At 39.2% G+C, this 116,263-nt stretch overlaps 4 protein-coding genes across 4 annotated transcripts; 2 read left to right on the top strand and 2 right to left on the bottom strand.

Annotated features, from left to right (window-relative positions):
- Window positions 1-7,981: 7,981 nt before the first annotated feature.
- LOC139748276 (mannose-P-dolichol utilization defect 1 protein homolog) lies at window positions 7,982-16,120 on the top strand. Its single transcript, XM_071661248.1, has 4 exons — window positions 7,982-8,152; window positions 9,823-10,021; window positions 11,169-11,373; window positions 12,144-16,120. Exons 1-4 carry the CDS (start codon window positions 8,035-8,037, stop codon window positions 12,369-12,371), a joined length of 750 nt encoding a protein of 249 aa, XP_071517349.1. The 5' UTR covers window positions 7,982-8,034; the 3' UTR covers window positions 12,372-16,120.
- Window positions 16,121-16,888: 768 nt separating this feature from the next.
- Window positions 16,889-27,337, bottom strand: PIG-Z (phosphatidylinositol glycan anchor biosynthesis class Z). Its single transcript, XM_071661247.1, has 3 exons — window positions 27,174-27,337; window positions 24,022-24,140; window positions 16,889-23,710 (listed from the first exon to the last, which is right to left on the bottom strand). Exons 1-3 carry the CDS (start codon window positions 27,245-27,247, stop codon window positions 21,927-21,929), a joined length of 1,977 nt encoding a protein of 658 aa, XP_071517348.1. The 5' UTR covers window positions 27,248-27,337; the 3' UTR covers window positions 16,889-21,926.
- A 779-nt stretch (window positions 27,338-28,116) lies between these two features.
- On the bottom strand, window positions 28,117-40,234 carry LOC139748181 (queuine tRNA-ribosyltransferase accessory subunit 2). The gene is made up of 10 exons (XM_071660971.1): window positions 40,138-40,234; window positions 39,164-39,333; window positions 37,958-38,080; window positions 36,457-36,575; window positions 34,689-34,845; window positions 33,464-33,667; window positions 31,782-31,942; window positions 30,301-30,486; window positions 30,058-30,183; window positions 28,117-28,741 (listed from the first exon to the last, which is right to left on the bottom strand). The coding sequence occupies exons 2-10, from the start codon at window positions 39,305-39,307 to the stop codon at window positions 28,627-28,629; spliced, it is 1,335 nt and encodes a 444-aa protein (XP_071517072.1). The 5' UTR covers window positions 39,308-39,333; window positions 40,138-40,234; the 3' UTR covers window positions 28,117-28,626.
- Window positions 40,235-42,701: 2,467 nt separating this feature from the next.
- LOC139748178 (uncharacterized) lies at window positions 42,702-91,821 on the top strand. The gene is made up of 8 exons (XM_071660968.1): window positions 42,702-43,405; window positions 62,242-62,359; window positions 81,143-84,222; window positions 86,082-86,391; window positions 86,979-87,165; window positions 87,774-88,039; window positions 88,736-88,890; window positions 90,158-91,821. Exons 1-8 carry the CDS (start codon window positions 43,358-43,360, stop codon window positions 90,314-90,316), a joined length of 4,323 nt encoding a protein of 1,440 aa, XP_071517069.1. The 5' UTR covers window positions 42,702-43,357; the 3' UTR covers window positions 90,317-91,821.
- Window positions 91,822-116,263: the final 24,442 nt, after the last annotated feature.

Consider the following 116,263-nt stretch of genomic DNA (forward strand, 5'->3'; position numbering starts at 1 on the left):
TTCAGCGGCGAAACAATATGATAAGCGCCTCGACATACATAATTCAGGAAATCAGAGGCAAATCTTTTCGGTCGGGCGAAATTATAAGTAATTACCAGAGTATGCTATCTCAGAGTATTTCGCTCATGCCACACACCCAGGACAAAAAACAAATGAATAAATGAATATGTTAAATCAAATCTCTAAACCATTTAAAGAACCTGGAAATGATATTCATATATTTTTTCTCTTTAAGCTTTAGCTATGATAAGGTTGTTGTTCAGTATCTATGTTAAGTATATGTCTATCTTTGTTATAAGAATATATGATAGCATCTATATACTTTTCATAAGCATACAACTTTGAAATAGGCAAGCTAATACTTGAATAGCCTATGGTGACAAGGAATTCGTAATATGACCTTCCATTCGAGATAACAAACGAGACACGATATATATACATATAAAGTAATATATAATAACGTGATATTTCGCTCAAACTTTCCTTAAGTAGCGGATATGACGTTGAATGTATGTCAGTTTTAAGACACCAGTTTCCGGCGCGGAGTAGCAACATTATGGCGATGGGGAGGTAGACTAGGACGAGATAAAAGTGAACGCTGGCCAAAGAGACGTGTACTAGCGTTCAAAAAATCGGGAGAGTTTTACTAGATCGTTCTCTGGGGAGTAGGGTGACCAAGAGAAGGTTAGGGAGAGAAATTCAAATACGCTTTGGCTCAAGAGGAGTACTTTATTCTTATGTAGGGTCGCTGGGGGGGGATTGTCAACAGGCATCACCCGATGAATGCTGTGGTTTGATTGGCTGATGCTGTTGAAAGCGGTCGATTGGCTGACTGGTGCGGTTGAATGTGGTCAATTGTGAGGCAGAATGGGGTCAACTGACTGGTGGCCCTGTTCCTGTGTTTACGGTCTTAAAAGTAACCCCTTTCCTTTTTTTTTTTTTTTTGGTGGATGTAGCTTGTGCTAACAGCTTTAATGACCTTGGTGGTAGATGGCTTCAACCCCAAACATTCGTCCAGTCTTACATGCATGCGGACATAATCATTTTTTTTTCATCTCGTTCTCTGAGCGCATTAATGATCAAATACATGAGATTTGTGTATTAACATCTAGTGCGAGGCCATTGCTCACTGTTTTGGCATAAATTTATCATAAATCCTATAGACCAAATACGAACCCAAATGCTTTGAAGAATTGTGTAAACATGAGTAACAGAAGATACAAATTTAAAACTTTAATCTTATTCTATATTTTTTTCAGGGAAAAAATGATTAAGGATGATTTATTTCTGTGGTTTATTTATGAAATAATGAATAATGAGATGAATGCTGTTAATTGATTTTAATTTTGTTGGAGATGGTATAGACTATACTAGGGCTGGGAGGCGAGTAGAGGAAGCCACTGTGAAAAATAGTCTCCCTCTCTCTGTCATTGTATCATACCTATTGTACTGTCCCTGTGTCTGCTCCCACCTACCATCCCCTCCCACTGTGTGCGCCCCACACACACACACACACCCACACCTCGGCTTCAGAAATGCGGCTTCTCTATACTTAAGAAAGATGGACCATTATTAGGAGGTAAGAAATGTTTAACCTAACCACTTTAGCAGTTGTCTTCCTCCACACACACACCCGTCACTTAACACAGCTGTAAGACAGTTCAGTTGAGCGTTATTAGCGCTCTGTTCTATTTGTGGTTCAGGCGTTATCAAAAACGCTTCAGTGATGGTTCAGGCCTGACTTAGACTCATTGGTGGTAGTTTCAGTCGATCCTGATATTAAATTGATCATTCAAATGTTTCTGAGGCACTATGTCGGTGGTTTATTGGCGTTGCCGTGCCTCTGTAATGGTAGATCAAGCTTTACTGAGGGCTCTGTGCCATTGTTACAGGCGTGGTACAGGCTCTGTGCCATTGTTACAGGCGTGGTACAGGCGCTGTAGTCTACAGCAAGCAGAAAGCAGGCACGTTAACAGGCTAACACCATCGCTCCTCACCAAGCAGGTCGGGGAATCGTTCAAGACGGAAGGCTGGGGAAACCCATTTATCTTTGGCTCATTTCTTCATCTCTCTCTACCTCAGGATTCTCAAGTGGCTTTCCACAGTGGGTTCCTGTGCCACGCCGGTTGCTTTGTACTGCCATCACACATCACAGGGACCCACTGAAGACCCAGGGATGAATTCAGTGGCAAGATGAATCTACGGGAGTGACGTAAACCTATTCATTACCGACACCACATACGACTCTCCATGGTGATGACTCCCTCCCTCATAACGCATCCCCGTGTCATGTCCCCATGGTTTCCATGAGGTGGGAGGGATCAGGGATGGAGCAACGGTGAGATGAGACAGAGGGGTAGCGAGGACCAGCTAGCGTAGTTCGGCCTCATTAGTGAAGTGTTTCCACACACTTGGTCAAGACGCAGGCCATGTTTACACCCGCTGTGTTTGACCTCGGTACAGTATATGATCAATGTATACTAAACATAGGGTTCCCCCCCCCCCCCGCGCATGTGTGTGAGGGTTTTTGCATGATGTACGCTATTCTGGTAGCATGACCAGTGCATGGCTAGAGCTAAGTGGATGAAGAGGTTTTGTTGGATGTAATGTTGGTTTTTCATAAGGTATAAATAGATGAATAAGGAATGGTTGATTGAATTCAAGCAGCCACCCCGCGCGCGTGAGTGTGTGTTTATCAATACTTCGCCCCCACACTTTATACATTTCAGGATTATAATAATGTCATACTCTGGAGGTATATTAGGTACGACTATGACCCATGATGACCCTATGACCAGCATGCTTGTGTCCCTAGCACCCATATCCTGGTCCTAGGGCACGCTGCTTCCTACAGCTTATGTGGGGAGGCTGACCAGACGAGGATGAATCATTATGATGCTTTCCATCACTCCTGGAAGCTCTAGAACTCTCTTACCATCTCCTGTCCTTCCCTCCTCTAAGGCGGTCAATCCCTTAGACATCCTTTCATGTTGTCCATCCTATGGTCATGTCTGGGATGTGGTTTCCGCCCTTGTCATGGCAGCTGGCATGAGTGCATGACCCATGGTGCGGTGTCAAACGTCTCAGGTCAACCAAACCGAGCATTAGGTCAAGGGGAGCAGGCTCTGTACTCTCTGAAGAACAAGTGATTTTGTAATGTCACACTGTACCGTACTGGAGAGGGTGGGTGTGTGTACCGATGTACCGTCATGGTACTGCGCCACACACATGGGTGGGCGGGACAGTAGTGTGGGCGGGACAGTAGTGTGGGCGGGACAGAGTTCCTCACCATACAATACACCACTATTGTCTGGGGTGTCAAGCTTCACGCCACAAAAACCTTCTTTTGTTTTTATCCTGACTCGTGTGTGTGTGTGTGTGTGTGTGTGTGTGTGTGTGTGTGTGTGTGTCTGTATGTATGTATGTATGCATGTATGTATGTATGTATGTATGTATGTATGTATGTATGTATGTACGTATGTATGTATGTATGTAGGTATGTATGTGTGTGTGTTTGTGTATATATATATATATATATATATATATATATATATATATATATATATATATATATATATATATATATATATATATATTGTGTGTGTGTGTGTGTGTGTGTGTCTAGGCGTATGCCTATCAACTACAATAACAACACAAACATCAACAATAATAATAGTAATATACATCGCGTCAACAGAGAAATGGCCTGAGTGTATGTGTGTGTGAGCGTGCACGCGCGTGTGCCTGTTTGTGAGTAATGATCTAATAGTCCAGATCCAGGAATGAGTTGTACACTCATGTGTCCTCATATCACGAACTCTTATTTCCCCACTGAGATATGGCTTCCTTGTGCAGTCTCTCCCTACCATCATTACACCATTATACATCCTAAATGACCAGCTCCTAGTGTCTTGCTGTTACTCTCTTGTGGAAGAACCGTTCGTCGTCCACGTCCTCCAAATGATTCAGATATAAGGATGATCTTCGTTGTCAATCTCTGGACATTTTCGATTAAATTTTGTGTGGGTCAGTATGTGTGTTTGAGTCAAAGATGGTCAGAATAACTTTAAAAAAAGAATATATATATATATATATATATATATATATATATATATATCATTACTGTCGGGGAGACTGAAGACGTAGTACGCTGGAGAGAAAGTGAGTCCATTTTCTTTATATATTTTTCTGGATTATTGGTAACTAACTGGCAATTGTGGTAAAAGTTTGTTGACGGCCTGCCAGCCGTATGTGGCAACTGTGGTAAAAGACTGTTGACGGGCTGCCAGCCGTATGTGACAACTGTGGTAAAAGATTGTAGACGGCCTGCCAGCCGTATGTGGCAACTGTGATAAAAGGTTGGAGACGGCCTGCCAGCCGTATGTGGCAACTGGGGTAGACGGCCTGCCAGCCGTATGTGGCAACTGTGATAAAAGGTTGTAGACGGCCTGCCAGCCGTATGTGGCAACTGGGGTAGACGGCCTGCCAGCCGTATGAGGCAACTGTGATAAAAGACTGTAGACGGCCTGCCAGCCGTATGTGACAACTGGGGTAGACGGCCTGCCAGCCGTATGAGGCAACTTTGCAAAAGGTCAGTGGGAAAATCTTGGCCATTATATAATCCACGGTAATCCGAGACACAGCCATGGCTAGCGTACCGCCCACCCAAACATAATGGGTGGCAGTTATTTAGAAGAGGTCTGTGGGCATCGACCCACCGCCCCGCCACCCACTACATCATGATGAACCCACCCATCAAAGCCAGCTGTCTCGACCTGACACAGAGCAAAGACGAGGGACGCCACTGGGCGTAGGAAATTCCTCCCTCAACACTTGACAAGTTCGACGAAGTTTCTTCATTGACGCAACGTCTTAATGATGGAGGTTCCTCATGTACCATGATAATGATGGAATATTAATCAAAGATAATGATGGAATATTAATCATCCGAAAGGAATTTTTAACCAAATATTTGGTTTGAAAAAAAGTGGAGCTTTTATTGTTTTGATGACGCCATTATTCCTCGGCATAAAGAAAACGGAGACGATCATTAGGATAACTTAATTATTCATACGAAAGTAAAGAAGCAAAAAAAAGTAAAGAATATATAAGAAACTTTATAAAATTCCGTTAATGAGTATTCATTTGTAACTGAGATTTTAAAGGAGGAAATAAATGAGAAATACACTGATGTATTCATGAGAAATGTGGATCTGATCACATGTTTGAGACTCGAACGCAACACCAGGAAATACGTGGTTCATTGTGATGGTTGGTAGTGAAGACTGAGAAGGGCAATGATTAGCTAGATAGAGTATCCACAACGGGACTTTTGCCACTTGGCAATGACAAGGATTACAGATATACAAGCAAACTGAGCTAGGGAAAGGACCTTGACATCCTTTGTTAAACTCGCCCGGTACCCCGTCTGGGGTTGCCTGCAACCTGCTCCGAGAGAGAGAGAGAGAGAGAGAGAGAGAGAGAGAGAGAGAGAGAGAGAGAGAGATGATTGTGGTAGTGGGGGGATGGAAGGGTTTAGGGTGCGGGGGTACTGGTGGGGGTTTGTTCCCCTGGGGGAGAGGGTTGCAGGCGGGGGGGAGGGGAGGGGGTGTCTGTGTTTACCTGAACACAGCTGCTTTAGTCCCTCCGTTGCACACGGCACCACGGCCGTCCGGGCGGGCGGACCGTTGCACACGGCACCAGGGCAACTCTGTACATCCATTGGCCCACCACGTCAACACAGGCCATGACGCGTACTATCTTACCTAATATTTTTTCCCCCTGTCTTTTTTTTTTTTTCGCAAGCGACGGCTCGATATACGGATGGGAAAGATGAATAAATAAATTAGGCGAGATGCGTCATGTTGCTCAAATTTCCTCACCTGGATATTTAAACCCGCGCCAACCTTTCTAAAGCTAATTAATTAGTGAACTTTAGCCTACTGGGATGTAAGCTGGCTGCACTCTGTCATAAGTCACTGACCCCATCCTTCTCATTACCTCCATAAAGGTGCTCTACTGTCCTAGCCTTAAGCTGGCGGCATCTTCTTTCCATGAGGACTGGAATTCATGGATACTGGAAGCCTGAGGACCAGCTGGGTTAGTGCCTCTTCCAGCCAGACGACGCGACCTTCTCTGGTGCGGTACGACCTTTGGGATCCGACGTCCCGTCGTGCTCGCAGTTGTCGTACCGTCGTCCACAACCTCCATGGCGGAAGTTTTATTCCCCGCGGTGGACGCATGGGGCACCGGGAGAGTAAATCCTAATTATGGCTCTGTGGTCTCGACCCTCAAAGTCATTCCCTGATGTATCCTGGAAGGGTATCCACTTGCCCAAGACCGTCAAATTGGTTCCATTTCCCCACTTCTTTGGTCATTACTTCAATGTCTGCTACCGATTATTAGCAGTTTGTTTCTATTATCGGCTAGAAGGAGACTTACTTACAGGTTTTATCGTGTGTGTGATCACAGGGAGAGACTACAAGTGACCTGGCGAGTGGAAAATCACAATCGCGCCCAAGGCGGGTCGACCAGATTTCAAATCCCCCACCAGAATATTGCCCATATTATTGGCGTACGCTTGAATGGAAATTCATATTGAATACAAAACCAAAATACAAAATGAAATATAGATTATATGCATAAAAAAATATTTGGAGGATAACATGAAGACGACTTATTTTTTTATTGTGGTCTTTTAAGGGACCAAAATGCCAAATGGCAACAATTGTACTTGATAACGTTTTGCTTTATGGCATGGATACTGCCTTCATGACGTTTAGCTTTTGATAGCCATTAAATCTAACCAACATATGCAGGCATGAGACTCTCTCCCTGTACTGTAGAAATAGATCATTATCAAATGGCCCTTAAATACCCTATGATATTTGAAGCTCACTATCTCTTCAAGATATATTTCTCTCTCGGTCTGGATTTGAAATAGATTCCTAGGCTACCATTGGATCCTTATTTCAAATTATGGATTGTGACAAGGTTATCTGAACCTGCCGGCGAATAATGTTAATTGTATATTCCTGGACTTTACATATGGACATGAATAAAGCAGATGATAAACAGACTTATTTCGGGAACAGAGAAGGGGGCCAGGTGAGGGTATTCCCTCAAAGGCCCAGTCCTCTGTTCTTAACGCTACCTCGCTATCGCGGGAAATGGCGAATAGTATGAAAAAAAAAAAAAACAATGTGTAGTTACGGTTCAAAAGTTGAAAGTAGGAAGAGTCATGAGGAATATAGAAAATGGGTTAAGTGGAACAACTTATCGAATGGTTCATATATTCGATATCTTCCTTTAGGGAACATCTGGTCGGACTATGTCTGAATGGTCCTGAAAACCTTTGTATCATCTTTCTATTGTCATTGATCACGACACCCCGGTAGATCATTAATGAAGAACATAAACAAAAACGAACCAATGCATAATCCCTAGGGGAATCCAGTCAGGGGATTTGCCGTTCAAGAAATCCTTAATCCAGCAGACGAATAAATCCCTAACCTATACTTTTGCAGTTTATGGATTTGCTTTATATGAGCGACCTTAGCAAAGGTTTTCATAATCACAATATGCTACTTCCACACAACCCCACAAACGTAAATAGCTGGTACATTTATTCATTACTTTCAGCAGTTGCAATAGTTGATCTTGCATGTGTAAAGGCATATTATTTGTCACTGAAGAGGTTATATTGTTGCACCTTAATTCATCAGGTTCTAATGTATTTTTCATCTTAATGGACGAATATTAACGATCATATATATATATATATATATATATATATATATATATATATATATATATATATATATATATATATATATATATAGTAATCATTATTAGCAAAATCAGGTCACCAAGTTTCTACTAAATCCAATTAACATTGTCGAATAAGCGTTCGACCAGAGAGTACCCACCTGACGGCGCTTATTCGACCATTACCTGACGGTGTTTACCCCCACCGGGCGGCGGGTGAGGCTATTCGACCGGTAGCGGCCGGCGTTATTCGACCGGAAGGTGACCATGACCGGCAGTCTAGGCCAGAAGGTAAACATGGCCACGTTAGCGAAGCAGCTCTGTCTCCTTATCCTCACCGAGGCTTGCTTTGAGGAGTTCTTCGTAGAATTTAACTTCCTTCATGGTGAGTATAACCGTCCCCAACACTGACTCGTCCTCATTACCTCGTGAGTAAATTTTGTTACTCATAAATAAGAGGTTTTAAAGGAAAGACTTGCTGAGCCACCGAGGCAAGAGTAACTCAAGCAGATATCGGTTATCAGGTAGATTTAACCCGGACCGGCTTATTTATTGGTGAACTTTAATGCATTTTGCTTGATAAATGAGATTATGCTGTCATTTATCGCCCGTTAAATTAGAAATACGTGAAAAGGAAAAGGGTGAGTGATACACCATATTTTCGTGTAGTTGCTAAGAGCGCCTTGGTAGAGTCGCTTATTAATCATTAGATTATTATGGCCTCTCCTTTTGCCACTGGATTAATCTGTTGGTAATGTTCTCCTCAGGTTAGGTTATCACCTTGATCATTAAAATGAATGCCTTAAGGAAGGGTTTACTGCGTAGAGAGAAGCATGACTGGGATCATTTTTGTACCCCTGGGATAACAGATGGGTTGAACTGGGGAGGGATACGAGAGATCATGGAAACTGTGGGGTTATCTAATGTAAAAGTAGGTGAAATGCTCCCAGAAATCAATGAAATCAATAAAAGCCTTACCTAGTGGAGGAGCCTTGATTTCAAATTGAATTTTCAAAGTGTAACTGCGGCATTACCTTCTTTCTCCTGTTAAGTTCGTGGTTACAAGGGTTCATGGGAGGTTTTTACGGGCAGTTTTCAGGTGGTGTGCTTTCACTGACACAGATCTCTGTAATGGTTAATAATTGGAGGTCAATTCAAAATCCTACCTGTTACATAATTTTAATATACAAAATATTCACATTTCAGTATTAGGGTAAATAATGTGAGGTTTTCAAAGATTGTGTCTACCTAGAGAAGTGTTTAAGTAACCCCACATTTCATGGCCCTCCCAACTGTCATATTACTTATTACTGTAAGATGAAAGCAAAGCCCAGTCTGAATCAGTTCTCTATGTGATGTACAACTAATCCACGAGAAATTCAGTTAGATTCTCTTGTTGATAAGGTGGTATGGCTTACGTAAAGAGAGTACAACTTATTTAGTTACATTACAGTTTACATTCCTTAAAACTTCTTTACATGGCCATTGATATGATAGAAATATGTGATGGGAGAATGATGTACACATCATTAAGTGTAATATGTCTTTCCTCATCTTGCAATCATACGTGAATCCTGCAGAGTAGGGAAATGTTTTGAAAATCGTGGAAAATGGAGGGGTAAGTAAATAAAACTCTAACAAATAACCCAGTTCAGTATATTCTTCCCTAAGCTAGCCGGAAACAGCATACATGAATAAATGGAACAATACACATATTGATGCAAGTTTCTAACCACATTTATGCGGATTTGGTGCTCCATCATTAAGACCTCTCAGAATCATTGTATAGGTTGAGGAAATTTTTTCTTAAACGGTGACTTTTGCAGTCTTCTGCTTAAATCAATCAGATTGATGTGATTTTATTGAACAGATATTTCTGACGTGTATGATTTCATTTTAAGATTCATATGTTTGTGTATTGCTAGAAAGCCCTAAAGTGATCAAAATATATGGAGATCATTCACCACAACTGTAACATACTTGTGTATGTTGAGCTACTAAATTGCCATAGATAATTGATGCTGAAGCTTATAGAGTTTACCCTGACTTTTTCAGTTCCATGTCTAAAAGCTGCCATTAGTAAGTGCTTAGGCCTTGCTATCGTTGGAGGTGCTTTTCTGGTGAAGGTTCCACAAATCCTGAAGATCATAGCAGCAAAAAGTGGAGAGGGCATCAGCATTACAGGCAATATTCTAGAGATTACTGCACTTCTTATTAATGTGTCCTACAACTTCGTTAATAGTTATCCTTTCAGGTAAGAAGTTTAGTTTAGTTATCAAAGTATTTATGTTGCAAAGGTAAAGCTTCAGCTACTTACTGGCTAAGGGTTGAGATTGGTCAGATTTGTAAAATGTCATGTAAAGTAGTGCAAAACAAAAAAAAATTCCAGGGTAATTTTTTTCCCCTCATTGTTAACAAAATTGTAAAGTGCAGAGAAACTACATTAATTACTGCACTCATCTGGGAACTAATCACCTGTATTCCCATTCACTCCCTATCCACACCATGTATCATCTTCAGGCATTTTGTTTCTACGTCCACCCTCTTATTAAGGTAGACATGCCATACTATTTGGATAACTGAACCCACAACCATAGCAATATTTGCCATAAGAGGCATCATCTTCTGTTTACACATTCCTTATGAACACACCCTCTTTTACTGTATTATTCACTTCTGGTGGGTAAGATCAATAGGTTAATTATTTCAGTGTATGGTAATTACAGCTTTCCACCACGACTAATGTCTTTTATTGAAATATTTAAGTCTGTTCTGTGACAGAGCTTTATTAATATGTACTTTTCCTAAAAAGTCATTTAATATTTGATTTTTTTTTACACAAAAGCTGTGAATTACATGTATGTAAACCACCTTTGAATCAGTTGAGTATGCATGATGTATTATCATATTATATTACATTTAAACCTAGGCCCTTTTTGTAGGGTTTCAACAGTTTTAAGGCTATATGTAGTAGCAGGGAAAAGATGAACTCTTTTACAGTGAGAATTTTCTTGATGTCTACTACATTCTTCCATTGATGATATAGATTTACCAAAGGTGAATTTTCACTTGAAATGTAACGAAACACTGGTGTAGTTTGGCAACACCAGTGTACATGATACACTGTGAGTGGTATATCTGTTCCAATAACACTGATGGAGCACTAGATGATTTTTTTTCATGGAGAATACGAAAAGTAATGTACTCGTCAATGGGCTGTGGTTTTGTGCTTTGGAAATGATTATTAAAGTTGGAGGAGATATACTACAGTTTTTCATTTGACAAAAGTGAAGAATGAAAGAGTAGATTGTTGTTTAAGGAGGATGAGGTGATGCTGTAAAAACATGTTATAGAGATCAGACTGGAAAACATTTTATACATCTTAATGGATATATTTGCAGTTCTTATGGTGATGGAGTCTTCTTATTGATCCAAACATCCATTATTGGTGCATTGGTGTACCATTTTGGGGGATCAACACAAAAAGGAGTAACATTCTTTGTTACGATTGCATCTATCACTCTCTTCTTCTGCTCAGGCATCATACCACTGAAGATACTTTGGGTCTTCCAGGCATTCAATATTCCTGTAGTTTTTGCAGGCAAGGTAAGCTCTCATGATATTGTCATGTGAAATTTTAAGCATGATTATTTGTAATGCATGACCCATAATTTCTGTTAGTGAGTAGGAAGTGGTTTAATGATCTATGGGTGTGGTTTAATAGTCTATGAAAATAAAGCTCCTAAGAAAAAAAGAAAAGGACTCATGTTTTTCTGACATTTTCTGAAAGTTTTAAAGGTTGATTACACCCAACTATAAAACCTATGCATAACATTTAAATTTTATGTACTTACCAGGATCCTGTTACAGTTATATTATTATAGTAGACTTGTTTCAGAAAAATTACAAGGTTTATTGTGGATTTATATGGGTGAGATTATTTTTTTTTTTTTTATTATACTTTGTCGCTGTCTCCCGTGTTTGCGAGGTAGCACAAGGAAACAGACAAAAGAAATGGCCCAACCCCCCCCCATACACATGTATATACATACGTCCACACACGCAAATATACATACCTACACAGTGAGATTATATAAATGAGAATTTTACTTTTTGAACCAGTGTTTTCATATGAATATTGCAGCCTTTAGTCTTTACCACCACACACATACACACAAAAATGAGGTTAATATTTTTTCTCCTCAGATCAGAATGTGATTGTTCCCTTTTGCTTTGGCAAATCATATACAAAGTAGGTATGGTTTGATATTGGTCTTTTATAAGATCTCATTAGCCTTAAACGTTTTTAAATATTAGAATAAGGCTTTGAAGTCCATATTTGTTAATGCCTGTCTAAAATTTACATTTCTTCACAGATGGTGCAAGCTCTTGCCAACTACAATAATGGTAGCACAGGCCAGCTGTCAGCAGTTACCATAACATTGCTGTTCTTGGGCTCCATGGCACGTATATTCACGTCAATTCAAGAAACTGGTGACTTTATCATCATTGTCACTTTCTGTGTTGCATCCTTTGCCAATGGTGTTTTACTGGCACAATTAATTTATTACTGGAATGTCCCAGCAAAGGTCAAGGAAGAATAAAGTGAAATAGGTTCCAGCTGCTTCTTCATTGATTGAGGAACATTTTATGTAATTAGTATTTTTCGTTGAAGAAGAAAACATGTGAAATACTAAGTTACCAGTAGTTTGTCAATAACAGTTCTGTTGTGGAGTTGAAGTTCAAATGTTTGAGAAGATGCATTCCAAGTACAAGTATTCTTTTCCACATATAGACACTTCCAGGGTGCATTATGAAGAAACTGAATGTATATCTTTTTATAAGATTCTCAGGAATTTGATACTTTATCCTGAAGCATGTCATTTATCAAAAGCATTTTTATATTCACAGTTTTGTTAGTCTATACATTTCTGCAATATTTCTTTTTTTCATTTAATGCTAGTATTGTATTTAATGCTGTGAAGGTTAACAGTAAGAGCTGTATATAGTATGATTTCACAGTATGTTTGCTGTGTTGTTTCCTACAATAGTTTGTAGAAACCATGAAGATGACTGTACAAAATTTTTTAAACTTCAGTTTTGATAAGTAAAATTGTACACATGTAGATATGCTATTTTTCTCATAAGTAATGTGAATTTTGATGAGATTATGTTCATAATTTCAAATATAAGAAGCTGTATATCAGTCAAGTTGTGCATATTTCATATCTTGAATGTACAATATATTTTTTATATTTGATAAGGTGACTGTACATACCACAGTCAAGTGGTTGGAGGACTGGCCATTACTTCCAAAGATCCAAGGATTAATTCAAGGCTATGACAGTGTCGTTACAGGCAAAGGACTTTATCATGTATGTTGTACTCAGTCCAGGTCTGAATGGATACTGGTTCATCCAGGAAGGTGAATTACAGGTTAGCAGTTAGCTTCTATTGAGATTACATGAAAAGCTTACACAGTAGCTGCTAAAGATTCAAAGAGACAGATTTAGTCGGCAAATGTCATATCAGTGTATGGCCCTTGCATCACCTTTAATTCTATTAGTTCAGTTCCTCTTTAGGGATCCTGAGGATCAGCATTCACAAAACTATTTTTTTTTTTTTATTTGGCCATCTTTGCATAGTGGTAGTGTTTATCTTACCTGTGGAAGTCATAGCACTCCACTTAGGTTTTTCCTTTAGGTATTTACAGATTATGGGCCGTTTTAACGTGGAATCTTTTTAGAGTTACGGTTCTTACATAGTTGGTTAGCATAAAGAGTATTTACATAAGGCCAAAAAGTTTTGATTTTAAGAATAAAGAAATTTTCATAAGTTTTAAGCTTAAGATTATTTAGCTTGACTTCTTTTATCATTATATTACCCCATAACTCCCTTTATGGGGCTTCTGCAGCTATTCTACAGTCGAAAACAGAATGAAAATGGATTCCATTTGATACAGCCTCTAAGAAGGTGACTTTTTCCACTCGCTGTAACCAGAAGGTAGCATCCGATAAGACCATTGAAATAACTTAAGAGCATCAAAACTCACCTCAAAGGTTTAAATATGTGAAACAAAAAAAAGCATCTCAGAAAAGAACTGTTAAACCTGCAGTGTTATTAGATTTATAAGTCAGATTTACCGAAATACATCTGTCAGCAGTCTTTTTGTTACTTATGCTTGAATGTTAAATTGTTGCTGTTAGGCATACACTTAAAATCCCCTTTTGTATTTACTGTGATATACACTATATTCTTTGCACCAAAAAAATGTTTATATTATCCCTATTTTATACTTTTTTTTTTTTTTTTTTGCAGATTTTCTGCACTAGCCTCAATGAATTAGTGCCTACTGTAAAGGCCTTGCTTGGATCCTTTCTGTTTCTTTTGGAAAATGATAAAAAATATAGTAGGCGAGGATTTCTAATCCTGTGCTCTTATTCTCTAGTTGCCTTCTATGACATGGAGATACATTAGTTGTGGTCTTTCTCTTCTGTCCTCAAGGGTCATTTATCATTAATATTACTCTTTTTTTTCTAATGTTGAAATCTGCTTTCATGGGTAAAAGTTCTCATTGAGACTAGGCCTTAAGTAAAACATAAAGAAAAGGGTTGGAGAGACAGAAATATGGTGAGAGTAATAATAATCTAATTGGCAGTGTGCTTCGTTATGACAGGAATGGCATGAGAAGGGAAAGACTTCCAGTGCTGAGCAATGTAGGCAAAGAAACAGACATCTATACTGTTAACCCCTGAAGTTACCAACAACCATACAGTAATAATGTGACACAATAGTTTGCTGAATATTATACAGTTTAAATACTGGTGAGCTGGTTCTTGTAGGCTGAGACCACAGCGATATTTCAGGAAAAGAGCAGTACTGTGATGCTGCAGGTGGGCCAAGTGTTAAGTTCAGTTTAGGGAAATTGAGAAATTGAATTACTTTGTAAGTAACTGTCAAGTATGTTAGTGTTAGAACCTCCTCATATATGAGACCAGTACTCTAATCAAGGATGAACGCGTCTTGTATAATCTAAGCAACAATTGGCACAAAATAATCTTTAGCATATGAACAGGACTCCCAGTTTCTTCCAGGGATATGGCGATTTGTGTAATTTAGTGTTTACTGTATTTAGAGCTGAAATTACATAGTCTTCATAAGAAATTAGAAGGTTGTAAGGGGTTTTGATAAATACATGTGAAAAATTGAGTTTTAGAAGTACTGTGAAATGATAGGTAGTTAAGGTGAAACAAAAGGTGATTTGATTCTCTTGGGAGTCCCAGAAAATATGGTAATATTTAATGTCATTTCTTGATTTTTAGGAATGTTGAATGATATAATGTAACATGATAGGGAATATAATGGCCAGAGAGTTTTAATGACAGCTGTGATAACTCTTTTATGTTAGATTACATGTGTACTGCCCAAACAGGGTTGCTGCCTGTATCACTTTATTAACTCAGAATGTACACTGTAGGATTATTAAATTTGGTATCTAATTGTTGGCATCAGGGCCACTGAGAGGAATTTCATTGGGGTACAAAGTTTCTTTCAGCCCCCCTTCCCTTCTTCATTAGTCATCTTGTTTTTATCCACTACTGTTTTATGCCATGAACAATAAGGCCAAAAAGGGTATGGAAGATGAGAGAGGGGTTGATTTTCTGCATTTTCTGAGATACAAGGAAATTCCTAGGCCCCCTTTTGGACCCCCAGGCCCAGGTACAATGTAACCCCTGCACCCAATCTCAGAAGCCCTGGTCGGCATTACCATACTATTTATGAATATTGTATTAACATTTTAGACAAGTTTTGGAATTCCTGGTGTATATAATTTGCGTTTACTCTATGTCTTGAGGTTTGGGGTTGCTTATGGATTTGTGACAGGGTTGGAAGTTTGTAATGTATTACTGGTTAATATCAAGAGTTGCTCATTCTGAACGTAAAGGCTCCATTGCAGCAATTTTCTTGGCCTGAGGAATCTTCTCCCCTGAAAATGGATAATAATGCTTTAAAAGGTTTGTTGGAGCAGCAAGTCTGCTCAAGGAAATTAGGTATACTTGTATTTTTTTTCTAGTCCATGGAATTAAGACGGGACCTGTTTCACAAAATGAATACTAAATGATGTGGGTGTTTACTTGATTCATGCCTTGCAAATGGACATGATGGAGGTAACAACGAAAAAATGGGTGTACAAAAGTGGGGCTCAGATTTAGGTTTGACATTGCTCGGTGCTATACTTTCAGTAACAGTTGAGTGAATTGCTGTTGGAGTTATTTATTTTCAAGAAATAAAATTTGTATGAAGTATGAGCTTCCAATGTGAACATCAATTTTGTTGAATAAACCAAAAGAAATACTTAACTTTTATTTCATCATAATATGTGGCTAGGGTATATAAAAGTACATGGAAGTGGTTGTTTTACCCATGCTCCTATAGACACTGTTCTGATTGAAACACAAAACTCAAAAGTTGAATCACGTTTCCTTCTTTCTATTCTCTCTACCACTGTCAGTAAATTTATGATTGTTATCCTTTCCCAAAAATTCAGCTCCCTTATATTGGATACAATCTTAGTGGCATTCTGACTGACCTTTGTCAGGTCTACGAGTTTAAGATTTTTGGGTGATTAAACAGGAGTCATGATTTCATTTTGGTTCTACTTATGCTATAATTATCTTTCTTAGCTCCATGTACATACATATGAATGTTCAGTGGATGAAAGTTTTTTGACATGAATCTGTTATATCCCAGAATAAGCAAGAGCTTATATATTTGAATTTGATGGGTGGATTGGGTTCATATACTGCCAAATGTCGTATGATACTGTCCCCCATGAGGCTGGAATAAATAAATAAAAATTCCAGACAGGCACAGAAGATGGGGGGCTTGCTTGATGGATCACACATTACTTAAAAGGAGAAGATAGGGCATGAAATTTTGGTGCCTTATCAAACTGAGTAAAAATAACATTACCTCAATTAGGAATAAGTAATCACATAATCATATAGTATAAATGCACTGGAAGTGTAAAATTCCCAGTGATCCAAATGGTAATCACAAAATCAGATATAATAACACAGAGATGGGGGGAAAACTCCAATATATGAAAAGAAACATGATACAATAACACACTTTATTTTCAGAAAAAATTGTAACAAGCCCTATTATTTTGTTCCTTAACTCTAATAATTTGTAAATAACTGAAATCCATTGCCTCTAATGTTTTCATGTTAAGCAAAATTGAGCAACATTCAACACTTGAATCCAGTGACATTTGATATACTGGAAATGTCTGAATCACCCGAAAGTGAAAAGATTTGAAAAGGCCAATGCTTAATTATAAAATGAAATGAAAAGGAATTACGTTGGAGCATGAAGAAAACACAAGTAAATTAAATGAAAAAAAGGACTGAGAGTAGGGTGTAGGAAAATCAGCAATCACAAGTCGGTTATTCACCGAAATTATGAGGGATTCATTAAAGAATTTTGTATTGCACAAGAAAAGAAAAAATGGAAATAGAGAGCATTAAGAAAGAATAACATATATGCGATGGTATGTGGCCCCCATGTAATCTTATCATTACCTAACTTTATTTTCATTAGTATATCTACAGATTATTTTGGGTAAACAATTAGCATTTAAAGTGACTGGTCTCATCTCCAAAGAGTTCAGTTAATTGAGGGTTTACTGTAAAGGATACACTGATTAAATTGCACACATATTCAGAATTCTAACAAAAACATCTACACTACAGTTGGAAAAAAAATTACAGTAAACAACAAAAGGTGAAATGCATTACAGTAGTTTAAAGAAAAGTAATTGCAATCATATACAATGAATTACTACAGCACTTCAGTGACTAGCTACAACTTCAACGTACATGCCATTTTGTATAGTAATGGCTCTGTGTAACCTGTTAAGTAAAGTGATCAGGAATTCAATTGGGTTTGTACAGCTTTGTTTAAAAATAATTCAAAATTACTCGAACACTTGTTTGATATATATTCCAGCAAGTTATCATGGAACATCATCTGAATTTATAAAGTTTTCATAACCCAATTTTGAAGTCACATACTGTCATCATATGTACAAAATCCTACTCTAACAATAAGACAGTAGTTTAAACTTTGGTATGAACATTACGTAAAAAAACTACAAGTAAATGAAATTATGAGGCTTGTTCAAAGATAAAATTGGGAACCTTTTCCTGAATACAGAAACTGAATCCTGGAGTTGGAAATCAAAATCAAGTACCAGGATATGTTTTATAACAAGCAGGGATTATTAACAAGTGTGTGCATGCATATATCTAACATAAATAAGATGGTTGTTAGAAACGGAGGTATGATAGGGAAAGTGAACAAAATGAGAAATATAGGAAAGAGATATGTGGATGTAATGGTGCTTAAACAAATTAGGATTATGTGAGGAGGTAGTATGAGTATCTATACAGGATGAAGTAAGATGAAAAGGGAAGGGTAGCATTTGAATATGGTGTGTGAAAGTTGACACCTTTATAAAGATCATATTGGGGACAGTGATGGATGTCCATCTGTTGGATGCAAATATGGAGCCATTTTCAAAGATGGTAAAACCTTAGAAGATCCTGAACAAGCTAGTATGATATGAATTCATGCAACAGCATCCTGAATGTAGACAGACTATTTGTAGAAAAAAGAATTATCCCATATGAACACAAAGGCTTCAGTTTAAAGTTATACATTTTAAGGCATTATAGTACATCTATGTGGCTACAAAAATGAGCTTCCTTAATCTTAACCATTAAAAATTACTTCATAATGAGCTGAATTAAATCACCACATCTTATATTCTTAAGTGCATTTTACAGGAAGTGAAAGAAACAATCACTGTGAACTGATAACAAGGCATTTAAGAGACAATTTCACTGTAATAACAATAAGGCATTATCTCTTAATTCATTGCACACTAATTCATAGCACAATCACGCTAATGTATGGATTAAAAATCTGACGAGAAATTAATTCATTCAGCTATGGGGAAATGGCTTTAAGGAAAATTCCTCTACTTCAATTCAAATTGTGGTAAGAGTAAATGGACTAACACCAGGATTCTTTAACTCAATGAAAACAAACTACTGTAACTATTTAGATTTGGTCATGGAGGCATGGATGTAAAAATATACAGGAAGTGTTTATGCACTTTTTCTATCCATGAGATTAAGATACTGGTGAATATATAATCCATTTATGTATCACAGTTTAAAAAATAAGGTTTCCAAAGGAATTCCTCAAATGATAGCCATGGGCAAATCTGCCTAAGATTGCCTACAAAAACCCTGGAAAGACACAGTACAAGATAAGAGATTTGTGCAAAGACAAATGGGTTCTATACAAGTATGAATCATGCTATTTACATTATAACTAACCTTTTCAGATTTAATTATACAAGCACAGTCTTCCAATAAACATTAGTACTTATTTCACTTATTCAGACACGTCTCAGAATGAACATTTTGATTACATACAAATAATATTAAGCTCTTGTCTGTATATCCAACTATTCCAACTGATATGAAGAGAATATGTATAAGGCAGCATGTAATAAGCTGAGCTCAAGGCTCATTCTTACAGGAGTAAATTCCAGTGATAAAGAATTGTTGGCGTAATTCATAAAACTGTTCTACAGATCTAAGGTTAGTTGACATTATCATTCATACATCTGCTTGAAATGGTAGGAAATAGTCTTTATCAAGAACCATACTAACCTACAGTTACTTCCCCTGTCACAACAGAAATGTCCTTTGAATTAAAGTTTTGGAATTTTTTTGAGTGACAGGAAATCAGCAGATCCTAACAAAGGAGTATAAAGATAAAAACAAACAATGCTTTCAGGTCCTTTAGGCTAATTTCACACACAGCTCTGAATGTCTGAAGTGAAAATATAAAAATGACTCTAGTGTTAGAATTAAAACTAAAGCAGGGTGATACAGAACTTGAAAATGAACCCCCATGTGGTTATCCATCTGATTTTCAAATAAAAGATGTGAAAATTTTATATTTTAAAAATTTTCCAAACTCAATCTAACCAAAAGGAATTCTTGAAATGCTGAGCTTATATAAAAAATTTCAAGGGTAAGTATGGTATGACATAATAATGCTGAACTGAAAGCTAGAGAAGCTCCTGAAGAAACAGTGACAAAACCAATTTTTGCAAACCTCCTCTAACAATAGAAACTTAAAAAATACATAAATTATGTAATTAAATAAATATGTGGTTTACAGGGGGCTGACTCCACTGTATGAGACCTTAGGTCAAAAGTGTGTAAAGTTGTATGTATGTCTGTGTGGAGTGAGTGCAAGAAAACTGAGCACTTAGTGTTCAGTATCTTCACTGTGAAAATTTAGTGTTGGACGTTAGGGGTCATGTGATATGATGAATTGGTGTTTGTAATTTTGGAGGTGGGCAGATGCAGTTTCAAATGGGTGTTTGTCAAGTGGAATGGAAATGACAATTGGGTTGGGAGGGCAGCTGCTTAAAGCTTGCCGAGTCAATATAGTGTGCTTACCTTTTGTCAATATCGTGTTTGTTGGTGGAGGGGTACCTGAGAGTATTTATGTTGTTGTGAGAGCCAGAGGTAAGCTCTATATTTTTTACCGGGATTTGGTGGCTGATTAGAAAGAGGTTCAGGTGGAAGGGGTCTAGTGTTGCTGTAAAGAACTGAGTACTAAGAATACTGAAGAGAGATTATATTGGAAATATGTGTTCATTATGAGGTGCTGAATGTAACCGGTTGACTAAGTTGCTGGCTATTATCTTACATACTCTGTTTTGTGAGGTTTGCATCTTTGTTAGATTTGCTTTTTACAAGTTGGATGACCAAGCATTTTGAGAAGGTGCAGTCTGAATTGATGTCTGTCTGGGTGAAGGTGACTACTATGAGGATGCAGATATTTCCTTTAGAGTGAGTCACTTTTAATATGTTTGTTGTTGCCTAAGCAGGGTCTTGATACTGTGATATGGTATGTGAGGTAATCCGCATGTGAGAGGACTTTCAAAGTCAGTTCTATGAGAGTGATATGAGGTTATGTACAAAAAGATTTAAGAAGGCTAGAGAAACAACTGCTCCTTGGGTGAATCCACCATAAAGCTTGAGGATTCGGGAAGTGAAACCCTTAAGAGTGACTGACTCTACCTTAATCACAGGGATTTTTCATAATAAATATCACAAAAAGATAACATACGAACTAAGGAGATATGTGGTAGCCACATAAGGAAAAGTGAGCTCCTGGTCTGACCTCATGACATCATTTGGTTTAGGCCCAGATAAGTTCAGTCGAGCATGACAAAATATGGCCTTGCTTATACTTAGTGAGGTGGTAGATGTTGACAAAAATGAGCGAAACATGAACTATAGACTAAGATGTTTAATATCCCTGCCCAAGTATCACATTTATAAGAATGGCAGTCCTCATATATGAGGGTGAACTATACAGTACCTTTAATACAACTTACTGAGGCTGCAGTATCTCTCCTGTGTTTCACATTTCTTTTAACAATATAAACTTTATTCCTTTTACGTGAACATGAACAACATCTGAGCTTATAATCTTAATTATGAACTTTCACTGTCCATCTTCTGATTGAAATTTTTCACATAGGTACGACTTACTTATGAAGGCTGTAAAATGCATGGAAACAATTAACACAAAACCCATGGCATAGTAAATGAAACTTTTCAACAGCTTTAGTATCTATATATGGAAACAAAATGAAATTAGCACATAATCTATGGCATGGTCAGTGAACTAGTTCAACTTTAGTATCTAAATGTAAAAATAATTGAAACTGTTAGCTCACTCTTGATAACATTTTCTAAAGAAAAAATATTATCAAACAATAAAAAGTATCACATACCATATCAACTAATAAAATATGTTTTAAAAAAATATAATCTTCAACTAAAAACATACTGAAAGCACCAGTTAATAATCGACAGAAAATATCAAAAGCAAGCTTCTCAGTAAGTTCTTTTAATATCAAATTCATAATAAGAATGAGCATAATGTTCTGTATCATTTTTCATGTGCAAATTTTGTTCTTTGTACTAAAAAATATGGAAAAGGAATGAATAACTTTTGTTGAAATTTACCACTCATCTTGTGTAGTTTCAAAGAGGTTAAGATATATATGTTTCATCTATTTGCTCATGTGCACTAACACTCTCTGTTCTCTTATGATGGTCACCAAAATTGATCATAATTATATCAATGCTAAGCTGATCAAGACGTCGTACGAACTGACAGACTTTTCCACATGAGCTGTTAAAAGGTACATCTTCCACGATTAAGTCCGGAGGATCTTCTAAAGTAAGGTGACCTCGAATTCGTTGCACTCTATGAAGAGTTACATTTTCAGGCTTGGTTTCAAAAAGTTCTTCTGAAAGGCTTGCAGGGATGCAAATGAGAACATCTGCCCCTCTGGTGGAATTTTTAAGAGCTTCATGATATATCTTAGCTGTCATCTCATGCAATCCTTCAGCTGATCTTGAACCTCCAACATCATATGTAAACACAGATTTTTCAATTCGGTACTTACGACCTTCATCAGTCACAGCCATAACATTAATTCTCCTCATGAGCAAGAAAGTGGGAGGAGTGTACATATTGGAGAATACAACATGCATGTTCACATGAGGAGGTTGCTGGACAATATGCTCATGAACTCTAATCATAGTTTTTGTTACTCCTCCTTGATGAAGGAAACCATAGAAAATAACACAAAAAATATTCCAAACATGCCACAGAAGAAAGAAAAAATGCTTTTTTGCTTGAACTTTTTTACTAGATAAAAGATAAACATCATCTGAATGAAGAATAACAAGGGGAAGTAATGTTGGCAACAAGAATCTTGGTTCTTGATGAGGTATTGTTGATAGCACAAAAACTGGCACAATAAAGGTGCTCAGAAGCATTGTGGCCATACAGAACACTCTTGGTTTTCTAGTCATATCATTTGCAATGAAACTTGCCAAGTACTTGGACACTGACCACAAGCCAAGAAATCCCAAAACTCCATGAAGGAGAGGTAAGTTTACTGCAAGATGCAAATAATAAGGATGAAGGCCATGAGCAGCTAGATTGTTTTCCTGTGCATTATAAAGCAAAAAGTTGATTGGTGTTACAATAAAAGATCTACCCGTTACATTCCAGAATATAAGCTCTGTGAGGGTTGTAGAACCATAATACAAAGAATCGGCCAACACACAAATAATGAATGTGGCCACAACACCTGGAAGCAAACTAAGACACCTCAGATTAAAATACGAGAAATCCACTTCTTTTGTCACCACACCTCTTTGAAGCCAGTACGCAATGGGAATAAAGGAATATATAACAAATGTAGGCCGTACAAATACTCCATATGTCACAATTACTGATATGATGGCACTATCAACATAATTATAAGCTGGTAATTTGCTTTTAATGCGAACAAATTTCACTTTTTCTTGAATAGTGTTCGCAGATTCATAGAGGTCTTGCAAAATATTCTCCTTTCGGATAACTTTTGTGCTGTCAACCATGGATTCACACACTCGCCATAATAACACTGCCATGAGAATAAGTTCAATTGTATTTGAAAATGTTCTTGTTGCATATACCAGCATAATATATGAACTAGCAAACACTTCCACACAACACCATGGTCTGATGTAACACATTTTGGCTATCCTGTATATACTAAAATCTGCTATGAATGATAAAAATGTTATAAAAATCCTTGGGGCAACAAGTAACATATTTGGGGTCAGTAGTTCATAACCCAAGTACTGTGTGCAAAAAGGAGCTGCATATTTCAAGATGAAATATGGTAAAGACACCACAGAGGAAAATGTGACAGATCTGATGGGGTTCTCAGTATGAAATTCCCAGGGTTTTCTAGCATCTATGCTCAGTATGTCACCTGGAAGAATATGACAAAATCTAATTATCTGAGATTATGAAACATTAAAATCAAAATATGTATAGATTTGTTCTTGATCCTTTACAAAAGAACATCAAGCTTAAAGCAGTCAGTAAAAATACTCAAGACTAGTAACTAATTCAACCTGTAAATGCATTACAATATCACATACAGGTAAAACTTGATTGTTCAAGAACCTAATTATCCGTACAAGCATATAAGAAAAGGCAGGTACTAAAATTTGTATCCCATGGAGCTTTAAAATTTACTGGCCTTCAAAAGAAGAACAAGTTATGTGATTAGGTACATACGTGCCATTACTTGTACAGACTGATGGAACTCATCTGGGTGAATATATCCAGTCTGCACAGTAGCTAGATACAGCCGAGCCATAGCTAACATCCACCAGAGTATGGAGCTGTCTTTCACCCTATAACAAATAAGCCAGTAAAAAATCATATCCATGCTAGAAAAAGTGCACGGCATATATTCAAAAGAAGCAAACCATGCATAACATCTATGTAAAAATGTGTTTTTCATTCTAATCAGGTTTTATTTTTTATGCAACTAATGAAAGACAGCAGAAACATCAAATAACTAACTACTGTATATGGCCCAGATTCATTTCTAAAAATCAGCATACCTGAATAATTACAACCTATATCACTCGAAAATCAATACTATGTAAAGCTCTCAATTTCATTAAGAACTGCTGTTGAGCATTTGGGAAAAGTGTTTGCAGTTGTCCAACAGACGCTAGTTCTAAGTGCTTGCTAATGCTTTTTAACCAGGTTAATATACAGTGGCTTATGTAACAATAAACATGCAAAATAGAAATCTAAAAATCCTGACTTACTAGTTCTTTGTTCATCACCTCTATTTGTACTAATCTCACCAAATTCTCACCAATGCATTAATAAGATATCCTTTAGAGTAGTAGATGTATCGTATCAGGGTCATCACCATTCAATGCAAGTCGAGCAACGATTAGCTTTTTTTTTACTTATAAATGTAGTCTCTTCAATATCCCTGGGAATGGAGGAGAGAGAATACTACCCAAAAATATCTTGCATGTCATAGAAGGTGACTAGAGGGGTTCAAATGGGGTGGTGTGTGGCAATGGGGGAGTTTTGGAAATGCTCTCCTCAGATATCATTTCTTTCCAAAAGAAAAAGAGGAAGAAAGCACTGTTATTGGTGCAATCTTAAGGCAAGAAATGGCAAATAAATATGGAAAAAAGAGGGCAAAATGTGCGGATCATTACTCTGCTTACATTTAGTAATGACTACCTTGATCTGATTCTTCTACCATTTTAATGAATGCCTTTGGAATTAATACACTACAAAAATTGTGGTAATAACCATGGTTCATCATTTCAAAATACCAAATGGAAATAGAAATGTTAAAAGAGTGAGTAATTTTTGAAATACTGGTATTCAACAGAATAAGATACATGCCTGTCTTTTCTTATAATTATGTTCTTCCTGATGAAAAAAGTAAAAAAAATATGGAATGCAAATGACAGCAAGATGAATGACATGGAATGCAAATGACAGCAAGATGAATGACAACTGGTGACATACTGCATTGGCCTAATTATTCATTCTAAGAATGTCTTGACAAAGGAAGGTGGGGCTTTCAAAGTGAGAAAACATTTAACTTTTAATATGTTCTTCACAAATTACATCAACCTAAGCTTAACTAGGATTTTCAAAGACATTTGTGACTATAACATCATATGTATACACATTTCAACTCTTCATTTTCTAAATTTCTATATAGCAGACAAAAGATTTCTATCTTTTATCAATCATCACAAAATGCCATAAAAATATATGACAAGGAGATAAATAAACTACTGTGTTGTGTATTACAATGAAGAATATTTATTGATCTATGAGTGGTTGGCATCTCTTGCAAGTCTCCAACAAGGGAACTTTCATGTCCAAGCAGCAACTGGCTAATTCATGAATTAATATCTGAATTTCAGGACCAGAAAAAAAATTATCATCTTTTAGCTTAACCAAAATAGTTTGCAATACTTCCCTCTGCCTCACTGCCCTGGCCACTTTGCAACATCTTACTGTTAAGTTGCTGAATGCTGTCACAATAATCTCCTATCTATAGTTCTACTCAGGTAATTGTAACAGTCACATCCATACAAGGTTATGTGACTAAAACAAAACATAACCATTTATGGAAACATGCTTATCCACTTACTATGGGGTTAACTTAAACTAAGACTCATCTGTTCCTAGCACTACCTCTCTTATGCGAGAAACTGCAAACGAGTACGAAAGAAAGAAAAAAGGAAACATACTTAACGATATGATCTTTCGTCAAAGTTTGTCAATAAATAAAAGCAATGGACAATGTTTAGGGAGAAAAGTATGAATACCACAACTGAGGTATTCTTCTGTAAGTAGAAGTAACGAGAGTGTGCCTTGGTCTACCACCTACTGTGTGGTCCACAGTCTGCTTCAGCATGCTAAATGTTAGTAAGAGAAGGCTAATCTAGCACCCAAACTACCATTTCTGTCAAAAATCACATAATACAAAGAAAATGCTCTGACAACCAAGGTGTTTTGTATCTTCTGTTTTAAATTTTTGAAAACTGGAAATAGTTATCCACTGTCATCTTAAGTTGAAAGGCAGTTGGTAGATACGACTGATGCATGCATACTATTGTCATTTTCATGATGCTCGTCCATTTTTACAGAAGCAGAAGTTCTGTTTAGCTCTGCATCAATATTAGCTTTGGAATATTCAATGATTTTGTAATCCATTGCAAATGTGATGTATATATTACAATAATTATCCGAGAATGATTTGGAGCACAATCTTTAATTCAACCGTATTAAATAATGAGGTACGGTTATGTGCATCACGGAAAATGAGTAGTTAGCAACGTAAAAAAAAAAAAAAATCAACAGAAATAACCAAAACCTCATCTAACTTCCTCAAGTCACAAAAGTACCTTAATGTTTAATATTCTACTCGAAATATACCAAACACATCCTTGTATGAGCATCATGCATATCCTGGTAAATGTCAACACACAGACGACAGATCAAGCTGTCTTACAATCCCTTGCACCAAAACCAATTCAATGTTGGTATATTCGTATTAAATCTCCATTTTACCTTTTGTGGTGAGGAAATGTAAGGTTTTCATGACTAGATCATTATCCTTCACATTAATGAAGTTGGTGAGGATAGTGAAGCTGTGAGGATACGTAGTGTATTACCCTTCACTTAATAAGTTGTTAATTTGTCTAGAATACTGGGATTGATTTTGTATATGTTACATTCAGCGAGCTGTTTTGGTATAAGTCATAACCCTTAACTTAATTTAAGGTTCCTAAAACCTAAATTCCACCCTAGACTTGCTATGCGGTACGGGGTCAACTCCCATTTTCGTGGGTAAGACCTCAAATCATCTTTAATACACTCCGTAAACTTACCTTAATCTTGAGAGCCTATTGGAAGGATTTTTACTGAAGGTAGCTCGGTTCTTGGGCTTCTTCCTACATTCCATGATGGTAATTGTACAAGGTCGAGGCAGACGAGCAGTTGACGATCCTGCAATTGTGTTGTTTACATGCGTCCCGGGTGACGCAGACCTTGCTTTCCGCAGGATGAACGACCATCTTATCCATTTATAGTTTATATTGTACAATTAACGAAAGGATGGTCAATTCTCTCTTTTTTTCTAACTCCCCTAATACGAAGAAAAATTTTATCCTTTTAATTTTCACATAATTAACAAGAATATGATTATTTTTTTCCCTACGATGACCAAGGACGTTATCCCTTTCTCTTCATTTTCGTCGCGTTAATGAGGATAATTGGTAGTTTGTTTCTTTTCTTCCAAGGATAAATAAAGGTATTGTTCATTCTAGTCATTTTTCGTAGAATAGCATTTATTCATTAACTTATCCTAGCATAAACATTGATATAACCTATCTATTACTTTCCTTAATGTATTATTTACCCTCATTCTCTCTCTAAAATGAACTAATATAACATTTACGCGTATTTACTACATAGTTTATCTATCATTTTTTCTTAACATGAGCATAGACTATAATTATCCATCCTTAAACTGAGGATGTAATCTTACTATCCTCTACAAGTCATGAAAACTCATGAAAGCCCATCCACCACCTACTCTTAAATTTTTGAATAAAATACAATCACATCTCATGAAACAATTTTTCACTCTAAATTACCAATAGTTTTTCGATAAATCACCCTGATGAATGACAGGAAGCCAAGCTCCGTGGAAAAGTAAATTTAATGTAGTTATAATTTTCAGCTTTTGTGATCAACTTGGTGTGGAAACTGAACTGATGCAAAATGTTCCCTTTTAAACTCACCAAAGAGGGATAATAAATAAGATACTATTTCATCAATTTGTATTTCTTTACACAACTGTTATCTCATTCACTTAAAATGAAATTGCAACAATGATATCTCTATGGCTTTATGCACTTAATTCATCCAGCAATAACGTGATTTTTATTTAACACAATAAATAAATAGATATGAAATGCTAAAATAGACTGCCCTTTCATTCTAAATGTGCTTGAAATTGTCTTTAACTTTTCTAAAGTGCACAACAGATTTAAAATCTTGTGTCAAGCATATCCTCAAAAGTTAAGTACAACTCACCCATTCCCTGAGGATAAATGGAGGATTTTGCTAATTTGTACTGCCTTTCTGAGACATCAGGGAATGAGAAATACTAGCTATAAAGAGAATCCTCCACCAAGATTATCTTACTGCTTGACAAATGTACTTGTACCCCATCTGAATATCTAAAAATATTTTTCCCCAATAAAAGTATTGGTTTTACAAGATATAAAAAATAATAACACTATAGACATAAAAACTAACAATTAACAGCACAATCATCTACACACTACTAGAAATGGATGATTGTATCAGTGCCTTGAGATCTTCCATACGATCAGTTCTTATTGCTTCCCTTATGCTGGAGAAGAAGTTCAACCAATGCTGCATATTATGCCTGTGAATGGAGGGAATGCATCAATTGAGAATTATTGATAATCAGTATGCAATTATGAATCTAAAATCACATTTTTGATAATCTTGATCCTTAAATCTAAATCTTCTCTGTGTATAGAAACTTTGCCACCATTACCTGGGCACTGTTAAGTTTACTTATTCTGGGATAAAACTGAAAGGAAGCTACTGAATCTTTTCCTAATTATGCCCTATTAAATATCTTCACTGTAATATTTCCTTCTGCTAAAGTAGGTATACATTTTAACATCAGTGCAATGATTTGCACTCCATGTTTCCAACATCAGAGGATAATTATAAGAGTTTACAGAACAAAGTATGATAAGTGAGAGTCAATTGATGAAATTGAAGCAGAACAATGATTGTTGTGGTTAGTGATTGCCGCACAATCGTCGCCAAGGACACTGCATGTGGCTATTATTTCAAAACCTGACATTTTGTCCAGAAATCATGTCTGTTACACAAGCTAGTGATTTTCATGAATTACTGGGTAACTCATACCAATACATCTCATGATGATATCCAGATGGATCAAGTATTAACACACTTCATCCATGATCTGACTCTTGTCCACTTCACATTTTTATGCGGAACGTGAGCTTTAATATCTCAAGACTTGGTGCCTTTAAGAGCATGCTGCTGATGTTGTTACAATGATCAAAAGCTGCCAAAGGCCAAGATACATTCATCTATATCATATGAAAAATTCATCTAAATCAAAATTTTTCAGGTTTTCCAGTTTGTTTACGATTGCTTTACAGCTGGAAGTTTTAAACTCGTGGGGCATCAAGTCTTGAATATCCTCAACGCAAATGTGATGACTGGTTAGACTGCTGGATTTTATTTGTGTGACCTAGATAGATCTGGAAGTTTTGTTCAGTACTTAGGTACTGAGAAAGGAATATGAAGTTTATAACTAGCTTTTACAGAACAGCAAAAATTGTCAGGATAGATACTGTTAAAGATCAATAAAAACATCTACCTTTTTCACTCCTTGCACTGGATATTTCATCATTTTCAGTCTATCATTGAAGCCTAAGCATTAAATATTGGTAGCATTGCACATATTGCTTTGCATAAAAGTGCCATGAATGTGTAAGTATATCATTAGCATCATTTCCTTTAGAACAAATAAGAAGAATGACATAAGTAATCCTATAAATAAACTGTCATTTGTTCACACACTAAATGAAGAGTAAAGAAAGAGACAATGAAGGAAGCATGAGATTATACAGAAGCCTGAAGATATCTTCCAGATAGTTTAGATACTGAAATACAATAAATGAAAAACCAACGTACATCATCAGCAAGACTGGTGCAAGCAGTTCATTAACATTTATCAGGTGATGAATGTAAGCTCGACTAAAATTCTTGCATGTATAACAATCACATCCCTCAACCAGTGGCTTCATCAGAGACATATTACTGAAAGAAAAATCTTTGATTAAAAAACTGACCTTCAACTTATCAGCATTACATATTAACCTGTATCTTTCATGATGTCTTAATATAGAATATGAATCAAATGAGGTATTCACATACTTTTTATCTTTTAATGATATTTCATATGGGTTTGTTTGATGTTCCTCTTCAAATGGATTATTTTCCTTGTCATCCTTCTTATCATTCTCCTCAACCTGTGGTTTTGGGGTATCTCCAGATACCTTTAATTTCTTGTTCTGGTGTTCTAAAACTTCTTTTCTGAGGCATGTTCCATCAGTCTCTTTCCTGCAAAGTATCCATTAATGCCTTTGTTTAAAAAGAATATGCATGGCATTCATCTTCATGTCATTCTTATTTTCTATCTATAATATGACTTCCAAACTCAATGCTACAATTGCAGAATATGTAAGTCTAAACATTAAGCAAAGAATTTATGCAAATGAGATCACTGAATACACAGCTTCTTTTCAATACCTGAGAACAGCAAAAATATGAGGCAGTAACTTTAACTAGACAGCAATCATCTGCATACAGGTAGTTTTTCTTGCAATGGAGAAGATTTGTTGAGAAACAACAGGTAAAGTTCTTTAGAAACTCTTTAAAGCATCACCGCTGGGTCTTCAACACTTAGAAGATGTAGGATAGTCAGCAGTCAAATATCTAGGAAGATTTATATCCATTATCCTGATATGAATGATGGAGAGATAGTGAAACAATAAAGACAGAAGATATGTTGCATTTAAGCATATGCTAATCAATAAAGGAGTCTTGGGATAACCATAAACAGATAACTTGATGGTCCTAAACACAGCAATGATGACATACAAGACAATGAGCACTTCATCACAAAACACACAGGTAAATAAACATTTTCTCAAAAATACAAAGTTATAGTCTTCATTTTAAAGTATCCAGATAGTACTTTCTAAGTGAAATCACAGGTGAGTGCAATATTTGCATGATGCTAGAAAAAAAAACACAAGAAATTAAAATTCTTCTGGTCCTATGCAAACCAGTTATAAAGAGTACGACAGAAAAGGAGAATGAAGGAATAAAGATTCACCACAGTTGAAATGAAGAAGGGCGCGTGAAAGAAGGCGAACCTCACAGATAATCAACATGAACGAAAAATGTGTAAAATATAGTCTTAAATATGAAAGTAGAAAATATGGTGAATATGAGTAAAAGAGAGGCAAATATGGATCTCATGACAAGGATGAATAAAAAGCTGAGGGTGAATAAATGCTATTTGGAAAAGATATGAACAGAAGTCTATGAAAAGAAAGGGTGTATTTGATAAGTCCAGCACCACTTTTTCCAAGCACAAGTCCCTAAGCAATGTTTTCAATTTCAAGAGCACTGTGCATACAGACTAAATCTAGTTTAGGTGGTATATCTACCTCTCTTACCCTAGTGACTTCTCTTATAGGTTGACGCAAAATTCTCTCCTGTCTGCATTCTAGGAACATGAACCTCCACATTTTCATCCCCACATAGATCTGAATATCCCTGAAGTGTCTGTCGGCTGTTCTTACCATTATAAGGAAGTGAATTAGTAAAAAAGAGAAATGAATACATACCTGCTTAAATCAAAAGGGAAAGTGAGAGCTCCTCTTCTTTCTGTTACAAGAAATGGAAATGTGGAATCAAAAAGGTCCACTCCAAGTTCAGCTAACTTGAGGACAGTAAGTGGATTCCACATCCCAGCTGCCTGCCTTGGTAGTTCTTGAGGAAGGGGTTCCTAAGTATAATGAAAAACTGAACTTAAAAACAATCAAAAAACAAAAACAAATCAGAAAATTATCTAAAGAGAATGCCTGAGGGTAGTTCATACGTACATTACAATAAAAATCATAACCAAAAATGGATATGATACCATGCAAGTAAATGAATAACTTTTGCTATGCTTGCAACTAATAAATTTCTTTCCTTTTCTTTTATATATGATTGCCTTTCCCATCTCAGCAAGGTAAAATCAGGAACTGAGACCTTGAAGATAAATCCTCACTTAACTCCTTGTTTTGATTCTTTGAGAGAATGATAATACAGCACCTTTTCCTGCCACTCTTAGTTGCCTTTTCTGGTGCACTGAAGATAATTTATATTAGTATTATTCTTTTCCACTGTCGCTTGGAATAACTTAACATTTACCCATATAAAATGAAGCTCCCCATACGTTAAGTTAGAAGAAAGACAATCTATCTATTATCTATATCTTTAATTCCTGTTCCCTCCAGGAACTTCCATCAAGGGGATGGCCATGGCAAAAGAATCTCCACTTATCTCTGTCCTTACATCCCTCCCTTGCATACACCTTTCCACTCATTCTTCCCCCATTTCCCTCCCCCTGGAACTCTTTCAGTAGTATATCTCATATAAATCACTTAGTTATGAACACTCAAATACTAGAATAAAAATAAAGAACATCACAACTACAACTGCTTTAAAAACAGATAAATAACTCAAATAACCTTTCTTTTGGTGCTGTTACTGAGAATGACTTTAGGAAACCACACTTTGCAGACATACTGAAACCCAATCTTACAGACTCCAAAAGACTCATGCAAAAGGTAAAATGAGAAAAATATGAAAGAATATAATACAAGGTTAGTTTGGATTTTGGAATAAACCCCAAAAAATAATGTTTTAGGCCATGTTGCATTTTATGTTTGCCAGTGAGACTTGGTATGAATAATAGTTTGTGATTTCAGTATATTAGACATGAAAGCCAGAGACTTGATGCAGCAAATGAGACTGTTGTTTGTCTTTCCCTGACAGTACCTCACAAATGTAGGAATGGTAATAGAATATAAGGAAAAAATGCAAAAAAATGAAAGCACCTTATATCAAACTCAAAGATTAAAAAGAAAACGTGTCATACCTTCCATCGTGTGGAAACCAGCACATACAGTACTCACATTTTTTCAGACATGGCTTAAGTTTTTTACATCATGAAGAGAAAATAAGGAAAACATAGATGCTGCATCAGTGGGTCACAACAGTAACAACATCACAGACGTCCATTGAAAACTGTGAACTCTTAATCAAAATTGGACTTAAAAAGGAGAAAACCTGAAATGCCTGAAGTATCAAGAACTATACTCAAATTCCCAGATGAAATTTATAAGGAGAAACTGAAAGCATAAGAGCAAGCAAGAATGATCAATTTTCTCAGAGCAACACAGTATAAGGCCTCTTCACTCTGCTAACACCCTCTATAAAAATAATCTCTGTAAGACTGAAATTCTCTTGCTCAACTTACCAATGATGCCTTGACAAGGTTATGTAAAAGTTTAGGTTCAAGTTTCTCAGCTGCTGGACCATTGTTGTGAAGGCCAAGAAGCATGTAACCTGAAATGAGAGAGTTGTCTACCATTCCCTCTGTCAGGGATTTTGACCAGTTTGCTCGGTCTCTTTCACTATGGCCTCCTAAAAGAGGAACAAACAATGCTGAGCCCTGTAGTCCCTGCAATTCAGAAGAGACCTTGAGTTAATATTTCTAATCTGTAATAAGAAAAAAAAATCTTCAACATGATAAGGTAGAAAATCTGTTTGATAGATATATTCTTGCTGTTGAAAGTATAACGAAAGATAAGACAGGAAAGCAGTTTGCCCTACAATTTAAGGAGAATTCTTTGGACAACAATAACAAGTGGAATTTTAAGAAACTGATAAGCTCAAGGGCTGAACCAATCATGGAATAATGGCTAGGATACATTGCACTTATGTTATTACTCCTGTTAATTTACTTAAACAATGTAGTAATCAGCTTGAAGGGTGTTTATCCCTAGTTTAATATGAAGTAGGTTTGGTAGGAGTTACAGCAAAGTTTCCCTCACTTCTATAATAAGCTGAATTAACTAAACAATACAAAGAGTGAAATCACAGACAAGATGTATAACAACGCTAATTTGACTGCAAATTTAAGCACAATGATCAAGAAATAATCTCCTTTAGAATTGCATCTATCATAAGGAACACCACAGGTTACTGTAAAAAATATGGCTAACTAATCTAAATGCTACCATTACACAAAATCATAAATCTGCAGAAATGAGTGTGAATGGTTGAAAAAATGGTAACAAAAATATAAGTGACTGAGCTAAAAAAAAAAAGTGAATGGTTGACATTTTTTAATAAAAATGTAAATGATTAAGACTAAAAAGTAAAAGTTTGAATGAAAAAATGGTAACAAAAATATAAGAGACTGATCCTAAGAGCTAAGACAAATCTATGGGAAACTATGCTTGCAGACATGGTGGCTATAATACTGATGCACAGAAAATTAGTCAAGATAGAAGTTTCAATGTGTACTTATTTGGAAGTTTCTCATTATTTTCCACTGAAACACAAGTCTTCCTAGTATTTCCGACTGACTGCTCTCACATCTCTGGGAAAATCCACCCTCAGTATAAAGAAAAGTAAAAAGTTGAGGAAATATGAGAATATTAACATGAGAAGAACAAGAAATAATATCATAACAGTACCTGGGAGTTCTTATGAAGATTTACACACTGGCTGATAAATGCTGTGGACTTTGATAATGATTTTGATACTCTCTTCTTAGATGAATTACCGTCTGTATCTGCATCACTCAAGGCCTCATACCAGTCAGGCTGCATGGCTTCTACTAGTTCAATGTATCTGTAAATAATATGACACTCAAAATATCTGAAAAGTCGAAACATCACTACACTTATCATTTCTATTTTGTAATTCTGTAGCACTGTAATACAGAAACATCTAAACTGAGGTGATTCGCACTACAAGACATACTAATTGCTTAACTTGCATTTACCAGGAAAACTAACAATTTCATTTATGGCCAACTAACACTATCAGTGTAGGTATACTAACCATGTATCCAGCCGGGTCACTCTATCAGTGTCAATATATGGATAAAAGTCTAAAGAGTTCTTTCGTATGTACGTGACCTTTCACTTGAGGTTGGCGCCCCGAAATCCAGAATATTCTGAAAACTGGCTATTTTGGGGTTAAGGTCCAGTGGCCAAAAACATATCAAATATGCTTAACAACTATATCACATGGTAAAAAGAATTCTGGTCAAGCCCAGCAACCAAAAATATGTTGAATCAAAAGTAAAAGCTAAGGAATCAACACTGAAAGGTTTACAAATTGATTCAATTTTGGCTAAACAATAGTGATACAACATTGTGTCTACTATATTGATAGAATTTTGTCAACAGTTTATAAGTTTTGTTCAGTATAACACTATCATGAGTGTTGAAGAACATCAACATGACAATAATTAATCTTGTTCAGTACAGCCTCAATTCCAGTTCATCTAATCTCTCCACTACTACACTCATCTCCGACTTTTGTATCCCTGCAGATTTATGTACCTACCTTGACTCAATCTTCATCTTTGCTCTTACTATACAATGATCCAAATTCAGCTACATTCCCCTTACTACCTCTACATCTTGCACTTACTTTCTTCCTGATTCTCTCATCCATTACATGATTTATTACTGCCTTCTGCTTGCTAAATCATTCATTTCTTTTCCATACATTTTGAATCTATGCATTGGCAAATATCAAAATAGGTATCTTCTAGGATTACACCTCCCTCAGTACAGATAACTATTAGAAAGTCAACATCTGCATCTATAGCTGGTGTACTTCCACTCTCTCATCCCATCCTTTTGTATTCAAGGACCCCAGCATTTTCTTTTTTGCCCCATCCTCAGAATTCTTTATATGAATAAATGCTTCTAGAATTTTTAACATCTCACCCTTACCTATTTTAGTTTGTCTACTTACAGGATCAAATGCATAACAAATATATGTCTGTTCTTACAATCTTTCAGTCTCCCAAAGACAAATCTACAATTTACAAAATGAAATATAGAGAGAATTATGGAACAGAAAAAGAAAAGACATGGGAGAGTATTTAAGAATTTTTGAGAAAGTGAAAAACCTGTCTTCTGAAATATGCTAGGTCATAGTTATTGGGAAAGACATGAGAACGTGGAGAGTTCCAGAGCTTCAACATGTAGAGAAAGAAGCAGGTATCAAAATGGCCCACCCCTGAGTAGCTGATGGCCACACACTGGTCATCCACTCTCCCTCTTTCCCCATTTTCTCCCACAGAAGCACTATTTCTGAGCCAGTGTTTTCGTGTGGTCTGTCAGTGGCTTGACAAGTTTGTAAGAGAAATATGTTGTCCTTTTTATTAAAGACTTCCTTCTCAACAAAGGTGTCATGAAAAAGATCTGATGTTATATTACTTACTTCTCTACAGTTAGGATTTGCCTGCCACCGTAAGTCCATGTGGATATACCTCTCTTATCATTATAGCCACTTGGTGTTGCTTTCGATGCATCTTGAACAGTGACACCAACACCATGACCCTAAGCAAATAAAAGCCGATGATCACAAAAATCATTCCAAGGACCAAAGTTATAAGATTTTAGTTTCAAAATGAAAATCTGAGGATACAATAAAAGATAGAACTGAAGGGAAAAACAAATCTGAAATAATACCTTTCAAATAACAACAATGATTATTATCTATAGCAATTGAAATATGATCTATGACATATGTTTATATAATGGATCAAAATTATTATCAAATATGGGAAATCAATAATAGTATAAAGATTATATGTACAAATTTTTCCGAAGTGTAGTTACCACCTATTTGTAGAGCAGAGGGATGGAGTTCTATGCTCCTGGTGTACCATCTCTTTAACATACTTTGCATCATACAATCTTTTACCCTTTTGCATATGGTATGCATTATTTTCATTCACAATTCCAAAACTGTGTATGCATGTAAGTCTATATGCTAAGGTGTGTTTCCATCCATGTTCATGTATGTGTACATATATTATGGATCTGAACAAGTCTGTTATCCCTACTATAATGTTATGCACTTATTAAAAGATAATTGCCTTGTACTTGTCTTTGACCTTGTACACAACACTAGTTGCTACTTTCATTTATATTCTTCCACATATCTACATTTTGCCACATTCTATCTTCCTTTTGATGTTATTCTCTACTACCCAGTCTAGCAACTGGACTACCTTGTTCTCTCATTCCGCTGCCCATCTATCTCTAACGTCCATGAAGTCCAGAGGACTTTTCTCAAACACCTAATATTCAGTCACCTAGTTTGTCTTATTAATGGCAAAGAAATTATCAATACTTCTTGTGTTTTGCAAAAGGCAATCCACAAATACTGACAACATTCTTACTATATTCACAAGTGGAAGGGTGAACCATGTAGACCCTCCTTTCATCAATTCAGTGAAGCATATTTCTTCCATTCTTGCTTTCCTTGACACATACATATCACTTCACTTTCTCTTTCCACACTATCCTTTATTATCCCTGGCAGATATTTCCTTTTATCTCATTCACATGGACTGATTTTATAAACCTTCCCAAATCAATAATTTCTACATGTCTATACCACATACGCACAGCCTTTTATCCTTATTTTTCAGATTATTCCTTTCCCTTCAATCTTCTTGTTCCTAGCTCAGATCCTATTCATCTGAAATTAAGCTCATCTACCATTAGCGTAGCCCTATAAAGAAACCTTATATTCCCTACTCATGTTACACTAAAATGTATCAAAATCGGGTGTACCACAACCAACAGCATTCTCCACACTTATATGGATTTTTTTTTCATGTTCTGTAACTTTTCAATTTCTAGAATACTGTTGACCATTCAACACATTTCAAACATGCTATACTGTACACTATTCCATTTCGAATGCTTACTTGAAGGGCAGAGAAGTGTGTGACACCTTTTTTAAATTTCTGCAGGACTTCTATGTGGTCACAAAAATGCTGAGCAGGAATGCAAAGAGGGGCAGTTTTCTCAACCACATGATGAAGAGCATCCTGCAAAATTATATTATGAAATATTTTATGCTATCAAAGGAGCTGTGCAGATCAAAAGGTTATACCTGCATTATGACAATATGTGAAAAGCAAATCACTACCTCTTGTTTTCAGGCAGGTTTGTACTGGACAAAGGAATGCCATGGTATTCAAAATACTGTCCACCAACTAAAATGCAACAGACCTCAGGAATGCATGGGCCAGAAGGTGACAGCCCTCTTCCCTACAGTTTATGCACAAAATAACCAAATGCATCCATATATCTATCAAAAGAGAAGTGGAAGTCATGAGGTAAGACTAAGTCCATTAAACCCAAATAATATCAAAGTACAAAATGATCCCCTTGTTCTTTATGAATCTATCCCTGTATTGCTTAAAGTTGATACCTTGTTACAAAAATGATAGTCTGAAAACCATTTCACATGAATGTAACAATATTTTTTACGTACCACCTATGAACAAAGGAACATTTTTAATAAAATGACATAACAAATATCAAATGTTCCAGTTTCATAACAACAGAATGTTAATACATACAGCAGTTACATTTCAGAATGCCTACATTATCACATTAAGTCTAATAATCCTATAAATTTTCTTGTGGTTTTCATTTTTAAAGATGTACTGACTCGGATAAAATAGATTCCATATTTTCTATCCCTCATCTTTAAAAAATCTATGTTACCTTGAATTGAAAATATCAAACACATAAACTCATGTCAGGTATATGGCCTGTTTCAATATTATTCATCCCAGTGCTTTATTACATGTAGCATCGTTTGCATACTGCAGTAAAATGGCCGATCATATCATGGTGGCTGTCAGAGTGTTGTGATAAAGAATGACATTCTCTGATTATAACCCTTTAAAACTTAAATCTTTATCAAAACCTGCATTCCTATATATAAAATGTTCATACCATCACTTAACAGTCACAAATTCTTCTCATGAAAGTAAATCACACAATTCATTTTTAAAAACCTTTTCTTAATATACCATTACATCATATGCTGCAACTTATTCCATGACTTTTCTAACTATATTTACTTTTGTTAATTGTGTAAAGTACATATACCTTCTAACCTGAGTAAGGTGAGGAGCACTGCCACCCAAGGTAGATATCAGCGAGAGAGGGGTTTCATACACAGTATCAAGCTGACTACGGAGGCCTGTAAGCCTACCAAGACGGCCACCTTCTTTACTGACATGCTCAACAATAAATTTCATGACCAGATGGAGACCAAGTCCTAAACCTGAAGAGGAAAGAGAAAAGTGAAAATTTACATTCATATACAGCTGTTGACTGGATTTCATTTTTCATAGTGTTATAAAAATACACCACATACTGCATACTTATGTCCCTCAGCAGCATGGTCTATTATGTTTGAATTATATCAAATACAAGGAGTGAAACCCTGCAGAATCTCAGTGATCTTAAGTGTTCAATCTTGACTTTTCATGCTTTCTGATATTCAAACACTATCATACCTTAAAAAGTGTAATGGATGCTACTATTTTTACATTCACTAACCTAATGAATATGAAGAACAGACAAGTTATCTGATAATTAAATTCCAACCTCTTGATAGGCTGAAGACAACAAAAATGGATAAAATTCCTATGAACTAGACTACAGGAGGAAAGAATATTCGACCTCACAATCCTGCCTTTCATAGTCACTTTCTGCAACATGGAGAAGATACATGGCTAGCACTGTACCTATAACACTAAAAAGTAAGATGAATCTTGACTGCTAGGAGATGTTTGATGAGGTTTTCAAGGGTTATGTTGATTTCTACAGAATTATACACTTTTTACTTAATATCACATTATTACATTAATATCACATTATTGGAACAGAGGTATACTAAGTTTGATGTGATCATTGTCGTTACTGTTATCAAACTGTTTACGCAAATTGAGAACGCCCTGCCGCCTAGCTGGGGACGCTGACTAATCATTTAAAACAAGGGATGTAAGAACTGTATGATATTCTCCCCCAACACCCCTAAATATTCTTAATTTACAAACTGCTTAACTGTATATAAAGTTCTTACGGGTTTCCTGGTTAAAAGTTAGATGATTCCGGTTACGGATAGGTTGCTTTGTTGACAGCGTAACACATGGAATATTGTTGTCGATAGCATAAAGATAAGTTAGATGGATTTATTCACCACTAGTTGTAAAATATATCATATTAAGGTTAAAAATTTCAAAAAATTATCTAGAAATTTTTAGAATAATATAATACATATATGATTTATTCCTGTTTAACTTTTATTGAGCAAAACACAAGAAAATTTAATTGTGCAATGCAATAAATCTAATTATCTAGTGATTGCATCACATTGTAAACAAATCGTTTTTGGGTAACTCGGATTTAAAGCCACAATAATCCGGATTTATCCTGCATTGAGGTAGAATAGGAAATACAAATGATAGTGGGCTGTGCATGGAGTGAGAACGTGTTATATCCTTCATTTATTCTGGGCACCCGAGGAAGAGGCTATAAGAAGCTGGTTTTTACAGAAAAACAGCTCAAGAGAGATGTTATGGGTGGAACAAGAAGTTTGATCCTTTCCTTTTATTTCATACTTTGCCTTACGGTTAGTTTAATTTATTGTGTACATTTAAAATAATGCTTATCATATAGATGTTAACATAAAATCCTTAACTCTGTTGAATCTTTTTTCACTTGTTTTCGGGCCTATGTCTATCTAGAAAACATACAGGACATAACTTTTAAAAAAAATCATTCAGTCTATTTCAGAATCAATTAATATATCATCAATACAAGAAACCAACGTATTTTCTAATTATATTTGGTCGATCCTTTAGCGCCGTTGATAGTTATGTATATAAAATTTATATTATTAATCACATATTAAGCAGATTTAATTCTTTTTATACATAAATATTTCCACCATGAAATGACACTGATCTAGTTTATTATTGCATTTAATGCGAGCAAAACATTTTTGACAATGGTAGTGCTTGTTGTGTGTGGTGTGGTGGAGCACCTCGAGGATTAGTAGCCGACCTGACCCCTATTCCTCCCGACCCGCCTCCCTCCGTCCCATGGGAGTCTGGAGGGATAGACGTCCTTTGACCTGGAATGATTTCAGGGAAGATGAAACTACGGCTACCAGGTGGGAAGAGGCCACTGAGTGACGTCCGTCTTTCTTAAAAAGTCATACAGGGACGTATGTATAATTATTTGTTGTTTTTTCCTTAGACGATTAGGTTAAATTTAGCTACAGATTTTTATACAAATGTCATATATCGTTGACATGGCAGTGCAAGTATGTATATTTATGTTCACACTCCACCCACCAACGGCCCCCACACATTGCCCTGTTCTCTCCTGCCTAGAAAGGGCAAAAATGGGCACAACTCTCTCCCGTGTCAGTGAGTAGGTCTCACACTAACTACCCATTTCCACATTTCACTTTCCAGCCTCACCAGAGTAGGTCGTACCAAAGATCGTTAGTGAGTAGAGAGTAGACTCTAATAATGTTTCCTGTATAGTTTGTCATGGGAGTCTTTTTAAAGGTCTGATTATAGCTTTAATTAATGCAGTGACAATTGGGGTAGTTATCGTTGATGGAGCCTTGTTAGATTAGGATAGTCTGATGGTGAAAGTGAAGGGAAAAGGTAGAGGATGAGATATCATTAAGACGAGTCTGTGAGTGTGATTATGATAATCGAATAATAACCAATGCTTTATTATTCACATGAAAATGAAACTAGGCTCGGCTGAAGGGGGTTGGACGAGAGGAGGTTAGTCTTGTGGGTAACGATGAGGAACGGGTGTAGGAGAATCATAACGAGACGTTTGGTTTGAGACAAGTTTTACTGAGGGTCGAGTTAAGTGTACTGCTGTAGACGTGAACCCATAAAAGGAGGCGAGGATCCATGTGTCTGTCGTGGCTTCACACACACAGCACTACGAATGAAGCGGGGTTCATTTATATTCGAGGAAGAGTGACCACAGGAAAACCTTGTTGAGGAAAGTTGCATCAGAAGTGTGGCTAAGTCATGAGGCACTTCCCGTCTACATCTCACCTACTCTCACCATCATTTACATTAGCGAGTCGAGATGTCGGTATTTCAGGAAGTCTAGCTAGGCTACGCCACCATCCGCTTGCCCTAAATATTCCTGTGCGAGATAGGCTGCCATGTTTTTCTCTTTTCTTTACCTAGCCCGTGTGTCCCACAGATCGGGAAGATAATTCTTCTTTGTGTGAATTAATTCGCTGGGGATTGAAGCTGGATATTTCCATTGGCTTCGTTGATTGAGATTGTTATCTTACCGTGTGATTCAAGTCTCCCGCCTCTTGACGTCACATTTGACCCACATTCGGTGGTTCCTCAAGGACGAATCAGGTGCCGCATCTTTCCTTACGTGAGGAGATGCCTACTTTCACAGCATTTCCATTTTACTGAAGGACAATGCGTAACAAGTGAGATAACTTGAGCACCGTAAGAAGTAACATACTTCTCGGAAATTAGTGATAGTATATCTGACATCATAAGGATGCGATGGTAGCCTAAGAGGCCGTATGAATTAATGGTGGAAAGATGGAGTATCCGCTGGTGTTTGGCATGGAGTGGTGTAGCGGTACTTGGGGGCGGTCCGTCCAGAGGCAGCGCGGGAAAGTGTGTATATGTGTATGTTCCTGTCTTCTTCTAACCGGTTTCTAGGCTCTCTAGACGGTAGAAGTCTCTTACTGCTACTCCCAATATCTACTCGTGTCATTAACATACAAAACGAACGGTTGCAGAGCTGCTAAATCAGAGTGTACGTCATGTGCATGCATTTGATACTCTAAACTGCTAAGGTCTGATACTTCCCATGGCTAATTGTCGTAGGAAACGTGGTGGAGTGAGCAAACTCGAGCTGCTTGTGAGGTCAATAACACCAGCTAAGTGTATCCAGCAGTCAGTAGCGCTTCGGCAGTGAGCGAGGGAGGGTGTGCTCAGTCCCTGGTGCTATTCATTCATCAGTAAAAAAAAAAAAAAAAAAACAGCTGAACAACATGAAGTCAATGTATAACCCCTGAAGCATATAGTAAGAAACAACCAGATAAATCCAGGGCGTTTGATATCGGCGATTCATCCACGAAGTCTGAGAGAGAATCGCATCTTATGATAATCTTTTTGACCTAATTACGGGAGCATTTGAATCCCCCATGAAGAGGTCTAGGCCATTCCGCTAGCGACCCCGGAGACAGTTGTCGTGGTTGACCTACAATATCTGGGGACAGATTGCCGCATATGTTGGCCCCAACGTATGCTGCCCAGCGCTGGCCTCCACAACAAGCGGTGAGTAACTGCACTCGTATAGTTTTTGCTGGTGAGCGGTCGTCTGACACGAGACGTGTGTATATTCTAGTCTGGTTCTGATGGTCTTGATCCTCGGCAGTTTTAAGAGTGGTTCGATGGTTTGCCACGGCGCTGAAGGTCTGATAAGCAGTCTTGACCTGAAACGAGAAACACGGAACTGGTGTGTGTCTCTCTCGTTCAAGTCATACGTCTTGATTTTTTTTTCTTTCTTTCCCCGTGTGGATGTCTTGAGAGCGACTTGACCAAAATGGCCTCGGGCGGGATTTTTCGAGGTATTGCGGGCGCTACCGCTGGGGTCGAATGGTTGTGACGTGTATACGTAACGGTCGTGACGTGTTGGTTTGTTCAGTGTGCCGGGCTTGTTACATGTGACGCAGCTTGTGGCCCATCTCTGTCCAGGCTCCTCCGGTGAACGTCTATATGCCCAAGGCTCCTGTCTTGTGTTGGGTTCTCGACAGCTTGGCCGGATGCATGTTGGCTTAACCACACGAACATAATGGATCATATCGCTCCAGCGGTGCGAGCTTCAGACATTTCTGAACGTAGAATACACTCGTAAAGAAATATTTTTGTGTGTGAGCGTATAAGGTTGCGATATCGTAACACACCAACAGCTTGTGTTATTTTGGCAGACGTAATCGACTTCTAACCTAAACTAGCCTATCCAAACCTTACCTAATTCTAAACTACCCTGTCCACCAGATCTAATCATTAAACAGCCCTGGCTATTCCCAACCGAATATTAGATAACCAGGATGTTATTAAAAGTACCAAGTCGTCGTGTTGAACGCTGAACTGATTTGCTATCCAGACCTGATGTAAACAAGCGAAAAACACTAGTTCATTATATATGTGCACTTTTCTATTTCTTACAACTCTGTTGACAGCGAATTTTACAGTGGAGTAATCCTGTCTTGGTTTAAGTACTTCAGTTCCTTCCTCCTCATGGTAGATGGTTTATTCTATTACTTAGGGTTTATTACATTTTTGGACATAATCAGTACGTTGTCCATGTTTTGATAACTTCTGACGCTTCATACTACATATAAGTCATTACTTTTCATATATATATGAAGCTAAACAAATGCATATGATCTAGTTAATGAAAAAACAAAGCCTGTATTAACTTGAACACTTCCTACATAAAAGCACTTAGCCTCCTACTTTCATTCGTGTCTAGCGTACAACAGTGTCCGTTTTCTATATCCACCCATTTTTTCTCGTTAAGTTGCCACACGATTATGTGCCCTGAGATACATATATGAATAACTTCATATGTAGAGACGATGGACCATCGGCTTGGGCCCAGTAGTCCTGACCCTAAGTCTCATTAACTCTGCGTGTGTCTTCATACAAGTTGTGTTTCTCCAAGTAGGAATACTCGACTGTTTGTGTCAGCATCCTGTCTACCTTAAACACATCCCACCTTCTCACCTGTCGTGTATATATATATATATTTTGAAAATCTAAAACTTGTGTGTAGATGTTCCTCTCCTTCACCATGGCGTACCCAAGTCGTCAGTCATATGGCACGTCCTGGAGTTACCCACACCCATCCATAAATCAACATTGCTCTCCTCTTACTATCCTGTTGTGCTCTTTGATTCTTTTCCGCTGTTGTCTTATCACCTGTTGTACTCTTTGATTCTTTTCCGCTCTGCTCTTACCATCCTGCTGTACTCTTTGATTCTTTTCCTTTGATCCCAGGCAGGAGTCATCTAACCACCCCTGCAGCCTAGTGATCACCCCAGCAGCCTAGTCGTGGTCAGAGCATCCTAACGCATCCTAATTTAGCTCAGTCTGCCACTCATAATCCTGTATAGAAACATTTATTATTATTATTATTATTATTATTATTATTATTATTATTGGGTCGAGTTTGTTTCATTCCCAGTCTTGCACAAGCTGTTTTCTTTTGACATTCATTCTTGTTATTCTTGCGTCCCAGCCGTTGATATTCAACAAAACTCCAGTATATCACATTTCCGTCCGGATCTGGTAGCAGTATGTTGTGTATTTCCGTCCTCGCAGTTGTCGCAAGACATAGCCTTTTTCTCCCAATCGAACGAATTCTCTCAAGATTCGTTAATTGTCTATTTTTTTAACCATGAGTTTTGGTTGTTTGTTGACTTCTCTGATGCAGAAATGTTGTTCGTGAGTCAAAATGTCGTTCTTCTGATACGTTGCCAAATCTGGTTGGTTATGGTTTGAGTGGTGCATGTACCTGTGTCGTTAGGCGCATGGTTCTCAGCCATCGTGCATGCTAATGGCTTGTTTAAGTACGTGTTGCCGTCTTGGTTCCAATGCACGGTCGTGGATATTGATTTATGTATTTCGTCACATGTTTTACTTGTGACATTACAGTTCTTGTGAACGAAACGAGAGTATAACAATGTAACTCCTTGTTTTGATTTGTGTTAATGTCTCTCTTCTGAGAGGCATGCTATCCAGCGATGGTGTGAGATAAGACACAGTAACGACAGATAATGGTTGTTACTGTGTGTGTGTGTGTGTGTGTGTGTGTGTGTGGTTAGAAACTACCCTGTTTCTTACTCTAGGTTGAACTGCCTCGTCAGGTTAGCGTGAAGGCTGATTACTGATCGCTCTACTGACTTGGGAAACTTTTCATAATTATTCACATAATTATTCACTGAGCTGCTCTGCTAGTTTGAGACTTCAGAATTATTCACTAACCCGTTATGTTAGTTGAAGAGACACACCATGATTATTCACTGCTGTATTAGTGATGGAAAGGAGTCATAATTATTCACTGTATGCTCTGTTAGCGAAGGAGACGCTTCGTAAATCATTCACTGTCTGCTCTGAGAGAGAGAGAGAGAGAGAGAGAGAGAGAGAGAGAGAGAGAGAGAGAGAGAGAGAGAGAGAGAGGGCGTTCATTGCCCTTTCGTAAGGACATGAGTAGTTAGGGCACCGGTCGAATGGGTGATATTTAGTTCACATAGACATTAACCCTAAAAAGAATTTACATTATGAAAACAGTCGATGAAGTTGTCATATCCTGTAATGGTGGGTTTTCCCATAGATCCCATAATATAAAGACAAACATATAGCGAGAGAAGTATTTAGAAAAGATTAAGTAATGCTAAGACCCAAGTGGTAGAATGACAAATTTTTTTCAAAAATTGGACTTCTTTGATATATATATATATATATATATATATATATATATATATATATATATATATATATATATATATATATATATATAGTGAATTGGAACGATGTGGTATGCCGGGGTCGACGTGCTGTCAATGGACTGAACCAAGGAATGTGAAACGTCTGGAGTAAACCATGGAAAGGTCTGTGGGGCCTGGATGTGGATAGGGAATTGTGGTTTTGGTACATTACACATGACAGCTAGAGACTGAATGTGTACGAATGTGGCCCTTTTTGTCTTTCTTGGCGCTACCTCAATGCAAGGGGTGGCGATGCTATTTCCTGTAGGGCGGGATGGGCCGGGAGTGGATGAAGGCAATCAAGTATGAATATGTACGTGTGTATATATGTATAGTGCTGTATATACGTATGTATATTTACATGTATGGGCGTGTATATGTGTGTATATGAGTGGATGTGTTTCCTGGCGCTACCTCGCTGTATATGTATACTCATGCGTATTATGTAAGTACACACAGTATATTCATTCAGACAAAGGTGAACTATATATAGGTATATCATTTGAGACAAGACTGTACTGTTTACACTGTGGTGAGCTCCAGGAAGTGGAGCTGACGTAGCGTGTGCGCCAGGTAGGCGGTGCGCTGGATCACCTGTTGACAGAAGCCACACCACAAGAGTCAGCCAACAGACGAGAGACTTAGTTTGAAGGGCTGGACGACGACTGGGATGTTCTCCCTCCTGTTTAGGCTTGCGTTAAACAGTTTAAAAAAAAGGAATAACCGTTGATGTGTTTTATTCCTGTAACGAAATGCTAAGGCATTTTTGTGTATTAAGGCAGTGATCTTCGGTAAAGAATGGAGATTATGCGTATTTTTGAGTCAGTGTAAACATCTGGGGATGGGAAATTCCATTTATAGCACAGTATTACTTTATACACGGAAGCAATTTCCTTAATAAGGCGTGGCGAACCATTGTCTTCTCTTGATCACCCGTTCCCAGCAATCCTGGTGTTACTTCTGATAACGTTCGTGGAAACCAACCCAACTTCCTGGCTTTGGGTTAGGTTGAGGCAGCTAGCTGCTAGACTCGTCGTCTGCAAGCCACGCTAAAGATAATGACACCAATGCTGTAATTTTCTGTCTGTCTGTCTGTCTCTCTGTCTGTCTGTCTGTCTCTCTCTCTCTCTCTCTCTCTCTCTCTCTCTCTCTCTCTCTCTTACGTCTTGCCTCGGTCATTGTCTTGGTTCAGGTGCGTTTGTGTGTGTGTGTGTGTGTGTGTGTGTTTGTTTAAGGTGTGTTGCCTTTTTTTTTTCTTTTGAAATTCGTGAGTGTGGTTGACCCCCCACGGTATTTGCACTGGCGTTTGTTAACCTTTGTTTAGCGCTGTGGGCCATACACTTGTATTGGTCAATCTTGCTTTGTGTTTACGACCGTCGTTTCTTTAAGGATTAATTAGTGTCAATACGTCTCGTTCCTTTAAGCTTAGAGATTGATTAGTGTCAGTACGTCTCGTTCCTTTAAGCTTAGAGATTAATTAGTGTCAATACGTCTCGTTCCTTTAAGCTTAAGAGATCCAAAGTTACTTTTGCATCGCTCCTCCATCAGCTGCGTTATGATTTTGTTCTCTTCATATATATATATATATATATATATATATATATATATATATATATATATATATATATATTCCTATAGTCCACGGGGGAAAATGAAACACGAAAAGTTCCCAAGTGCACTTTCGTGTAATAATCACATCATCAGGGGAGACACAAGAGAGAAATATAACAGTCAGTTGATATACATCGAAGAGACGAAGCTAGGACGCCATTTGGTAAACATGTGATTGTCCAAAACATATATATATATATATATATATATATATATATATATATATATATATATATATATATATATATATATGTATATATATATATATATATATATATATATATATATATATATATATATATATATATATATATATAATGTGTGTGTGTGCGTTTTCCCCCGTTACTCCTTTTAAAAGATTTTACTTCACTCGCCTTCGTTGATGTCAACAAATTTCACTATCCACAGGAGGGCGTCATGTGGCGCGGTTGCATTTAATGATTACGTGATATTATTTTTGCATCGTGTTTTACTGTGTGAAATTCTCTTTCAGATTGTGGGTTGGGGGTTGATGAAGGTTGGTATTACGTCAGAAGGCTATTTCAAAAATAGCTTTTAGTGTATTATGATTTTTTTTTCCCGCTGCGTGGGTTAATTATTCTTATGTCTGACTTACTCTCACGGCAACTCTTCCTTTTTCTAAACTTACACTTGCAGTGGTCATGCTTTATATCTTTTCTCTGTCGTACATTTTACGTTCTCTGTCGTACATTTTACGTTCTTTGTCGTACATTTTACGTTGTACATTTTACGTTCTCTTGTACATTCTACGTTCTCTGTTCTACAATTTACGTTCTCTGTCGTACATTTTACGTTCTCTGTCGCACATTCTACGTTCTCTGTCGTACATTCTACGTTCTCTGTCGTACATTCTACTGGATATACCCTTCTAACATGCTCTCGTTTATATTCCCTTACAATGACCTTCAAACCGCTTGTATTCTTTCCGTTTTCATTTCTTTTTCGCTGGAGACCTTTACTATTCCTCTTGATGAATCTGATAAGTCATTTTCTTTTGACCTTTGTTATATAGAAAGACGGATATTGCATGTCTGTGTAGTTGTGCTCGAACACACCCCATTATAATATTTCCCTTCAATCAAGCGTTCACAACCCATTTAATTACTCTCTGTGGAATTACGAAAACATTTAACCCCTTTCTCACTGCAAGTGTCATTGACCATTACCCTAAAACTCCTTGATCTTTGTCGCTACTTTCATTTCCTTCCCATTCAGACTGGGATTTTACAGCAGTTGTTTGCGTCTTTCATATTAGAGAATCTCTCTCCTACTCGAGTTTATCATCACCTCCTGCGTCAGCGGAACGTGTCACACCTCCAACTCGTGTGCTGGAGTTGGGGATAGAGACGTTCATAACTGAAGGCAATGATGAGTAGATTCGTTAGGTTCCTCCTTGGTTCACCCCAATGTTAAATGTAGAGTCACCCCGTTTTACTGTAGCCTCGTGCAAACTCCTGGCAGTCAAGGACGTGTATGTGAGGGCTGTGTTCACCATAGGAGCGTCTGAGATTTGATGATTAATTAATCTAATTGAAAGTCTTTGTTGTTTTACGAGGTAGATGGTCGTGAGGTGATCTCACGGTCGTAAAATGACTGTATCAGTTGTGATAGATGTAAAAGCGAAGTATCCAACGATCGGTATATGCACTGAGAGCGTGTATGGTCGTGGAATATTACCCTAACAACACCATTAAGGTTGTAGCATGCAGTGGGTTAGAGTAAGACTCAGGTCAAAGACCTGTTCGTCAGTCAAAAGGGCTTCGTGCCACACAGGACATATATATTTTTTTTTAAACAAAGATATCTTGAGTTGTAGAAGCGAACACATCGTTTAAAGATAAAGAACCATATTAGACGGAGACACGAGGAATTTATTAATCATGTTTATGTAAATAACTCGAGTGACTTAAGACATTGCTTGTGTAGTAACCACATTTACCACACACATGTATCACCATTCACTCCCACAAAAGCCTTGATCCAGTATACTAATTGTATTTCATTCTGTAGCCTTCCATACACGACACAATGCCTGAAATTTACCCAAATAGAAAGGTTGATAAGTCGTAGCGTCATAATGAAGGATCACTGTACAGTACGCTTGTTATTCTGTGGCTTGTAGTGTCTCATGGCTCCAGTATATGAACTTGGATAGGATGATTAACGTGTCACGTAAAGATTTATTTACTTCACTTGCATTTCCTATGAGCTAACTTGACCCCATCACATCCCTATGTCCTAACTTGATCCCATCACATCCCTGTGTCCTGACCTGACCCCATCACATCCCTATGTCCTGACCTGACCCCATCACATTCCTATGTCCTAAATTGACCCCATCACATACCTATGTCCTGACCTGACCCCATCACATCCCTATGTCCTAACTTGACCCCATCACATCCCTATGTCCTAAATTGACCCCATCACATACCTATGTCCTGACCTGACCCCATCACATCCCTATGTCCTGACCTGACCCCATCACATCCCTATGTCCTGACCTGACCCCATCCCGGCCCCCACCTGTGTCACCCCAGTCTTCGGGCACGACCTATTTAAGATGCAGGACTGTGCTGTCTCCTGTTCGTCGTAGAATTAGTAATTTCTCTTTCAGGCGCGTCGCATGTTTCTAGTCTACTGGGTCAGTTGGGCATGTGTCAGGTGTTATGTAGGTGTCAGTGTTAACGTAAAGTCTCAAAATGTATGTGTAAAGAGATGGTTTGGGAGGTCTTCTACCCCCGCAGCTGGGTTTAGGACCTTACCTTCCGTATGCCTTACGATGGTTTGGGAGGTCTTCTACCGACCACAGATGGGTGGGTCTGGGATTTAACCTTACCTTACGATGGTTTGGGAGGTCTTCTACCCCAACAGCTGGCTCTGGGACCTAACCTTACCTTGCGATGCTTTTAGAGGTTTTACAACTCATTCAGCTTCGTCTGGGATCAAACACACATCATGGCCAAGATTACTTACAGAAACCTTAGGAAATTTATTAGGTAATCGTGCGTGTGGGTATTATTATCCCCTCCATCCCTCTGTGCGTTGCCCAGAGCAAGGAGTCGCCCAGCTGGGCGGGTGGGTAAAACCCTCTCCTACATTGGATATATATATATATATATATATATATATATATATATATATATATATATATATATATATATATATATATATATATTTTTTTTTATAAAGTTGTACATACGTCTGTTGATTAATATATGGTAGAAAAGTACATGGTACTCGCATACACAGGTTAAAGACGTGGCAACACAAGTTTATAACTCTTTCCCCGTAATACACACACACACACACACACACACACACACACACACACACACACGAAGGTGGGCATACACAGATACATACCGACACAGACACACGTACAACAAACAGGCACCAACTTATCATTATTCCATTAGGGACCTGGGCCAAAAATGCGTACACGCCCTGTGTCCGTATTCTGTGCCCCTGACGCCATGACATAATTACCAAGATTTATGAAACAGATTGAAAAATAAATAAGATATTGTTTTGAAAATGTTTCACTTAAAAGTTTTTCAGTATTATTAAACTTCTAATTTGTTCGTCAGTTTTAGAGAGTATTTGGCTCATAAATAATCTTTTCGTAGAAGTAAAATGTCGTTTTTGCCTTTAACATTTCTTATCTATTTTACTGCATTTGTATAAGTTTTGTCCAAGTTTTAATGTATATGGAGCGAACTTGTCCGAAGGACGATGGAAGTACGAGTCTTAAGTCGAGGTCGCCTCGAGTATCGGGACACGGGTAGGACATGAGGTCCCCAGCCAATGTTTCACGTGTTTGTGTATGTGTGTGTGTGTGTCTGTGTGTTTGTGTTTGTGTGTGTGTGTGTGTGTGTGTGTGTGTGTGTGTGTGTGAAGGAGACATATACACGTTGCTGCTCATATCCATCGCACAAGTTTTAGAATTCTGTTCTTAGCTTCATCCATTTTTTTTTAAACTATTTTCATACAAGAGTATTTTTCCATAATTTTTCCTCTCTCTTTTGAGCGATTCATATCTCAAGTGTTTGTTGACAAGTGAGACCCTCTATCCTCAATTCATAACACATATAAAGCACATTTTATTGACGTACTGGAATTCATAAACGAGTATGAAACATAATTGTCTCGTCTCGTAATTTTCATTTTCGTAATATTGGTAAAGTTACCGCCATGGCTCACTCGTAGGTAAACATTCGTGTAGGATGTTTTTATGCTTTTATTGAAGTGATTTATATCGCTGTGTAGCTTGGTTGTTGATCGTTAGTCTAACATTAATTTTTTGTATTTATGCTTACGTCTACGTAACCTCTGGTACACGGGTTCGAACCTTGAGCGCGACTGAACACCGTTCACACGACCAGCGGTACGACATTTGAACGCGACCACACGACCTTTGAGCACGACTTTGACCGTTGTTGAATGCGACGTGACGACCCGTAAGAAGAACCACCACCGTCGTACGACCCTTGCGCGCGCGATCGCTCGACATGACCTCCGGGGCCCTGGCCAGTCATACCGTCGCTAGGGTGTGAACACATAGGGCGAGATCCCGTTAATAATGCTCCTCCGCGCCATACATGGCGTGTACCTTCTTCATGAATGTTCCTGCGTTCCCCTGGTCGTGTTCTCTCATGCTGGTCATGTCCCGCGTTTCCCTGTGGTGGTCAGGTGATGGTGATGATGGTAAGGTGTTCGTCCATATTTGCCAGCCTAGTCAGGTAATGTTCGGGGTGTTCCGTTCAACACCAGTTGGTTGGATCCACAATCAGGCGTTGGGGGCTTAGGTATTCCATTCCTCGTTCCTTGTTCAGCCTCGCATAGTTGGGTATTCCATTCCTCGTTCCTTGTTCAGCCTCGCACAGTTGGGTATTCCGTTCCGTGTTCCTTGTTTAGCCTCGTACAGTTGGGTATTCCGTTCCGTGTTCCTTGTTTAGCCTCGCACAGTTGGGTATTCCGTTCCGTGTTCCTTGTTTAGCCTCGCACAGTTGGGTATTCCGTTCCGTGTTCCTCGTTCAGCCTTGCACAGCTTCGTCTCTTGTCATCTCCTACTACCGTTATGTTTGCTTCCTCCCCGAGTATACACACTCAAACATTTTCCCCCCAAGAGTTGCGTTTATAATTGTTTACACATTTGTCCAGTCTGTTTACGCTTGGAAACCGATCTCTGGTACTGGTGGCGTGTGTGACAGTCATTTGTTCTCGCGTGTTCCATGAGAGAAGGTGGTTGGAATTCATAGCTCCAGGTGTCGCTCCATCTGTGTGTGGGTCTTGCCTCACCAAATCGATTTCTTTACCGTTCAAATCTTTCTTTACTGTGACTCCATGTGTCTCGCCCCAGGGAGTTTGGTCTGAACAACTATGGTGTGTGTGTGTTTGTGTGTGTGTGTGTGTGTACTAACGGGAGAAGGTGGATAGGCAGTAACAGCAGGGACGTAACGGGATCCCCCGTTGGCGAAAACCTCAAAACACGACAATAACGGAAGGCAACGGGGAGAGCAGGGAGGGTAATTGCCCAGAGGGGTGACAAGGTGGGGAGAGGGGGAGAAGGTTGGGGGGGGGGGTTGGTTATACCTCCAGAGTATGTCGACCTTGAGGGACTTGCTGACCCGCTTAAGGAAGTCTGCCTGAGTATACCATGAAGTATGGTATACACTAGCCTTTATAGGAATGAGGATGGGCTTCTTATATGCTAATATACTCTGGCATATTATGCTGTATTTTGTGGTTATACTCTGGTATATTTCCTCATATTTATATGATAGGCTTTCCCATATAGCCTCACATTGTGCTAGTATATCATAACATACTCATGCCTCGCAGAGGAAACGATTATACCACCATTATACCACCATTATACCATCATTCTAGACGAAAAATATACGTTTGGATAATTTTTTTGTATTTCATTATATCTTTCTCATCATAGGTATATCACAGTGTATATACGGCCGTTAATAAGTATACATATATCAAAGAATCAATATGTATTCATCTCGAATATATATTCGTATACCCACAAAAACAATATATATTAATCACTTCAATATATGTATATATATATATATATATATATATATATATATATATATATATATATATATATATATATATATATAATATATATATATATATAATATATATATATATATATATATATATATATATATATATATATATATATATATATATATATATTAATCACGTGAGTACAGTTGTTCAACGTGACGGTACGTTACCTGTAATTACGATGACCTGACCTTTTGACCTGACCTTTGAAGGGTACAACCTGCCCACAACACCACGACCCCAGACACACTTCCCAGGCATTAAGGGAACATGGCACAAGTGCATTACTGGCGCGCTCACTACGGGGACCAGGGTTCGATACCCTTGCAATCACCTCTATTCATATCGAAGGCTAACACCAGCTCCACCTAATAATTTAACGAGAATATGATCATTTTATATAGGCTGGTAATGTTGTAGGTTGTATTGCCATGGTATTATATAATCCGTACGTGAATTATACCATTGGATAATCTGTTTTGATAATTTGTGTTGTGGGTCTCTTGATCACCAGGGTTATTAAAGTCGTTGTAGGTTAGATTATTCACCGGATGAATGATCTTGAAAAACTATGGTTCAAAGACTATACACACTCATTGTATATATGACCCTTGTCACCCACTAATTTATCTATATTCCACATTAAACTCATCTTCCTCACTGCTGTCCACACACGCGTGTGTTTCCCATCTAAACATTTCACGATTTCTTTTTTCCTTTTATTTTGTTAAACGAAAGGCCTAACTACTGATCATTGGTTGTATTCGTACATTGCTGTAGGAGGATTCGATATTGGGAAAGTGATTAGGTTACGTATTTCTCAAACATTATGCATAATGTCCTCTTATGTGTGTGTGTGAGTGTTCGCGTCTGGTGTGACTGGCTCAGCGTGGATATGTTATGTGATCGTGTGATTATCCCCAGCGTTTCAACCAGGTTAACTCATGATGAATTAGGAGGGAGACATACATTTCTCTCATTTTGGGACTCACGAATAACTTGTAATGCGAGGCCAGCGCTCATAATATGTCGTCCATGACTGTGGCATTCCCTCAGAAATGGCTGACGGATCTGTGCATCGCCTGGAGCTTGTGGCACAGCAAGTGTGTTAGGGGTCATCCATGAGGTTGTCAATAGATAGGAAGGAACACAGTTTCGTGGAGGAGTTTTATTATTCGAAGGCAGTCTCCCCTCCTACTGTTTGGAGCGCAGCCTCGCGCAGATGGACATGAGGTTTTATTATTCGAAGGCAGTTTCCCCTGCTCCTGTTTGGAGCGCAGCCTCGCACAGATGGTGGTCATGAGGAGGTTTTTTAATGATAATGATATAAATGGAAATGTCTCAGGCGTATTTCAAGCGTTCATAATCGCTTTAAACGTATTGTACTCTATCATCATGACCGTATGGTAATCTTTCATTCAGTTCTGGGTTGTTGCATGTTATTAACTGCAGCAACATATGTTCATCATAGCCATGGAGGGGAGTCTTAACTATTTCTGTAGACGAAAAAAAAAGGAGAAAAGAAAAAAAAAATTGGCCATAATTGTCTCTTAATGTGCGGGTAGGTGGAAGATGGCCATGCCTCAATTGGTGAGGTTTGAAAAGTTGGGAATAACTGAGGTCTGCGGAGAGGAGGGTCGGTCATGCCTTCTCCTTGCTCCAATAGACATGTGGGCCACACAATACGCTCACCCCCCCCCCCCCCCCCTCCACAGCAGGAGGAGCTTCCGTAGCCTTGCTCTAAGATGGTCAGTTCCGTGGGTCGGTGATGGTCCGTATACTATACGTAACGGGAGAAAAGGGGGAAGGAGGTGGTTTTTGTTTTGCATCTTTAACGATAAAAAACATTATCATTAATTGTAGCTTTATCGCTAGTAATAATGGGATTATCATCTCGCCAGACCACATATTTACATAACAGAGTTGCGCTTGTCGTCCGTCTGTCTCCAGCGCGAAGCTTAATTTCTCGATATCCGTTGCTATATGGTACCCCCCCCCCCCCACACACACACACGGGAGGGGAGACGATTGTAAATATATTTGACAGATGACGTTGGCGCTACCTTCTCCACACACCTCCGCTGGTGATGTCGCTCTGCTGGTCCAAGGTGGCATGTTCGTGCTGAGAAAAAGAATATAACAGTAAAACCTTTCCAACGATTTTATTTTTTTTAAGAAGAAAGATTGATAAATTGATAAACTATATTCGTCATTATGATTCAAAGAAATGCTGGGACATGATGGCTCTTATCTCTCTCTCTCTCTCTCTCTCTCTCTGTGGGAGTAGCCACAGTAATTGCATTTTGCGACATTGAACCTCCTGAGCACATCCGAATCATTTCGCGTTGCGTTGGTATGTGTACGATAACGACACTCATTAAGTACGATACTTTACCTCTCAGTACGATACACGACACTTATTAAGTACGATACTTTACCTCTCAGTACGATACACGACACTCATTAAGTACGATACTTTACCTCGCAGTACGATACACGACACTCATTAAGTACGATACTTTACCTCGCAGTACGATAACGACACTCATTAAGTACGATACTTTACCTCTCAGTACGATACACGACACTCATTAAGTACGATACTTTACCTCGCAGTACGATCTGTCATGAGACTTTATAATTTACCCTATAGACACAGTGATTTACCGCTTTCTATATAAGATCACTTGACTTAGTAAGAACGACACCTTATGTTTGTGACGAGTTCTCTGGTCTCTTAAATGCCCTTACAAATCAGTGATTGGAAATTGCCCCTTCAATTTGATACCAGCTTCATGCTATAACTTTGTATGTGCGCTGACCTCCAATAATTATAACCACATCCTAAGACTAAACAACTTGAGTGTGATAACCTATTTAGTGGTCGAGTATGATGACCTCCCGATGACAATAATTTACCCCTTAAGTCCGGAAATGTAAAAACGCAATAGTGAGGGAGAATATTGCGCTTTGTATACAGACTATACCATGTCAACACGTTGCTCGCTCTCACCAACAACAAACATAGAGGTAATGACCTTGGAATATGTAGGGTAGTTGTGTATGGTAGGCAGATATAGGAGGGGGGGGGGAAGAGGCTATGTCAATAAGATAGTGTGTCATACAAACATTGGGATAGTATCATTCAATTGACATGATTCACAGTGGTTTGGGGATGAGAATTGGACTGTTTCTTGTAGCGGTGTGTGCACGGGCTTGGATATAGCCCCCCTTCCCCCCCTGCCCCCCGTGTGTGATGATGGTGAGCTGAAATTCGTCGACGAGAGGCAGGGATCTCTGCGGTGGCGGGAGGTAACGGTGGCGGGGGTGGTGCGCGAGGGGGATGAGGTGCAGCTGGTGGCTGGAGAGAAAGTCAGGTGGTGGAGGACCAAGTGTCTTGATCGCCTCATGGCAATATGGTGTAAGAGGAAGTGATGGTGATTTGGCAAGTATATATATATATATATATATATATATATATATATATATATATATATATATATATATATATATATATATATATATATCTTTTTTTTCTCTGTAACTTTTTGTGTGGTGGATGGAGAGGAAGATCAAGGCTAGTTTTAGGAAGAACGAAGGTGATGGAGGAGATCAAAGGGGAAGATGATGAGAGGAAGATGATGTAAGGGTGGGTAGGACTGGGGTGGAAGCAAGGCTCAAGTGCATAACTACTGTCTTGGGTGATGGTAACGAGGTTAGGTAAGGTGATCCAGTGCAAGAGGCTCGTTAAGGAGGGCGTTGTGTCGTTAGGAGGAGAGTTGTTGCTGGCGTTTAATCCATAAAGGCAGAGTCGTGTACTGCTACCATACAACATATGTGGGCCCCTTCCTAAGTCATGTTCATCATTTGGAAGGGTGAGGTAGCATGGATATTGTTCGCTACGCTGTCTTGTGTATCTCTTGTTCACCCGACACTCCTTGATCCAGATTAATCTACATTACACACGTGGGGTCAAGATGATATTAAAGGAGTGATGCGCTACAGTCCAAAGTCGCATTACAGATCAGTGAAAACGGGTACGTAACGACTTTTAACACATTATGCCCATTTGGTGCGTTAGAGGCACCGTCCGTTCGTCCGCTGTTTCGGTCGCCAGCGATTGGTAAGCCAACCGTTGTTTACATGTCTTGAAAGCCCTTAGAGCACAGCGCCTCGACCCCATGATCGCTACGTGAAGACCCTTAGGTATGAAGGCCTGGCCTTGGATCGTGCTTAAGGGTCTTTTAAGTCGCGTTCAATAATCTCATTGTCGTTCTTAAGAGCTAGTCCGTCGTGCTTTCCTCTCCTCCATTTAAATCACACAGTTGTTCAATTTGTTGGTTCTGTTGGGCGTGGCAGAAGACCACGGCGACTATAATAGACGAAGGTAACGGGGCGACAGCTAGCTAGCCATTTCCCTCCCCCTCGCAACTGCGATGCTGTTCATCGCCAGCTGTCGAGGTGATGATACCTAACAGGACAACGGTACGGCGGCCGACTGTCCAAAACAACGGGACGCAACGGTAACCGCTGCGGGTAATGGGGGAGGAGGAGGTGATGGGGGGGTAGGAGGAGCAAGATTGATAGTGTTCGCCGTTTTCTGTTGCGAGTTTCTGTATAAACAGACAACAGTAAACGCTCGAGTGAAATTAGGAGATGGAAGTTTGTGTCTTGGAGTGAATGAAGGAAAGCAAATAATGTAGTGGGATTTCTATGCTATTTTTTTTTGAGACTAAGAATATTGCTCGGTATATTGAGGTCAGACAGAGAATGGTGTGTCGTGTCGCTGTGGTTTGAGTGAGATAGCCGTAATTGTGGCCTGTAGTGAAATGGCGACGTGTCTGGGCGTTTTCTGGAGCTGAAATAGAAAGTTATAGAAGAGCGTTTCAGCCAAGCAGACCTAAGAGGGTACGCCAAGGGCTTGGTCTGGTGTGAGATAATGATTACACACATGGTTGAAGGGAGACGGTGGAATAGAAGAAGGGGGAAAATATAGTAAGGCTTTTAGAATTCTAGCTTTTTTTGATAAAAGTTTTAAGATGATTTGGATGTGAAGCCGCACACTGAAGACCTTGGAAGAAATTTGGGATTTTCAAGTCTTGAAAAGAGTATATATATATATATATATATATATATATATATATATATATATATATATATATATATATATATTCCTATGAGTCCACGGGGAAAATGACACACGAAAAGTTCCCAAGTGCACTTTCGTGTAATAATCACATTATCAGGGGAGACACAAGAGAGAAATATAAGTCAGTTGATCTATATATATATATATATATATATATATATATATATATATATATATATATATATATATATATATATATATATATGTAATACTTTCACATTAGAAAAAAGAAAATCTGAAATTATTCTTGTCGGAGTTTGTTATGTTAGAGAAAACGCGTTGATGCCAGAAGGAGTGAGCAGCGGTTGTGGTTGAGTCGTGTTGGCGGTGGTGGTAATGGTAGGAGGCGGTGGTAGAGGAGGTGTGGTAGGGAGGAGGGAGGGATGGTTGGTTGGTTGGGCTATCCAGCGACTGGAGATGGCAAGGGGGATGGAGATGGGCCATCGCGACGGTGGTTAAACATCGTAGAAAGGTGGACAGAGTTTGCGTCTTCACAGATTTAAAATAGTCTGCTCTCTCTCCAAACTTAGCGCTACTATAAACTCTTATGATTTTGTTGGATGTATGAACCATCAAAAGAAAAAATAACTTGATCATTAATTCAACCTAGGAGGAGGAAAACATTTAAAGTTTATCTTTGGGAATTAAGCCTGCTAGGTTATCAATGTGTTGGCTAGGATACGTTAGGGTAAGTGCTAGGCTGGGGAAGATCAAGTGGAAATTACTATTATCATGTAAACAGTGTCACTTCCTCACAGCCTTGCCTCCTCTTCAATTGCCCTTTCGTTTCCCTCCCTTCCCCTCCTCCACCTCAACTCCTCTTTGTACGCCGCTCTCTCTCTCTCTCTCTCTCTCTCTCTCTCTCTCTCTCTCTCTCTCTCTCTCTCTCTCTCTCTCTCTCTCTCTCTCTCTCTCTCTCGCCACCTCCCTTCCCTCCCTCCCTGCTCCACACACACACACCACTCGAGGCCGTGCGTGCGTCGTCTGAGAGGTGATTGTGGTCGTGTCTTCCGCGCTCTGGAAGAGTTTCTGGTCGCCATTTAACCAGTTTAATAATTTACTTTCTATTTTCTGTCTGTGGTAGGTTTTTTTTTTCTCTTTCTCTCTTTACGTGAAATTCTGTTGTTATTGTCATTTTGCAAATGCCTTTCTATTGTATGAATTTAAACGGAAATTGCGTTTTTTTCTCTTCTTCACTCAACGAAAATTGCGTTTTTTTTTTTTTTCTCTTCTTCACTTTCTAATTAGAAACTTTTTTCCTTGATGTTAACGTGCGTTTACAGAGAAAACACCCACAGTGGAAATTCTGATAATTTTGCCGACCGTCCGGCTTTGATGAGCCCTTCTATTTTGCCGACTATTTTTTTTTGTTCTTTTATTTTTTGCAATATTCCTTGCAGTCATTGAGATTTTATTTGGAGGAACGTTCGGTTCAAACAGTCAAATTGATCACTCTTATCTAACTCTCCAACCTGCGACTACAGCGTCTACCTTAACCACCCCATCTTGGAGGTGTCGCAATGGAGAAGTATGTGGGAAGGAGACTGCTGGGCGAAATAAAACTCCCCAGCGTTGATGTAAAGAACATGGGACTTCCGGCGAGTTTTCAAATGCCAGATGACTTACGCGGAAAATCTGTTGTTGTTTGCCTCAAAAAAAGTTGAGAGAGAGAGAGAGAGAGAGAGAGAGAGAGAGAGAGAGAGAGAGAGAGAGAGAGAGAGAGAGAGGAGGGGGGAATGTGTGTGTGTATGTGTGTGTTTGTGTATGTGTGTGTGTGTGTGTGTGTGTGTGTGTGTGTGTGTGTGTGTGTGTGTGTGTCCAGTGGAATAAAGAATGTTAGGATGGTGTTTATAATGAATCTTGTACGTTGAATCAGGGTTGTGTGTGATGTCAGTACGTTAAATCAGGGTTGTGTGTGATGTCAGTACGTTAAATCAGGGTTGTGTGATGTTAGTACGTTAAATCACGGGTTGTGTGTGATGTCAGTACGTTAAATCACGGGTTGTGTGTGATGTCAGTACGTTAAATCACGGGTTGTGTGTGATGTCAGTACGTTAAATCAGGGATGTGTGTGATGTCAGTACGTTAAATCAGGGTTGTGTGTGATGTCACTGGTGTGTACATGTGTGTTTTCCTGGTGGCTGAGAGAAATCAGGAAATCCTAAGGCATCTCCGGGTTATGCATATGATTCCATGTCGTAGATTCATATTAATAAAACCTTGAAAGATTAGATAAATTGAATGTAAATCTGCGTCTTTGGTGCTGTGCGTATGAATTGGGTTTTTTGAGAGGTACGAAAGCTATTGTATGTTCTGTGGGCTGTTAGATTTTGTAATAACCCACTTATTTAAGTGCTAGAAATGTTATAATGGTCTGTGTAAGTCCATAAGGCTACTAAGTGATCCTATATCTTATTATTCTTATCAATAGATTATTATTATTATTATTTTTCTTTCTTTTAAACTATTCGCCATTTCCCGCATTAGCGAGGTAGCGTTAAGAACAGAGGACTGGGCCTTTTTTGGAATATCCTCACCTGGCCCCCTCTGTTCCTTCTTTTGGAAAAAAAAAAAAAAAAAAATATTATTATTATTATTATTATTATTATTATTATTATTATTATTATTATATTCATCATCATTATTATTATTATTATTATTATTATTATTATTATTATTCCCACAGGAACTACGAGAGAGAACCTTTCCCTGGTTTTCAGTCGTGTGTTTTGTTCCTTATGTTGCAGGAGGTGATGGCCGGGTGGGTGCTGACGTTGATGATGCAAGTGTTGGTGATGCAAGCTCCCCCAGCCTCCCTCGCCTCCCCCATAGCCTTGCCCAGCCTCCACCATCCCCACTACTCAGGTATGGACTCCAGCAGTTGGTGCATAGTGTTAAAGGATGGATTGGGTAGAAGTGGGAGCATTCTTCCTCTTCTTCTTCTTCTTCTTCTTCTTCTTATTATTATTATTATTATTATTATTATTATTATTATTGTTCGTAGTAGTAGTAGTGCTGTTGATTACATCATTATTTTAGATACAGCGAAGAAATCCGAGGGTGTTTTGAATTAAGTTTGTTAGACATCTTGGGTGTGTTCTGTTCCCCATGACACACAAAATGAGGCAACCGGAAACACCACTTTCTCTGGTCAGATCTCTCTAGATTCCTTTTCGTCTTCCTCTTCCTCCTTCATTTATCCTATCCCTCTGGCTATCCCCCCACCTTCCCCCCTTATTTATTTCATGGTATTTACCATGCAATTTACCCCTTCGTTCGTGTCGTATGTGATTCGTTCTTAGTTTCCTTTTTTCAGTTTGGTTGATTTGAGTAATTTTCCGCATTCCTGATGGCTCATTGTCCACCTGTTCTCCTCTGCCTTTCTACCTACCTACATTTGTACATCACGATCTACCAGTAAAGTATTCTACCTGTCTACCTACCCAAGTACCTTTGCTATTTGCGTGTAGGGTAGTCTGCCTCTTTCTACCTACCGCATTGTTCTATCCTTTTACTCTCTGTCTATGGCCTAATCTACCATTCTACCTATCCAGCCAACTGTCCAATCTCTCAACCCATGGACTCATCTACTATTCTACCTACCCAAGAACTTTAGCCTTGCTGCCTATGTGCTATTCGACACGTGTATCTACGCAAGCACGTACCAGCTTATGGAACACCTGTGTTCTTGCTAAGACTTGATGATCATCCCTCCAGGTATTGGCTTTTGTGCCCACTTCTTGTGCCCACTTCTTGTCCTGCTTACTTCCATACTTATCTACCCGATATATTTAACCTACTTACGTATCTACCCATCTACTTATGTATCCACCGAACAGTAGACTAACTGCCAGGCTCGTCTGTTTACCTACTCACTAATCCTGTGGCCTACTTACCCATCCCATTTACTCATCTGTTGACCCACCGTAGTACATATATATATATATACTTACCCACACATCCACATTCCTACTTCCCCACACACCCTTCTACCCACTGGCTTACCCATGTGAGTAGTTGCATCCAGGTCATGGGAGGTGACCATTAACCATCACTATAGACCGAACCATTTGATTAAACCCACCAGTGCTGGAACCATTAAGGCTAGCTTTCCATTAGACTTCCAGCCTTCTTCAAATATCTTTTTAATCTTTTTAATTTTGATCTTAACTTTAATATTAATGTAGGAAGAGATCAGGGGGAAAAATACTAAATATTATATTAATTTGTGTACAGAATTATTTTTTTTTGAGGTTTGAGAAATATTAGAATGTTATAATTAAGGATTTCTCTTTTTTCAAAATCCATGTATTATGTACTGAGATCGTGCATGATCTAACGATTAGCGATTGGTAGGCATAGACTCAACGTTGCCAGCGTTCACGCTTCCTGGCGATCGATTGGCTTACAGCCCCAAATAACCAACGAACAAAAGTATGCTGAAAAAAAAAATTCTTGTGTTTTCGATTTCTTTCAGACTCTCATGGATGACAGAACGAAACTAATGCCTTTGAATTACTTTGAAATCATTCTAAACCTTGATTGGTATTTCAACCATCATTTTATGCATCACTAGGCCTTTAAAAAATGACTTGATATATTAATATATTCCCTTCTGGGCTAGTAGGAATGCAAGACTTCATGGGGAACTTCTGCTGTGCATGTAGCTGCTAAATAGCGAAGTGACAACATTTCCCACGTTGAAAGTTCGTCAAACAAGAGGCTCAAGAAGTGACATTTCGCGTCCATTTGTTACACGTTTTCTTTGCTTTCTCTCCCTTGAGGTGTATCGCGCTTAAACAACGGTTTGCCGTGGACTTGGGAATAATGGATCATTCCCTTTGGTAAGATATGCATTCGGCCATTTGTGATGAACAAGGAAAGAATAAAGATGTATTACGGTGAAATCGATGTACATGGGGGGGGGGGGGAGAGAGAAGAGGAAAACAAGTGAAGATCGGGATCTCGTTTTCTACGAGACCTTTTAAAGATCTGACCTACAACACGAAGCAATTGGGCGACGTGGACTGTGGAAGTTTCACATCCCATTTTCTCTGATGTATGGGGAGTGAGTGCCGGGAGGAAAGAACATGTATGTGGTGGGTGAGAGACATGATGGTGACGCGACTCACAGGCTCCCAAACCCGACTTGACCAGCTGTGGTGAAAGTGGTTTCCATATTGTTTACATCTGGGCGCCGTGGCCACGCAAATCACTTCCCTGGTCACCTACCAATGCTGTGCATGCCCCCGTATCTCTAAAGGAATGATAAAGTTGATTCTAATCACACTGGAAAACCATGAATTAGTTTTCTACTTCATTCTACTAATCATATTGTCGTAGATATTATTTTAAAATTCGCTAGCTTGATTTTATTTGAGATTTAAGACTATTAAGGATATATTTCTTTTTTTTTCGAGTGATCATATGAATCAAGAGGGTCTACAAACTCCATGAACTGTAAATTGAGTCATCTGCTCTGATAACACCAGATGTAGGCGTGGGCTTGTGTAGGCGTGGGTGGGTACACGCCTGAGGTAAGCACGGCATGGAAGCGGGGTCAGGAGTGTAGCGCGAGTTGAGCGATCGCTTCGAGCGATCGCTGGAGCGCTAGGTTACCGTCATCAGACTTTTAGGAAAAAGAAAAAAAAACATAAAAAGCCTTTTATTACGTAGTTCTTTAAATTTCTAATCATGTTATAATCATTTTATACTTATTAATTTCTTGATTAATCATAAATGTTTTGAAATAGTGAATGTCTACCAAAACAACAACATATTCGACGGTTAAAAAGGCGTGTGGAATTGAAGTATTTTCATGTGACGTCACGACTTGTTTACCTCCCGAGAGATGGGTCAAATGAGCGTCTTTAGTCATGTGGAAAGATCGTCTCACGCTAATATGGTTTTCCCACAGGCATCGTGTTAAGCTTAGTCACTTAGACGAGCTGTAGATGTGTAGAATGATAGCGTTAGAAAAAAGAAAATAAGCCAGAAATTTGAGCACGTTATTAAAAGGGTTGTGAAGTATTAATATGTTTACTGTGACGTATGGGTAACTTGCGGTTGCCAATTCGTTATTAAACGCTTGGAGTGCAACGATACTACCAATTAACATGACATTACGACCCTTGATCACTACGACACGACCCTATGGTTTGGTAACTTGACCTTTATACTGACTAATAACGGTTTGGGTCGTACCTTAATACAGAAGGGTCGTACTGCCGTGCTCAAGTTACGTACATGCAAATGTGAAACAGGTTTATAGAAATTAGATTTATAAACTTGCTGTCTGAACACTAGAGATGAATATTCCATAATATATAAAGTTCTTAAAACTAGATCACAGTTATTTATTATAACATGATAAAGGAACATGCCAATTATGATGTTAGGTGTTTATAAATGATTTATAGTGATAATATAATACCCAGAAGAAGGCTGCCGGGAGCCACAACCTGGGGCTAGTTAATAGTTTGATTTTGTTGTACTAATAGTAAATATAGAATTACTGGTGTACCAAGAACTTCCTGAAAGAAAACGACTTTATTTCTGATTGATAGCTGAACCTATGTGACGACATGGAGTCAGCGAGGGATAAAGATGCATTACTCTCTCAAGTGCCTCGTAAATTTACATTATCTTCCACTAGAATTACCTTCCTCACTACTGATACTGTCTTCGAAGATTTTCTCATATAATTATCTTCATTGCTATAACTAGTTCCCCACCTGTAAATAGCACAGAAATATATCTAAATATTTCTTCATGCTGTTGGCTTTATATTACAATGGCGTTATCGAAGGAGAATCATCAATAACAATTTAAAACTCAGGTTTGAGATAAATGTACGTTGGTGTATGTTTGATTCTGATGCAAGAATATGTTGACCTACTAACTTAGGTTTGAGATAAATGTACGTTGGTGTATATTTGATTCTGATGCAAGAATATGTTGACCTACTAACTTTGATTATATTGATCATAATGACACAGGGTAAATTAGGTTGAATTGATGTCAGATCGCTGTCAGTCACTGTGTCTATTTAGGTCGAGAATGATTGCTTGAAGTACGCCAAGGCTGGCGATGAGTTCATCAGTGTCTCACGTCACACACACACACACACACACACACACACACACACACACACACACACACACACACACACACACACACACACAGCCTGTGCTGCAGGAGGAGGCGTCACAGCTACAGGAGGAGGCGTGACACTGGCTGTAACAGCGTGACATTAAGGACCATCGTACGTGACATGTGTGTTCATTGTGAGTGTTCACGTCTATCATTCCATGACGTGTTGCCACGTGCTCATGGCTCCTCGTCTCCCTCGTATATTGTGGCGGGAACGCTGGGGGACGTGCCAGTAACACGACCACACGACCAGTGTAGTGCGATCCCTGAGCACGACGGCACGACCCTTGAGAACGTCGGTACGATTCTTGAGAAAGTCGCTGCGACCCTTGAGCACGTCGGAGCGACCTTTAAAGACAACGGTACGACCCCTCAAGCACGACGGAACGATCCTTTAACACAACGGAACGATCCTTGAATACGACGGTACGACCCTTGAGCACGACGGTACGACCCTTGAGCACGACGGTACGACCCTTGAGCACGACGGTACGACCCTTGAGCACGACGGTACGACTCTCAAACACAACGCTACAACCCTTGAGCACGACAAAATGACCCTTGAACACGACGGTACGACCCCTTGAGCACGACGGTACGACCCCTTGAGCGCAATGTTACATTCCCTTGGGCTAGATCTAAGGCTTGGCTTCCGACCTGATTATTAGCAGTGGAGGAGAGAGAGAGAGAGAGAGAGAGAGAGAGAGAGGATGTGAAACTAGTCACGGGTAGAGAGAGAGAGCTGTGTTTGTGGCTTAATTAGTGTGTGTGTGTGTCTGTCTCTCGTCATCCCTGCATCTGTACATTGGGTCGATCGCTCTGCTCGCCTCCTCCTCCCCCCATATTTCTTCTATCCTCCGTCCTTTCTCTGGCTTTTCCCACATTCCTCCACGCCAGTTCGAACCTCAGCAGTCATGTTTACTGCGCTTGGCTGTCGAAGATGGTCAGCTGCCGAACACACTGAAGATACACTGAAACAATAGCATGTGAACATGTATGTAAACTGCTAAACACCAGGTGTCGATAATACATTAAACGTTTATTATTATTATTATTATTATTATTATTATTATTATTATTATTATTATTATTATTAATATTATTATTATTATTAATATTATTATTATTATTATTATTATTATTATTATTATTGTTACTAGTTGTTGCTGTTATTATTCATTAAACGTTTATTATTATTATTATTATAATTATTATTATTATTATTATTATTATTATTGTTGTGATTCTTCTTCTTCTTCTTCTTCTTCTTCTTCTTCTTCTTATTATTATTATTATTATTATTATTATTATTATTATTATTCTCATTATTATTATTATGTATTTGTTTATTTATTTTGCTTTGTCGCTGTCTCCCGCGTTTGCGAGGTAGCGCAATTATTGTTATTATTATTAATATTATTATCCTAACATGAGAATAAATTTCATATTTCACATGATTTCAACACTCACGTCCCTCATAGAACTTGATATGTACATACGTCATGAAGTTCTCTATCGTGTAATGGTTGGGATCAACAGTTAGATTTCTTAATAAGGTTAAAGAAAGAAAAGATGTTTACCTTCATGTAAGCCCCGGGCGTGAACCAGACTTCACCATTCTACCCCCCCACACACACACACGGGACGCTGTAAACAATATTAGGGACCCATGTCATTGTTTACTCTTTGTATTTCCAGTGTTAAGAGCCCCCCTCCCCCCTTTTTTTTTTTACAGTGGTGTGTGGTGGGGTTTAAGTTAGCATATCAAATCTCGTTTTCTGTTTTGCACTTTGCCACTAGTGTTGCTCTCCATTGTGTTATATTATTCTTTTATTTTTTTATAATTTTTAAACGTTTTTAAGTTGGTATTTTTGTCCTCTATTATTTCTCTTGTCGGGTTTATATTCATTATCAGTTATCAATAGAGTTAGCCTTCGCATGGGGCAAACGTCCATTTTTTATGATCACATTTTTATGGGCCTCTTATCTAATATGGTTACCCATACGTCGGGGAAACCGGTTACTGTCTTCTGAGACTTAAGGTCATTAGTAGTTCATGAGGTCAATTTCAGTCGCCATTTTGACTTTGATTTGTGTGTGTGTGTGTGTGTGTGTGTAATTACCTCGTTGTACAATAATGCGCTTAATTACGTTATTGTTATCATCTACGTGTATGTGGGGCCCCACAGGGTCGTGTTCTCTCACATTGTCGGTTAAGTTGAAAGGTATTAGAAAGAAAACGCAAAGTAGAGATTATTAGTTATATTTATTGACCAGCTCCGCAAGTTACATAACTGGGCTTAAGGATTACGTAGTTTTTAACGAGTTTAATGTGTACTGTAAAACACTGTTCTCAGTTTCCCGTTTTCTTTTTGATGTGAGTTTGAAGTTCCTTGTCATTGTGTCCAGTAGGAAAATTCTGCCCGCAGACCATTTTCTGCGCTTTCTGAGATCATTCACCATTTTCTAAAACACTTAAGTTAATTGTGAGGGGAGACATTACGGATACTTGTACGGGATAACAACTTGTAATCATCATGAGTAATTACATTTAAGAAACCTATAATTACATTTAAGAAAACTAATTACATTTAAGAAAATAATTAGATTTAAGAAAACGTAATTACATTTAAGAAAACACAGTAATTACATTTAAGAAAACACTGTAATTACATTTAAGAAAACACTGTAATTACATTTAAGAAAACACTGTAATTACATTTAAGAAAACACTAATTACATTTAAGAAAACTAATTACATTTAAGAAAACAGTAATTAAATTTACGAAAAAAACAGTAATTACATTTAAGAAAACACTGTAATTACATTTAAGAAAACAATGTAATTACGTTTAAGAAAACAGTAATTACATTTAAGAATAAACTGTAATTACATTTAAGAAAACTGTAATTACATTTAAGAAAACTAATTACATTTAAGAAAACAATGTAATTGCATTTAAGAAACCCCTGTAATTACATTTAAGAAAACAATGTAATCATTGAGAACATGAAATGAGGACGAGAACTTTGTGACTTCTATTAATCCAGGCTCCAGTCAGGACCCGACGCCCCTGAAGTAAGAAGGGCCTAAGACACGGTTGGGAAGGGGAGGATAGTAATGTGTGTCTCGGGGAGTGGTAAACCATGTTAGACAAGGCTGTTTACCCGCTACCCCTGTTGTTTGCCCCAGTCATGGAGAAAGTAGTTTGGGGGCGGCGGCTGGACACACACACACACACACACACACACCTGGAGACGCGTTGCCGGGCGTGTGTTTAGGGGAGGGTGGGTGTTGACAGGGTGTCGCTCTCCGTTCTCTGGTGAGAGAGAGAGAGAGAGAGAGAGAGAGAGAGAGAGAGAGAGAGAGAGAGAGAGAGAGAGAGAGAGAGAGAGAGAGAGTAAAACCACGACTTGTGACGACGCGGGGAAATCACACCCCTGCACGGAGACACGTGAGGACAACACGGACGGTAAAGTGTTGATGTGAGACACTGTGACGTTCTTGGAGTTGGTGGTAATGATGGAGTTAACGTAGCGGAGTTTGCTACACTGGGAAGTGGAGCGCCGGGAACGTTTTCTGGGAAATGTACTGTACGTGATGATATACGTGGCTTCTTGAAGTCTCCCTCTCTCATATATATATATATATATATATATATATATATATATATATATATATATATATATATATATATGTCTTGGACAATCGCATGTTTACCAAATAGCGTCCTAGCTTCGTGTCTTCGATGTATATCAACTGACTGTTATATTTCTCTCTTGTGTCTCCCATGATGATGTGATTATTACACGAAAGTGCACTTGGGAGCTTATCGTGTTTCATTTTCCCCGTGGACTCATAGGAATATATTTATTTATATATATATGACTAATGCTTTGTAATGGTTTGAAATATGTCACAACATTAAGTTTCAAAACAGATTTCTCTCCTGACATAGATTGATACTTAAGGCATTTTTTTTGTCCATTCTTGTACGAAATTTGTGGAATTTTCGTAATGAAAATGAACGTATACAGTGGCTTGTGATGGTGTGAGGCGGTGTTGATATTCGTGTGTTTTACTCTGTCTTCTTAACATAGTTGAACACTTCTGAGTCCCTTGTTAAGAAGGATTCAAACATCTCATGTGTTCGTCATGTGTTGGAAACTGTGTATGTAAGCTTTATCTAAACACTGTTGTCAGCATATCTTTTTTTCTTTTTAACCCAAGTGCTTTACGTACGTGGAGTGAGAGCCTGTATGGCCTCAGGGTCATATTGAACACCTGAAGAAGGTGTTTAAGTGGTTCACGATTGGTGGACATAACTTGACGACCCGTGGCAGTTAATGGGCCTAGAGGCCCAAATTACCAGCCACTCAAATAAATAAACAGCTTTTGACCTCTTGAACACGTCGTACCACTCTTTAGTTTCGGTGATTTGCTCTTCCATCTCCTTCGCGAGGGGGGGGTCAGGTCAAAGGGTCAAGCCATCAGTCATGCGCGAGGGTTGTCACGAACGTTCTCAAGTGGTTGACAACGACTAGAACATCATTAAGTTTGTACACAATTCGGCAGTTTGTATGCAATTCGGCAGTTTATCCTTAACGAGGTGTTTGCCGCTGAGCCGCGAACCATACTGGCTTCCTATTGTCACACGTGATGATGTGGACATGTGATCAGGAGAGAGAGAGAGAGAGAGAGAGAGAGAGAGAGAGAGAGAGAGAGAGAGAGACCGTCCAAATAGGTGGCCACGAATGAGGGAGAGCTGGGGAGAACAAGCAGTACCCGGATGTGGTTACGTTTTGAAAGTATAGATTGCCTCAAGTTCATCCCCACTGTGGAGGAGATACATACCACTGTGGAGGAGATACATACCACTGTGGAGGAGATTCATCCCACTGTGGAGGAGATACATCCCACTGTGGAGGAGATACATCCCACTGTGGAGGAGATACATACCACTGTGGAGGAGATACATCCCACTGTGGAGGAGATACATCCCACTGTGGAGGAGATACATCCCACTGTGGAGGAGATACATGCCACTGTGGAGGAGATTCATCCCACTGTGGAGGAGATTCATCCCACTGTGTTCTTTCCAGTGGATTGTCATTATTCCAGTGGCTGTTATCAACCAGGTAACATCATTACTGGTGACTTAATAACAGTCAAGACTCTCGGTGACTTACAAGTCATACCAGATGTGTGCTGTTGATCAGTTTGCGTCGAGATGAATGAGTGGGTTTCGATTCTACGTTGGCTTTTAGGGATTATAAGGTGCATTCGACTCCCCTGGACGTCCATGTTGGTGACCGTGTTCCTGGTCGTGCTTTTAAAGTTATACATTTGAGTTCAATTTTTGCTGTACGGTCACAAAAACGCCATATGTAACTGGTGTGTATATCGATGAACGCTTCAGCATCCCAGCGGTGTTCACTACTTCGTGAATCGTGAGTCGTATGACGCGTGGAAATACGTGATTCGTGAGTCATATGACGTGTGGAAATACGTGATTCGTGAGTCATATGACGCGTGGAAATACGTGATTCGTGAGTCACATGACGTGTGGACATAGGTGATTCGTGAGTCACATGACGTGTGGAAATACGTGACCAGTGAAACGCACGACGTGCCGAATGGATTTCAAGGAGAAAGCTTTTGATTTAACGCATCGAAGACCCCAAGTGTGAGGAGTTTCTGACAAGTTAGTGCGATTGTGCGCTGTGGGTACACTGTGCGCAGACGCCATGCGCATCGGAGGTCGTAAAATTTCAGAGACTTAGTGAAAGGTGATGAGCGATGGTTCCCAGTGAAGACGTACACTTTCCTCATTTTCATTTCTCTAGTATCGTGAATATATATATGTATTTCACTTTACCCTCTCAGTAACCTTCGTAAGATAATAATATATTTGAACATTCTTTAGTGGTATATTTGGAAATTTATGTCTTTAAGAATATGCGCAGGAAAGTGAAAACGTGTGGAATTCATCAATATATTTTTTTTTACAAGAAATCAAGTCATACGAGAGTTTCGCTGGTAACGTACGATAGTCACGTCGCACAGATTTCTACCCTGGACTTGGACTAGTATAACCTGTAACGTACGATAACTCTGAGGTCATCTAGAGTCTATTCCTTTAAATAGTTTTCTTAATATCGTACGATGGCTATCGAGTTATACAGATTTTCTCCCTTAAGATCTTAGCCAACGGAGTTCGATAGTTTTACTGATAACGTACGATACTTCCCGCGTACGATAGTTCTCGTGCACGATAGTTCTCGCGTATGATAGTTATCGCGTACGATATTTCTCGTGTACCATACTTCTCGCGTACATTTCTCGCGTACGATACTTCTCGCGCACGACATTTCTCGCGTACGATACTGCCCGCGTACGATACTTCTCGCGTACGGTACTTCTTGCTTACGACATTTCTCGCGTACGATACTTAACGACATTTCTCGCGTACGATACTTATCGCGTACGACATTTCTCACGTACGACATTTCCCGCGTACGATACTTCCCGCATACGATACGTCTCGGGTTTTCTCCAGTGACGCTCCGTCATGGAGGCTGCCAGCGTAACGTTTACGACATAGAAACCCAGTGTACCGTGGTGAGGCGGGGGGGAAATATTCTCGTACAGGGACGGGTCTGGTCTGGGTTTACCACGTCCACTTGGGTGAGAGAGAGAGAGAGAGAGAGAGAGAGAGAGAGAGAGAGAGAGAGAGGCGCTTGTTCATGCTGGTGTGGGAAGCAGAGCTGTGGGGGAGGAGGGAAAACCTGTGGTCGACTTATATTTACATTGTGGATAGATGTATTTTGCCCAAGTACGCGGGTTTATAGTTTGGTTTCTTGTATGAATGATGAAAATGATCTTTTATATTATTCTGATGATTAGTGAAGGTTCATTAGCATCGTATATATACGTAAAGGGATATGGGTTGGACGTGACAATATTACATGACGCATTATCGTGTACGAATTAATGTTCCGTTTTCTTTCTTTATTTTGTTATGTCAACATTTGGCTCCTGTACATTGCAGGACCTATTGTTCATCATTGCTTAGATAGAAGGTATGAATTACGGATCATATATATATATACCCAAGAAACGTGTGTGTTGCCATTTTTACGTCTCAGGTTGTAAGAAACATGTGTGTTGCCACTTCCATTTTTACGTCTAAGGTTGTAAGAAACATCTGTGTGTTGCCATTTTTACGTCTAAGGTTGTAAGAAACATCTGTGTGTTGCCACTTCCATTTTTACGTCTAAGGTTGTAAGAAACATCTGTGTGTTGCCATTTTTACGTCTAAGGTTGTAAGAAACATCTGTGTGTTGCCACTTCCATTTTTACGTCTAAGGTTGTGTTTATATTTAACAAGTTACAACCACCTCGAACCCTGGGTATTCATTCCAAGTGTCGGTTTTGCTCTGTGTTTGACCGACCATCACACACATACACTCAGACATGATGGTATTGCTGAGTGCCTCTAAAATCAGCGAGATCAGAGCCAATGAGCCCAAAAAGGATGGAGAACGGTAATGACCAGTGTTAATCCTACTGATATAGTTTCATCGTACACCTAAAAGCTTTTATGTCCAGAAATGAGAACATTTGACTGGCGATGGTTCACAGCGATTGAGAACGAGTTCTTGTATTCCCATAATAATGGTCAACACCTGGGCCCCATGTTCTTCTAGACGTTAAAAAAATATAAGAAAAAAACCCAATCCGTTTTCCATCTGTATAACCCAGCCACCTGAAGTTGAAACGTCAGTAATTAACAGGGAATGTAGTTCACATGGTAACGGTTCCCTCTGCCACAACTACTAGTGATGGTGATTAGCCCGAACCACCCCACTTTCAGTTCTCTCAGCCAATAAGGGCCAATCTTGGCACGTCTCAATCTGAGTTGCCGGATTGGTTTTTTTTTCTCTTAAGTTTTGTTAGGTTTTTTTTAGACTTGTTAACTGCCTGAGTCGTTCGTGTTGTTTCCGGCAAGTTGTAACCAAACAATCGAAGGCGTCTTGAGTACTTGGAGTGTGTGGTAGGCTGGGCCAATCATCACTGGGCCTGCATGTGTGACCATGGTAGGCTGGGCCAATCACTGGGCCTGCATGTGTGACCATGGTAGGCTGGGCCAATCACTGGGCCTGCATGTGTGACCGTGGTAGGCTGGGCCAATCACTGGGCCTGCATGTGTGACCATGGTAGGCTGGGCCAATCAGACGACACATGAGACAGTTGCCACACGCCCTGCTATGAGATCATCATGTACAGGGTGTCAAAGGGTGACACGCCAGTTAGTTAGGCTAGGCTGTTCACGTAAACATGATTACGTTACCTTAACGGGCCAATGATGTAGGTCGGGGAAGGGGGCGAACATGCACAGAGGGATGGATCAACTGCGAGGAATTATGATCTTTATGGCTCATTACTGTACAGTGTATATCAAACTGTGTAGTTAGGATAATCAATGTGCGTTGTTGAAGTTAGTTTTTCAAGGTTCCGGAGTGTTTTTATTGCTTAAAGTTCTGAGAAGAGAAAGTTCAGTTGGTATGTTATTAACTTAATCTAAGGGGGATGATTAGGTACACAAATCCCTTGAGAATATTTATTTCCTACAGTATTGATTAAGAGTTTGTGAAGAACATTAATTTTCTTTGCGTGGTGACAGTTCTCCGCTCTCAGAGAAAGTGTGGGGGAGGGGAGGGAGTTGGGGTGGAGGGGGGGCAGGAGGGAGGCAGGGGTGGGAGTTGGGGTGGAGGGGGGGCAGGAGGGAGGGAGGGATTATTAAAGAGACACCATCCCAGGGGGTCATTTTAGGGAGAGGGTTCATCCCTGTCCAGGACATTGTATGTATAGTCCGGTCGGTCGGTCGGGGCATAGAAAACGATGGGAGTGGCAGGTTTAAGGAGAGAGAGAGAGAGAGAGAGAGAGAGAGAGAGAGAGAGGTGAACCACCACCGCTAGCCATCGCTCGGGTTGTTTTGAACGCTCCAACGTCCCACTGAGGCTGGATTAGGTCATCTGAGTTGTGGTCTTCGACGACCTCAGACGCTCGTTAGATTGAGCTGCCGTCACATCGTTAGGAACAGGGCGCCAGTTTCGCCAGGGGAAGGGGGGGGGGACACCTAGAATGACACCCAGGGAGAGGAAGAGGAGGAGGGAGGAGGAAGAGGAAGGAAGAGGAGGAGGGAGGAGGAAGAGGAAGAGGAGGAGGGAGAGGAGGGAGGAGGAAGAGGAGGGAGGAGGAAGAGGAGGGAGGAGGAAGAGGAGGGAGGAGGAAGAGGAGGGAGGAGGAAGAGGAAGGAAGAGGAAGAGGAGGAGGAGGGAGAAGGAAGAGGAGGAGGGAGGAGGGAGAGGAGGGAGGAGCGAAGAATCCAACGCCGCCGGCACAGAATAAACCACGCCAGTCGAACTTAAGGTCACGCACCTGTTTTATTAAGTAGGTTAGAGTATCAGGTAACGTGAGGGGGTGTGTGTGTGGGGGAGGCCTGCCATGAGAGCAGCAACTACCGTGGGAAAACATGACGGGTCGTCCTGTGGGGGGAGGAGGGAGAGGGTGTGTGTGTGTGTGGGGAGGGAGGGAAATATGGCCCACTTTCTCCCGTAGATGGTTCACTTTCCCTGGTCACACAGCCTGGTGGCTGCCGGCCCGAGTTACTGGTTCTCTAGCCCCACCACCATCGTCTTGAGACGAGCAGGCGGGAGTGTGTCTTATCGCAAACTGACTGTCTCTCTCTCTCTCTCTCTCTCTCTCTCTCTCTCTCTCTCTCTCTCTCTCTCTCTCTCTCTCTCTCTGTGCATCAGTCTTATTTATCTATCTTCTTTATACTTGCAAGTTCATCTGACTCCTTTTCCCGTCACTTTTTTTTCCATTTTGGAGGTTCCATTCACGGGCAGACGTCCACACCAAGGCCTGGCCTTAATTGAAATATGTGGAGACAATTATGAAACGGAAAAAGAAAAGACAAGGGAAAATATTTACGAATTTTGGAGGAAGTGAAAAACCTGTCTCCTGAAATGTGCCAGGTCATACTGGGAAAGACGTGAGAAAAAAAGTTCCAAAGCTTCGACGTGTAGGGAAAGAAGCAGGTATCAAAGCGGCCCACCCTTGAGTTGCCGATGGCCACACAATAATCACGGTACGTAGCAGCAGCCTGACGAGTATTGCGTGGTCTGCTCCTTATGTTTACCTGATCCCGTTCCTTTATATTACCTCGAGGTGACCTGTATCTTGCAGATAATTGCCTTACGTCGTATGTAGAGCGGGTCACTTAGGTGTGCCTAGGTAGCCAAAAGTGAAGAGCTTTGGGGTATCGGGGCCTAAACATTCAGGAGGGTGAGAGGCGTGGTGTGGATAGAATGACTTAGGTCCCTGCTGTGTATGGAGATGGGGGGTGGGTGGCAACTCGCAGTCATTAGCTTGAACCAGGGCACAGGAAGCGGTTGACAAGATAAACTATCGAGAAGAATGCCAGGCTGGTATGTGATTGATAGACTCTGGCTTTGGCCCCATCATAGATGCCAGCTGGAGTCTGGATGAATGCAAGTCCCGGTATTGTTTGTTCCCGACTTTACCTAGCAAAGGAAGCAAAGACAGTTAGATGTAGTTAGATGTACACACAAAGATACGTCAGTATGATATTAGCTTAAAAGATGGTAAGGTTCTCGAGATTTTCAATCCAGGTTATGACCAGAGGTACCGATCGATATAATGGCCTGGGGCTCTGACCTGAAACTTAAGAGGCCAGGTCAGAGCCTGGGATGTCACACTCAAGGGTCATAAGGTCGTACTTCATCGTGCCGTTGGGCTCAAGTCGTGAGTGGGACTAGGCTCGTCTTTATGAGTGGCGATCCGTTGATCGTGGTGGAGACAATGGTTTGATTTTGACTCTAGAATCTTGATTTGTTTTTCTAAATATGGTGCGTCAGGAAAATGAAGAGCATAGGGTGAAGAACAGATGGCTTAGCGACACAAGGAGGGAAGCTACAGAGCTGAAGTTCAGTCACAGAAACACGAGAATCAGTCAAGGAAGGAAGGGAAGTGGGCTGGTTGACATGGCACGCGACCTGTTGAACACCGCCACTATCCAACCTAATTGGGGAGTTGCACAGCCGACCTGTTCCCTCCTCAGTGGGAGACCAGCTACCTCTCTTGAAGTAACCTCGAGTATTTTGCAATGATCCCTTGTAATAGAGCATGGAAAACACCTGGAGAAGTTGGTTATGGCAGCAGTAGACTGGCCTTTTTATTTATTAAAAGAACGTATTTTGCTTCAGTACCACTAGTCGCGTTCTGGGGGTCCGACTGAGTTCTTCTTGTACCCTGTCGTCTTCGTGGTGGTTTTAATGGCCGGGTGGGTTATGCCAGGAGGGCGCCGTCTGGTGCATTGATGTGCTGGGGCGTCTGTCCAGAGATCCCCAGCCAGCGCCGGTGGCAGTTCGTGGGTAGGAAGTAAAAGATTTCACATTCGGCTGGGTTGAGAGAGAGAGACACCCCAGACTCCTCCTCCTCCTCCTCTTGTACCCAGTTGACTTAACAGTGAAAAGACTTGGCGTTTCAGGTTGTCATATATATATATATATATATATATATATATATATATAGAGAGAGAGAGAGAGAGAGAGAGAGAGAGAGAGAGAGAGAGAGAGAGAGAGAGAGAGAGAGAGAGAGAGAGAGAGAGAATGTATATATATATATATATATACCTTTGTCTTACGGTTGTATCTACTCATTTCTTACAAGTGTCGTGGGCGTAGAACTTTAAGTCACTGGATAAACAGTCCAGCTGTAGTAAGTTGTTTTGAAGGTGGGGGGAGACTTGGGCCTGTGTGCAGGTGGAGCGGTTTTCTGTGTCAGCAGCGTTGGACGTGGGACTGAAGCAAATCAGTCGTGTATGACGAGATCATCTTTTGGTGTACAAATTAACGTTTTTTTTTTTATTAACGTGGGAACCCATCGCCCGCCACGTTATCACTGAGTATAAAGTGAGGATGTGTAAGGATGAACTGAGTGGAAGGATTCATTTAAATGGACGTAAAGATGATATAAATGATAGTACCTAAATCACACGGGAAATGGTCTGGCCTGTCTACCCACAGCCCATGGAAAATTTCTGCTACCCTCGCTCTTATCCGCAGAGAAATTTCTTGTCAGTAGTTCTAACCTTAGAAAAAAATTCACACACACACACACACACACACACACACACACACACACCTCGCTGGAGTTTCAGTAGCATTTTTCACTCAGTTGTGTAGAAAGTGAACATTCAGTATTTGATTACCACATATCAACTTTCTTATCGTGCGTTTTTATCATTTAGTGGTTTGACACCCGACACAGATGTGTAACGAAAGCACGGAATTTTCACTTTATATATTTTTAAAGAATTTCAAAATACTTTTACATCATTTTTCATCCGTTTGATATAATATATTTACTTATATATTTTATAATTTTTTTAGTGAGTCATATTTACAATATATATATATATATATATATATATATATATATATATATATATATATATATATATATATATATATATATATAAACGATGATGAATAGCTTGAATACAGAATTTTAAGGATCTCTCTGAAACAGTTACGTCACTTTACATGCAGCATTGAAAGGTATAACAGCTGAGTACGTGTGCGTTGTGCTTGGTAACGAGGACTTGTTTGTTACTGAGGTGTCCAGCATCGTAATGGAGCGCTGGTCATATATAAAATAGTTTCACCCCAGCGGCCATCATTGGTGCGCGACGGTATCTGCAGGAGAAATTTCAACCTGAATATCTTTTTATTTTCCCCGGATATCCGACCCGGCATCTTCAATTCAGTATTTTTATAATTGAAAGTAATAAATATCTAAATAATCTCCCACAGGAAATTGTTAAATGTGAGAGGCTAAGATGATTTTTTTTAGAAAGAATGATGACGTCAGATAGCCTCTGGCATGGATGATCACGTGATGTAAACATTTGAACACAGGCGACCCCCCCCCCAAAAAGGACGAATATATTTGATAGTGTATGACGCCATCTTATTACCAGTTTCGTCATGGCTTAATCATTGTTTTAGCTCTTAGGAATGAACCAATCAGCACAGGTTCAAGGTCTGACCTTGACATACCGGTGAAGCCTTGCCTAGTTTTTCCAGGTTTAAAGGCCAGAGGTGAAGTTCACAGGGTCAGTTGGCTTCGTGGCCATCTTGTGGGTTTGCCTCGGCTCAGTTATTAGGTTTGACGTTATGTAAATACTCCTCTGTGTTATGTACAATGTTTTTTTTTTTATCTTTATCATTATATTTAGGTAAGATTATCTCGTTAATCTGTAATATTGATTAGTCGTGCCGTAACGCCAGGATGATTACAGGAAAAGAATTGTTGGGGTGATTATCATACATACATCACCGTAATCATTATAATCACAAGGTTTCCCCAGAGCAGTTAAGGGGGTCATGGGTCTTAATCAGTAATCGTTGTGGACATTAATCAAACAGGAAAGATAGTGTGCTTATCAGTCGAGGTGAAAACATTGATAATCTTAAACGGTTCTGTGGATAGAATTGATTTCAACGCGTTTATCAAGTGTGGGCAAACCTTTCTCACTCTCGCCTTCCACTCTTTCGTTTCGACTTCACTGGGGGAAAGAATTGTGGCGATGCACATGACTTGGCAGGGTTCTCCATTTCTCTGGGGAAATAAAGAAACTTCGACTGTTTTATTTTCTAAAGCAACGTTATGTTTTGAAATTTACAGCGAATTGGGTTACAAAAGTTCGTGTGAGGGATAGTTGTAAAAATTATGGAAATATAATCAAAGTACGTGAGGATTTGCGTTCCAGAATGATTTATAAATGAAAATAATGTTTTTAATAACCGCTTGAGATATTATATATACATCTAATCATCATCGGGTCGTAACTTAAGGGGTCGTACTGTCGTACTTGAGGGAATATTGTATTGATTGCTGGATCTAAATGTTTTTTTTTTTACCTGTCGAATATTTGTGACTCGGACTTATGCCTGCATGATTATACAGGGGCATCATATGTGTGTGTGTGTGTGTGTGTGTGTGTGTGTGCTCTGTTAATACGAAAGCATTTTGTGTGTGTGTGTGTGTGTGTGTGTTAATGGAAGAGCGTTTATGTATTTTTTCTGTGTGTATTCATGCGCGCGCGCGCTCACTGAATCTGTATCCTTGCCTTTGCATACGACCTTTGACTTTAGATATGTCCCAGTTGATAAATGTGTTCATAAGGGCCGTACTCTGTTAATGTTCTGACCTTACAACATGAACTTTCCGTAAGCGTTATTAATCTATAGAAGCCGATCGATAAAGTGAATCACGTCTTTGTTTGTGCGCCACAGAGTCTGGAGGGATTCCAACCCTCTAGCTGGGAACAGTGCTCTTTCCAGCATGACCTATGATGACCTTCAGCTTGACCTCTGACCTTGTTTTTCCCCTCTCCTCAGGCAGCAGCTCGGATGACCGGAAGTTGAAGATTGAGCCCCATGGGTGCTATGGGCCAGAGGACCAGCCTGGCGTGTGTATGTTCAACTTCGAGTGTTACCAGAAGGTCGGGCAAGTCGTGGGCGCATGTATCGACGGGTTCCTCTTCGGCGCCTGCTGCAGCCTGCCGGCGGGGGTGACGGTGGATGAGGATGAGGAGGAGGAGGAGGAGGAGGAGGTGCCTGAAGGAGGAGGAGGAGCGACGGAGGAGGGAGTGCCAGAGAAAGGAGAGCCAGAGGAAGAGGAAGAGAATGCCATGCAACATGTGGACAAGGGAGAGGATGAACAGCACCAGGGTTTAGGAAGTAGTCAGGGGCTGAATGAGGTAGGTCAGCAGCACCATCAGGAGGGAGGAGGCCAGCCACAGGATGGACGCTATCCGCAAAAGGTGGACGGTGACAAGCAGCCAGTGGAAGACGACCAGCAGGTGTTGGAAAATGACGAGCTACCTGAAGGTGGTGGTGGACATGGTAGTCCCCAGGTGACGTGGACGACGGCTGCCGACGGAGGCGCCCCCACCACACCCAGCGTCGCCCCTGAGGTAGAGGAGTCCATCGGCGACGACGAAGAAGGTTCTACGGACGGAGCCACGCCAGACGTCCCTCCGAGCGCAGCAACAGAGGTCAGTCCTGTTGAAGAACCCATAGCAGAGGAGGGCCCTACTGACGAAGTCACAGCAGGGGAAAATCCCATTGACGATGCCGCAGCAGGAGTCCCTCTGACCACTGTAGGAGAGGAAGGTCCTACTGACGAAGACACAGCAGGAGACTCCCTCAGCGCGCCAGCTACGGGCGACCGAGAGACAGACGGCCCAACCACGCAGGCGACGGAAGACCCAGCGCACACCATTGTCCCGGGCGTCGCTGTCATTAATGTGGAGAGGCTGACAGATTCAGCTGATGAAGAAGGCGAAGAGGGAGGTGCTGACAACATCAGTGACCCTGCCCAGGACGAACTTGCCCTAGTTCTGTCTCCTGATGGAAGCACGACGGAGCCAGACGTTCGAGACAACGAAATATCTGTAACAAGCGCACCAGAAACGCAGGGCGCAACGCTGACGAAGACTGAGGAATACGGCCATACAGACCCCACGTTGCTGACCACTTCTGAGGGAGGCAGTGGCGAGACGACGGACACTGCTGGCGATATCGGGGCCTCCACGGACCAGCCCACCAAGGTCATGGCTGTGAGGGATCAGATGGAGTCAACCATGTCAGTTTTTGAGGTGTCCTCCACCACCATTCATCCCATCGACGTGGCTGCCACAGAGTCCAACTCGAAGTACCAGAGCGAGACGGAGACCGGGATACCCGAGTCCCTGGCCGACGCCGGCATCATCACCTTCACCATGGTCCAGGGCGACGACTCGACCAGCAGCGAACCCTACTTCGATGTCGACGAAGATACGGAGAGCGTCCCTCTGATGACGTTGCCTGACGACCTGGAGGCCTTCGTCACGCACCTGGTGACGACCCTCGATGTGACTGACCCGGTCCGGGACGACGTGGACGACTACCCCGGCGGGAGCGTCCACCCAGACGCACCCCAGGTGGCTGACGAGATGTACTTCGAGACCAGGCCTACGTCACACAGGCCATACGCTCCCCCTACCACCGACCCCTCGACCACAACGGAAGCACTGCTCTTCTGGAGCGTCAAGCCCTCCACCTCGATATTTGGACGCCCGAACTCGCCCCATTACAGGCCGACGCCCTCGCCGATAGACATCACCGTCGAGACTAACTTCAACTTCTCGGTCGTCACCACCGAGGAGGAGAAGGACGAGGAGGAGGACCTCGTCACCACTACTACCTCCCCACCCTCGACTTTTGCCCCCAGACCTGCCATGTTCCGTCCGCGGCCAGACGTGGCGGACACGATGGCCTCAGCGACCACAGAGGGCACGTCTGTGACCTCCAGGGTCGCGTCTGACGCGCCAAACGTCACCGCTACGTTCACGACGGAAGCGACGACTCTTCCCGGCGAACTGATGGCAACGATCCCTCGGACGACGACAGAGCCGATGCTCATCTGGACGCTCTCCCCGCAGCCCTCCATACTGGACGCCAAGCCCTCCATGTCCACGGGAATTCCTCAAGTGAGTTCGAGTACCCCGAAGCCCGGCCGGGACCCCCAGTCCACCACAGCTTCTCCTGACGATGGCGTGGGCGAGGGAGAGGAGGACTCCCTCCTCTTCTGGACCATCGCTCCTCGACCGCCCATCATGGACATACGACCCCAGACGGAGGCTGCGACGCAGCCCCTCACGCAGACGACCGAGACGACTCCAGAAACGCCAACGACTCCCAATCTCACGGACCCCCTGGCCTTCTGGACGACGACGACCCGGGTCAGTAAACCACCGACGACCACCGCGAGCGACGCAGAGGAACCGTTGTTGATCTGGACGACGACGACGAAGCGACCGAGGCCCTCCCTCCCGGGGGGGTCGTCCCCCCCAGACCAGCAGCCCACGGCGCTGCTGTCGTCGCCGTACTTCGAGGCCACCATGTACGTCACCTCGACGACCGCCAAAGACGAGGAGATGTACGTGCAGTCGCCCATCCTGCCGGGCGAGCTTCTGCAGCACATCACAGGTGACCTCCTCTCGCACGGCCGACTCAACGCCACCACCTCCACCACCACAGACCACCCGTCTCCTCCCTGGGCCTCCTCAACGTACCCTATACAGACCCTCGGCCACCACGAACCCGCAGACAACACCATCTCCTCCGGCAAACCCAGACCCGCCACCACCCAGACCCAAAGCACGACCCCCTCCACCACCACAACAACGTCTCGTAGGACGACACCCAAGCCTACTACAACCACTACGACGACGACGACGACGACCACTGCTACTACAAGAAGACCGAAACCTCCGAGGAAGACGACCACCACGACGCCCAAACCGACGACGGAGGAACCCATCTCGCCCATCGACCAGTTCATCGTGGACTTCATCAACTCCTCCCCACCAGAGGACGAGTCGACCACAGCCACCCAGGCTCCCCCACCCATCGACCTCGACCTCCTGGCTCAGGTGAGACGTCTGGGCTAATAGTACGACACACACACACACACACACACACACACACACACACACACACACACAGAAAACGAAAGACCTTTACACACACACACACACACACACACACACGCACGCACAGAAAACGAAAGACCTTTACACACACACACACACACACACACGCACGCACAGAAAACGAAAGACCTTTACACACACACACACACACACACACGCACGCACAGAAAACGAAAGACCTTTACACACACACACACACACACACGCAGAAAACGAGAGACCTTTACACACACACACACACACACACACACACACACACACACAGAAAACGAGAGACCTTTACACACACACACACACACACACACACACACACAGAAAACGAGAGACCTTTACACACACACACACACACACACACGCAGAAAACGAAAGACCTTTACACACACACACACACACACACACACACAGAAAACGAAAGACCTTTACACACACACACACAAATACACACACACAGAAAACGAGAGACCTTTACACACACACACACACACACACACAGAAAACGAAAGACCTTTACACACACACACACACACACACACAGAAAACGAAAGACCTTTACACACACACACACACACACACACACACACACACACACAGAGCGGGTAGAGAACTCCCTGCGCTTACAGTCCAAACAGGTAGTGGATACGAGACAGACAGATGTACGAGCAGGAATATAAGATAACCATAACATGAGGAGAGACAGAGAGTCTAGGAATTACTTACAATTACTAGAATTACAATTAAGCAAAGTACCACAGCTGGATAGCATCCAAACCGTGAGTTAGCTTAGCTTTATACATAATTCCTCCGGCCACAAAGTAACATATCATTAAACAAATTAATTTCGAAAAATTTATGGGTTTTAGATTTTTAAATTTCGTTCATAGAAATAAAAAATCTCGGAGGAAAGTGAACGAATCTTGCTAAAGAGGTTAAAAGTTTATTTTAAGTTTCTCTCAGGAAATGTACACACTGCTTTTCACTTTATACTGTACTTCAGTTTGTGATCTTGTAAATATTCTTCCATTCCCTTCCAGTTCTCCTTATTCTTTCGAATTTGTTCTACAAAGCAAATGCATTGATGTCTGACCCATTCCAGTTTGTAAATAAGTTATTTAAATGAAGTAGCTCTCGAGGGCAGCTTATTTGGACGGTAATTTACACAAAATTCATTTACTGGAACTTAGTGTCGATTTACAGTCGAGAATTTTAGGATTTCCTTTAAGAAAACTGTAATTTTTTTTAGTTTTCTTGAACGGAACTGAATGTTAAGGTTTAATATAGAACGCTAAGTCATCACTGATTACAGCATGCAGATGAACCAGTTCAGACATATTAGGAAAATGTTTAGAATGATGCTTGAAATTGCTTAATAAAGTCGGATTTTATTTTTTCTTTTAAGTGAACTTCGGGTCATAAATTTTTCCTTGGATAAAGTTGAACAAAATTGGTCATTTCTTTGATAAGGTCCACGTATATAGTGTGTGAATGTATGGCTGTATGATAATTGTGGTTATTGATAATGAAACTATGGCTGTATGATAATTGTGGTTATTGATAATGACAATATGACTGTATGATAATTCTAGTCATTGATAATGACATTATGACCCCCTGACGGACCTCTAAAACTTGAAATAACCAAAGAACCTAAATTTATTTTAAAGGTTCAGTTTAGTCATTAAGTCCACCAGACTTAGCTGGAGCGCCCCCCCCCTTTTTAAACTTATACTTCGTGACTGATGACTTATATACGATATATTTTTTCTCTCTCGTGTGTGTGTGTGTGTCCTCCTCATCTTCAGCTCTTCAACTTGACTAACTTCGTACCTGGGGAGGAGGTTCTCTTCCCCCTCCCCCCCGCGCCGACGTCAGCTGCAACGCCCAGACCCAACCCGACCACCTCATCTACCAGACCGACCCCCACGACGACCAGACCCAAACCCACCGTCAGTCGCGTCAACAACCTACCAGTGTTCACGCCCGAACCACTCACTACCACCACCTCCACCACTACTACCACTACCACCACTACTACTACTACTACTACTACTACGACTACTACCACAACTACCACACCAACGACCACCACACCTGCCTGGGACTACCGAACGTGTGAGTAGATATATACGGTAATATGTACGTCCCTCCCAAAAAAAATACGTAGATCCCTTAGTGTTATTATGTTTCCATAATTGAATATGTCTGTATTCTTGACTGAAATCAACAATTATGACATTTAATTACTCAAACGACCTTAGTTAAGATTAATAATAGTCTTACTGTAGTTATATACTTAATGTTTGATCCTTTGATGAATATTGAACGTTCATTTGATCCTCAAATATATGTAATATTCACTTGATCTCAAATTATATTTGATATTCACTTGACTTCAAAATTTATTTGATATTCCCTTTATCCCAAAATATATTTGATATTCTCTTGATCCCAAAATATATTTGATATTCTCTTGATCCCAAAATATATTTGATATTCTCTTGATCACAAAATATATTTGATATTCCCTTGATCCCAAAGTATATAGATTTTTACTTCAACTCAGAGTTTCCGATTTACTTGAAATGTATTTACGATGTATATAAGTCTCTCCCTCTCTCCCTCCCTCCCTACCTACCTCCATACACCTTATCTAATCATCGTCCCTTGTGTGTGTGTGTGTGTGTGTGTGTGTGTTGCAGCTTGTGGCGTGAGGCCCCTGGCCAGGGAAGGCAGGATTGTTAACGGGGAGCGAGCCGACTTCGCAGAGTGGCCGTGGCAGGCCCTGATCAAGGAGTCTACCTGGTTGGGTATCTTCACCAAAAACAAGTGTGGTGGCGTGTTGCTCAATAGTCGCTACGTCCTCACAGCTGCACACTGCCAGCCTGGGTAATTATCCATCATTAATCCTCATGATCCAACACGACGTCCATGTTAGACTTCCCTCCGTACTTCCGTCATTATTATGATAAATGATTTATCGAATACACGACGGGAATGTGGATGGAGGTCGTGAAATTGGTTTGTTATTTATTTTGTGGTAATTTTTGTGGTGATGTATTTTTTCCTAGAAGAAAGTTATTGTTATGATTGTTGTAGTTTGATTATAACAAGTGAGTTTGTGATGTCAGAGTCAGGGTTAAAAGTTCAACACCTGACTTACATATCTGATAATGTTTGATTAACTTTAACAAGTGGGGATAATGGGTTTATTAACGTCAGTAACTGGTATGGGACAAGTGAAGACTCCATTTATGAAGATGAACAAGTCACTAAACACCTACCTGGAACTTCCTTATGGAAAACGGGACGCTGGTTCGCTTATGTAATCAACAATGATCCATTTTCCATCACTTATCATTTTTTTTTTCTTAGTTTTGCATGACAGTCATCCAACGGTTTCGTCAGGAGCAAACAATCCCAATCACCAGTTACATGAACCAGTATCAGCCAATCCCCGCCTCACACACGCATCATACGACCCGTCTCCCCGACAGGTTCTTGGCCTCCCTAATAGTCGTCCTCGGGGAGTACGACCTCTCGGACGACTACGAACCCAAGAAGGTCGTGCAGCGGAACGTGAAGAGAGTGGTCGTCCACCGGGGCTACGTGGCCAAAACCTTCGACAACGACCTGGCCCTGCTGGAGATGGAACGACCCGTGACCTTCGACGAGCACATCGTGCCCATCTGCATGCCCGAGGGTCACGAGCTCTTCCTGGGCAAGAAGGGGGTCGTCACCGGCTGGGGCCGGCTCTCCTACGGTGGGTCGCCCGTCGGCAGGGAGTGAGGGAGGGAGGGTGGAGGATGAGTGAGGGAGTGAGTGTGGAGGGTGAGTGAGGGAGGGAGGGAGTGAGGGAGGGAGGGTGGAGGATGAGTGAGGGTGGAGAGTGAGTGAGGGAGGGAGGGTGGAAGTTGAGTGAGGGAGGAGGGTGAGTGAGGGAGGAGGGTGAGTGAGGGAGTGAGGGAGGGCTTTCATCTTGGGGTCTTAAACGTGCCGGAATAGTAAAGTCTATCCTTATATATTAGTATTTAGAAAACTAGTTTTGAAACATCATTTGATTTTGACAGCAATGGTGTAGATATTCCTATAATATCAAATCCAAGTGTAGGCAAATATTTTAAGATGGTGTTATTTTTCATGGTTTTTACAGTTAGAATTAAGGTTACATTTGTCATAATTAGTCTTATTTTTTATGGTTTTTATAGTTAGAATTAAGGTGTGTTATACTGTCATAATTAGTCATTTCATTATGGTTTTTATAGTTAGAATTAAGGTGTTATACTGTCATAATTAGTCATTTTATTATGGTTTTTATAGTTAGAATTAAGGTTTTAGGAACGTCATAATGTCTTAGGACTGTTTTATACGTTTAAATATATAAAGATAAAATGCATTTGACATCTCCGTTGTTGTCTGTATGGAGGAAGCTGACCCGGGTGTGTGTGTGTCCCTGCAGGTGGACCAGTACCCACCCAGCTCAACGAAGTGGAGGTTCCCATCATCAAAAATGAGGAGTGTCAGCAGTGGTTCAACGAGGCCGGCCACGTTAAAACCATCAAACCGGAGTTCTTCTGCGCCGGGTACAAGCAAGGCAAGAAGGACTCGTGTGAGGTGAGTGAGTGGGGAAATAAGTAGGATCGTGTAGGGGGAAAATTAAAATGAGGACAAAGAAAGGAATGTGTTTTTAGGTTATAGAGAGGGGGAAATAAAAGGATCGTGTGAGGTGAGTGATGAAAAGGGGAATAAGAAAATGTTGAGGTGAGTGAGTAGGGGGAAAAGAAGGATCGTGTAGTGAGTGAGTGAGGTAATAAAAAGTTTGTGTGAAGGGGGAGTTTAAATGAGTGTGGAATAAGAAAACCGTGTGAGGTGAAATGAGAAAAGGAGGAACATAAAAAGGTGTTTTTGGGGAGGGGGAAAAGGGGGAGGGAATAAGAAAATTGTAGAGGTTTAAATAGTAGTAGGGAATAAGAAAATCGTGTGAGGTTTTGTGAGAGGGAGGAAATAGAAGACCCCAATGGGATAGGGAGGGATTAAAATACAAAGAATGTGGGTTTTGGAGAGGGTGGGGTTTGTAAGAGGGCAGAGGTTTTGAGGGTTAAGGGGGAGAAGTTGTTTGTGGGTGGATTATTGAAGGGCGGGTTTATGTAGTTTTTGTGTTTTTAGTGTTTTTGGTTGTGTGTGTGTGGTTGTATTGAAGATAAATTGTTCATTAATAGGTTTTAATGTGAATGGTTAGTTTGGTTGACATTTATTCAATTACCGGGAATTATAGTATTAATATAAGTTTTGTTTATTATATTGTTTTTAGTATTAGAAGTAAAGTTAAAAAATTTGTTATTATACAAGTATGTATGATTTTAAAATAGAGTGGAAAAAATTTTGAGTTTAATTATATGAGAGGGAATTATTGATAGTTAGTTTATATATATTATTATAATTTTATTAATTTTATTATTGTTTGTTGTATTGTTTGTTGTTGGGGTTAATAAGGTGGTAGTTTTTAGTAAGGGGGAAAAGAGAATTTGTTTTAGTAGAAGGGGGTTTTAGTAGTAGTAGTGGGAGTTAAAAGTAGTAGTATTAGTAGTAGTTTTAGTAGTAGTAGTAAGTAGTAGTAGTAGTAGTAGTAGTAGTAGTAGTAGTAGTAGTATAGTAGTAGTAGTAGTAGTTATAGTAGTAGTAGCAGTAGTATTAGTAGTTATAGTAGTAGTATTAGTAGCAGTAGTAGTAGCAGTAGTAGTAGCAGTAGTAGTAGCAGTAGTATTAGTAGTATTAGTAGTAGTTATAGTAGTAGTAGTGGTAGTTATAGTAGTAGTTATAATAGTAGTTATAGTAGTATGATGATGATGATGATGACTAACGTAAGTTAACCATGGGTCAGGGTGACAGTGGCGGGCCGTTGTCAGTGCAAGGTGAAGATGGTCGGTGGTTGCTGGCAGGAACTGTGTCCCACGGCATCAAGTGCGCCTACCCTAACCTCCCAGGTGTGTACATGCGCATGACCTACTACAAGCCATGGATCGAGAGCATCATCAACTGATGCCCGTGTGTGCCTACGAGGAAGACGAAGAAGGAGAAGACGAAGAGGAAGAAGAAGACGAGGAAGAAGACGAGGAAGAAGAGGAAGAGGAAGACTAGGAAGAAGAAGAGGGAAGACGAGGAAGAACAAGAGGAAGAAGAAGATGAAGAGGAAGACGAGGAAGAACAAGAGGAAGAGGAAGACGAGGAAGAAGAAGAGGAGGAAGAAGAAGAGGAAGTGGAAGACGAGGAAGAAGACAAGGAAGAAGAAGAGGAAGACGAAGAAGAGGAAGAGAAAGACGAGGAAGAAAAAGACGAGGAGGAAGAAAGCGAAATACAATATTTCTTTCGGTGTTATTTCGCTGTGAAATTTCCCTTGACCGGAATAGCATTTGAGAAGAGATGGGACGTGTTTTATATATAATATATATATATTTGTATAGTTGAGAGTCATATGCAAAACTGGAGTATTATAGATTTATAAAGTGTACAGAGATAGTGTTTTAGGTATATAGAGACATGAGTGCATTGTTACATAAACTTGTACATAAACTACACAGAGCATTATCTATCGAAAGAATGTACAGTCTATTGATCACTATGTACAGATGGAATATATATATATATATATATATATATATATATATATATATATATATATATATATATATATATATATATATATATATATATATATATATATATTGAGCCGTAGCAATAAACGGTGAATTCAGTAGTGAACTTGGACAATATTTTGCCCTCATACCAACCTAACTCAGAGGTGGTGTTTAAAGTGACTGCAGGTCAGGTCACAGGTCAGGTCACAGTGGTGCGACTTATGAAACTTGATCATCTGACCTGAAAAAAAAAACCAATCCATTCCGAACTTCTATTTTTGTTGTTGTTGTTTTTGTTTTTGTTTACCTTATCCGAGTGAGGTAGATGTCTTGTTAGTGTTGTGTGACCAACTGTGATAATTGTGAACTGAGTGATAATCACGAAAGAGAAACCGAGATGATATGGAACATCCTATTGTGTTTTGAAGAACTTGTCAAATGGTTGTGTACAACAAGGTGGTAAGATGCTATATATATATATATATATATATATATATATATATATATATATATATATATATATATTTCTATCTGTGGACTTAACATTGTGACATCGAACCCTGGAAGACTTGAAAATGTCTCACTAACATGTACACAATCATATAAATTTTCACTTTTGTTTCTGTGAAATTGAAGAAATAAGACATTGATGTACATCACGTTTTCTATTGAAATTATTTCTTTAATTAAGTACGTAAATTTATCCAGAGTTGTTCACAATCATGGAGTCTGTGTCTGTTCATATTGTCTCTAGCTTCACTCTCATTTACATGAATGTATTTAGTGCATATTAAGCTTAATAAGTTACAGGTAAGTTCCTCCTTCAAATTCTATTATCTTTGATTGAAATTAGAAAGTAGGAAAACATTAGTAAAGACTGAAGATTTAGATGAAGGTATTTAGTTCTAAAGCGGGGGGGGGGGGGGGGGGGGGCTGGAAATCCTATCTTTTCTTTTTTTTAATTTTCCAAAAGAAGGAACAGAGAAGGGGGCCAGGTGAGGATATTCCCTCAAAGGCCCAGTCCTCTGTTCTTAACGCTACCTCGCTAATGCGGGAAATGGCGAATAGTATGAAAATTTTTTTTTATTTTCAAATGTTTTTACGTTGTTGGTTATATTATGAGGTTGTGAATATATGTGTGTGTGTGTGTGCATTGTGCTTGACATTACTCTTCCACATGTGACATGATTAATCTATTAATTACTCTCACGTGTGACATGATCAATCTATTAATTACTCTTCCACATGTGACATGATCAATCTATTAATTACTCTTCCACATGTGACATGATCAATCTATTAATTACTCTTCCACATGTGACATGATCTATTAATTACTCTTCCACATGTGACATGATCAATCTATTAATTACTCTTCCACATGTGACATGATCTATTAATTACTCTTCCACATGTGACATGATCTATTAATTACTCTTCCACATGTGACATGATCAATGTATTAATCACCACGCCAAAAGGTGACCCCACTCGTGACCCCAGGGCAGGCGAAGTCCATATGGCTTCTCAGAGTCGGACATTAAGGAAATAAAAAAAAAGAAATGGCAGTTCAATCCAGAGAGCACGACGGGTGTGCATAACTGTCGGGCCTTTTAATAGAACTCATAAGGGTCAGTTAAAAGGCCAGGTTATTTATATTGCGGGGGCCCGTTCCGTCGCGTGGGTTCGTAACCGCCAATGGTAAAGGGATTAAATTTGACACTTGCATTCCATAAACAATTATTTCCAGTGAAGGAAACTAGACCTAGTTAATTAAATGTTTACAATGTCCCTTTGTGATCTCAAAAGCGACACCTAGAGTTTGATATTAAAGTTGATATATAATTAACTATTCATTATTAGCCGTGTGTTTTAAATGAAGTTCCCAGCTTTATTATAATAGAGTGTTGCCTGAATATTATTGGTTACGTCAGTTATGATGAACGAATTAGTTAATTAATTTATTGGCACTTGAAAACGAACTCGACTATTTTCTACAGGGTTGAATTGTTATTTATTTATTGTCTGTAGAGACAAATGGCTATTCATTTCTTGGTTAAGTTTTAGTAATTTATTGTCACTATGTTATATTTGCACACACACACAGTTGTACTGTAAATTATTCATTGATATTTTAGATCTTTCATAATATTCTTACGCCACGACTCAACCCTCCCTCCCCCAGGCGTGACGTCATTACACTTTTTTTTCAAGTTTCCTCAACGATCATTTCCAATTATGTTTTTTTTCTTAATCGTACATATCCATCACCCATCACTCAAGTTTAAGTCACCGTTGACCACAAAAACTGTTTGCTCCTTTAATGTACAGTGTAAAATAGTTCATAATAAAGACAAGTTTTTCACAGAGGTTTTCATTATACCATCTTTCTAAACTGTATGACTGATGTACGTTATATATATATATATATATATATATATATATATATATATATATATATATATATATATATGAAATAATGCATGTAAATAATTGTTTTTTGAATGTTATATTTGTAAACATTACGTGTGGCAAATGTATGTATACACCTTCCACATTTTTTTTCAGTTGAATTTCTTTCATTAATCCGCACCAATAATCTAATACAAAAATGTTTTATTATTGCATTGATGTATTCAAATGAGGTTAACTTTTTTTTTTTTTTAGCAAACCAAAGTATGAAAATAGACGCCCAATGATATTAGAAAAATGTACCGCCATAAGTTCGCGTCACGCAAGTACTCAAATGAGGGTTTAGGAAGAAGGTGGTTTGGTCGTCTCGGCTTCACAGTTGGCTAATACAATCTCCATTTTTAAGGAAGTCGTCATGGAAGTGAGACATACGTCTGTCTAAAGATGCAAGACAGGTTTCAAAAGGCAAGAACGTTACTGACGAGTCGGAATATTGAATTAATTAAGATTTATGGAGGAAATTCTTGCTTTTAGGGCAGTTCGTATTTGTTTATGTTGTTTAATTCCATAATAGATGGCTTTTATTTATATTAGCTGAATTGTTTTAGGCGTATCACGTACAGTAAATAATGTTCAGAAGTAAAGTACCTTTGACAGGCATTTCTCAAGTACAGTTTGGTGTTAAAAAGCTTCTTAAAGTATATATGGATTATTAAGACATTAGTCAGCCATTGTGAAAGATATTTTCCTATGTATCTAACATAAGATCAGGTCAAAGGAAATATGATTATTGTAGCACTTGATATATTCTTATTTTTTAAGCTGACGTAAGTCCCGAAAGCTTACCTTACTTGCTCTTTGGTTCTGTTCATCTCTCTGTAAATCAAACTTCTTTTTAAAGATCAGAAAAAAAAAAATGTAAACATAATGTTCAGTATTTCTCCCATTGCCTAAATGATAACCATCCATGATTTTGTATTGTTTAGGAATAGTTGAGGAGTAGTTCATGAGTTCATCCTTCTATTTTCACTCGAAAAAAAATTATAAATATAATCATTCATATCATGAGTATGTATTCCTGAATATATGTAAAATTTATAATAAGTATGATCATTCATATGAGTATGTATGAGTATGTATTCCTGAATATGTAAGTTTTAAGAAGCCATGCGATGCTTTTAAATGTACCAGTTCCAAACACTGGGTAACCGAGCCATCACTTCACACTATGTCGTCTGGTTAAGTGTAGGAATATGGCCACCACCACGTCCTTCCCAGACATCATACATCTCTAGTATCATTATTATGAGAAAAAAAAATAATCCTAAGTAGTTGCATTTAGGTTAACCCAACTTTTGATTTGGGTAGGGTTTGATGGTTTTTTTTTTTATATTCATCTTTCAGGTTATCATGGCTAAATAAACCATATTTGTGTGCAATCATGTGGCCTGGTCTGCGCATCCTAGTGAGAAGCTGGTATATAATGTGAGTCACACATCTGCATATGAGCATGTTGTGAGTGTCTGAAGTATTGGTATATTTTATATAGAGAATTACGTATTTATATCTTATGTAGAGAATCATATATTTCATGTAGAGAATCACATATTTATATTTCATGTAGATAAACATATATTTATATTTCATGTAGAGAATCATATATTTATATTTCATGTAGAAAATCATATATATTTAGAATTATGCCCTTCACTTTAGCTCAGAATCTTCATTGGCTCATTCGGTTGTATTTAAATAATGTCAAGAATGAGTTAGGTTGATGGAATAGCCAGTTGATTTGCTTGATCATAAACGTTATGTTTTTTGAGGCTGGAGGGAAGTGGTTGATAAGGTCGGCAGTGAGCCATACAATGACTACATCAGCAGCGTATTCACTGGCTTAATAGTGAGTTAATTGCTTCAATTAGTCATTTTGTAGAATTGCCAATTGATTAGTGGCAGTATGATTTGATTGATTGCTTTGGAGTGACTGCAGGTTTTTTTTTATTTAGGTTAGACTGTGTGTACGTTCGATATCAGTTAATGTACGAGAAATATGAAATTTATTCCATGCTGTCATGCTTGGATAAGCCGTTGTGATGTACGTTCTGTAATGCTGGAGTAACAAACTGTAAATGTACTGTACACTGTAACGTCCCTGTATAAGGCTACTGGTACAGTTGACTTAGTGTGTCTGACTAGCATTTTGGTATTTTCGTTCCATTTTTTTTCAGTTTTCGTTGTAGTTTGGGTACAAAGTACAGGGGCTGTACTGGTGGAGGCTTCGACTTAACTTATATCCTTGACTATCCTCAGCTTTCCACACGACAAGAAACCCCAGGCGTTTAGGAACAAAAGAAAAGAAATGTTCTTTTTATGTAGTGGTCGTAAAATTAGGTTGATACTGGATGGTTCTCACGTTTCTCAGGAGCACGGCCATTGGCTGACGTGATTAGGGTTATTTGATTTTATTACTCGACAGTGAAGACTGTAATATATACATGCTCGCCTGGTGTTTCCTATAATCACACAAGTCAGGCATCAAATTTTTACGTTATTTCCCCCTTGTATGATTGTAGAGATCCGCCATTCGCTAACTCTGGTGTCATGGTGACATACATTGATTGGTTTGGAGATCAAATTTTTAAGATGTATGATACGTTGGTAAGCATTATATTGCATTCTGTGGGATCTCTTAAGTATAGGGAAGAGAGATATGCCCCCAATAGTCATTTCTTATGATGTAGTTGATGCATGTAGAATACAGATTGATCGAACATTGTGAACATTAGGAATAATATACTGGATTCATTGTACATGTAGATCCTAGGATTTCCTATATATTTGGTCCTAATTACGAGCCTAAAACTAGATCTTTTTACTTTGATGAATTACTTAGTAGATTTCTTAAAGATGGTTAAAGATCACAGGTAGAATATACGAATTGATGTATTATGTAGGTGGATATAGCTTTTGGACTGATGAGAATATAGCAGTTGGGTAACATTTTTTTTGTTACTAATAATAAAAAAGTATCAATATTATCATTATTGATATTTTAATCGTAGTAATAGTAATAGTCGTGGTGGGAGTACATATTAACACAGTAAACATACCAGGAAACTGGTAATCATATTGTTTATACATGAAATGGATTTTGAGGAGAAAAAGTTACCTTTGAGGCTCAAGTTTGTGAAGTTGAGTCCACTTTGATCATTATGTGATTATTTATCAAAAACCTGTATTACGTCTGTGAGAGTTAAAGTTTACCTGCTGATCATATAAATACACGGCAATAGAGATTCTATACGAGTTACAGGAGGGACTTAGGAGTAACTTTGAAGAATATTTGTAGTAGTAAAAGTTATTTGACTACTTTAGAAGTAACTTAGAACAAGAATATTTGTAGTAGAAATAACTTGGAACATGAATTATGCGTAGTAGTAAGAGATAACATAAGAACAAGAACGTTTGTAGTAGACTACTTTAGAAGTAACTTAAAACAAGAACATTTGTAGTAGAAATAACTTAGAACAAGATTTAATTGTAGTAGTATGAAGTAACATAAGAACAAGAACATTTGTAGTAGTTTACCCTAAACGATTTTGGACATCGTTTTCTGTGACGACCATTTTCTCTGAGGCCAGACTCCCGCTGTTCCAAGGTCTCGGGGCGGCGTGGTCTGGTCCGCTTTGTTCCAAGAAAACAAAGACCTTGGCGGACCGACGCCTCAGCTGCAGCACAGACACTTCCACTCGATGAAAGACACCCAAGAGGAGGACCACTATGGATCCGAACCATGAAACGGACCATGGATGTAGGATTCGCCAGCGGAAGGCCTCCCTCCCCCCCCAAAACCCACCCCAAGTGCAGACTTATCGATTGTTACCCAAATGGAACCAAATTGCCTGGCCATGAAACAGCAGAAAGTAGGCGAAAGGTCATAATAATTTCGAGACACAGTAGTTTGCAAGATGTGTCTAGAGAATACCGGAATGTTGAGATAAAATAGCGACTTAAATGTTTGGTCGTTGAGTTCGAAATCAAATGCAATGGTTGTAAGTAAGACTCAGGGTTTGTCGTGGGTGTGGCTGAGGAAGGAAGGATGGTCGGCCATTATTCACATTTAGAATCTTGATCTCGAAACCAAGTTAGGAAGAGATTATGTCTTCAGTAATCACTGGGACGGATCTTCCAAGCAGCTGGCTGCAGCACAAGCGTTGGAGGCAGGAACCGATGTTGCTGAAGCTTCGACGTGACCCTGAAAATGGCAGCTGGGGATGCCAGGGTTTGGCCAGGGGAGAAGGGCGAGAGTCGTCTGTGTTCTCCTCTGCCATACTGGAGGTGGAGGAGGGATGTGGAGGTGGAGGAGGGATGTGGAGGAGGTGGAGGCTTCACAATGAGACTTATTTCCATCCTAATTCGGTAATGAGATGAATAATGTTAACTTAGGGTTGTAAACACGTAGTGGAGTCAATGAATCTTAAGTTAAATATTTTGTAGAGTATGAACTAGGAATGCTAACTCTCTCCATCCACATCATAATGTACGTCATTATCTTGACTACTGCTTATGTAAAGTTTAATATGTAGATAATTGAGTTAATATATTTAACATTATATTCATAAAATAGAAGTACTTAACCCAGTAGAATGTGATACATGAAATACATCAGATATATTCCATCGTGTGGTGTGTTTGAACATTTTTAACTTTGAAGGATGTAAGTAGAAGGTAGACTATTACTATGGAGTAATAGTGATTAGATAGACTTATTGTGATGTTTGACAGGTGTGGATTTTGTGATGTTATTTCACTATGGTTTTGAATGAAGTTGACAGACATTATCCCATATGCTAAATAGTGATTAGAAATGAGACTCATCATTGAGGACAGAAGCATCCAGAATGATTTGATCTATACTTAGGTTTGATATTAAGGGGGGAAAAAAGAGAGAGATATAGGAATACGCTTGCCTCACTATCCCCCCGTAGTAGTGCGCATGCCCAGTACGGACGCCATGTGTGTAAACAAACCACTCACTCAACCCAGAACCGGTTTCTGTTTTTTTTTTTTTTTAAGAACGTGGGATAAGTATATTGTTGTTGTTGTTGTTGTTGTTGTTGTGGATGGAAAGCTGTGATGACAAAGAGGGTTATAACGAAAGATGACGAAGTCAGGAGGAATACACAGGGGAGGACCCCCAGCCAAGGGCACACGGTGTGGAGAGCATCCACACCACACACACACCCTGGGGGCAAGCCTTTCCCACATGGGTAGATGCAATATGGCTGCCTCTTTGTTAAGCATTCAAGAATATATATATATATATATATATATATATATATATATATATATATATATATATATATATATATACATAGATACTTAAAAGATGAATCTTTCTTTATGGTGAAAATAATAGCCTTCATAACAGTTTGTGTTAATTGCCAGTAAATGTTTAATGACTTCATCAGTGAAGAGGAGACGCGTGCAAGAGCAACACACACACACACTGTGGTGGTGGTAGTCGTCTGACTTTACCATCACAGGGTGTTGGCCATTTGTCGATTACTGGTTATCATTTGAAGCTGAAGGCCTTAATGACCCTTGGGGGTAGCCTGCTTGTATTTATTCCAGAGAACCAAGCGAACAAGTACGCTTTTTCCCCCCCCCCCCCAAAGGAAGGAACAGAGAAGGGGGCTAGGTGAGAATATTCCCTCAGAGGCCCAGTCCTCTGTTCTTAACGCTACCTCGCTGAGGCGGGAAATGGCGAATAGTATGAAAGAAAAAGAAAGATATGTGTGTGTGTGTGCTAGTAATTCATTTATTAAAGGGGATGGAAATAGGGTAAGATATTACTACAAATATTACACTAAACTTGTGGGTGATAATGTATCCATTGTATTTTCATACACACGTAGATACATTGGTAGTTAATTGTACCTTAATATTGGACCACTGTTGCCCAGCTGGCCTAAAGCGCTGGTCTTCAGTTTGAGGATGAGAGTCTTGGTAGATGTTGAATTAATCTCTCTTTAATGTGGACGGACCAAGCGTCTTATGTAAGACTCGCGGGAGACTTGCACAGTGAAACATGAAACTGTTGGGGTTAGCAGACTGTGTAGCAAAAACAGAGTACGCTGACGAGCTGAGTCATGTGTGTGTGTGTGTGTGTGTGTTACGGTGAGATGGTTCTACATTCATATTGCTCCATGATCTTAACCTTGTATATACATATATATGTATAGATCTTGTATTTACTCCTATGTGTTTTCTCAGACAGGCAGATAGACACAGAGTATATTGTACGTAGCCATGTATGGCCTGTTCTCCTGGGGAAGATCAGTAGGTGAGTTGGGGAGTCTGGGCCAACCGCCGTACCCAAGATTCGAACCCATGCGTACCCGATCCGGGTGGGCCCACGCTGACTCAAGGTGAGTGACGAATCCTTCAGACTTGTTTCCTCTTCCATCGGACGATACCACGACCCTTGAGCACGACGGTACGACCCTTGAGCACGACGGTACGACCCGTGAGCACGACGGTACGACCCTTGAGCACGACCGTACGACACTTGAGCACGACGGTACGACAACCCTTGAGCACGAACTATACATTGGAATGTAGTTCCAATTTGGCCATTTTCTTTAAATGGTCCGCCCGACGTTATTGAAAACGGACATTCCAAAAGGTAATTTAAGTCTTGAATCAAACTTTTACACAAGACGTTGAGAGAAGCGGCCTAGCTCTCTCTCTCTCTCTCTCTCTCTCTCTCTCTCTCTCTCTCTCTCTCTCTCTCTCTCTCTCTCTCTCTCTCCATGTGGAAATCCGGGGAAATGCCTGCCCTCCGATCATATGAATGTTGTGGGCAATCCTCTCCGCAATTTCCGATATTTCGCGGCGTAATATCCCGCAAACATCCGCCAACTCCCGACCTGTTGGGTTCAGCTAGGATGGTTCTGCTCATCAAACTGGATTCACATATTCCCCCACCACTCTTCCCCCTCTCTCTCAATAGTGTTATAATTTTATACAAAAGTCCCCCCTCCTTTTTTTTCGCTAACGATTTTCTTTTCTTTTTTTTTTTGACTATTGAACGGACATGGCTTCGCTTGCAGCGTGGTATATTTGTACAAAACAGGACGCGTCTCTATATATATATATTATTATTTTTTTAAGAATAATCACCTTTATCTATCTTCTGTAAGTATAGACTCTATTAGAAGTACTTTCCTATTTACCATTAATTGCTTTGCTTGAATATATTTATATATATATATATATATATATATATATATATATATATATATATATATATATATATATATATATATTCCCTCAAAGGCCCAGTCCTCTGTTCTTAACGCTACCTCGCTAACGCGGGAAATGGCGAATAGTATGAAAGAAAGAAATATATATATATATATATATATATATATATATATATATATATATATATATATATATATCACTAAGAATATACTATTTTTAATGAGAATTTCCGACTGCCATATGTTTGTGCGTGTATACCGTCTGGCTGGAGGGTCCAGGGTGGCGGGAGCGCTTGTCAATGACAGGCCGTCGTGTGGTGTGTCATTACTGGCACAGGTCGACCCCGGCGCCCGTCTCCTCCAGCGACCATTACTGCTGACGCATGTCGACCCGGGCCCAACTGTGGGGGTGCCAGGCGAATGGTCGACGTGTGTGTGTGTGGGTCTCTTATTCGTTCTCACTGATGTTCTAACCTTACCAACATGAGTAGGTTTACTATAAATAGAGTTATTGGAGTTCTAGAGAACTCGCTTCTTGTTATACGTTCGCTTAGAGAAGAAGGGTGATGAGGTGAGGCAAAGTGAGACAGTTTGTGTTGTGCCATCACGATAAAGATGCGGCGGAAGAATACATTAAATGTATATGTGTAAACAAACTAGTACTTTCCAAGGCACATTTAAGTAATCACTAAGATTTAGTATGTATATATATATATATATATATATATATATATATATATATATATATATATATATATATATATATATATACATGTATGTGTGTGTGTGTGTGTGTGTGTGTGTGTACTGCCAGTGACTATATACCGTACCTTGGACAACATACCGCGCAACGTTTTCTTTACATAACATTAGAGATTCGACCTCCAGAAGTAATGTCATGAAAATAAGAGGGAACAGCAAACTTACTTGAGCCAAGTTTCTTCAGCTCTAGAACATTAGAATAAATCTAGTCTTGCGAGAGAGAGAGAGAGAGAGAGAGAGAGAGAGAGAGAGAGAGAGAGAGAGAGAGAGAGAGAGAGTGGTGGGTGGGGAGGTCCCTTCCCCTGACTGTGAGTAATTAGATAGATAACATGGCTGCCCTGGTCATGGACCATCAGGTCTCCTGTTATCTCTCCTTTCCCTAGTCAGTAAAGTTCGTATTTCTTTTGTTTTGTTTTGGAAGCCTAGTCCCCTAGTCAATGTTTTGGTAGAAAACGAGACTTGGTTTGCTGCGCTTAGCAGAACAGATGTTTGACCCATACATCATTACTAGACATAACATTGTAGTATACTAAAGATGTAAGGTAGTAATATACTAGAGATAAGATATCAGTAGTATACTAGAGATGTACTATACTGGAGACGTCAGTAGTATGTTTGTTATCAGTTAAGTATGCTAGAGATATCAGTAGTATACTGGACATAAGAGATCAGTAACATTTCTTGGTCAATGTTGAAAACCCTGGACAGACGTTGAAACTGTCGAGTCGAGGTTCCCCATGCAGAGGATCGCACAATAGATGATGGGGAAAAAATATATATATCCACACCGGATGCGTGACATTGTTCAAGGCCAAGAGAACACCTTCAGTGCAGTGGTCATATATATATATATATATATATATATATATATATATATATATATATATATATATATATATATATATATATATATATGTATATATATATATTCCTATGTGTCGCCCCTGATGATGTGATTATTACACGAAAGTGCACTTGGGAACTTTTCGTGTTTCATTTTCCCCGTGGACTCATAGGAATATTTTGATCACGCGCAAAATTGTGATCCTTTCCAATATATATATATATATATATATATATATATATATATATATATATATATATATATATATATATATATATATATATATATATACATATATTATTTTTTACTCTATGGATGAACAATGTTATTGTTAACCGGATTTATTTATTTTCTTTTTTAATCCTTGGGTAAACAGAGCCCTGGTGATACAGAAAACGAAGCTAGCCTAGCTTGATCTACCTTTTAATAGAGATCCAGCAGCCGACTTTAACCTAGCCCCCCTCACCGAACTTAACCTAGCCCCCTCACCGAACTTAACCTAGCCCCCCTCACCGAACTTAACCTAGCCCCCCTCACCGAACTTAACCTAGCCCCCCTCACCGAACTTAACCTAGCCCCCCCTCACCGAACTTGAGCACTAGTTAGTTAATTACAATTAATCCATTAGAGTGCATGCGAATAACTTCTTATCTTTATCGAACCGAGCCTGATTTCAAGGTCACGTTTCCCTAATGATAACAAAGATATGACAGAGCCAAAAATTTAACCTAACTTTAAACATTAAGCTTCTTTAATATTTATTTCAACATAACTGATACCTAACCTAACCTAGATTACATCACGCTTCTCAATGTCATTGGCTGGAGAATGAATTTATTAAGATAAATACAATAAACGCATTAATCATTCCAGTCTTAGAGAGAAAGAATATGTGAGGAAATAAGATAATGTATTGGCTAGGCTAACCATGGCTCACGTGTGGCGCACATATGAACATTGTTTAGATGGTACGTTCATGAATGAGATAATTATATGAATATATAATAAGACGGATGATAACGTAGTGATAATGATAGTAATGATCATGACGATAAATAAATGATAGTAATGATCATGACGATAAATAAAGGGATTTATTACAACGACAACATTGGTCATGATAAGAGAGAGCGGATAAATAACTTTCTTTTTTTACCTTTATTTATAAACGGTAATCACAAAGTTCAGTTATGAAACATTGTTAAGAGAGGGGTTGGGGGATCAGGTGTGGGTAAATGTTAAGTATGAATATTACCGTCGCATAATAATAATAATAATAAACAAAAGAAATGGCACCTTTTTACGATGTGTTCCATTACGTGAAGAAATGCTTTCTCCTTGGCCTAGCGTCTGGCCGTACCCAAGCATAGCTAAGAACAACTGTTTATTTATCTTGTAACTACAACCACAACTACTCTCAGGCTAATGTATTCCTCTGGTGATGGAGAAGTTGTGTAGATGTGACTGAAGAAACTGTCAAGTGTTCCAATTCACCCCATTTTTCTTCCATAGCCTTTGAATAAACCTCTTTCTATAAGTTATGCAAAAAATAGTGTATATATATATATATATATATATATATATATATATATATATATATATATATATATATATATATATATCTTTCTTTTTCTTTTCTTTCATACTATTCGCCATTTCCCGCATTAGCGAGGTAGCGTTAAGAACAGAGGACTGGGCCTTAGAGGGAATATCCTCACCTGGCCCCCTTCTCTGTTCCTTCTTTTGGAAAATAAAAAAAAAAAAAAAAAAAATATAATGATCATTTAATGACTACATACGTAACGTAAGATTATACAAACTTATATAGCAATGCCAAAATGTATATGTTCCTGCTGACACCGTGTCCATGTGGTGAATAAGACTGGTTAATTATCTCACCTTTATATCGAGTGCAGAATTATTACCGCCATCAATGTCAAGTTATAACTATTCATTTGAAAAAAAAAATAAAATCTCGAATACCTCTTCATGTGTTCAGTATAATTGTAACATTTTTATACGCTTTTAGTAAAAGCGTAAACGAATGGTTAAGTTGGTTTTTACGTCACTGGATGCAAGCAAGGAAGCAATGATTATCTTAACGAACAGGGAAGTAGAAAATGGATGTTGTGAACAAACAGGGAAGTAGAAAATGGGACGTTGTGAACGAACAGGAAAGTAGAAAATGGGTGTTGTGAACGAACAGGGAAGTAGAAAATGGATGTTGTGAACGAACAGGGAAGTAGAAAATGGGTGTTGTGAACGAACAGGGAAATAGTAAATGGAACATTGTGAATGAACAGGGAAGTAGAAAATGGATGTTGTGAACGAACAGGGAAGTAGAAAATGGAACATTGTCGTGAACTTGCGTGGTAGTAGATAGATATAAGAGTGTTGTACACTTTGTCAGGGTTAGGGACCAGGGAACAGGAGGAGGTCGGGAAGAAGGAGAAGTAAGCTACCACTCTTAGGAGGGAGGGAGGCAAGTGTCAAGGGCCACGCCCCAGAATGTGTCTGCGATAGATAAGGGGGTGTTTTTACTTGGAAGGGGCTCCAGGGGGGACTAACATGGCAGTCCTGCCAGCCACAGACGTTCACAAGTCTCAACTTTGCTGGGAAAAGAAGAATTTGACCAACAAAATTGTGATTCGAGGGATGAGAGGCCAAGACCCGAGTTTCGAACGAATAGTAATGGAAATCACGTCCATGTTTGCTCATAGTATCGTTCTCACTGCAGGGTTTGGTGTGCATTGAGACCATGAATTAGTCTGGGAATTATCTTGGAACATCTGACAATGTTTTGAATTGTGGTCGACGGCCTCAGTGACCCAGACACTCAATTTAAAAGACCCCTTAAAGATAACAGCCAAGTAGTTCATATTATTATTATTTATTATTGTTAATATGATAATGATAATAACAATAATAATAATAGTTTATTATTATTATTATTATTATTATTATTATTAGTAGTAGTAGTAGTAGTATTAATGTGATTATTATAATGATTATCATTATTATTATAATTATTATTATTATTATTATTATTATGAAGAGGTCATGATTACTGAGTTAGCCTAGGCTTTTACTCGAGCCTTTTTGAATTTGATTTGAAATTAGGAATTTGAACTGGTGTTTCTTGGAGTGTAAATTTGGATTATCCACCATGGCTTGGCATATCATTAATTTGGAACTAAAATGTTTACTGGATCTTTCACCATGAGTGTTCATTCAACTGTGTTCATCTTTTTATTCATGTTTTACTATTGAAATTGGTTCATACATTGAAGAAATAAGATCAGATATTTCATACAAGCTTAACCTTTTCTTTCCAGGATTTTAACGTACTAAAGTTTAATTTTGAATTTTTTTTGTAATTATGAATTTTTAGGTAAATATGTGTGCTGTAATTTTAGCTTTAAAAGCAAGTTCAATTTTCGCGTTATTATAATAATTTTCTCATACAATTTGTAAGTTATTTGATGCTCAAGATAAACCAAAACAATCAACTCACTTATGATACCGTATTAGTTGTATTTCATTGACCCAACTCCCCAAGTTGAACATACACGTCAGAATGGTGTTTGTGTGTTGGGTTGAGCAAGATGGGAAGCCATGTTGGCGTAAACTGTTCTTATTAAGCTGCAGTTTACACCTTGATCAGTGTCCTTGGCCTTTGGAAAAGCTTCGTCCATGTAGAGGCAACGAGGGAACTTAAATTTCTAAAAGGATGTTAAGGAACATGCGAGCGTGGTCGCCGGGCTCATGATATCACAGTGTTAGTAATTTACAGCGTGGCTACAATCAACTGTACGTGTTCGGGAAATAAATGTGGATTATGGTTTCCTTGCTGTGTACACAAACATAAATCTCTGGGCAACGTTGTTATATATATATATATATATATATATATATATATATATATATATATATATATATATATATATATATATATATTTATATTCCAAATGAAGGAACAGAGAAGGGGGCCAGGTGAGGATATTCCCCCAAAGGCCCGGTCCTCTGTTCTTAACGCTACCTTGCTAATGCGGGAAATGGCGAATAGTTTGAAAGAAAAAAGATATATATATATATATATATATATATATATATATATATATATATATATATATATATATATATATATACACGAGTCAGCACATGCACATGGAAGCCTGAATGTGTATACAGATGGAAATTGACATTGGAAGAAAAAGGCGTAGTCAATATGAGGGTGGTTCTCTGCTTTGAAAAGGGGGTCTTCCATTCCCCTGCCTCTGATTGGAGCGCACTCCCAGAATTCCACGAGCCTCGTAAAAGAGGTCCTGGGGTTGTGAAGTGTTGTTAATTGATGGTGGTTATGATACAGATGATGTACTTCACGTATTCTACATGTGTTGGCACTGGCTAGCCCATCTTCGCCGGGTCTGATGGACTGCGCAGTAGATACGTGTGTACAGGATGATCTTGTGTTGTTACGTGCGCCTGGAAAACGTTTTTTGGAAGTGTGTAGGTCAAAGTGCTCGAGGAAACGTTCCGTGAAGGTGATCGTAAGAAACGTTTGAAGGAGGGTGGATCAGAGTTGTGGCCCAAAAACGTTTCCAGGTGGGGGATCAGATTGCTTGTCAAAACGTTTGCAGGAGGTGGATGAGAGTGATGACAAAAACGTTTCCAAGAAGCTAATGAGCGTTCACAAAAAAGAAAACGTTTCCAGAAGACACGAAGCTGAAAATATTGTCGTAAGATCCATACAAACGTTTCAATAGCGTGACAGTTCACCATTAAAGGAACTCTGGCCTCTACCTACCCTCCCCCAAAGATATTTTTCACACATATGTTTAATATGAACTTGGGGGAATATTTGTGCCGGAAGTAAAAACCTTGCGTGCGGAGAACAGCGCTGGAATCTCTCTCTCTCTCTCTCTCTCTCTCTCTCTCTCTCTCTCTCTCTCTCTCTCTCTCTCTCTCTCTCTCTCTCTCTCTCTCTCTCAGGGGAAACTTTGAGCGACAAGTTTCTTTCCCGGGAAGTTTCTGCTCTTGACAGATGGTGTGTGTGTGTGTGAGAGAGAGAGAGAGAGAGAGAGAGAGAGAGAGAGAGAGAGAGAGAGAGAGAGAGAGAGAGAGAGAGTAACGTATATTTGGTCTGGAACATTTGTACTTTCCTTTAATCGTTAATGTCATTATGCATATCATATATCTACAGTTAGATGTGTTCTATCATGTGGATAAATTAGATACGGTTAGATTGAGATGTATTCTACCATGTAATGAATGATGGATGGTTAGGTTAGGTTAGGTTACTTTGTGACGTGGTTACATGTACGGGGGAGGAGCGTCTAACTGTGCAGTTATCGTGTGTCCTGGGAGATGGATAGTATACAGAGTGAACACCAACAAATGTTTAGGTTTAGGTCAGAGACGTGTGGTGGAGATCAGCGCCTGGTGGGGGCGTTGCAGGTCACGAAGCTCGGTGAGGATGATGGCTTAAAAGCTACCCCTCTCTCTCTCTCTCTCTCTCTCTCTCTCTCTCTCTCTCTCTCTCTCTCTCTCTCTCTCTCTCTCTCTCTCTCTCTCTACTGTACTGTGAAATCAGAGAGAGACAGAGAGACAGAGAGAGAGACAGTGAGAGAGAGTTTGTTTTGGTGAAGGTTTTGGTTGTACGTCCACGTTCCACCATCCCAGTAACTCGGTGAAGGTTCCTCCACCTTCCTCCCCCCCAGGTTCTGCAGTAGGGAGAGAGGCCCCCCCCCCCTCCATCACGGCGCCCTTCCTCCCCTACTTCTCGAGCCCCTCCTCCTCCTCCTCCTCCTCCTCCTTCCCTCCCCGGTTATCTCCTGGGGGCGCGGGCGTCGTGGGCGTGAGGCTGGAGCCGTTCATGGGGGAGGGAGGGAGGGAGCCTGGTCGTCATGTATACACGGTCCAGCTCACGTCTTGGGGGGGGAGGGGACGTGCCGCCGCCCACCCCGCCGCCCACCCACCCCGCCGCTGGTGGGCGGGCGGCGGGGTGGGTGGTGGTGGTGGTGGGTCAGTGTGGTGTACCTCGCTGGTCGTCAGTGTACTGCAAGTGCTGGAGGTTTTCTACCAGGGTTTTCTTTTTTTTTTTTTGATAAATGTGTGGAATTTGGTTAATAGTTGTGGTCGACTTTGGGTTCGTCCGGCACTCTGGGTCTAACCGGGTTCGTTCGACACCTTGGGTCAAAGTTCGTCTTGTGCCGTGGGTTCGTCCGGCACTCTGGGTCTGGGTTCGTCCGGCACTCTGGGTCTGGTCGACCCCTCTGGGTTCGTCCGGTTGTGTGGATCCGTCCGGCACTCCGGGTCCGGACGCTGAGCGCGCATCGATCACCTCCACGTGAGTCAGGCCCTCCTGTGTGTGTGTGTGTGTGTGTGTGTGTGTGTGTGTCTGTGTCTGTGTGTGTGTGAAGGCTCTCCTGTGTGTGTGTGTGTGTGTGTGTGTGCGAAGGCTCTCCTGTGTGTGTGTGTGTGTGTGTGTGTGTGTGTGTGTGTGTGTGTGCGAAGGCTCTCCTGTGTGTGTGTGTGTGTGTGTGTGTGTGTGTGAACTCCAATGTATGACATGTATGTATACATACATGTATATACATGAGCGTATGTTACCGTGTATGATGTTATTTACTCATATACATGAGTATGCATGTGTTTACCTATGCACACATGTATATGCGTGATATTTAGCATTATAATTTATTTTTTTTAATTTTCCAAAAGAAGGAACAGAGAAGGGGGCCAGGTGAGGATATTCCCTCAAAGGTCCAGTCCTCTGTTGTTAACGCTACCTCGCTATCGCGGGAAATGGCGAATAGTTTGAAAGAAAAATGAATATATATATATATATATATATATATATATATATATATATATATATATATATATATATATATTGAAAGAGATTTAGAGGGAGTGGAAACCCTGCATTTTAGATAGGTTTAGGTCACTGTTTTGGGGGAAGACATGAGATGGTGGAGAGTTCCAAAGCTGAGCGGTGTAAGGAAAGCAACAGACGTTGGTAATGGTGACGCATTGGTTTGGCCCCTGGTGTCCTGCCATCTGGCTCTCTCTATATATATGGCGGGGTTAACACCTCGATATTCTGTGTCACCAGAGTCCACACCTTCGAGAATATGAATCACTCGCTCTCTGTCCATGATTTTGTAATAGTAATTTCATCATTATCTGCTGCGCCATTTTCTACCGGATGGACGCAGCTACGTTTTCAATGTGTGCGTCATTTGGACGCTCGGCTGGACATTTAAGATGTCATCTGTTCCAAATGTGTTGTGTTGGTTTAGCTCTTCAAAAACTTCAAAATCATTCTTCAAAACTAGGTATATGTATATGTTGAAATGTATAGGTATATGTATATGTTGAAATGTATAGGTATATGTATATGTTGAAATGTATAGGTATATGTATATGTTGAAATGTATAGGTATATGTATATGTTGAAATGTATAGGTATATGTATATGTTGAAATGTATAGGTATATGTATATGTTGAAATGTATAGGTATATGTATATGTTGAAATGTATAGGTATATGTATATGTTGAAATGTATAGGTATATGTATATGTTGAAATGTATAGGTATATGTATATGTTGAAATGTATAGGTATATGTATATGTTGAAATGTATAGGTATATGTATATGTTGAAATGTATAGGTATATGTATATGTTGAAATGTATAGGTATATGTATATGTTGAAATGTATAGGTATATGTATATGTTGAAATGTATAGGTATATGTATATGTTGAAATGTATAGGTATATGTATATGTTGAAATGTATAGGTATATGTATATGTTGAAATGTATAGGTATATGTATATGTTGAAATGTATAGGTATATGTATATGTTGAAATGTATAGGTATATGTATATGTTGAAATGTATAGGTATATGTATATGTTGAAATGTATAGGTATATGTATATGTTGAAATGTATAGGTATATGTATATGTTGAAATGTATAGGTATATGTATATGTTGAAATGTATAGGTATATGTATATGTTGAAATGTATAGGTATATGTATATGTTGAAATGTATAGGTATATGTATATGTTGAAATGTATAGGTATATGTATATGTTGAAATGTATAGGTATATGTATATGTTGAAATGTATAGGTATATGTATATGTTGAAATGTATAGGTATATGTATATGTTGAAATGTATAGGTATATGTATATGTTGAAATGTATAGGTATATGTATATGTTGAAATGTATAGGTATATGTATATGTTGAAATGTATAGGTATATGTATATGTTGAAATGTATAGGTATATGTATATGTTGAAATGTATAGGTATATGTATATGTTGAAATGTATAGGTATATGTATATGTTGAAATGTATAGGTATATGTATATGTTGAAATGTATAGGTATATGTATATGTTGAAATGTATAGGTATATGTATATGTTGAAATGTATAGGTATATGTATATGTTGAAATGTATAGGTATATGTATATGTTGAAATGTATAGGTATATGTATATGTTGAAATGTATAGGTATATGTATATGTTGAAATGTATAGGTATATGTATATGTTGAAATGTATAGGTATATGTATATGTTGAAATGTATAGGTATATGTATATGTTGAAATGTATAGGTATATGTATATGTTGAAATGTATAGGTATATGTATATGTTGAAATGTATAGGTATATGTATATGTTGAAATGTATAGGTATATGTATATGTTGAAATGTATAGGTATATGTATATGTTGAAATGTATAGGTATATGTATATGTTGAAATGTATAGGTATATGTATATGTTGAAATGTATAGGTATATGTATATGTTGAAATGTATAGGTATATGTATATGTTGAAATGTATAGGTATATGTATATGTTGAAATGTATAGGTATATGTATATGTTGAAATGTATAGGTATATGTATATGTTGAAATGTATAGGTATATGTATATGTTGAAATGTATAGGTATATGTATATGTTGAAATGTATAGGTATATGTATATGTTGAAATGTATAGGTATATGTATATGTTGAAATGTATAGGTATATGTATATGTTGAAATGTATAGGTATATGTATATGTTGAAATGTATAGGTATATGTATATGTTGAAATGTATAGGTATATGTATATGTTGAAATGTATAGGTATATGTATATGTTGAAATGTATAGGTATATGTATATGTTGAAATGTATAGGTATATGTATATGTTGAAATGTATAGGTATATGTATATGTTGAAATGTATAGGTATATGTATATGTTGAAATGTATAGGTATATGTATATGTTGAAATGTATAGGTATATGTATATGTTGAAATGTATAGGTATATGTATATGTTGAAATGTATAGGTATATGTATATGTTGAAATGTATAGGTATATGTATATGTTGAAATGTATAGGTATATGTATATGTTGAAATGTATAGGTATATGTATATGTTGAAATGTATAGGTATATGTATATGTTGAAATGTATAGGTATATGTATATGTTGAAATGTATAGGTATATGTATATGTTGAAATGTATAGGTATATGTATATGTTGAAATGTATAGGTATATGTATATGTTGAAATGTATAGGTATATGTATATGTTGAAATGTATAGGTATATGTATATGTTGAAATGTATAGGTATATGTATATGTTGAAATGTATAGGTATATGTATATGTTGAAATGTATAGGTATATGTATATGTTGAAATGTATAGGTATATGTATATGTTGAAATGTATAGGTATATGTATATGTTGAAATGTATAGGTATATGTATATGTTGAAATGTATAGGTATATGTATATGTTGAAATGTATAGGTATATGTATATGTTGAAATGTATAGGTATATGTATATGTTGAAATGTATAGGTATATGTATATGTTGAAATGTATAGGTATATGTATATGTTGAAATGTATAGGTATATGTATATGTTGAAATGTATAGGTATATGTATATGTTGAAATGTATAGGTATATGTATATGTTGAAATGTATAGGTATATGTATATGTTGAAATGTATAGGTATATGTATATGTTGAAATGTATAGGTATATGTATATGTTGAAATGTATAGGTATATGTATATGTTGAAATGTATAGGTATATGTATATGTTGAAATGTATAGGTATATGTATATGTTGAAATGTATAGGTATATGTATATGTTGAAATGTATAGGTATATGTATATGTTGAAATGTATAGGTATATGTATATGTTGAAATGTATAGGTATATGTATATGTTGAAATGTATAGGTATATGTATATGTTGAAATGTATAGGTATATGTATATGTTGAAATGTATAGGTATATGTATATGTTGAAATGTATAGGTATATGTATATGTTGAAATGTATAGGTATATGTATATGTTGAAATGTATAGGTATATGTATATGTTGAAATGTATAGGTATATGTATATGTTGAAATGTATAGGTATATGTATATGTTGAAATGTATAGGTATATGTATATGTTGAAATGTATAGGTATATGTATATGTTGAAATGTATAGGTATATGTATATGTTGAAATGTATAGGTATATGTATATGTTGAAATGTATAGGTATATGTATATGTTGAAATGTATAGGTATATGTATATGTTGAAATGTATAGGTATATGTATATGTTGAAATGTATAGGTATATGTATATGTTGAAATGTATAGGTATATGTATATGTTGAAATGTATAGGTATATGTATATGTTGAAATGTATAGGTATATGTATATGTTGAAATGTATAGGTATATGTATATGTTGAAATGTATAGGTATATGTATATGTTGAAATGTATAGGTATATGTATATGTTGAAATGTATAGGTATATGTATATGTTGAAATGTATAGGTATATGTATATGTTGAAATGTATAGGTATATGTATATGTTGAAATGTATAGGTATATGTATATGTTGAAATGTATAGGTATATGTATATGTTGAAATGTATAGGTATATGTATATGTTGAAATGTATAGGTATATGTATATGTTGAAATGTATAGGTATATGTATATGTTGAAATGTATAGGTATATGTATATGTTGAAATGTATAGGTATATGTATATGTTGAAATGTATAGGTATATGTATATGTTGAAATGTATAGGTATATGTATATGTTGAAATGTATAGGTATATGTATATGTTGAAATGTATAGGTATATGTATATGTTGAAATGTATAGGTATATGTATATGTTGAAATGTATAGGTATATGTATATGTTGAAATGTATAGGTATATGTATATGTTGAAATGTATAGGTATATGTATATGTTGAAATGTATAGGTATATGTATATGTTGAAATGTATAGGTATATGTATATGTTGAAATGTATAGGTATATGTATATGTTGAAATGTATAGGTATATGTATATGTTGAAATGTATAGGTATATGTATATGTTGAAATGTATAGGTATATGTATATGTTGAAATGTATTGGTATATGTTTATGTGCGTGTGTAGGCGCTTATGTATATACATGTGTATGTGGGTGGGTTGGGCCATTCTTTCGTCTGTTTCCTTGCGCTACCTCGCTAACGCGGGAGACGGCGATTATGATATGTGTGTGTGTGTGTGTTGTGTGTGTGTGTTTATGTTTGGAAAGCTATTATACTGTGATGAATGTTTTGAATATAGGTTATAGTCTTAGAGAGATTAATTAAGAATAATATCATATATTACTCTACGGTGATTAATTACTTTTGATTCTAAATCATGGCTTTTGACAAGGTATACTTCTTGATGTATGCTTGATATATTTGGGTGATGTATACTTTCATAAAATTCCGTAACGATAATACATATATTTTTTGTTAGAGTAGATTTTTAAGAGGAAAATTTCGTAAAAAAAGATGATAGTGGATAAGAAAATCATAATGATCCCTTCCTAACTCATATTAATCCCAGTGACTGATGACTATAATGATCCCTTCCTAACCCATATTAATCCCAGTGACTCAGAAATCCCCATTAATCCCCCTAAATCTACTACTTTTCTTACGTTATCTTCTCGAAGACATCCACACGTTTGCCCAAAACCTTAAATCTCCCATCCTCCCTAAATGACCCTTAAAATCAACTCGCCCTCTCGACCTCCCCTAAAAACCATCACACCCCTTAAATCCCTAAAACCCCATCATTCCCTTAGATTCCTTAAATCCTACTCACCCTATTATTAAGTCTTGCATTCTCACTCTTTGACTTACTCAACCCTTACCCCAACCCCACACCACCACCAGCACCCTTAAACCTCACCTCACTCCCTTTTAACCCCTCCCTCCTTCCCTCCCTCCCTCTCCTCCCTCCCTCCCTCTCCCTTCTTAACCCCTGGCACCTCGCCCCAGCAGACAACCCGCAGTGGTTTCGACCTCCTGAAGGAGGAGGAGGAGGAGGAAGGAAGCAGGGAGAGCCACACATCCACGACTACACAGATACCATCCACACACACCACACCACCACACCCCACACCACACCACACCACCACACACAGCCACCGCCACACACCCCACACACCGCCACCACCACACCACCACACCCCACACCACCACACCACCACACCACACCACACCACACACTACCCCACCACTACCCCACCACACCACACCACACCCCACACCACCACACACCGCCACCACCACACCACCACTACCCCATAACACCACACCACCACACCACCACACCACACCACCACCACTACCCCACCACTACCCCATAACACCACACCACCACCACACACCACACACCACACCACCACACCACACCACCACCACTACCCCATAACACCACACCACCACCACACACCACACACCACACCACCACACCACCACACCACACCACCACCACTACCCCATAACACCACACCACCACCACACACCACACCACCACACCACCACACTACCACACCACACCACCACCACTACCCCACCACTACCCCATAACACCACACCACCACCACACACCACACCACCACACCACCACACTACCACACCACACCACCACCACTACCCCACCACTACCCCATAACACCACACCACCACTACCCCACCACCACTACTACCACCATCCAGATGCCACTTGCATCCGCGCACAGCCTGCTTGTACACGTAGCGTCGCGGTGATGAGTTCTGTCCCTGGCTTACGACAACCTCACCAACGGCAACCATCTTCTAGGCCTCTCTCTCTCTCTCTCTCTCTCTCTCTCTCTCTCTCTCTCTCTCTCTCTCTCTCTCTCTCTCTCTCCCTAAAAAAAAATGTAAAAATCCATTTCGCAGGATTTTCAAAAGGCATCACATAGACCATTGTGAATGTAATTACCTCTTTTTTTCTTTCTTTTTTTGCCTCTCTAATACGCGTCCCGAACTGAAGATACTGGGAAACGTTGCTGTCGCCAGTGTGTGTGTGTTGTGTGTGTGTGTTGTGTGTGTGTGTGTGTGTGTGTGTGTGTGTGTGTTGTGTGTGTGTGTGTGTGTGTGTGTATGTGTGTGTGTGTGTGTGTGTGTGTGTGTGTGTGTGTGTGTGTGTGTGTGAGGGTGGGTTGTCATCACCTTATTTACCGTGGTGTGAGGTTAGGTTGTAGACATCATCCTATAACCCCATACTACAACACCCCCCCCCCCACATAATGTAACCCCCCCCCCACTTACTGGTTGCCCACTACGACCATCATGGCTCACAACAACCCTCACATGCTAAACCCACTTCACACTACAACCCCATCACACGCTACAACCCCCATCACACACTACAACCTCCATCACATACTACATCTACCGTAGACGACGTAGCCCGGCCATTACAACCCCCTCACCCACTACAAGACCCTTACCCATTACAACCCCTTCACCCACTACAAGACCCTTACCCATTACAACCCCCTCACCCACTACAAGACCCTCACCCATTACAACCCCCTCACCCACTACAACACCCTTACCCATTACAACCCCCTCACCCACTACAAGACCCTCACCCATTACAACCCCCTCACCCACTACAAGACCCTTACCCATTACAACCCCCTCACCCACT

Source organism: Panulirus ornatus, chromosome 73, assembly GCF_036320965.1.
Source record: "Panulirus ornatus isolate Po-2019 chromosome 73, ASM3632096v1, whole genome shotgun sequence".
In the NCBI taxonomy this organism is placed as follows: domain Eukaryota; kingdom Metazoa; phylum Arthropoda; class Malacostraca; order Decapoda; family Palinuridae; genus Panulirus; species Panulirus ornatus.

Coding starts and splice junctions, on each gene's coding strand:
- LOC139748276 (XM_071661248.1), top strand. CDS start 8,035: ATGACCGGCAGTCTAGGCCAGAAGGTAAACATGGCCACGTTAGCGAAG. Junction 10,022..11,168: donor GTTAATAGTTATCCTTTCAG/GTAAGAAGTTTA, acceptor ATATATTTGCAG/TTCTTATGGTGATGGAGTCT. Junction 11,374..12,143: donor CTGTAGTTTTTGCAGGCAAG/GTAAGCTCTCAT, acceptor ATTTCTTCACAG/ATGGTGCAAGCTCTTGCCAA.
- PIG-Z (XM_071661247.1), bottom strand. CDS start 27,247: ATGGAATGTAGGAAGAAGCCCAAGAACCGAGCTACCTTCAGTAAAAAT. Junction 24,141..27,173: donor AATAGGCTCTCAAGATTAAG/GTAAGTTTACGG, acceptor TATTTGTTATAG/GGTGAAAGACAGCTCCATAC. Junction 23,711..24,021: donor GTCTGTACAAGTAATGGCAC/GTATGTACCTAA, acceptor ATATTCTTCCAG/GTGACATACTGAGCATAGAT.
- LOC139748181 (XM_071660971.1), bottom strand. CDS start 39,307: ATGAAATTTATTGTTGAGCATGTCAGTAAAGAAGGTGGCCGTCTTGGT. Junction 36,576..37,957: donor CACACTTCTCTGCCCTTCAA/GTAAGCATTCGA, acceptor TTATTTGCTTAG/GGTCATGGTGTTGGTGTCAC. Junction 30,487..31,781: donor TTCCCTTTTGATTTAAGCAG/GTATGTATTCAT, acceptor GATACTTTGCAG/GAAAGAGACTGATGGAACAT.
- LOC139748178 (XM_071660968.1), top strand. CDS start 43,358: ATGTTGGCCCCAACGTATGCTGCCCAGCGCTGGCCTCCACAACAAGCG. Junction 62,360..81,142: donor CCACCATCCCCACTACTCAG/GTATGGACTCCA, acceptor CCCTCTCCTCAG/GCAGCAGCTCGGATGACCGG. Junction 84,223..86,081: donor ACCTCGACCTCCTGGCTCAG/GTGAGACGTCTG, acceptor CCTCATCTTCAG/CTCTTCAACTTGACTAACTT.